The 131245-nt window shown below is 41.9% G+C and overlaps 1 protein-coding gene and 1 long non-coding RNA gene across 9 annotated transcripts; one reads left to right on the top strand and one right to left on the bottom strand.

Moving 5' to 3' along the window:
- Nucleotides 1–12192: 12192 nt before the first annotated feature.
- Nucleotides 12193–90708, top strand: ANKS6 (ankyrin repeat and sterile alpha motif domain containing 6). 8 transcript variants are annotated; one of them, XR_012157400.1, is made up of 20 exons: nt 12195–12614; nt 18664–19163; nt 23638–23682; nt 26557–26761; nt 27596–27702; nt 30350–30409; nt 30885–31033; nt 36285–36495; nt 38038–38084; nt 39411–39614; nt 40868–41033; nt 46191–46363; nt 56040–56232; nt 59169–59285; nt 70376–70443; nt 74385–74501; nt 79057–79153; nt 82559–82660; nt 83900–83969; nt 89732–90708. XR_012157400.1 is itself a non-coding variant. In XM_073332461.1 (18 exons), the coding sequence occupies exons 1-18, from the start codon at nt 12271–12273 to the stop codon at nt 89779–89781; spliced, it is 2853 nt and encodes a 950-aa protein (XP_073188562.1). In that variant the 5' UTR covers nt 12196–12270; the 3' UTR covers nt 89782–90708. The 8 variants fall into 8 exon arrangements, 2 of the variants coding, with proteins under 2 accessions (XP_073188562.1, XP_073188563.1); XR_012157397.1 differs by having other exon boundaries at nt 82556–82660; XR_012157398.1 differs by lacking the exon at nt 89732–90708 and adding an exon at nt 85433–85765 and having other exon boundaries at nt 82556–82660.
- Nucleotides 90709–114893: 24185 nt separating this feature from the next.
- Nucleotides 114894–125838, bottom strand: LOC140905980 (uncharacterized). The gene is made up of 3 exons (XR_012157011.1): nt 125761–125838; nt 125333–125631; nt 114894–114964 (listed from the first exon to the last, which is right to left on the bottom strand). It is a non-coding gene; the product is annotated as an uncharacterized lncRNA (long non-coding RNA).
- Nucleotides 125839–131245: the final 5407 nt, after the last annotated feature.

Below are 131245 nucleotides of genomic sequence, written 5' to 3'. Positions count from 1 at the left end.
CAGAAGGAGAGGCCCCGAGATAGGACAGATTCTTCTGCTGGGCTAAGAGTATAGTTGGATAGATTGACAATATTGCTGGGTGGGTTAAGGGAACCATTGCTGTGGCCTCTTGTGGCATGTAGTAGTTTAGATAGTTTAGTGTCCTTTTTCTTTTGTAGAGAAGCAAAGTGTGTCTTGTAAATGGCTTGTCTAGTTTTTGTAAAGTCCAGCCACGAGGAAGTTTGTGTGGAAGGTTGTTTTTTTATGACAGTATCCAGTTTTGAGAGCTCATTCTTAATCTTTCCCTGTTTGCTGTAGAGGATGTTGATCAGGTGGTTCTGCAGTTTCTTTGAGAACGTGTGGCACAAGCTGTCAGCATAGTCTGTATGATATGTAGATTGTAATGGATTTTTTATCTTCAGTCCTTTTGGTACTATGTCCATCTGTTTGCATTTGGAAAGGAAGATGATGTCTGTCTGTATCTGTATGAGTTCTTTCATGAAGTTGATAGATTTCCACTCCATACTCCACTGCTAAATGCAGTGCCTTGCATAATGACAGGTTTCAGAGTAGCAGCCGTGTTAGTCTGTATTCGCAAAAAGAAAAGGAGTACTAGTGGCACCTTAGAGAAACTATTTCCCCATGTTTATTTCCCCCACCCCCACCCCCACCCCCCACTGCTCCTCGAACGTTCCTGTTAACTGCTGGAAATGGCCCACCTTGATTATCACTACAAAAGGTTTTCTCCCCGCCCCCCGCTCTCCTGCTGGTAATAGCTCATCTTTAAGTGATCACTCTCCTTACAGTGTGTATGATAACACCCATTTTTTCATGTTCTGTGTGTATATAAATCTCCTCACTGTATTTTCCACTGAATGCATCCGATGAAGTGAGCTTTAGCTCACGAAAGCTTATACTCAAATAAATTGGTTAGTCTCTAAGGTGCCACTAGTACTCCTTTTCTTTTTGTGAATACAGACTAACACGGCTGCTACTCTGAGTTCTGTAAGGAAGACATTCCCTTCTTCTGTTGTCACACAAGCACATATGTCATAAATATAAAGGGAAGGGTAAACCCCTTTAAAATCCCTCCTGGCAAGAGGAAAACTCCTCTCACCTGTAAAGGGTTAAGAAGCTAAAGGTAACCTTGCTGGCACCTGACCAAAATGACCAATGAGGAGACAAGATACTTTCAAAAGCTGGGAGGAGGGAGAGAAACAAAGGGTCTGTGGGTCTCTCTTTATGCTGTCTTTGCCAGGGATAGACCAGGAATGGAGTCTTAGAACTTTTAGAAAGTAATCTAGCTAGGTACGTGTTAGATTATGATTTCTTTAAATGGCTGAGAAAAGAATTGTGCTGAATAGAATAACTATTTCTGTCTGTGTATCTTTTTTGTAACTTAAGTTTTTGCCTAGAGGGATTCTCTGTGTTTTGAATCTAATTACCCTGTAAGGTATCTACTATCCTGATTTTACAGAGGGGATTTCTTTACTTCTATTTACTCCTATTTCTGTTAAAAGTCTTCTTGTAAGAAAACTGAATGCTTTTTCATTGTTCTCAGATCCAAGGGTTTGGGTCTGTGGTCACCTATGCAAATTGGTGAGGCTTTTTATCCAACATTTCCCAGGAAAGGGGGGGTGCAAGTGTTGGGAGGATTGTTCATTGTTCTTAAGATCCAAGGGTCTGGGTCTGTAGTCACCTAGGCAAATTAGTGAGGCTTTTTACCAAACCTTGTCCAGGAAGTGGGGTGCAAGGTTTTGGGAAGTATTTGGGGGGAAAGACGTTTCCAAACAGCTCTTCCACAGTAACCAGTATTTGTTTGGTGGTGGTAGCGGCCAATCCCAGGACAAAGGGTGGAATATTTTGTACCTTGGGGAACTTTTTGACCTAAGCTGGTAAAGATAAGCTTAGGAGGTTTTCATGCAGGTCCCCACATCTGTACCCTAGCGTTCAGAGTGGGGGAGGAACCTTGACAACATACAACAGGATCATTGTGGACATTGTTCCACCCATCAAGACTCAGGTTAACAATTTCACCCTCTAGACCTTTTTTATTTTTTTTGGACACTGCTCAATTTCTCTTTCATACACTTTATCCAGCAATTTGCCTGTGACATCTGCTCTGTTGGGTGGACTGTATCCTGGTCTTAATGACTGAACCATGTTAATGAAGTGTGGGTTCTCAATCATATGGAAAGGAGAGTTGTTTGAATAAACAAACCGGGCAATTTTTTCATCAATTACCTCTTTTTGTAATCTGCTGGTTCTTATCACAAACTTATCTATGGTTGTTTCTGGATGATGGAGATTTTTTTTTCTTTTTGCTACAGGTGATATACTGTGGCTATGTGACATACATGATGTGACTGAAACACTATCATTGGCAGATAACTCTGAAACTATAGAAAATGATGGTAATCTTGAAGGTGGATAGTCTTCAGAATCCTGTATGTTGAGGATGGATTCTCCTAAACAAAATAAGTCAATGCATTTATTTAATTATTATTACCATATTGCTCATTTAGTATTACTCATTGCATTCACTGACAGTACTACGTTAAAGGTGAAATTGTAAAAGGGAGATCTGCCTATTTCGGCTATTTTTTTAATCATAACTGCATCTAAAATGTACCATAGAGTAACAATTATATTTTTTACACAGAAATAAGAATTCAAGAATAGTCCAGAAGGAAGAAGGCAGTCGTTAAGAAAGAAGTATGAAATAAAAAAAGTTTACCAACCTGAAGATCCTGCATGTTTGGACATGTTCCTTTCATCATCTTCAACGCAGCTTCCTCCTGAGAAGGAACACTTCTCATGATGTTATGTTTCAGAGTAGCAGCCGTGTTAGTCTGTATCTGCAAAAAGAAAAGGAGGACTTGTGGCATCTTAGAGACGAACAAATTTATTTGAGCATAAGCTTTCGTGAGCTACAGCTCACTTCATCGGATGATGCTGTTTCATTCAGGCAACCAGGCCTTGCATTTCTTTGTTGCACTGTTTGCATTTTGCACGCATGCCTGTCTTACCCACAGGTAAAGGAACTTCATTAAAATATTCCCAAACTGGGTCTCTTTTACGGCCTGCTGCCATTATAGGTTTTCCCTTCTAATGAGAGAATGGTACAGTAGATCTCAAATCAATGAAGGCTACTCTCAGAAAGACCTCAAGACTTCTGGAATATGCTGCTCAAACAGTTTCACTTTTGTTTCTAGTGCCTGTCCCTCCCGTCTCACATTTATCTCCAGACTTCTTCTCCTTGTCCAGATCTATTTCATCCCCAACAATCCTTCTATTCATTGAACTTTTTGGAACTTTGCACTTTTAGAGAGAGGTAAGGGATTGACTCTGGATACACAAATTTGCACCTCTATATATTATCTATTTATTTATTTAAAAACATTTTTGCTGTTAACAAGCATGTTACCTCTGGAGACACAAATCCAGTTTGAGAACTGCAAAACTAAGCATCTCTGATGGTATCTTCTAGACTGAGCACTGAGTCCCATTGGGTAGATAGAAAGATTAACCTAAATAGTCTATACAGAAGCCCCTGGAACTCCATGAGATTGGGTCTCTAATCCATGAACTATTGGAACTCATTTACAAAACTTTTCTTACATGAATTGTCTCATACTATAGAATTAAAATTTATAATCCCTATTCCATGATGAGATATCTTTGAGCTATAGTGTATCTTAATTAAAACTATCTTTAGGGAGGTTTTTTCCTCAAAAAGCATTTTATCAAAAAAATTCAATTTAAATAAAAAAAATCTGATTTTTAATTTTTTTTAAAAAAAGAATTGGTTTTTATCCACCCTGATCTGCATAGATGGGGGGGGGGGCTGTAGTGTGGGGTGACTAATGATCAGGGGGATGGGATCAGGAGTGAGGGGGGTTATAAGGTGAGTGTTTTCAGCCGCTCCTATTCTGAGCGACAGCCACCCCTGCTGCCAGCGGACATAGAAGCGGTGCTCTCCCCTGGCCACAGGAGCAGCCCCGCTCTGCAGCCACCCCCAGGTCATATTACAAACTGCTGCCTGTCACAATTTGCTGTTTTGCTGTTACTGCACATGCACAGTAATATCTGCTGAAGCCTCTGCCTTCCCTGGCCTTTACAGTCTGCTCCCTCCCTGTTGCTCTCGAGGGCTAGAGGGGTCAGAGGAGGCCAATCGGACGGGAGGGTTGGGCGGAGACTGTGCAAGGGGCTGAACTGAATGGTGGGGGTCAAACAACTGGGGGCAGGGGAAGGAGAAGGGCCAGAGCAAAATCAGTGATGGAGATAGGAGCTGGGGTTGAGTCAGTGGCAGAGGGAAGCCCTGGGATAGGGCGGGGCAGAGGGGATGAAGTTTATCCCCGATGAGGTGAGGTGAGCCATCAGCAGTGTTTCTAAAAATGAGTGTTGAGGGGCAGAGCAGAGGGGCTTTCCCCTCCACACTTTCATAGGACAGTACAGCTCAGCACCAGCTTCCCAGGGCTGTGCTCTTTAAAGGCACAGTGTGCTCCAATGCCTAGGCAATACGGGCTCTTCCCTATCTGATATGATGTATTGAACTGCTGAAGGAAACTTGATTCAGCTAAAATATTTTACATATTCTCAACCCCTCCAAAAAGGAAAATTGTCAAGTGTTTAATACAATCCCTTATCAGTTTATATGTCTGTATAAAGCCTCATAGCAGTTCACAAATTTGTCTTAAGTGGTGGTCTGATTGCCTGAACTGGATCGCCTTTTTCTTGTAATCCACTGTAAACAGTGTGTCACGCCTATATTTACTTTTTAAAATGTTATTTTTATTACCCTTAGCACGTCATCGTTTACCTTTGTTAACATAGCGTAGATGGATATCTTTTGTGCGATTCAATTGATATTTTTAATAGCAAATAATCCCTGAAAATATGAATAGTTGCTCGTCACCTCAGCAATCACATTTCACGGTAATTCTAGTATAGCTCTTCCTGTTTATATTGGGATATTAGTTATTCATTCTAAATATTTGTTCTTTTTTCATTTTTTATATACCAGTTTATTCTTTGGAATCATATGACATCAAGGCAGGCTGATTTCCTGGTTTGGTGTCAAAACTTCTTAAGTTTCCTTTGATCCACCAAAAGGGATTGCCTTTATAAACTGTTATTTTGCCTCTCTATCCAGCACCATAGTGCTTTTTCCCATGTCATATGTGTGTAGAACTTGGTTCCCATATATTCACCACAGGCCAGAATTTTAAAGGTTGAAAGCACCTAGATGCTTTTGAAAATCTCACTAGTTGCCTAAATACCTTTAAAAATCTGGCCCGAAGGGCACTATACTATCTTTTATAAAATCCTCCTCAAAGTAAATTTCTACTGTATTTTTTATTTAATATAGGTTAGCTATACAACCCCAAGACAGATTGACAACCACAAGTATTCAAAAATCATGAATTATATTTCCAAAAATCATGACATTAAAGTAGATAGATAAATACGTTTGGGGTTCTTTTAATTTTCCTTTCTGTTTTTGAGCCTTTAGGGCACATTAGCTCAATACTTTTGCTGTCACCTCACCCTAAGAATCATATACCTAAAAGAGTTGTACATTCCCATAACATTCCATACCATTTTGGACTTCCAGTAACATGTGATTTCTACCAACTACAAAAGCAGTTTCTCCTCCCTTGGTGTTCACACCTCAACTGCTAAAAGAGGGCCTCATCCGCCCTGATTGAACTAACCTCGTTATCCCTAGCCTGATTCTTGCTTGCATATTTATACCTGTCTCTGGAAATTTCCACTACATGCATCTGACGAAGTGGGTATTCACCCACAAAAGCTTATGCTCCAATACGTCTGTTAGTCTATAAGGTGCCACAGGACTCTTTGCCGCTTTTACAGATCCAGACTAACCACGGCTACCCCCTCTGATACTTGACTACCTTCTTTTGTAATTGAAAATGTTTTAAAATTCCTTATTTCTGTAAGTAATTCCCTATCCTGAAAATACCGAAGTGCACATTTTACTCTCCTATTACTTCATTTGTTGCACAAATAAATGTTGATTTTTCTATGCAATTGTTTATATTTCTAATTGCATATTTTAATTTCATAGCCTTTTATGTATGCTACATATTTGATTATGATACATTTCAGTGATGTTCTTCTTTCTGACAAGTTTACTGTTCTGTAATGCTAAACCCAAGGATTTGTAAGATGATTTATCCAGTTGCACCTTGCATTGGTTGGCTCGGGTGGCATAGTGCTGACCTCACCTATTTTGCCTTTGGTGAAACTATGTCTAGATACGTCTGCATCCGATGAAGTGAGCTGTGTTGGGGGCTTACTCCTTCACCCACTTACTTCCCTGGTCCTTCTCGCATGAACAGAGAGCAACAATACCCGAAGTCCAAAGGTGCAAACAATTCAATGTTTATTGGGGTGAACTTCCAGCAAGCATGATTCCAGTTTCCTTCCTTAGTATCCTCCTTCCCAGCTCTGACACCACAAAGCCTTACACCTGTGTCCCTGTTCCCATTCCTGCCCTTAGCCAAACATGATTCCAACTTCCTTACTCCCATTCCCTGTTCCCATTTCCCCCTTTAGCAAAACATGATTCCAATTTTCTTACCCCCATTCCCTGTTCCCATCTCCCCCTTTAGCAAAACATGATTCCAATTTTCTTACCCCCATTCCCTGTTCCCATCTCACACACCCACATGCCCACGCCCACCCACGCCCCGTCACTTCCTCATTGACTACAGATTATATAGTAAAACTTGAGTTCTGCTTAGCTATACCTTAACCAATCATTTTCCTGAAATTTAACTAACCAATCCTAACGTATTGTAACATGATTATGTAACCAATTATATCCCACCACCTCAATTAGTTTACACCCAGCAAAATTAATTATATAGCAGACAGGAACAATCACAGAACCAGACAGAGATTATACAGACAAACAACAGCAAAGTGGGAACTATAATGACAAAACAATACAGAAGTGAGGATTTCACATCCCAGCTATTGATAAGTGAGTTCTTGCCAGACAGGATGCTATCAATCTAAGTTTCCTTTTACATTTTCTAGGCACTTCCCTTTCTCTGGAGGTGATAGGAATACAATCCTGTCCTGATAGTGCCTAACAGCCCAATAGCACCTTATTTCAATGTGACTAGTTTGGAATGTGAGGATGTGACCGTTCGCTTCCCAGCTTATGGCTGCCTCTGCTGCTTAGCCAAAGGCCTTAGCCTAAGCACAGGGCCACAAACTGTCACAGTAAGAGAAGGCCCTTACACCAGCAGACAGTGATTTTGATTCTTTCTTTTATACCTCTATCACTAGCCAAGTGATAAGAATACACCTAAATTCTTAGAGTACAGGCCTTTGCAGACAGGCCTGAATATCTATATCCTAACGAAAGCTCATGCTCAAATAAATTGGTTAGTCTCTAAGGTGCCACAAATACTCCTTTTCTTTTTGCAAATACAGACTAACACGGCTGTTACTCTGAAATATGTCTACACTGGCAACTGAACGACAAAACTTTTGTTGTTCAGAGATGTTAAAAAAACACCCCCCCAAAAGACAAAAGTTTTGCTGACAAGTGCCAGCGTGAACAGCTCTTTGTCCGCAGGAGCACTCTCCTTCCGACAACACTAATGCTGCTCATTGGGGGTGGAAGTTTTATGTCGGCAGGAGAGCGCCTGCTCTGTTCCTCTGGCTCCCAGCCACGCCGCCGGCGAGTGCTGGGGGGCAATTCCCCCCAAGCCTGAGAGCCAGGGGACTTCAACTTCCCACAGGAAGTGGCCAGCCCCTCCCCTGCCCATCCCCTGCAGAGGCCTGGGGCCCCACACAGCCCCTCCCTGCTCCTGCCTGCGGAGGCCTGGGACCCCAGGCTGCTCTGCTCTCCTGGCTCCCAGGCTTGGGGGGAGGGAACTGCCCCCCAGCACTCGCCGGCGGTGTGGCTGGGAATCAGGGGAGGGGAGCAGGCTGGAGCCGGGTTGCTCTACTTACTGGTGAGTGCAGGCCCAACTGCTTCTGGAGTCATCAGGGGAGTGGGGGCGGGGCTGGGGTGGAACGGGGCAGAGGCTTAGGGAAGAGCCAGTGCGTGGTCTGGAGCAGCACACAGCTGTGCAGGGCACCAGGGAATTTGGTGCCAAATTTCCTGGTGCCCTACACAGCTGCATGCTTCACATATACGTAAGGACGGCCCTGAACCGTGTAATGCTGTTGCAAAAAAGCAAACATCATTCTGGGATGTATTAGCAGGAGTGTTGTAAGCAAGACATGAGAAATAATTCTTCTGCTCTACTCTGCACTGATTAGACCTCAACTGGAGTATTGTGTCCAGTTCTGGGCGCCACATTTCAGGAAGGATGTCGACAAATTGGAGTCCAGAGAAGAGCAACAAAAATGATTAAAGGTCTAGAAAACATGACCTATGAGGGAAGATTGAAAAAATTGGGTTTGTTTAGTCCGAAAAAGAGAAGACTGAGAGGGGACATGTTAACAGTTTTCAAATATGTAAGAGGTTGTTACAAGGAGGAGGAAGAAAAATTGATTTTCTTAACCTCTGAGGACAGGACAAGAAGCAATAGGCTTAAAGGGAGCAAGGGAGGTTTAGATTGGACATTAGGAAAAATTTCCTGTCTGGGTGGTTAAGCACTGGAATAAATTGCCTAGGGAGGTTGTGGAATCGCCATCATTGGAGATTTTAAAGAGCAGGTTAGACAAACACCTGTCAAGAATGGTATAGATAATTAGTCCTGCCACAAGTGCAGGGGACTGGACTCGATTACCTCTCGAGGTCCCTTCCAGTTCTCTGAGTCTATGAAAAACACAGTGAGGACAAGGCACTTCAGTTTGAAGTGAGGAAAAGGCCTGAGAAAATGTCTCTGAAATAAGAGCTGGGGCAATATACTCATATGTTTTGCCAAAGTGGGTAAGGAGATCAGGTTGAAAACTTGATCAGTATGTGTAACTGCCAATAGGGAGGGGGAAGGCTGCATAAGAAACAATGGAAGTTATTCTGCCTAACAGCTTGTGTTTAAAATGACAGGTTTCAGAGTAACAGCCGTGTTAGTCTGTATTCGCAAAAAGAAAAGGAGGACTTGTGGCACCTTAGAGACTAACCAATTTATTAGAGCATAAGCTTTCGTGAGCTACAGCTCACTTCTTCAGATGCATATCGTGGAAACTGCAGCAGGCTTTATATATACACAGAGAATATGAAACAATACCTATTCCCACCCCACTGTCCTGCTGGTAATAGCTTATCTAAAGTGATTTCCAGCACAAATCCAGGTTTTCTCACCCTCCACCCCCCCACACAAATTCACTCTCCTGCTGGTGATAGCCCATCCAAAGTGATAACTCTTTACACAATGTGCATGACAATTAAGCTGGGCTATTTCCTGCATAAATCCAGGTTTCAGAGTAACAGCCGTGTTAGTCTGTATTCGCAAAAAGAAAAGGAGGACCCGTGGCACCCCAGAGACCAACCAATTCACTAGAGCACAAGCTTTCGCGAGCTACAGCTCACCTCCTCAGATGCATATCTGAAGAAGTGAGCTGTAGCCCACGAAAGCCCACGCTCCAACAAATTGGCTAGTCTCTAAGGTGCCACAAGTCCTCCTTTTCTTTTTGCATAAATCCAGGTTCTCACATCCCCCCCACCCCCATACACACACAAACTCACTCTCCTGCTGGTAATAGCTCATCCAAACTGACCACTCTTCAAGTTAAAATCCAAGTTAAACCAGAACATCTGGGGGGGGGGGGTAGGAAAAAACAAGAGGAAACAGGCTACCTTGCATAATGACTTAGCCACTCCAAGTCTCTATTTAAGCCTAAATTAATAGTATCCAATTTGCAAATGAATTCCAATTCAGCAGTTTCTCGCTGGAGTCTGGATTTGAAGTTTTTTTGTTTTAAGATAGCGACCTTCATGTCTGTGATCGCGTGACCAGAGAGATTGAAGTGTTCTCCGACTGGTTTATGAATAATTCTTGACATCTGATTTGTGTCCATTTATTCTTTTACGTAGAGACTGTCCAGTTTGACCAATGTACATGGCAGAGGGGCATTGCTGGCACATGATGGCATATATCACATTGGTGGATGTGCAGGTGAACGAGCCTCTGATAGTGTGGCTGATGTTATTAGGCCCTGTGATGGTGTCCCCTGAATAGATATGTGGGCACAGTTGGCAACGGGCTTTGTTGCAAGGATAAGTTCCTGGGTTAGTGGTTCTGTTGTGTGGTATGTGGTTGTTGGTGAGTATTTGCTTCAGGTTGCGGGGCTGTCTGTAGGCAAGGACTGGCCTGTCTCCCAAGATTTGTGAGAGTGTTGGGTCATCCTTTAGGATAGGTTGTAGATCCTTAATAATGCGTTGGAGGGGTTTTAGTTGGGGGCTGAAGGTGACGGCTAGTGGCGTTCTGTTATTTTCTTTGTTAGGCCTGTCCTGTAGTAGGTAACTTCTGGGAACTCTTCTGGCTCTATCAATCTGTTTCTTTACTTCTGCAGGTGGGTATTGTAGTTGTAAGAAAGCTTGACAGAGATCTTGTAGGTGTTTGTCTCTGTCTGAGGGGTTGGAGCAAATGCGGTTGTATCGCAGAGCTTGGCTGTAGACGATGGATCGTGTGGTGTGGTCAGGGTGAAAGCTGGAGGCATGCAGGTAGGAATAGCGGTCAGTAGGTTTCCGGTATAGGGTGGTGTTTATGTGACCATTGTTTATTAGCACTGTAGTGTCCAGGAAGTTGATCTCTTGTGTGGACTGGACCAGGCTGAGGTTGGTGGTGGGATGGAAATTGTTGAAATCATGGTGGAATTCCTCAAGGGCTTCTTTTCCATGGGTCCAGATGATGAAGATGTCATCTATATAGCGCAAGTAGAGTAGGGGCTTTAGGGGACGAGAGCTGAGGAAGCGTTGTTCTAAATCAGCCATAAAAATGTTGGCATACTGTGGGGCCATGCGGGTACCCATAGCAGTGCCGCTGATCTGAAGGTATACATTGTCCCCAAATGTGAAGTAGTTATGGGTAAGGACAAAGTCACAAAGTTCAGCCACCAGGTTAGCCGTGACATTATCGGGGATAGTGTTCTTGACGGCTTGTAGTCCATCTTTGTGTGGAATGTTGGTGTAGAGGGCTTCTACATCCATAGTGGCCAGGATGGTGTTATCAGGAAGATCACCGATGGATTGTAGTTTCCTCAGGAAGTCAGTGGTGTCTCGAAGGTAGCTGGGAGTGCTGGTAGCGTAGGGCCTGAGGAGGGAGTCTACATAGCCAGACAATCCTGCTGGTGGAGGGTGAGAAAACCTGGATTTGTGCTGGAAATCACTTTAGATAAGCTATTACCAGCAGGACAGTGGGGTGGGAATAGGTATTGTTTCATATTCTCTGTGTATATATAAAGCCTGCTGCAGTTTCCACGATATGCATCTGAAGAAGTGAGCTGTAGCTCACGAAAGCTTATGCTCTAATAAATTGGTTAGTCTCTAAGGTGCCACAAGTCCTCCTTTTCTTTTTGTGTTTAAAATGTATTTCAAATACTGTTTACAATGCTTTGCACTAGTTTCAGTGTTTCCTGTACATAAAATGTTTGTTTACTATAGAAACTATATGGCCTAATCTACAATGGAAAGAGATTAAGAAAGAACATCTTCATTCAGAGTTTTACATACGCTAGCCCTGCAGTTTAACTCTGTGGAACGGTTTTCCAGATTACCAAAATGTCTGTCTTTGTGTCCAAATTGAAAATGCAGGTTTCACAGTAGTAGCAAATTGTGACAGTGCACCCCCAACCATCGCAAGGCCCTGCCCCAGGAGCTGGGGAAAGGGAGAGCCAGCTGGTTGTGACACTTTCAGAGTCTGTACCCGCAAAAAGAAAAGGAGGACTTGGGGCACCTTAGAGACTAACCAATTTATTTGAGCATAAGCTTTTGTGAGCTACAGCTCACTTCATCGGATGCATCGGATGAAGTGAGCTGTAGCTCAGAAAAGCTCATGCTCAAATAAATGCGTTAGTCTGTAAAGGTGCCCCAAGTCCTCCTTGTCTAATTGTGACAGGCCTTCCCACCTCAGTCCCCATTCGCCGCCCTGGCCCAGAGGACGGGGAAGGCGAGGGGTAGCAGAGCGCCAAGGAGCACCAGGCTGTCAGCGAGCGCGGGGTGTAACACTACACCGGCTGCCCTCCCGCGGGCGGAGCGCCGAGCCCCCCTGCCAGGCCGGCGAGGCCCGCGCCGGGGGCGGACGCGGGGAGCGGGGCCGCCAGCTGCCCGGGGCTCGCACGCCGCGGCGGGCGCTGCCGATGGGGGAATGCGGGGTTCCCACCCAGGTCCAGCTGTTTCTCCGCGCCTGCGACCAGGGGGACTACGAGAGCGCCCGGCGCCTGCTGGGGCTGCCCGGGGGCGGCGCGGAGGCGGCGGGCGGCTCCGCTTGCGGGGCGGAGGAGGCGGCGGAGTCCGGGGCAGGGGAGGCGGCAGCGCCTCCCCCCTCGGTGCCAGTGGACTGCACGGACGAGGCCGGCAACACGGGGCTGCAGTTCGCCGCGGCCGGGGGCCACGAGCAGCTGGTGCGGTTCCTGCTGCGCAAAGGGGCCTCGGTGCAGAGCCGGAACCACTACGGCTGGAGCCCGCTCATGCAGGCGGCCAGGTAGGGCCGGGCCCTGCCCGTATCCGCTCCCGCGCAGCCACTGAGCATGCTCCGGCCGCCCGAGCCCGGCGCTAGGGTGCCTGGGGCTGGGTGGGGACCGCCCTGCTCCGTGGCCGGGGGGCGAGAGCGACTGGAGCGCAGCGGGGCCCTGGAGGGCAGAGGTTGGGTGGCAGCGGCCTGGGCAATGCCGCCTCTCTAGCAGAACGGCTGCTATTGGGGCTGCTCCTCCCCCTTCCCCCCGGCCCGGTTTGACCTGGGTTTGGTGTTCATAAAGGGGCCCTGTTGTTTCTTCATTTCAAGGAAGCCAGTTAGAAAACAAAAAGAAAAGGAGTACTTGTGGCACCTTAGAGACTAACCAATTTATTTGAGCATGAGCTTTCGTGAGCTACAGCTCACTTCATCAGATGTAGTGAGCTGTAGCTCACGAAAGCTCATGCTCAAATAAATTGGTTAGTCTCTAAGGTGCCACAAGTACTCCTTTTCTTTTTGCGAATACAGACTAACACGGCTGTTCCTCTGAAACCTTAGAAAACAAAACAATCCCCACGTGCCCTGCTGAAGAGCAGAGGAAACCTGGGGGAGTGGTCAGCACAGAGCAGAGACATTCCTTCCTGAGCATCCTCACTTACACACGACCTGGAGTGTGTCTGTTCCTCCACTTACCCGTGGTTAGAGCCCATAATAAACCATAGTCAGTTTCCCTAAGAGTAGCCAAAGTATCATAGACCCAGTCCTTTGGGAGAATCAACCTGCACTCTGGACAGATCAGGGATTCTGTTTTTGATCCATTCAAGCTATTAGCAATAGCTCCAAACATCTTGTAAATGGGGTCCTCCTGGGGAGCCAGCTGTGGTCAGTCAATTAGGGTGAACTGCAAAGAATGGGGCAGACAATCCCCATAAAGCTGGTGGATATTCCAATACCTAGATTTACCAAGCCAGCATAAAACAGCTTTTTTATTGTTACTCAGAAGTCCAAACAACACAGTTCCTTTAACGTGATCCAGCCTCAGGCCTCAGTCCAGGTACCCACGTCAAATATGATGAAAATTTCTGTAAATCTTATTTAATCATATAAAAGAAAAGGTTCTACCAATCCCAGAGGATCGCACGCATTACCTGCCAGGTTAACGAATGTTTCAGATCTTACCCAAATAGACTCTACAGCCAATTCTTATTAACTAAAAGCTCAAGGTTTATTTATAAAAAGAAAGAAAGGTGAGAGTTCAAATTGATTAAAGGAATCAATTACACACAGTAATGGCAAAATTCTTGGTTTAGGCTTGTAGCAGTGATGGGATAAACTGCTGGCTTAAGTCAAATCTCTGGAGTACATCCACATCTTGGATGGGTCATTCAGTCCATTGTTCAGAGCTTCAGTTTGTAGCAAAGTTCCTCCAGAGGTAAGAAGCAGGAATGAAGACCAAATGGAGAAGATGCAGCTGCCTTTTACAGTCTCTTGCCATGAGGCCTGTGCTTCCTTTGTTTCAAACACAAGCTGCCCAGTACATGGCTTGGAAGCCTTAGAGTTCTCTCCATAGGCATGTCCCTGCATGATTTTAAGTTTGAAATACAGACATGTCTATAACTCATAATACAAACATATAAACAAGATTGTCATATCTGGCAAATAATAACATTTTTGCAGATATCTTGCATGGCATATCTGGATGATTACTTCTTGGGCGTTACCTCAGGAGCCAACATTTGAAATCCAGGCATAGAGTCAATACTTATAACTTTAAAAACAAAAATGGTACATGCATACAGATAGCATAATCATAACCAGCAAATCATAACCTTTTCATAGACATCTTACTCTACAACCTTTGTACAACATTTTCTGCAAATATATAACAGTAGTTGCAACAATTATCTATATGGTCAAATTTGTATCTGTACATGTAGGAGTCATAATGTGCACTTCTGGATGCTGGAATATTTTTGCTTTTAAAAAAGTTATTTTAAAATATTAGTTTAAACAATCCCATAACTTGCAAGAAAGTTACATTTTGCTCGTGAGGAAAGGCACAGCAAGTGTGAAATTGAATAAATGTCAGAATTTAGTGTTAGCACATTTCTTTTCTCATTGGCCTTTAGTTTATTATAATTACAGTAAATAGTGGTACAGGTCATGAATAGAGATCTATAAATTACATAAATTTTACCAAATCATAAGTGAAACCTGTATTTTTAAAAGTGATGTACAAATAAAAAATAACTGTTTTGCACCTCTTTCTTCCCCTGTGGGAATACAATATGCCTGAAAGTTTATTTTATTTGGTTTTGTTTCTTTGGTTGACTTAGAGAACTTGATCCAAAGCCCACTAAAGCCAGTGAAAAGACTCCTATTTCAACGGGCTTTACCTAATTTTTCTAAAAGTCTCACTGGACAAAATGGAAGACTATTAGTTTATAACTGTCAATAAAGAGAATCAGATTTCATCTGCTGTATCAGTCATAGAATTTACTATAGCATTTGTCACTGTACTGTCTAAGGCCCCAACCCTGCAAATGTTTGCATGTGTTATCTTTAAATGTGTGAGTACTTCATAGGTCTTAAGTCTTTTGCAGGATTGGATTGCAGAACCTAAGAGTTTACTAAAATAATCGAGCACTTGATTGAGAGGGAAAAATATTATTTTTTAGTCCATTGCTTTAAAACATTTGAAGAAAAAAATCTTGTCAAGAGTCAACAGCTTCAGCTAAAAACCACAGAAAGCTCCCAATGTACAAGTCCTTCAACTAGTTCTCAAGTAAGAACAGGGAAGACAAAATTTAACAATCCTGGTATTTCTGAAATAAAAAACAAACAGAAACCTTTGTTTGTTTGTTTTCCTTAAAAATAATATACACCTTCTCTAAAAACAATAACACTGCAAAAAAGGGCACAAGACTTCCTCAGGTCACTTTTTAGAAACTGTCATTTTTTAAAATACTGCACAGAGATTTCTGCTTCATTAAAGCTCATGGAGAAAACTGAAAGTGGCTGGAGAATAGCCTTTGTCTTTAGTGAATTATGTCAGTGGCACAACAAAAAATACTAAGGAAATTTATTGCTTGCACACCCTGTACTTTCACTGACTAATGCTTTCTACAGTCCTTAAAAAGATAGGCTCCAGATCACAGACACTTACTCATATACACCTCTACCCCGATATAACGTGACCCGATATAACACGAATTCAAATATAACATGGTAAAGCAGCGCTCCGGGGTGGGGGTGGGGGGCCTGCACACTCCGGTGGATCAAAGCAAGTTCGATATAACGCGGTTTCACCTATAATGCTGTAAGATTTTTTGTCTCCCAAGGACAGCGTTATATCGGGGTAGAGGTGTACTTAACTTTATTTATGTACATAGTCCAGTTGAAATCAGTGGGACTGCCTATGTGTGGAAGTCAGTTGGGTGCACAAGTATTTGCAGGATCAGGGCCATATTGGGGTAATTTATTGCTTGAAGATTATTTTCTCTGATACATTTCTTCCACAACTATTTCATATGTACCAGAGAAATATGGATGTTAAACCCCACCTGTTAGCATAGTTAGTTCCCTTCTCCTCTTTATTCTAATAATATGGTGATTCCTCAAATATATTATAATTGTATTGCTGTAATGCACAAAGGCCCCTTTTGGGTGCAGAGCTCCATTGTACTAAACACTGTATAAACATATGTAGGAAGACACCCTAGCTGTGTCAAGCAGCTTAAAATAGATATTGTTTGCTGGTTGTTTATAAAAATATGGGCTTCATCTCCATAGCTGAGCAGAGAAAGGGGAGTTCTAACTCACCTTTCGATTTTCACATCATGGGGTCTGCTTTGGCATAAATTCCTGCACAGTAAGTGGAATAGGCCCCTTGGGGGTCATGGGCAGGTAAGAATAACAAGAGAACAGTGGTGCTCGAGCCAGGACATGCAGAGGCAGATAATGGTTTTGTGGGGCCCTGGGCCAGAGCAAATGGGGGCCCCTCCCTACCCCTTCCACGCAGGGTTAGGGTTGCCAACTTTCTAATCACACAATACCCAACACCCTTGCCCCGCCCCTTCTCTGAGACCCCGCCCCACTCCATCCCCCCTCCCTCCGTTACTTGGTGTTCCCCACCCTCACTCACTCACTCATTTTCACTGGGCTGGGGAGGGTCCCTTTTTGACCAGGTGTTGCAGTTGAAAACTGGACACCTGGCAACGGTCCCCCCCACATCCTGGCACTCCTCCCAGGAAGTGGGGTCAGAGTGCGGGGGCTGAATTGGTGCCTGGGGGATAGATTGGGTTTTATATAAATAGAGAATCAGGCTTATTATAACAGAAGTGCATATTTTATCACAATCTATGATCCAGAATAAATACTTTCCTTAAATCTGTACTCTCAGAGTATAAGCGTAATGTCAAATCCTGTGTGGAAAAGGAACAAATTATTTTATGCTAATTGATGATACACGATCACTCTCAAATGCAAATTCAAACACCTTATTAAATTTACCATAAATCAACAAAGTTAAACATTTCTGGTTAACTTTTATATATATACAGTAATACATGAATTACCAAAAAATACTCTTATGTGACAAATATAAAATTATGATAATTTACTGTGGTAAGAAAGGGCAGCATGTTTTATGGGGCAGATGATAATTGTTGTACACTCAGCTACTGGTAGCAAAATCTGACAGGGAGGCATTTTCTGGCTATGCTGTCATTGCTTTTCCTCTTGGAACTTACGAAAACCTCTTTTGTCAGGAGCCAACGGGGGAGATTGTGGGGGAGAGAAGGTGAGGCAAGAATGAGGGAAATATCCTGATTCTTATGATATAAAAAAATATCATGGTAGTGTTTAAACAAACAACAAAACAACCCCCCCTTCCTCCTAACCCTCCCCCTCATACTTGCCTGTTTCCAGTCTCCTGCAGGATACTGTGACTGAGATATTTATTAAAAGCCCCATGCATTTGAAACTGAAATTATTGTACTTGAACATTTCCCCCTTCCTTTGATTTGTACACTGAACGCCAACTTTACCTTTTTTTAGTATCTTTCACCACAGCCAAGCTTAGGTCTTTCTGGTTCATCCCCAATAATAAATATTCTGTAGTTGTAACTTTTTTGTCTCACCCCCCCACCCCCCCACAGGATGGTTAAGAATCTCTCTCATTCTCTCAGAGCTATATTGGCTCTGCAGAGCTCACAGCAGTAGAAGCTTATTTATAGGAAGAAAAATTGAATTTGAAGTTTTGAACTACTAAGCCAGTTGTTAATTGGACTGGTAATTTAAAAGAAACAAATAAAACCTCCCTTCTAAACTTTCAAAAGCTTGGGGGTGGGGAGAAGTTTGTGGTGAAGAAAGATTTCTATTTGGAAAGTGAAATAACCCCCCTAAAAGTGACTATATCTGATCATAGGGATTTACAATGAAAACACCTGTGCACAGTGGCAGATCAACCAGTAATAGTATTAAAACAATACTTTTATTTTTTTAGGCCCTGATTCAGGAAATTCCTTAAGTATGTGCAGAATTTTAAGCATGTAAATTCAATATGGGATTATTCACATGTTTAAAATTACTCATATTCTTAAATACCTTCTTGATCTGGGACATTTGTGTTTTGTTCAGATCTTTACAGTTCTGTGGATTCTTCTAAATCATGGAATCATAATCGGGATTGGAAGGGACCTCAGGAGGTCATCTAGTCCAACCCCCTGCTCAATGCAGGACCAACCCCAACTAAATCATCCCAGCCAGGGCTTTATCAAGCCCGACCTTAAAAACCTCTAAAGAAGGAGATTTCACCACCTCCCTAGGTAACCCATTCCAGTGCTTCATCACCCTCCTAGTGCAAAAGTTTTTCCTAATATCCAATGTCAAAGGATGGGGGCTGGGCAGCGGTGATAGCCTTGAGTCCAGATGGTACATTTTCAGTTGATGTAGGTACAATATGAGAGGTTAGCATACTGGATATCTGCTGTAGCAAAATTTTCTCACATGCTCTCTATAGGAGATATTTGTTACAATAGAATTGGTTCTTTTTTCAATTCTTTTTCCTCCTCTTAAGGTTTGGACATCTAACCGTGGCTCACATCCTGTTGGAGAATGGCGCTGATCTCAATGCACAGAATAAGCTGGGAGCCAGTGTACTTACAATGGCTTCTAGAGGTGGCCACGTCAGTGTCGTGAAATTGTTGCTGGAATCTGGAGCTTTTGTTGATAATTATGACCATTTTAATACCAGTTTGGTTGACAACAGCAAAGAGGAACTTCCCGATATAACACCACTAATAGCAGCTGCACAGCATGGATATGAGGCAGTGGTGCACTTGCTGCTGGACTGGGGAGCTGATTGTAATTACACTGTGAAGACTGTGGGCTGGAGTCCTCTAATGCTGGCAGCTGTTAGTGGAAAGGTGAGCTTGGCACAACAACTCATGGACAAGGGAGCCAATCCTAACCACCTAAATGTGCTGCATAAAACACCTTTTGAAATCTCCAGTGGCTTCAAAGATAAAGACATGAAAGATTATTTGGAATCACTAACAACAATCAGGCGCCTGACAGGTATGGGCTACTATTCTTCTGGTTTCCTTGCTGCAGGGTTTAGGTTAGACATTTTGAGACATAAGAATCAAAGAAGTAGTTATTAATGTATATTTTGTACTTCGAGGCACAGGGATCGTGATCTAGATGTTCTTGGAATGGATTTACTCACCTTTGCCTGCAAGCAGATTTCCTCCAAATAACATGGAGGCATGTTGGTATTTCCATAGTTTTATGGCAACAAGACTGTGAATTTGACTTGAAAAATTAAAACAAAAAAATTGGTGTTCCAAGTGGGATCCTATGTGTGCTCTTTTAGGGGGAAAATAAAAAGATTTACCCAAAGAGGCAAAGATGTTGAAAAACTGAAGACAATTCAGAGAAGCGCTACAAGAATGATTCAAGTCTACAAATCCTGCCTTACAGTGAGAGACTAAAGGAGCTCAGTCTTATTAGTTTAACAAAGAGAAGGTTAAGAGGTGACTAGATCAAAATCTAAATACATCTCCATAGAGACAAGAAATCTTATACTGGAGGGCTCTTCAGTTTAGCAGACAAAGGCATAGTAATGTTGGAATGGAATGTCTAAATGGAAATAAGACTATTTTTTAACAAAGAAAATAATTAACTTTTGGAACAGACCGCCAAAGAATGTGGTAAATTCTTTATTGGTTGAAGGCTTTAAAGCAAGAGTGAATGTGTTTTTAAAATATATACTGTAGTTCATCCACAAATTGTTGGGTCTGATGCAGGAATTGTTGGGCAAAAGAAATTACGCCAGCAAAATATATGTTGCTCAGGGGGTGTGTTTTTTCACATAAGTGCTAATGTAGACAAGGCCTTAATCTCTGCCACACACTGGTTCTAGCTATATACTCAGACACGAAGGGCATTTCTCTTGAAAGGGGCAAGGCAGCAGAAAGGGACACTCACATGAGTTCTGCAGCTCTTAAGTCTCTGCTAATATGCTGTAAGATGGCTGGCTGATGCACCTGGAGAGGGAAGGAGAATTCACCCCCTAAACAACAGGACACTTCAAATTTTCTTCTCAGGGTTTTTTTAAATCTGCAAAATTAAAACAAAAAATCCAAAATATTCTGACTGCCCTTCAGGGTGTTGTCTTAACCCTTGTCTCCAGGGCTTCACAGTCCTTATATGCCTTTGTCCAGGGGGTCTCCAGCTGAAGTTTTCTCCCAGCCAACCGCAGTTCCCTGTAGGTGTCTTCCTATCTGGACTTTAACTAGACAGGTGCAAGGAGTTCCCCTTTCCAGGTCCTTTCCTGACCCAGAGTCTCTCCTTTCTGGCCCCTTGCCTCTAGTGCATGTGACTAGAACCAGGTATTACCTACTGCTCCCAGTTTTAAAGAGACCAAGGAATTCAAATTCTTCCTTTGGTTCTTCCTCCCAGCATTTGACGCTATGCAGTATTTTGGAATTACTTCCTGTGAAGTCCAGTTATGGACAGAAAGCTGTCTGTGTAAAAATGGCAACTTCTAACTTAGTAGGTCTGTCCAGCTTTTCTTGATTTCATTTCAAATATGTCATTACTTTATACTCCTGTTAGCACTGACGTGCCAATAACCCTCTGGAAGAGGGAGCTGGATTTATTATCTGACTTGTATACACATAACAGAATATATCACTTTTTTCCTTAATTATGTGGTGCCAACAGTTCCTAGACACTTCACAGAAATTTATGAAGACAAACTCCATGCCCTAAAAAACTTAAAATTGGAATAATTTCATTTGCAGAATTGTGATCCGCTGACTGCTTGATGCTGGGACTGGACAGCAGGGGATGGATCACTTGATAATTGCCCTGTTCTTTTAATTCCCTTTGAAGAATCTTGCACTGGCCACTGTTGGAAGACAGGATACTGGGCTAGATAGACCATTGATCTGACCCTGCCATTCTTATGTTCTTTTATCATTGATAAGGATGGAAATGAAGGCCTTGGAAACGGAGTTTAGAAAAATAATTTTTTATATGGAACTGAGCAAATTTGATGTGGAAATCCATGAGTAGGAATGAAAATGGAACGCCACAAAGCCATTTTTAGTTATGTTTCAGAGTAGACATGCACTTTGGGAATATTTACCCCAGCGCAGAAGCCCATACATTTTATCCCAGAAATTCACACTAATGCTTTGAACCTTACTGTGGACTTTCTGAAGTGAATGTCATCCTTTAACAGATATTTTACTCTTCCAGAGAGTATACATTTACTGTATAAATTTAAAGATTTCTTTCCCTTATACAGAATAGATGTTGAGTGGCAAACAACTCTACTCAGTCTGTAGTCCTGATCCTGCACTGAGAACCTTGCAGGTGGACCTCTGCTCCCACAGGACCTATATTATTTTCTTTGTGCTTTCTTCTTTACTGATCAAATAGAAGCCGAAATGTACATAATTATACGTAGAATATTGTGACGGTGGTCCCAGGGAGCCACAGTGGGGTACTCAGTTAGGGTGAACTGCAAAGAATGGGCCAGACAATCCACAAAGCTGGTGGATATTCCAATACTTAGATTTACCAAGCCAGCACAAAACAGCTTCTCTAATATCTTACTGATTACCCAGAAGCCAACAACACAGTTCCCTTAAAGCCGTGGTCACCAACGGGTCAATCGCGATCAACTGGTAGATCCTAGAGGATCTCCCAGTTGATTGCGATCTCCGGTGGTGTAGCGTGGCTGCCGCTAAGGCAGACTCCTTGCCTACTCTGGCCCTATGCTGCTCCCAGAAGCACCACCCCTGCAGCTCCCATTGGCCAGGAGAGCTGCAGGGGCAGTGCTTGCAGAGAGGGGCAGCGCGCAGAGCAACATGCCCTGCCCCTCTCCCCCGCCCCCCAGGGGCCCAGAGGTGCATTGGCCCCTTCCGGGAGCAGTGTGGGCCGGCGTAGGTTGGGAGCTTGCTTTGGCCTGGCTGCACCTGCTGCAGACAGGGAGCAGCCGGAAGTAAGTGCTGCCCGGTGGGAGGCCACACCCCAACACCCAGCTCTGAGCCCCCTCCTGGAGCCAGCACCCCAAACCTCCTCCTGCACCCCAAGCCCCAGTCCTGACCCCCCTCCCAGAGCCAGCACCCTGTACCTCCTCCTGAACCCCAACATTCTGCCCCAGCCCTGACCTTCCTCCCAGAGCCAGTACCCCATGCCTCCTCATGCACCCCCTCCCAAACCCCAACCTCCTACCCGAGCCCGGTGAAAGTGAGTGAGGGTGGGGGGGAGCGAGCGACAGAGAGGAGGGGATGGAGTGAGCGGGGCAGGGTTTTGGGGAAGGGGCAGGGCCTTGGGGAAGGGGTGGGGTAGATCCTGGGTTGCCCTTAGACTCAAAGAGTGATCTTGGGCATAAAAAAGGTTAGAGACCACTGCCTTAAAGCAACCCAGCCTCAGGCCTCGACCCAGACACCCAAGTCAAATATGATGAGGATTACTGAAAATCTTATTAATCATATAAGAAAGTTCTACCAATCCCAAAGGATCGGACACATTACCTCCCAAGTTAATGAATACTTCAGATCTTACCCAAATACATGCTTACAGCCAATCCTTATTAAGTAAACTAAACTTTATTTAAAAAGAAAAGAGAGAGAGTATTGGTTAAAAGATCAATGTACATACAGACATGAGTAGAGTTCTGAGATCAGATTCATAGGAGAGATGGCGAGCTTTGTAGTTGCAAAGAGTTCTTACAGAATTAGTCCATAGGTTATAGTCCAATGTCCATATTCAAGGTGATCCAGATGAGACTGGAGATCTCAGTCTTACGACTTAAGCTTCCCCTGCATGAAGCATCAAGCAGATCTGAGATAAAAAGGATCAGGACCCAAGGGATTTTTATACAGTTCCAGGCCTTCTCTTGACAGCTCAGAGTCCTTAGGCAAACAATCAGTAATCATGGAGATTTTGAAGTAGACCTATTTCCTAAACATTACCGGTAATTAGCTACATGGATTAACATAATGCAATTTATCCATTAGGCAGTTTATCACAAACTTTAAAGAGACATATAGACAATGACATTACTTCACCCAAGATTCATCTAAATGTTCATATTCCCTTTTGATCTCTGCATGAATAGCTATAGTGACAGATAGGAAAGTCTGTTTGCATGGATAACATCTAACAAGATATAAGTGAACATATACAATTTGTATCACCTCTAATTCTCTTACAATACAGGTTTGCATTTCACAATTCTAGCCTATCTAACACGGAATGGCTCTAATTACCATTTGCGTACTTTTCTAACATGTCTCTAGGTTGACTCTGGGTCATTTAGCCTGCGAGCCGCTTAACCCTTTCTGGCCATGCGTCACACTTTGTATAAGATTTGTTGCAATTATATAACAGTGTTAGCAACAATGATTTGCATGGTCATACTCTAATCAGATAACATCACCAATATATTTTTACTTTTTATGCTAAACTAATTGTACTACAAATTTTTGGCTACATGACTCAAATTTTAATACAGATATTTGTATTTTCTCAGATAATGACAAGAGGCAGCCTGATGTCTTTCATGCTTTGAAAATGGGTAAGCATTAAAAAAAATTCACCAGCACATCTGTTTCTTGAGACTGTAGGGCATTGTACTTGCTAACATGGGAAATTGAGACAGTGTGTACTGGAGTTATAGGCTACTTTGCCCTTTCCTTACTATTTAGATAAAGATATGAACAAAAGCTACATCAATACTTAGAGTATCAAAGGACGTAAAATCAGAGGTTCTGACAAGCTAAAAGAGACATTCACTGCCTGTGATTTCTTTTGACACACTGGGAGGATATCAAAATGAGAAATCCACTCCGACATTTTCAGGACTCAATTACAAGGAAATACCAAGGTGGATAGGGTGACAGTCATCAAGAATTCTTCTTGCAGTGTTGCAGGAGGACAGTACTGTAACAAGAGCTGTGCCATGCTGATTCTGTCAGTCTTTCAAAGTTTGTATATAGTCCCTCAGTTCCTGCCAGTAGACTAGATGATGTGTAACTAGATTAATCTACCTTTGCCCTGGCTGAGACTGATGACCAGGCTGTCAGGGGATGATGGGGTGGATGCTGATGTCCCAACTGTTATTGACAATCAACTTCTCTAGATGACAACACTGGAGTATCTTCTGTATCCTCATGAGACCCCAGCAAGTCCAGGATATGGCTGTCAACATGGATGAGACTTTAAACCTGTAGACTCCATCAGTACAGGAAGAGACCCATGCATTCTTGAGCATGGCCCTGATCAAACTGACCATCTACATACACCCTTATCTGATATAAATGTTATCAAGAAGTATAACACTTAGGAACACAGGAAGAACCCACCAGTGACTAGAAAGATAAGCAGATAAGAAATTTAAATCCAGTGTACACAGCAAATAGACTACCCAAACAAAGTCAAAACAGATACATTAAAATATTTCAGCCTTATGCTGATCAGTAGAAGTCAGCAGTCAACCATTCATGCAAAATGAGTTACCTAGTCTACATCATAGCAACCTGGCTTGCTGACACCATTTGTCCCATGCTAGGTCACTTGGGCCCACCAACCCAGTCCACAGAATGCAGATTAGTAGGTGATATAGCCATAATTCTCACTTCCAGGTTCAAGTGCAGGAAAAATATACTTGAAACAAAATCTTTGCAATTCATCTATCTGACCTATAAGACCAGGGACAAATCCAGTGACTTTTTAGAAGAGCAGCTTGTGATGCTATCTGACATAGTAATGAAGAGCTGAAGATCTGTTGTCTTAAAATACCAACATTCAAATGGATGATGCCACAGATGCAGCAGCACAAAATCTCTTATGCCTGCTATCAGGTGGGTTCTTTACCTTTCTTCTGCAAACCTGAGGTGGTGTGGTCTAGGTCATTAAGGACAACAAGTCTGTAATATACTAAGTCATCAAGCAAAGAGGAGCAACAATAGCAAAGTGTTGTGGCACTCAACAGTGAAAAAGTTCTTGAAGGGCCTAGCTAATGCTTTTCTACCAGTCAAAGACCCAGTTGCCGTCTGGGATCTGATGCTCACTATCCTATTGAGAAAAAGAGGCTTCCTGATGACGGTGACATGAATGAGGAGAGTGAGTAAACTATAGAGTCTTGTGCCTGACCCTCCATTTCCAGTTTTTCACAAGGCCATGGTTGTTATATGTACCCACCCCAAGACCTTAATGAGATAATTAACTTTCTGGTGTGTGTGTGTTTCCCATAAGCCTCATGCACCTGATGAAGAAGTTAGACTTTACACTGTGGATTTTAAGAGGGCGTTGAGTTATTACTTAGATAAATGTAGAGTGTTTAGAAAATTACTTAGATTTCTTTTTATTCCATATGAGAAACATTGTAAGGGAAATGTCATTGTTTCTTGACATCTGTCCAGATGGATTAGATTGTGCACAGAGACTTGTTTTTATTTTAGCTAGTGTTCCCAAATTAGAAGGACTTTGTGCCAGTTCAACAGGAAGTACCTCCTGTGGTTGTCTTCATCACATTCAAACTGAGAAGCATAAGATTATGTTTACACAATGATAATACCTAAACTTACCTCCAGATCTGATGCTTTTACAATTGATGTTAAATTAAAAACTCTTCAGCCCACCATTTCTGGAGTTTGTACTGCTTGTCAAACTAGTATTACTGGAAATGGGCAGATATTACCCTGACAAAGAAAGAGATGATACTTGTCAATAACTGCAGTTCTTCAAGGGTGTTGCTTCCCTACATTCATGCTATCCACCCATCTTCCCTTTTTTCCTCAGAGTCCTCTCAAATCTGTTAAGGTGCTAGAGTACAGTAGAAGTAACACGGCCTCAGAGGCTAACAGGCTCCTTGGTGGTAAAGTTTTGACACCACGTACAGTCATGAAAGTGAAACAGGATTTTAGGCCTGGTTTAAGTGCAAATCAAATTGCAACCTTAACTACAGAGTCAGTACCAATGTCTGCATAATATTTAATATACCATTTAATACACCTGCTCTAGGGATTTATCCTTGGAATTATGGGATAGTGCTGTGGTGCACAGGAAAAGACTGGAGGGAGCAATTTGTATGGATACACTCCGCCAGTTTATGCAAAACAGGACAGATACGCTGATCAGCTGAAGGAACAAATAGCACTACAAATTCTTAGTTGTAACATTTAAACTTGAAATAGTGCAGTTCTCTAATGTAGATGGAGCTATAGTGTATGTGAAGTAATTATATTTCTGTTGATGTTGCTATTTCATTTAATTTTCATAGTACAATAAAACATTTTAAAGGTGATACATATTTTGATTCTTTATTTTTCTTTTTAAGTAAGAATATTTTTGTCAATGTTAGCAAATCAAAATATATATTAATTTAGAGGCTGAGAAATTGTCTATTCCTAATATACAACATTATTGTGTTTTGTGACTTTCTTCATAGGAAATTTTCAGCTGGTTAAAGAGATTGCAGATGAAGACCCAAATCAAGTTAATATTATTAATGGTGATGGTGCTTCTCCACTGATGATTGCAGCTGTAACTGGACAGTTGGCTCTTGTACAGCTGCTTGTTGAGAGAAATGCTGACATTGACAAACAAGATAATGTTCATGGCTGGACAGCCCTAATGCAGGCCACATACCATGGGTAAGTGATTTTTCCCCTTGATTAGTGGTAGGAGAGGGTTTATTCTACTTCCTAGATATGGACTCAAAAGTAATCAATTAGATATTGGTTCAGAAAAGCAGAGGGCAAGCTAACTAAAAATTCTAGATACTGATGCCAAGGAACAGTAAGTCCTATGCCGGTGAGAAACAGGCCTCTCTTAGGTGCTGAAACTTGTAGTATTGTTGATGTGATTTTCCTTGGTGCTAGCTTCAAAAGAAGCATCAGTTTTGGTATTGGGACCCTCAGGTTTCTCTAGTGGGCCCTATCTCCAGTAAGTGGCTTGGAGACCCAGGCTACCAAGCTGGTACCAAGTGGAACCCTGTCAGTGCGGATTAGCACTGGGTCAGAAGCCTCAGTCTCTAGTTCCATCAACCACTCCTCACCCCAAGGAGACTAAGAGGAGGAAAGTACTTAGGGAGCCCAGTTATTGAACCAGAACTCTCTTCTGAAGAAATAGCAGAAGAAGAAACATTGCGACTATGGATCCAAGAATTGAATGGCAGATCTGGGGACTTCAGTGCTGGAGACCCTGAGTGCCAAACTTGTTCTGCAGATAGCCAGGAGCATTCTAATTTGTTGCAAAGATTTTGATGTGAGGGGTCCACTGTTTTCCCCCCATCAGCAGTGATGCCTCACTTTCTATGTTAGAAGGTTCCTTACTGGCGCCAGTCCCACAGAATTGAGAGCCACCTAGGTTGTCTATAGACAATATCTGGACAAATTCTAATTCAGAAAAAAGAGTGTGGCATAAGAGGGAAGAGATGGAACATTAACACTCTTTCACATATGTGACCAATTCTTTTTTCCTTAAAGAAATAAAGATGTTGTTAAGTATTTGTTGAATCGCGGAGCTGATGTCAATCTACGTGCAAAAAATGGATACACAGCCTTTGATCTGATAATGCTACTGAACGATCCAGGTATGTTATGTCACAGAGCCCAAAGGAAATGCTTGCAATAACAGCATATGCAACAAAGAAAACATCCCTTCTAATTTAGAAAATACACTTGAGTTGTAGAAAATAATCTCCCATGAGTTCCATGTGACAGAGAGAGATTATTTTCTGGAAACAGTATGCTTACTGGATTAAAGGGTCAAATAGAAATGTACGGAAATATATGGGGTATAGCTTGTCCTTTTAGAATCTGTTTATTCCTGCTGCCTGATTTTTCAAGTGTGGTGTAAAAATGCAATGTTTGTGTCACCAATGTCTTTTCAGTGATGTGAATTATGATGGCCCAAAGACTCTCCTGTGATATCACTAAAAATAGAGAGTAAAAATATAGAATAATTATGAAGGTGAAAGCGTCCACTTGCACTGATGTTTTAGTAACCGACAGTAAAAGGAAAGGAAAGAGTGGGTGCCATCATCTGGAAAGTGGGGAACTCCTGGGCAAATCTCTTTTTTAGTTTTGTCAGATCGAGTAAAAGTCACATTTGAGGAGTCCAACATCTTTTTATTGAAAAACATCCTAGAAAGAAAGGAAAAACACCTTAAATGAAGCTTTGTTAAAATGTTTTTAATGTTTCTGTTAAGCTATCAGATAAATGACTTTAGCTTACATTATTTGGCACTTTTCTGTTATTCTTACCTGTATCTGAACTGGCTTTTCTGAAGTCAAAGAATACTGTTTCTGATGGAATTAACCTTTGCTATCTCTGTATTTCCTTCACTCCTTCCAAGAGAGAGAATGAACGAACAGGCAGAGGACTTCAACAAAATAATAATAATAAATAATAATAATAATAATAAGGAAGGTGAAAAAAACTGAACGCTAAATAGTTCTTAGTTCTGTTATCACCCAGTTGACTAGTGTTGAATGGCAATCAGTAGAGCTGTACTGACATCTTGATTGGACAGTGTTCCAAGCTATACTATGGGTTATTGACAGTACATATTGTGACATGTTGCAGCATCACAGGCAAAAACGTAGAGAAAGAAAATGAATTCAGGAAAGCTACTGCTTTGACAGGTCGTTGGCACTCGTGCTGATACAGTGCAGGCAGGGAGCAGAGAGGAGGACTGCAGCAGAAGGCTGGGTGATCTGCAGGCAGTTAAACCCTCAGGCTCACAGATCCCAGTCAGCCAGGCAGAGCACCTCCCACTCCATGATCTTTTTCATTCTGGGCATCACAACAGAGACTCCTTTCTCAGCTGTGTTCTCTAAAGTTTCCCGCTATTGCAGAATCACTTGTGGGAGCTCTGGTGTACACAAGGGTCTGAGGATTGTCAGTTCTTTAATAACTGACAGGTACCTGTATTTTATCTGGATTGGAGCTCTCACTAGTAGAGCTGCACCCAGGGCAGCAATAGTGGGGAAATTTTTTTTGGGGGGGGAGGAGGAAATCTACTGAAGTGTTTTTTCTTGTGGTGAATGTCAACTTGCAGAGCTGATGAAGGCTTCCGGTTTTCTACTCAGTCAGGCTACTGTGTAGGCCAGTTCATTCCTTCTGAAAGTCTCTTCTGGTTCTGCTGGAAATAAGAAAGTTTTACCGAACTTTTTTCAAGCATCAGCACTGCAAAGACACACATATTTAGTTCCAAATACAAAATGTCTATGCTCCCCTAAAAGTCATGTTATTCCACTCCTTGTGCTTACTAACTCTGCACACTCAAGTCTCCCTCCCAGCCACTGTCAAATCTTCCACTAGTCCATCTCCCCTTAGATCATCCTGTCCCTTTCCACTGCAGCATGTAAAATAATCTGGGATTAGATTTTCAAAAGCGCTTAAGTTAGCAAAACCAGTCCCACTGAAAGTCCTAGCTCCCTTAGGTGTTCCTAATGCTCTTGGATCTTGTCTTTGTGACACGTTACTGCTCAGCAAGCCAGAGTGTGACTCTAGAGTGCACTAGCTTTCTGTGCAGTAACATCCCATATAGACATTGCTACAATACACAAAAGGTCCACAGTGTGCTTTGACATATGACTGTTTGAAACAGGTGGCCACACAGTAATCCTTAGACACTTTTGCAGATCCCATCTCTAACCCTTGTGTATTTCATTAAAAACTTTGGGTGAAATCCTGACCCCAGTGAAGTTAATACTAAAACTCCTATTGTCTTCAGTGCTGTCAAGGACCCACACTTTGTTTTGAGAATACGTATTGCCAGTACAAAATACTACTTTGCTAATGTATGTCTCGCTTATGGTTTATTCTCCTCTATTTTTCCCCTTCCATTCACTCTACTTTGTTTTTTTCTGCTTTGTGTCTTGGTGTATTCTCGATCATTTTCACTATCTTGTTTCCCATAGATTAATTTTTACACAGTTTTTAATGGCTTTTAAAATGTGCAATTTATTTTTTCTCTAGGTTCATTGTCATTTTTTTTGTCTCCCAGATACTTTTTTTTATTCTGTCTCACTCTTCAGCATTTTTTCTCTTCAGCAGTCTCTCTCTTTCCCTCATTTTGCCCTCCCATCTTCACCCTTATATTCATTCTTTCCTCTTCCTCTTTTTTCTGTTTTTTCCGTCCTTTCTTTCTTCCACATCTTTTCAGTCTTTTGTTGTGTAATCTGAGCATTGCTCTTCCCTCTGGAATTTGTCTTCAAACTTCCTCCCTCCAGCCTATGCTCAAGGAAAGAGAAGAGAATATCCTTTCTCTCTGCTCTCTTCTTCTGTCTCAGGTAAGAAAAAGTACCTTCTTGATGTTTTTCTTAGCCCACATCAAGCAGCTGTTAGGTTCATTTGTTAAAGTGATTCTCTTGATTCTGACTGAGCAGAGCTCTCTTCTTGCTGTTCAATACTCTTTAGTCTAGTTCTAGTGAATCAAGCACTGATAATGCTTCTGTAGATCTGGTGGTATAAGTACCACAGTGTAAGTCAGCAGCTCACTGCGCGCAGGGCCACCATTCAGTATTTGTGGTCAATCCACCTTTGTATCTGAATGTTACAGAAGTTTCACCTGGACAAGAATAAAGAGGGAGGGCAAAACAGGGAGCCCTTGGCACCAGAATTTTAGGCCTGTGTGTCTGGTGCTGTTGCCTTACACTCTCACAGAATGCATAGGAGCAGCTTCAGCACATCAATCCTGGTTATACATTTGAGATGAAAGGACATTTACAAGTAAAACAAAACAAAAACTGAATTTGTTTTTTCTAGACACAGAACTTGTACGTCAACTAGCATCAGCCTGCATGCAAGTAGACAAAGACAAGGGTAAGCAGAACAACAAATCATCTTTGCCCTGTTCTAGAAGTAGACAATCTTTAAATACCCCGATGTTGCCAGATGACAAGGGAGGATTAAAGGTAAACAAATTTCATATGTACTCTCTCTTTGATGATTTCTGCATAAATAACAAATGTACAATTTACTCCAAGGTATGAAGTATGGAAAGACACCACGCGAAAGTGTTTGGGACCTAGGACATAACTAACATATTTGCTTTCTGCAAGCCAAGTATACATTCGTCCTCTTTGATTTTCTAAGATGTGGATTGTGGTAGACTTTTTGGCTGCTGGAGTGGTGGTAAGGACAGGGGGTGGAACTGTTTCTTTAATTTTAGAGGAAAGTTGATATAAGCACCCTTACAAAGAAACTTATTCCAGAGTGGGAAAAGTCACTGTATAGTTAAGGTTATAACTGAGTTTCCATTTCAATCCTGATTTTGGTTCTCATTCTGAAAAAAGTTGTATTGGCCTAAAATTGGTTAGGTTACATCTGCAGCCAAGTTAGAAGTTTTCTACAGCATTCAAAGTGAATGGGATATGGGGTTTAATTAGTATTGTGAGCGGAAGAGGGGGATGTGGGCTGCTCTTATCCTGACAGTAAGATCAGTTCCCTTCACTGCAGCTCCAGCTCTGCCCATCCCCTCTCTGCCAGAGGAGGAGGCTGAGGCAGGGGCAGAGGTGTAGCAGTAGGGAGGACCAGAGCACTGCTTCATGCTCTGCAATAGAGGGAACTGCTCTAAGTATCAGTGCAGGGCCAGCTGTCTGGCTCCAAAGCTCAGGACTTGTGTGAGGAAGGGAGCCCCTGCCCTGAAAAAAAAGGGACATTAGTGGAGTTCATCTCTGAGAGTGGTGTCAGATCTACATGTCATCCTCTTTCTGTGGTCTCACATGCAGCATCAAGGGTAAGGTGATGGGAGCATTCAGACAGCCACACCAGACTGTCCCCTCGTAGCAGTCCCAAGTGTTGGAGTTATGATTCCCATCCTCTCAGGTAGTGCTGTATTCCCTCTGCCTGGGACTGCAGGTGGGTCACCAGCTAAGGGAAGCTGTTAGAGGAGCTGGGCTGGCACCACAGCACTAAAGTTAGTTTTAGAGGCAAGTCGTCCATGTGCCAGACAGCTGAAGCTGCTGTAGGAGGAATATTGCTCTGCCAGCAGCAGGCAGGATAGGTCTGAACTCTGCATTCCTTACAGACCCCCAGCTCCTAGCTCCTCCCTCTCTTTGTTCCCTCTAGGCTCCTTGCTAGGCTCTGAGGGGGCAGGGAAAGGAAGAAAGCAGGTGGTAGCAGAGGCATCTCAGCTCTATTATATAATGGAGTCTGTGCACTCATGTTTGCATTCCATGTAGGGATCAGAGTAGAGACTCGAAGATGAAGAGCATAACCAGGAGCTCTTTGAATGGGACCCAGGATCCCAATATGGTTGCAGAGGAGGCAGCTAAGCTGGGTTGGTAAAAGGAGGAACCTCTGGGTGAAGGGACTGCTGCATCAGATATGCAGCTTTCTATTGTAAAATGTACTGATGAAGGCTAAGTTTTGTAGGCTGGGGAAATATGGATTCCATCAATGGCTCCTGCAAAATTTGGGAAGCACAATTATTTAACTTCCTCAGTATCTGGTGCATTGGCCATCTGGATCACATGCTGCTGTAATGCACTATAGCCCTGCAGACCTTCACCACAACGACACTCATTGCATATTTCAACCCCCAAATGAGACTCACCTGATTGGTAATTATCCAGAACAGCTGTCTTTCACAGAGCAATTCCCATTTTTTGCAGAATGTCTAGTTGGCAGCCGGTATCAAGTGGAGTGCCCCCAAGGGTCGGTCCTGGGGCCGGTTTTGTTCAATATCTTCATAAATGATCTGGAGCATGGTGTGGATTGCACTCTCAGCAAATTTGCAGATGATACTAAACTAGGAGGAGTGGTAGATACGGTGGCAGGTAGGGATAGGATACAGAGGGACCTAGACAAATTGGAGGATTGGGCCAAAAGAAATCTGATGAGGTTCAACAAGGATAAGTGCAGAGTCCTGCACTTAGGACGGAAGAATCCAATGCACCGCTACAGACTAGGGACCGAATGGCTAGGCAGCAGTTCTGCGGAAAAGGACCTAGGGGTGACAGTGGACGAGAAGCTGGATATGAGTCAACAGTGTGCCCTTGTTGCCAAGAAGGCCAAGGGCATTTTGGGATGTATAAGTAGGGGCATAGCCAGCAGATCGAGGGAAGTGATCGTTCCCCTCTATTCGACATTGGTGAGGCCTCATCTGGAGTACTGTGTCCAGTTTTGGGCCCCACACTACAAGAAGGATGTGGAGAAATTGGAGAGAGTCCAGCGAAGGGCAACAAAAATGATTAGGGGTCTGGAACACATGACTTATGAGGAGAGGCTGAGGGAACTGGGATTGTTTAGTCTGCAGAAGAGAAGAACGAGGGGGGATTTGATAGCAGCTTTCAACTACCTGAGAGGTGGTTCCAAAGAGGATGGTTCTAGACTATTCTCAGTGGTAGAAGATGACAGGACAAGGAGTAATGGTCTCAAGTTGCAGTGGGGGAGGTTTAGGTTGGATATTAGGAAAAACTTTTTCACTAAGAGGGTGGTGAAACACTGGAATGTGTTACCTAGGGAGGTGGTAGAATCTCTTTCCTTAGAAGTTTTTAAGGTCAGGCTTGACAAAGCCCTGGCTGGGATGATTTAATTGGGGATTGGTCCTGCTTTGAGCAGGGGGTTGGACTAGATGACCTCCTGAGGTCCCTTCCAACCCTGATATTCTATGATTCTATGAATAAGGGGAGCCCTCATATCTGTGATCTGGCACTGTACTGTCAGGACTTGCTCACCACTGAGCTACAGAGCAGACACTTTATTCTGAAGTTACATCGCTGCTACAGTTTAGCCCAGGTTTCAAAAACAATTCTGCCCCACCAGCCTGTGGTTGTGCGCCAAACCCAGAAGTGTCATGCCATCTACAGAAGAACTGCAAATAGCATATAAGGCCATCTACTCACACCCCAACCACCAACTACCTGTTACATGAATGCTCTGAATTGCTGGTCTTGTCTCTTTCTTGCCAGAGTTGCTCTCAGAGCCACTACCACTGCCAATTTGCCACTCACTTTCAGGGACCTTGCTGAGCAAGGAACAAGAACAGAGCTTTCATCCTGGCTTCCATTTTTGAGAAAAAGGACAGGAAACAGTGCTGGCATCATGGGATTAACAGGATTTACCCCCAGAGAATTATGGGAGTTTGACTTCTCTTCTGGGTTTTGAGACCCTCAGTAGCTGTACTGGAACTGTAGAGAAGGTAGACAGAGGGCAGGTGGACTGCAGTGGTGTAGTATAGTGATAGTGTTGATGTGAGACAAACTGTACCTGAAACTGCCTGGCTCATATGGACATTGTACACTGTAGATACTCACAGGGGAACCATCCCACCAATTTAATTCCCAATTGTTCAATTATTCCATGTAGGCTAGGCCTTTGGAAGAAGTTAATAATTGCACAATATTGCTCCTTATGTTGCTGTGTAATATACCTTATGAACATAAAATTATTCACTTACTATCAAGTGATGTACTATGACCGAGTACCTCCTCTCGTTGTCCTTGTAACAGTGACCAGGCTGACACTGCCCACATCTGCAGGATCCACAGTAGTCAGAGAGAGCTAGGCGTCACTGCTTCCCCTAGTGTCTCTGAACTGTCATATCCTGTTTATCAGGTCCCCAGCTTACTACAAAAAAACCTGTAGGGTTTGCCTGGAAGCTCCAGTCCTTTCAATCCATTTGAAAGCACCAATAAAAGTATATGGATGTTTGTATTTTAATGCTTTTTCTACCATCAGAGCCATCCCTTGGGAAGGGTGAATTGGGGTGACTGCTCCAGGCCCCACGCTTTGGGGGGCCCTGTGGGCCGGTGCAATTGGCCAGCGAGGTCAATCCCGGAAGAGATGAATCTGTGCATTCCACCCCCGGCCCTGCACCCCCCTAGGGATGGCCCTGTCTACCATAATAAGTTCCTTTGCTCAAGAAGTACAAAGAATTTTTTAAAAATAGTCAATACACATCCCAGTTTCATCAGCCTTTGCTCTAATGCAAAACCTTAACAGCCATCTGTGCATTGTTAAAATAGAATAACTTTACACAGGTATTGATGTTATGACAGTAAGACGTGCTAGATCTTGATACTGGAGAGCATGACGTTAGAGTATGAAGTTGTGAGTTGATTGGAAGATTAAATTACAGTACTTAGTACTGTAGTTTTAAAACTTCCCACCCAAAGTACCTGAGTAAATGCACATGCTTCGCTTTCGCAGACAAAGTGACTATAGTGGAAAAAAATATGGAAAACTATTTACTAGGTCCAAAAATTGATGAGGTAAATCACATCCCTTCAAATTCACAATTTGACAATGAATTTCCTGTGATAGAAAAAATGTGGGGGGGAGACTGAGAGAGATTTTAAAATGGAGCTTGAAAATTCATTCATTCATTTGTTCATTCATTTAGATGTATTCTACTTCAGTGTAGCTTTATATACATAATATTTTGTATGTAAAATTAGTTTTACTTTTTATTAATTTAATAAATACTATAAATCAGATGTTCATGTTAACACAGACAAACCTGTAATTTTTTATACATCTATATCTACCTATATCTGTACATAAAGCTGCAATTCAGTCTAGGGCAAAGGTTCCCAAACTTTTCTTATTGCGTACCCCCTTCCAGATCTACCAGCTGCCCATGTACCCCTACCTTTCTCATCACTGGTACTTTGTGTGTTCTTCTTAACACCCCATGTCTTTAGCCATCTATCCATATTTCACGGTTACATACCGATATCGGAGCTACATATACAACCAAAAACAAAACCCCTGCCTAAGTTCTGAGCTCAGACTGGACAGTTGCTGGGCAACTGAATCCACGCTATACTGTGATTAGAGGTGAAGGCTCTGTACGTCAGCATCTGTATCGGTGTTCTCGTTGGTACATCCTGAAGTAAATTAACTACCACATTTTATGTAACAAATTCCCATGGAGTTTTAAAGCTTCATCTGAGTAACCTATTATGAAAATGTAATAAATTAAGTAATTAATAGATAAAATCCAGCATTATACAATTTCTCCCGTGTACCCCCCAGAGATGTCTTGTGTACCACCAGGTCTAGGGTATTGGGTGACATTGATAAACGGCTCCGTCAACTCTTGTAGTTTATCACTAAAACTCCTTGTCAGAATTATAGCTTTGTGCGAAGCTGAATTAATGTAACTTTTCTTTTACTTATATGTTAGAACAAAGTTGTCCTGTCTTCTCATCCCCCTAGTCATGGTGGAACAGAATGTCCAATAGATTCCGCAAGCTGAAGTTGACCCAAACGTTGCGTCATGGATTTTCCACCAGTCAGTCTGTGCCTTTTACTGATGAGCCCGAGTCATCTCTGAATTCCACAATAAAAGCCACTTCACAGCCAGATGTGAACAACTCTGGAAACTGTGATGCTGCAACAGCTTGGACCACAAATGTCAAAGCTAGCGGTAAAGTCAGAACTGCTTATATGCTATATGGGAAGTGTTCTATCATCTGGTAGTTTAGGTGGTACCATATTTAATGTAATGCATTTGCTACAGATGAAAACATGTAATAAGAATGCAGTATGTGGAAAGATGCTGCACAAAGAGTTATTTTATCAGACTTGCACTGGTTTTGGTTAGTGATTGCCGTTGAGCAATAAATTTAGCATCACCCATGCTTAATATCATGTCATGCCATTAGTGCAGTGGTTCTCCAACTTTTGTATTGGTGACCCTTTACACATAGCAAGCCTCTGAGTACGACCCCCCCTCTTATAAATTAAAAAAAACACTTAATATATTTAATACCATTATAAATGCTGGAGGCAAAACAGGGTTTGGGGTGGAGGCTGACAGCTCGCGACCACCTGAGAGGTCCCGACCCCCAGTTTGAGAACCCCTGCATTATTGTATGCTAGAAAATACCCTTGAAATGGGCAGTCGATTCATATTAGAGAGAGAAGGTGGGTGAGGTAATATTTATTGGACCAACTTCCGTTGGTGAGAGAGACAAGCTTTTGAGCTACACAGAGCTTTTCTTCAGGTCTGGGAAAGGTACTAAGAGTGTCACAACTAACTACAAGATCGAACAGATGGTTAAGCACAGTGGTTCTCAACCAGGGGTACATAGAGGTCTGCCTGGGGGCACATCAACTCATATAGATATTTGCCTAGTTTTACAACAGGCTACATTAAAAGCACTAGCGAAGGCAGTACAGACTAAAATTTCATACAGACAATGACTTGTTTATACTACTCTATATACTATACATTGAAATGTCAATACAATATTTATATTACAATTGATTTATTTTATAATTATATGGTAAAAATGAGAAACTCAGCATTTTTTCAGTAATAGTGTGCTGTGACACTTCTGTATTTTTATGTCTGATTTTATAAGCAAGTAGTTTTTAAGTAATGTGAAACTTTGGGGTATGCAAGGCAAGTGAGACTCCTGAAAGGTTGAGAGCCATTGGGTTTAGCATAAGTAGTTAGCACGTTTTCTAAGGGAATGTGCCAGGATGGGTAAGGAATGGTGTCCCTAGCTTCTGATTGTCAGAGGGTGGAGACGGATGGCAGAAGAGAGATCACTTGATCATTACCTATTAGGTTCAGTTCCTCTGGGGCACCTAGCATTGGCCACTGTTGGCAGACAGGATACTGGGCTGGATGGACCTTTGGTCTGACCCAGTTTGGCCATTCTTATGTTCTTATGGGAATATTCAAGGTGAATTGGCCTGTTAACACCCCTGTTAGTCATAGAACAAAAAGGGGGGTTAGTGGGTTTGAACCCTGCAGTTTATGATGTAAAATACAAAAACAACAATGGCCCAAATTCATCTTGGATACGTTGCCAGGAAAGTCAATGGAGTTGCATGAGGGATAAATTTATGCCATTGTATTTACTGAGTGAAACTGTTGTGGCATACAATACATTTGTCAAAGTTATCCTTGGGAATAAGCATTTGGAGTTTTTAAAAATATCCTTGATGTGTTTTTCAGGTGTGTGCACAAGAGCAGGAAAGGATGATGAATTATTGACAACCATGGTATGTTACAGTGCTGTCAATGTGCTCAACACTGAATAGAACATCATGCAACTCTCACTCAATCATTTACAATCCAAATTAGATAGGCAGTACAGTTCACTCATATTATCATACAAATGATACAGTGGTCACCATTAATAAAATAAACAGCATTTGCTGATGATCACTAGACAGTTGTATCCAAACTGCTGTATTTTTTCTCTTTAGTGAGAACAGGAAATAACTGCAATATTGCAGATGGTATGGATTGGTAATGCTTGGTAAATATTGACTTTTGTAGCAAGTACAATCCATTAGTTGATGGATGAACTTTTTATGGTCAATAGTGACTTAAAAAGAGATCACTTGAATAGTTGGTTTATTGCTGAAAAGCCACATGAAATACTGTGTTCTAAGGAGGAATTTGAATGTAGTAAGGGATGTAACTCAGACTTATTTCACAACCATTTACATGAATGAACATGCTCTGTTAGATAAAAGGGTAAGCTATAGTAAAATTCACGAAGAACAAGGCATCGTGCATTTTCAGCAATTTTTTACCTATCTCAAAACCTTCACTTTTTGGAGAAAGTTACAAAGAGGGTATAATATAGATTCCTCCTCTCCTTTGTTATACTCCAGCTTCAGATTCTGTTATAGCCTAGAGACTGCATTATCTTCAGTTGATAACCCCTTCTTGGCAATTGTAAAAGATCAAATTACCCATGTTGATTTCATTAGATCTTAAAGAACCATTTATTTGATATGAGGGACAATGTGTTGACTGAGGGAACTGGGGTAGAAGAGGGCTTCAGTTTTTCTTCTTCTTTTTTTTTAGGAGACCCCAAAGAGACAGAGTAAGCAATTGTTCATTCTTTCCCAGGGTCTCATCTAGGAACCCACAGAGTTTTTATCTTGTCACTCCTCCTGTTTATCATTTGGAAGTGACTAATTAACTAGTTAACACTCCTGTTGACTTCACTAGGAGCCAGGATTAGGCCCAAAGGAAGGAATGAAATAGATTTATACTTAACAGGGCAACTTGCACTATTTAAGTGAGCCAAGTTCAGTATATTACATAAAGCTAGTGTATGATAACAGCTTTAATGGTCATTTGCATTGCTTCTGTTTATTATTCTGTATTGTACATCTTCAAAGATGTTTATGTCTTGATTAAATTGTTCTTTTGCCTGTTTAAAATACCCTTACTCCCCCACCATCCTTTTATTCTGATGATGAATATTAAAAGTCTTCCATTCTCTACATAGCTTCATTTCCTATTTTAAATGCATATAATTAGAGTCAAATACATCTTTCTAAAAAGAGGTAATTTCTTTTTCTTCTCAGTTAAGAAGTGGTGCTCCATTTACTAGGCTACCTAGTGATAAACTGAAAGCAGTTATTCCTCCTTTCTTACCTCCTTCAAGTTTTGAGCTGTGGAATTCTGACCGAACACGAATGAACAAAGATGGCAAGACTGAACAGATGAGGACTGCCTTGCCACAGCGTGGGATCAAACATGATTTTAACAGCAGTGCAAACTCTGACATAGTAAGTGAATGCATTGTACAACAAAATATTGTATATTGTTACCTCCAGGAAATTTTGGTTGATAAGACACAGTAGTTTGATGCTGTCCCTCAGACTTATGGTCCTCTTGGATTCTTGCAACATGTAGCTGTGAGAACATCTTGTAGAATCATGTATTTTCCATTGTGAGTTTTTTAAAATTTCTATATCTTTAGAATGGGTAGTCCCTGTAAACTCAGCTACTCAGGAGGAGAAGCATTAGTAGAGTAAGAGCTTGCATGCCACACTTTTCCTTGAATACAATAAGCTCCAGCATTAACATGGGTTTGTCACAAAGTTCTGAGGTGATCATAGATTCCAAGTGAGATGGTTTAGTCCTCAAAGTACGCTGCCTCGGTGTATCAGAGCAGGGGTATTTTGAGTTGATAATGAGTTCTAGAAGGAAGGAGGGGGAAAAACAACTGAACTGAAAGAAAACAGATCAGTTACCTGTAAGTCAGTCATTATAAAGATCACAGCAGCATGAGTGGATAATGTGTGGAGGGAGCAAAGCAAAAGAGGACCAAGAATGGAGTCAGGGAGGCATTCACTCAAGGGCTAGAGGAGTGGAGAAAGACCCACCAAACCAGAGACTGAAGGAGCAATCAGACAGGTAAGAGAACCACCATGAGAGGAGATAACTGCAAAAGCCACTGGAAGATGGGATTTCAAGGAGTAAGGAGTGGATATTGATGTAAAAGAATTCAAGGAGGATGTTGATAGAGTTGAGACTTTAGGATTTGGCCAGAAAATCATTAGAGCCTTTAGTGAGAACACTTGCTGTGGAGTGAAAAAGGTTGAAGTGGGATTAAAGAGGTCAGAGGAGAGGAACTCACAGCAGTAGTTGTGGTTTAGTTAGAGGGGATGGTAGTGAAGCAGATAGTGAGCCCAAGGGTGTTTTCGTAAGATGGGGGAATCTAGAGCAGGACTTTGTATTAGATAAATTTTACATGTGATTTTATGTACCGATCTTGAGACTTTGTATTGCTCATGTTATACTGATGACATTTTTAGACAAAAATCAGAAGAAGAGGACTATTTTTATATTACTACTTTATTCCTTGTTGAATTAGGATTTTGTAATGTTCAAGAAAATCATATTCATTTCTGATATCCATTTTGATCCTCAGAGAAAGTCACTATCCTTTGTGGTAAGTAAAATTGTGTTTAAAGCTTTATCTGCCATTTCTTCAAGAAAGAAATTTTAAAAGTGTATATATTTCTTGCTCTTTTAGACATCTGTTACCAAAGGAACTAGACCCATCAAATTGCCAGCCTTTGCAAGAAGACCTGCTTCTCCCTCAAATTCAAGCAACTTCAACCACTCGCCACACTCTTCTGGTGGATCCAGCAACATCGCTGGAATTAACAGACATGGTGGAGAACTCCATAATAGATCAGGTGGATATATATTTTTTAATTTCATATATAAAAATTAAGACAGATTCAGCTAGGTAATCTAAATTCACAGGTAAGGTAGAAATTACACAAGTGCCTGCAAAACTGCCATTAACTTTGCTGGAACAGGAACCACAGACAGTCACAGTAGGGGACTGTAGCAGATCGAGCACTCCCTGCCACCTCCTGCTGGTTATCCGGGAATTAGCTCATTCCAGCACTCGGAGTGCCTCCTGCTAGCCGGTGTCTCTCCTGCCTCAGGCCCCCGTGTCCCTCCCTGATCCCGGTGCCATCTTATCTTGGGGTGCTGCCCCACAGCAATGCCCCCACACTCTGGGTCTCCCCTCCCAGGGGAACCCCCAACCCTCTAAGCCCACCTTCCTCATCTAGCCCCGTTTCCCTGGGGCAAACTGCAGTCTGTAATGGCCACTCATCACTGGCAAGGGGCTTGGACCAGCTTCCTCTGCCTATCCCCGGGCTGCACCTCTGTAGCCCCAGTCCCTCCTTAAGTCTTTAACAAGGCCTCAGCCTGGGGAGTTGCCTGGCTGGAGCTCCCCAGCTCCTTTTGCCCTTCTCCAGCACTGCTCTGCTTCAGGTACCCTTGTGCTCCCAGGAAGCTAGGTCCTTCCCACTCCACAGCTGAAGTGAGTCTCCCAGCTCCTCCCTTAGCCCTTCTTATGCCAGGCCCTGATTGGCTGCCTCAAGCCCACTTATGATTGGCTCCCAGGGCAGCCCTTTTCCACGGCTGGATTTAACCCGTTCCAGACTGGAGCGGGGTGTCTGCCACGCTGCAGGGACTATGGGCCCAGTCATGCATTTGGAACCACAGAAGCTGACCCTGAATCTGAGAAACCTCAGTGACTTTAATTGGGGTACATCCATGTAGCTTAGATTGCAGGAGTGGGTATGCTGTCCGAAAGGACATGTTTCTACCTTAATATTTCTTTAAAGAATTTTAGTCTTTTTTTTCACATATCACTTTTTTTCTGGGTGAAAATTTCTGATGTTTTAATTAAAAGAAAGAAAAATCAAACTACCAGCATTCATGCCAAGCCTATCCAAAAGAAGACATTCCAGGCATAAAAGCTATTAAAAATACATGCCTGCTTTATCCCATTTTTGCATATATTATGGTAGACTTTCATAGCATGATCGTATAACATTGGATAGTGTAAGATACTGAAATTGAAAAATATTTATTTTGTAAGTATGGGTTAAGTCTGTGGAGGTACATACATATTTCATAAAGTAATTGTGGTAATTTTAACATGCCAGAAAAGATTTTAACTTCAAAACCTGTTGTAGTAATTTAACATGTGACAGGTTCCCAAAACACAGAACAAAAGATCATATCACTAAGAAATGTATCTGATACACATCTCTGGAAAGAATCTAAAGATTAAACCATTTTCTCAATATAAAGAAATATATTTGTAATATTTTGACACAGAACAGAGGGTACTGGCACCTGTCCTCCCAGGGGCATGAACCTGTCTGTAGCCAGCTGAGGATTCTTTACTGATTATTTCCAAAAGAGCTGCATTTACTAGGACGTATCACTACGTGAAATTCTGTGGCCACTGTTATGCAGGAGGTCAGACTGGATTGTTGTAATGCTTCTTTCTCGTCTTGAAATCCATAAAAGTAATACTTCTTTTGTCTGCCATTTTCCTCCGCAGTTCAATGGGGTTATATTATTGCAGCTGTAGACTGGGAGTTTTTTCCATGTATTTTCATCTTGAATGTAAAATGTGTTTTTCACCAAGAGGGGAATAAATGTAGTTTAATCAGAATTGCTAGGGATTTCAGATCTGGGGTGGATAGAAACACCCATTTCATTCTACGCATAGATCAGAAACCACTTCAGCTCATGGTGGAAAAGAGCTGAATTATCCTTCTCCGTTGCATCAAGCATTGGCCACCCCATGTCCTCAGGAACTGTTGCTGGGTCAGATAAAGCCTAGCCTTACTAGGGGGATGCTATGATTTTTGCATTCAACAACAGATGATCATTGGACATTTTTGGGTTGTTTTAGAGTTTTCTCCTCATCTACCAAATATATTTTATTATTTGTACCAGGGTAGTGCCTAGAGGCCCCAATCAGGATTGGGACCCCATTAAGCTAGGTAAAGCACACAGATTAAAAGATGGTCACTGCCCCAAAGGGTTTACAGTGTAAACTCTCAACCATGAGAAGAAAGAACCCTACTGGATACCCTCTGTAACTCTGAAATGTTACTGCCACTGCCCAAATTCTTCTGACAGCAGCATCTTCTCCCCATATTTTATTATCACCTGAGAATTAGATGGGCTTCTCCCTATTCTCTACCTCTCCCCAGCCAATCTGCTGAGTCAGAAAACTAATGTATAGATGGAGTTTAGCAGCCCTACTCCAGTAGATCTCTGCTTAGTTGATTTAATAGGATGCACCTCCTCCCAAACACAAAAGTGACCCCCAAAGACCTACAGGGAGACCACCAACAGGATCTCCAAGGGGCTGGCCTATAAAAGGTCTCCCACCTTGGGGAAGAGAAGACCAGGAGCAGCAGAGTGGTAGAAACAACGTGAATGTGTTTCACAAGCCCAGTGACCTGGTGGGTTCATCAGAAACATCTGAGTGATTTTCCTTCCTGCAGGCAGTGCCCCTCAGTAGGATTTGAGGAAATACTTGCAGCTAACAATGTTTGTCTGTCATCATCTCGATCACTTTGCTTACATGCATCTCTTTTCTCCACACTTTGTTTGTATCTTTTCATATTAAGAAATTCTTCAGGATAGAGACCAGTGGTTCAATTCTGGTTCTGTTAAAACCAGTGAAAATTTTGCATAATGTCAGGTTTCAGAGTAGCAGCCGTGTTAGTCTATATCCGATGAAGTGAGCTGTAGCTCACGAAAGCTTATGCTCAAATAAATTTGTTAGTCTCTAAGGTGCCACAAGTACTCCTTTTCTTTTTAGTGAAAATTTTGTTGTTAACTTCCATAGATCCAGAATTTCACCCTATGTCTTCATAAGGCCCCTCACACAGTAAGACCCTGTTACAGGGAAAGCTGGTCCTTTAAGGAGAATTTAGGCCTATCTCTTAGCAGTGCCTAATTTCGTACTGGATCATGGGACTTCAAGTCCAGGAAGCATTAACTGAGAGTGAGCAAGTCCACTGGGAAGGAAGAAGCATCCTATCAAGAGCTTCATGCTGTCAGTAGTGGGAGAGATTCAAGAAGAGTAGCAGCTGCTCAGGGAAACTCTCCAGGATCTGGTGTCTATATCAAGGCTGACATGTTTCCCTGTGAAGGAGCCAGAAACAAAACCTGTGAGAGGCTTGGCTGAAGAGACCTGAGCAAGACCTGACCAGAGACAGGCATTGTAGGGGATGTCCCAAGGAAGATAATGGAGAATGGCAGTCTTGGGTTTGGAGCAGATTGCTGCTCATGGTGTAGGGGCCTGTAGTAAATGGAGGGCACAAGACACCTCCTAGAAATGTCATGTGCAAGCTCCTGCATTGAGGAGAAAAAGGACTGTTAAGCCTGAGGTATTACAAAGTCTTACTGATCCCTGCAGTGGAGATTATTGTCAGCTCTTGATACAAGGGGAGAAGGAGGTCCCCTGTGTCAACGGGTGAAGGACTACATAGCCAGTGAGGGGAAAAGGACTGCTGAAGCCTGAAGCACCTATATTTGTGTGTTTGGACTTATTTACCCTGGAAGGAGAGAATTTTTACTTTGACTGTTGGGCCAGAGAACCAGATCATCTTATTAGTCCAGGAAGACAGTCTCCAGTGGAGGAAATGAGGCAACAGCCACACACCTGACACTGAAGAGAGAAACACAACCTCAGCATGCCCCAGTTGTGACTGGGACCTTTTGGCGCGACAAGTAATAGTAAGGCCAGCATGACTACTCGTGTGTCAACTAAACACTTCCGCCTTGCTCTCCTCAACCCAGGCAGCATTTTCAAAGACGTTTATGATGCCTGACACCCTTTGTCCAGAAGGCAAACCCATCTCTGTTAGCAGTACATAAACCTGGAACTGGTACCTGGAGCCTGTTGTCCTTTAGGGTTCAGTGACATGGATAATGAAAAAAAGTTTGACTTTGGATAAAAATAATTGAAAAACGTTAAATTTCATTTATCAGGCATCCCCCTCTTCTGTCCTGCTGGAATCGCAAAACAGCAGGCGAAACCTGGAGACAAAGAGTCGTGGAAGCCCAAGGATATACATAGACTGACCCCCCACATCCAGCCTTTTAGTCTTTGCTTTGCCGCTTTCCTGGAAGCATGGAGAGCAGCTCTCAGCCTTCTGTCTCCAGCGCTTTAGATAGTCTTTGCTGGCTTTATCTTTCCCCTCATTTGTCTGCCTTTCAAGTATTTTCCCTCTCCTGGTGTCTCTGTTCACTTGCGCTGGTGGCAAAACAGGCTACAGCCGCTGTGTTGATACTGCCCAAAGGTGGTGGCTGCCTTCCCATATTTTTTGCTCCTACTACACCTGATACGCTAAGGGCTACCACAGGATTTTGGGACCAGCAGATTAATAGGTGGGCAGGTGAACAGTTTCTGATAATAATGCTTTACCATTTATATTGTGCTTCATGCATTCAAAGCACAGTACAGAGATTAACAGATAAATGAGGTGGTGGATAAGTATTATTGTCCTCATTTTACAGATGGGGAAACTGAGACAGAAGGTTGAAGTTAATTACCCAAGGCCACTCAGTGAATCAGTAGCAGAGCCAAGATTAGAATTTAGGAACACCTATACTCATGTATCAAGTCCACGCTGCCTTCAAAGTATCTGCAACTCTTTTTCCCACTCCCCCACAACAGTGGGAATTTCTTGCACTGAGACCAGGGATTTGGTGGATTTTCCCATTCTTGCTAGTTTGCTTCTACTTTCCTGCCCCCCACAGGCCAATCCAAGAAAGACAGAAGGCTTTCCTGGGAGCCTAACTTTTCCCCCGGAAGAAACAGTAACTCCTACAAGGACTACCAGCACTGGTGTGGAGAGATTTTTGTCTATGCACTGAAGTTTTTTGGAGGGTGTAGGGTGGTGGAGGAGGTGGCTAGAACGAATCTGTTTTTTTTTTTAATTATATCAATTTATTTAGTATGTTGCTTGTTGGTACCTAACTTTTTTTTTTTTTTTTAATTTATGGTTCCTCCTCAGGTGGCAGTGCAGATAGTGTTTTGTCTCAAATTGCAGCTCAAAGGAAAAAAGCAGCAGGCTTACCTGAACAGAAACCCAGCCAGCAATATAGCTCAATCCACACAGCTGCTTCATCCACTCTTCCTGAGCTGCAGCAGTGCACTCAGATAGCTGGCAATGGACGTATTGCAAAGGTATATATATGACTTTTAAGTTTTCCTGTTGCTAAAATACCTAATACTTAACAAAGCAGTTAATGAAACATGCCTTAGTCATGTGTGGTAGGAAACACAATTACACAACATATAATGGGGCTAAAATGTGTGAATGTCTGACACAGGGGTAGAAACATGTCAGCTCCACCAAACTTTCCCTTAGTAACAAATCTGTACAAAGGCAGGCAAAAATAAAGGGAAGTTTTTATTTATTTTCTGCTTGGTTCATTTTAAATAAATGTAATCACAGCCCAGACTTTAATAGATTTCCTGAAAATAACTCTGTCAGCCTGACATGGGCCTGCTTAGCATGCAAAGCCCCCTGAATCTGACTCTGCTCAGCAACTAATTCTTTGGAACAAAGTTTTCACAACCAGACTTGAATATGCACAAAGGGGGTTAGGAGGCAGCGTTTTCCTGGAAATTTAAAAATAAATAAATAGCAACGTTGACATCCTTTCTCTGTAGCAGAGGCAGTAAAACAAGATGGGATATGCAGCTGTAGTGGAGTATATGCCCTTTCCAAGAATTAAGGCTCTGATTTGGCAAAATACTTAAGCATATGCTTAACTTTAATTTTGAAGCCAGTGGAACTTAAGAACATGTGTGAGTGCTCTCCTGAACTGGAGCCAGAGAAAAAAGCTTGTGTAATAAGGAAGAGATAACCCAAACATTTTTCTAGGGAAGCAGAATAATATAACTTTAAGCTTTAGCTTCATGAAGAAATTTATTTGTAAGCACTTAGAAAATGTCCAGCTGAAGCTCAAGGTTCATAAACAGCTAATTGTGGCAAACAATTCTGATGACCTTTTGCGATACTATTACGAGTCAGAGCCACAATTCAGCAAAGTACTTAAGCACATACCAAAATTTAAACACATCAGTGGGACTGTTGATGTACCTTACTGAACAGGGGCCTTGGTGAAAAGAAGGAATCCAGATTAAACCCTATTATGTCCGGTGATCTTGTTACAGTTGTTTCACACTGCTTTCACTCTAGTGACTTCAAGACAGTTTTTCTTAATTTACACCAGTCTGTGATCAGGATCAGGTCCAGTATTCTTAGATTTTGGTAAAGTTTTTGATGTGGTCCTGCCTGAGAATCTAATGGAAAAGTTAGAATATTTTTTTGCAACAAATTCCAGGGAATGGATACAAATTGACTGATAGACCATTAGTGGAGAGAGAGAGAGAGAGAGAATATGCATGTCATTTTGCAGGGATTACTTTAGCACTCAGTATTGTATTAATATTATTATAATTGATCTAGAGCAAGGTTTCTCAACTTCAGGGCTTTGGAGCTGTGCTCCGGCTCCGCTCCAGCTCCAGCTCCAGGCAAAAACCTGCAGCTCCACTGCTCCGGAGCTGCTTCGCACTCCAGCTCCAGGCTCCGCTCCAAAGCCCTGCTCAACTTCTCCTCTGCTACCCCCAAACCACTATTTTTTTTCTTCTGTGATTGTATAAACAAGAATCTTTTATGCAGTTTCAGCTAAAAAGGCCAAAAATGCTGTAATAGGAACAGGACTGCATTTGTGATTTGTGTAACTGTAATAATAGCTGTAACATTGTCTGGCAACCATATGTCTGATAGTTTTTTGAGAGTATGTCAATGAGGATCCCAATGTAGGTGCACATGTGGCTCATGCACAAGTCTTTTGAATAGCAGTGTCTATTGAGGCTATGCATGCGCCCTGTGCCTCCTTGTGGTTTTGTGCAAGAGTATAAAGGATGGAGCTGCCACAACCTTCCCTCAGTTCCCTCTTGGTAGCAGGCAAGGAATCCGGTGAGTGTCTGAACCACTGCCCTTTTCAGAGCTTTATAACCTTTGTTTTATTCTCAAATCTACTGTGAGAAGAGCACTGTCCTCCCCCTTAATCTGTACTTAGGGTCCTACCAAATTCATGGCCATGAAAAACGTGTCACAGACTATGAAATCTAGTCTCCCCCGTGAAATCTGGTCTTTTGGGTGCTTTTACCCTATACTATTCAGATTTCATGGGGGAGACAAGCGTTTCTCAAACTGGGGGCCGCGACCCCAAAGGAGGTTGTGGGGGGAGGAGGGGATTGCAAGTTTACTGTATGGGGGTCGCCATATTGCCACCATTACTTCTGCACTGCCTTCAGAGAACGGTGGCTGCTGGGCAGACACCCAGCTCTGAAGGCAGTGCCTCACCAGAAGCAGTGCAGAAGTGAGGGTGGCAATACCATACCATGCCACCCTTCTGTGCTGCTGCCTTCACAGCTGGGTGGCTGGAGAGTGGCAGCTGCTGGCCAGTGTCCCAGCTCTGAAGGCAGCAGCACAGAGGTAAGGGTGGCAGCACTATACCATGTTATCCTTACTTCTGCACTGCTGCTGGCAGGGGCGCTGCCTTCAGAGCTGGGCTCCTGGCCAGCAGCTGCTGCTCTCCGGTGGCCCAGCTCTGAATACAGCGCCACCACCAGCAGTAAGGCTGGCAATACTGCAACCCCTCCACAATAACCTTGCGACCCTCCCACATCCCTATTTTGGGTTAGGACCCCTATAGTTACAACAGTGAAATTTTAGATTTAAATATATGAAATCATGAAATTTACGATTTTTAAAGTCCTATAACCATGAAATTGACCAAAATAGTGAATTTGGTAGAGCCCTATCTATACTTGATTGCTATTGGCATTAAAAAATTAATCTAAATTAATCTGACTACTCCCTTGTCCAGCGAAGTGAGGCATTTTGCGCCAACCACCTTCTGGACTCTAAACTGTCTGGATTCAAACCTTGTCCATCCTACGATGGCCTTATCCCCCAGACCGATGGACACACTTGATGCCTTTTATGCCTGTCACAGGTACTCAGTTTGCTGGTCTATCTCCTTGAGGACCCATAAGTCAAGGGACGTTTGTCTCAAGCTATACCTATTGAAGAAGTCCAAGAGGGTCCCTTTGGATCTGGAGGCAGTAACTGCAAAGCCAGAACTGAAGAAGTCACCTGGTGCCCCCTCAAGCAGGCACCATGCTCCGGGATCCAGTAGTGAGAAGAAGACACCCAAGAGGGTGCTGAGAACACTGGGACTGGCTACCTCAGTGCCAATGGCCTCAATTCCACCAACCTTAGAACCAGCAGTCTCAACACTGGCAGCCTTGACATCGACCCAGATACCAAAGGATCCAGCACCTACGGTCCCCACACTTCAGCCCTTACCACCCAAGAGACAAGCCAATATGTAGTATAAAGATTGCTTCAAACATCAAGCTGGTTCTTCCTGAAGGAAGCATACCAAACAAAACTACTCAAAGTATTTTGCCACCCTAAGGGCAGGGGATGCAGGCCAGACCACAAGTGCTGTGCAGGAGTGATGACACTGAAGATGACATCGGTACTGGTGATCAAGCCAATCACAGCCTCAAGATTCATGACACTTGAAGAATCAACAACACCTCCCAAGGCCTGCTGCACATTGAGACCTTGGTGGCATAGGTATCATCAGTACTGGGGCTGTACATCCCACATCACCACCGTTTGAGGAGGTATATTCCTCATTCCCTTCATCAAGCTATTCATTTTTGCCAGTGTCAAATATGGAATCAGGAAGTGACCCCAGAAGGAGACCAGAGGTCAAGGCTCCGCCTCAAGCCTGATGTGAATGGCAGTAGACTGCCAACTGCAACTGGACCAGTATCCATATGCCACCCTGGCCATTTTGGTCTTACTGGGAAACATCGTCACATGAGTCCTGGAGCAGATCCCCTTTCCACGCTTAAAAAAAGTGAAGGAGTTCTCACTCACTAGTGGTATTGTTTGTTAATGAGGCCTCCCACATCAGAGAGAGACTGGGATCAACCGTAACCAACAACAGAGGGACAACAGGAACCCCAGACCTTACCCAAGGAATCAGACAAGGCAGTGACACTGGTGTCCACTTCAGTGACTGATGATTTCATGGTATTCCATGATCCCCTGACCATGGAGACCCTGGGCATTGAAACCACAGTGATACAGTAAAAGTCCCACAACCTCATTGACATCTTGAACTCTATGACAATGGCCAATATCACCCTTTCCATCAGCAAGGGTATACTCAAGCTGGTGAAGGGGCTTTGGCAGACTTTCTGCCACATCCAAATGGGTGGAAAAGAATATCAAATATCTCAATAGGGCTTTGAACACTTCTATGCCCATCCATACCCAGGGTCCCTGGTGGTGTCAGCAGTGCAAGAGAAGTCCAAAACTAGAAAGGGCACCCTGAAGGACAAGGACACTAAGACACTGGACTTCTTCGGACACAAGGCATACTCCTTGACCTCATTACAATTTCACATGGTGAACTGTCAGGCCCTGTTTGAAAAGTATAACTTTCTCACATGGGTGAAAGTGACTCCCTTCCTATCCAAGTTCCCACAGGAGTATAGGGAGAAACTGAAGGAGGTTATAAAAGAGGGCCAGAAGTTCATTAGAACAGCATTGCAAGTGGCTATGAATGCATCCAGTGCTGCTGCTAGATCAGTGGTCATGGCCATAACCATTATATGGGCTTGAAGTGTCTAGTGTCCCCAAAGAGGTCCAATCCACTATAGACTATAGAGGGGATAGAGCTCTGGAGCTCTTCAGCAGCCTCACTGATGAAGTGCGCCATTCACCTAAGGACTCAAGGGCCAAGCTAAGATCCCTGGGGATCTATACCGCAGCCCCTACCACAAGGCCCATAAATACCAGAACCAACAAAGGCAGTGAACACTGACCTACTCTCAAGAGTGACAGCATCCATCATTCCATCCCTTAAGGCTAAGGACTGGTTTGTGACTTTTGACTTACAGGACTTATAAGTCCACATAGACGTCTGTCCAGCCCACAGGATGTACCTCAGAGTCACTGCCACCAGTCATTTGACTTTTCACAAGGACAAGGTGAAACCAGATTCTAGGTTCATCACCACGGGGTCTTTGATTGAGATGGAATTCTATACATTGATTTACCTGTTTTCTTCCTGAAACCTCACTGTGCACTGGGAGAGAAGAAGTTACATACTCTGGATGTTTTCAGAGCCTTACTCTATTACATCAACGGGACCATGCTGTTCAGATGTTTCCCCAGTTATTTCTAGTGTGGCGAGGCACCTCCTTCACTCATCGGGCTCAGCTTTTCCCCTTTGCACATGCGGGGACCTGGTGTAAATCAGTCCTACTCCAGAGAGTTTTTATTCCTCATGGGGGTGGTTATTTTCTGATACTACAAGTTGGGCCACAGGGTAGGCCCAAGCAGTACTCTTCAGCCAAACAAAAAAAAAAACAAATTCATAACACGAAAAGGGAATACCTTTCTCTTCTCCCTCTCTAGGCTGTTGCCCTGTTATACTGGCTTCTGGGTGCCAGTTCTTCCCCACACAGCAGTTAGCTTGGTTGCTGCCCCTACAGGGAGTAGAGGAGCCTTCCACCCAGGAGAAGCCTTTTCTCCCTGTTGCCACTACCCTTGCTGCATCTTGTCTCTCCTCTCTCTCTCTCTCTCACAAGAAAGAGGGGGTTTTAAATGTCACAGACAGCCATTCATTGGACTCAGGTGTCCCTAGTTGACCTGAGGTATTCTCTTTTCAGCTCATAGAGAAAAGGGCCTTTACCATTCTGTTGCTGATACACCTGCCTTCCACCACTCTCTCCTAGCTGTCCAGCCTGACTTTGTCACACTGGGGATGGCCGGCGATTCCATAAGTCAGACCATCTCATCACAAAGAGTATCTATGTTGATAAAACAGTGCATCTCGCTTTGTTACCACTGGTTGGTCTAGACCTATAGAATGCTAAGGGTCACTCCACTAGAGCTCAAGCAACATCCTCCACCTGCTTCTGATATGTATTGCTATCTGAAATCTGCAAGACAGTGATGTAGAGTAACCCACTGACCTTGCTGAACATGATGCATTGGACTTAGATGCTAGGTCAGTTGCTAAGTTTGGGGGAGCAGTACTGATGTTACTATTTGACTAGTGAAGCTGAAACTCCTCAGTCCCACCATCTGATGAGGATACTGCTTGCCAGCCACTTACAGTGTGATCCTCACTGACACACACTGGAATAATAAAGAATGGTACTTTACCCTATAGTAACTGTAGTTCTTTGAGAGTTGTTGGAATTGTGGGATCCACAACTCCCCTCTTTTGAAGCCCATAGCACACATGGGCTTTGAATTGCAAGGAGGAAACTCACAGAAGGTTGCAGCCACTCCACCATATGTTCCCTCACATGGGAAAATGAGGAGAGACAGGCGCATGTGTGGCCCCAGCTGACGCTGCTATTCAAAAGACACCCCTGTTGCACACATTAAGTGCATGTGCCCCTACCGTCGGATTCAAAATCTTGAAGAACCTCAACTACTTAGGGTAAGTAACCATTCTAGGTTGAAAAAAAAGGGCTCTGACAGTTTTACATATTATAAAAATGAAGCTCGTCTGTATTTCTCACAGAACTACTCAGGGCCCAACTTGAGGGTCACAGCCCCAAATCTGAGAATGACTAGTGTAGGAGGTGTAGTGATTTTACGTTGATCAAGGTTGCAGGCAGTGTCAAACTAGAAGAGATTAGAAAAGCCGCGCAGAAAGGAAAGCAATTGAAGAATAACCTACAGGACTAAGGATTAGAGAACTGAGCATAAATCACTGAGATTGTAATTAATTTAGGTAAATGCAGACAATGCACTTGAAGAAAAAAACCCTCTGAAGAACAAAATGACAGATAATAGGATAGAAAGAGGTAATACAGAGAAGGATTTGGGGATTCAATTTGAGAGAAAAAATTAGATATGGGCTTGGAGCTGCTGCTGCAAAAAAGCAAATATCCTATTAGACCAGCGGTGGGCAAACTTTTTGGCCCGAGGGCCGCATTGGGGTTGCGCAACTGTATGGAGGGCCAGGTAGGGAAGGCTGTGCCTCCCCAAACAGCCTGGTACCTGCCACCTATCCACCCCCTCCCACTTCCCACCCCCCTCAGAAACCCCGACCCATTCAATCCTTCCTGCTTCTTGACCCTTGACCGCCCCCTCCCAGGACCTCCACCCCAACTGCCCGGGGACCCCACCCGCATCCAACTCCCCCTGCTCCCTGTCCCCTGACTGCCTCCCCCCACCCAGAACTTCCGTCCCATCCAACCACCCCCTGCTCCCTGTCCCCTGACTGCCCTGGGGACCCCCTGCCCCTTATCCAACACCCCCGCTCCCCGCCCCTTTACCATGCTGGAGCCAGCCACCCTGCCGAGCTGCCTGGCAGGAGCAGCAGGCCAGAGTGCTGGCAGCACGTCGAGCTGAGGCTGTGGGGGAGGGGCCGGGGGCCAGCCTCCCCGACCAGGAGCTCAAGGACCGGGCAGGATGGTCCCACGGGCCGTAGTTTGCCCACCTCTGTATTAGACTATGTAAATCATGGCTGTTTGACATGCAGGACTAAGGAGGTAATAATATTAATAAGTAATAATACAATTTCCAAAGGACCAGGGAGCAAATTTGTCCCTGCATAAATTCCAAGATGTGCTGGTGGCTAGCTCAGGCTAGGGTGGCCTAAGAGCTTCACTAACTTACAACCCTATAGCAATGACCTATATGAGCTTCTGCAAAGATACAGAATCACTAGGATATTATGTCTTATGTGTGCCTTATAGCCCCCTTGCATCAGTCTAACTAGCATAAAGGGGCCTTAAGACAACTGTGAATCTAGGAGTCCAGGGGAAAGTCATCTAGATTCCTTGGGCCCATATATAATGCAAACTTTAAACTAGGTGGTGCATGGCTTCAGAGTAATTTGTAAGATGAGGTGTAATGGCTCCGTTTGGCAGGGTCTGTTCAGAAACATGTATGCTCACATTCATCATCCATGCCATTTTTCCATTTCCATGCTGTCATATATTTAATAAATATATGTGAAATGAATATATACAGAACAGTTTGTCACTTGCCCTAGTGTTATATAATCATATAAATACTAAGGATGTAGTGAAAAACTTCACACATCATGGCTCCAGTTCAGCAAAGCACTTAAACACATCTCTGACTTCTAAACTTTTAATGAAGTCCTATTGATGGTGTGACCAGGATTCCAGGGGAGCCAACTGAGGTCACTCAATTAGGGTGAACTGCAAAGAACATGGCAGACAATCCCCAAAGACGGTGGATATTCCAAGACTTAGATTTACCAAGCTAGCACAAAACAGCTTCTATAATACCTCACTGGTTACCCAGAAGCCAACAACACAGTTCCCTGAAAGCAACCCAGCCTTAGGCCTCCACCCAGAAACCAAGTCAAATATGATGAGGATTACTGAAAATCTTATTAATCATATAAGAAAGTTCAACCAATCCCAAAGATTTGGACACATTATCTCCCAGGTTAATGAATATTTCAGATCTTACCCAGATACACACTTACAGCCAATTCTTATTATCTAAACTAAAATTTATTAAAAAAGAAAAAAGAGTACTGATTAAAAGATCAATATACATACAGACATGAGTACAGTTCTTGAGATTAGATTCATAGGAGAGATGGTGAGCCATGTAGTTGCAAAGAGTTCTTTCAGAAATAGTCCATAGGTTATAGTCCAATGCCCATATTCAGAGTGATCCAGGTGAGACCGGAGATCTCAATCTTATGACTTAAGCTTTCCCTGCATGAAGCGTCAAGCAGATCTGAGATAAAAAGGATTGGGACCCAAGGCATCTTTATACAGTTGGATAAGCTCGGAGTGCTTATCTTTATACAGTTTGACAGCTCGGAGTGCTTCAGCGAACAATAGGCAATTATGGGGACTTTTGAATAGATCAATTTCCTAAGCATCTCTGGTAATTATCCACACAGATTAACATAAGGCAATTTATCCATTCGACAGTCTATCACAAACTTTAAAGAGACATATAAACAATGACATCATTTCATCTGAGATTAATCTATATGTTAATATTCCCTTTTGATCTTTGAATCAACAGCTATAGTGACAGACAGGAAGTGTCTGTTTACATGGCGAGCATTAAAAAATATATGAGTACACCCATACAATTAGTATCACCTCTAATTTCTAACAATATAGGTTTGTATTTCAAAGTTCTAGCCTATCTACCATGGAGTGGCCTTAATTACCATTTACATACCGTTCTAACATCTCTCTAATGGCTGACTCTGGGTCAATTATCCTGCAGGATGCTTAATCCTTTCTGGCCATACATCGTACTTTGTATAAGATTTGTTGCAATTGTATAACAGTGGTAGCAACAATGATTTGCATGGTCAGATTTTAATTAGATAACGTCAGAGATGGTCAATCAGATGATCTTAAGTATGTTGTTGAATCAGGGCCTAAATTATGTTTTTAAATCAGTAGTGTTTTAGTTAAATCTGTGAATGAAAAACTTGTATCCAAAGTTAAGATAATGTTATCCTTTATAAACAGTTATTTAAATGAACATTTACATCTCTTTTTGTTTGGAGTGGGGAATTACTGCTTTATTCTAGTCCTGAGAGATTAACAAATATCCTTTCCTTTTGGGGTGATATTTTCAGTTGGTATGAATCAGTGTAGCTCCATTGACTTCAATAAGCACAATCTTAAAGATCTGTTTAAGTGCTTTGCTAAATTGCGACCTTAATTAAAATAATTAATTGAAGGTAGTTTTAGTTAACAAAAACATTTCTATTTTTAACTGTAGCAGAAACTGGAGATGAACAAAAGACCTCCATCTGGGACCTCATCTACATCTAAAAGCACATCACCAACTCTCACACCATCCCCGTCTCCATCCCCATCCCCTAAGGTTCACAATGCGGAGTCCTCTCTCTCTTCCTTTCACAGACAAGCCAAGAGCAATGGTGGCTCCAGCAGTGGAACTATTACTGATGAAGGTGCGTGGATCACTATTGTCAAGAAAATAAAGTTTTAGAAGCCATAATGATACTGGTTTTGTGTATGAGGGGAAAAAATGAGTCTTGTTTCCTTTTTAGAAATTTAAAAGTATTCTGTTTCTAACAGTTTAAGATTGGCAGCTCCTTAACTCTTAACTCTTCAGCTGCTCCATCCCCCAAAGCCTTTGAGTCCCATCCACATGGAAGAGTTTCTTTGGTGTGTGATGGGCAGGACTGATCATGTAGCAGCGCTACTCTGCCCCACATCCTCTATTATGAATCCTCTTTTCTACAGTTTGCACAGTGTAATTTGAGCGTAGCAAGTGCCTTTTTGATTACGTTCCAAATGGAACTGAAATGGATATGGTTCTTTTTATTGAACAAATTCATTTAAACGCTACATTATCTTATGACAGTTTGGGTTGATGATGTCAGCAGGTACTAATAATCTTTAATTAGAGCAGTGCATTATTTTTATTTTATTGATTTATTATTCTTTGAGAGAGTGAGGGGTTTTAAAAAAATGTTTAGGACTTTCCCAGTTAGATTACAACTTTTTAAGTTGAAATTTTGGGCCTAAGCTATTGTCCTGATAAAAATTACCCTGTTACGCTGTTGAAAATAGAAAATAGTTGATTTTGATATTTCTGGAAATTGGATTGTTAATATATGAGTCCTCTTAGAATTTTAGGTAACACATCCTTAAATGTTTTGTATCATTTCTGTTGATGCACTGTATTCATTTTGAGAAAGTCAGGACTGATTCTACTTTCACATATTCTAATTTTATTTTGGTGGTTTAATTCCATTTACTTTAGGGAGTGACTTCCAATTTATATTAGCATAAAGGGGAGCAGAATTTGCCTCACTAACTGTTCTTGTACTGCAGACTGGCTGTTATAGAGAGGACCTACTAATGGAGGAAATCTTTTCATATTTTAGTTCATGCAATTTTAAGGGGACGGCTTAGTAGTGTAAAAATTTTAGGTTTCCAATAACCTAGAGACAAAAGACTCATAGACTTTAAGGTCAGATGGAACAATCATGATCATCTAATCTGACTTCCTGCACATTGAAAGCCACAGAACCTCACTCACCCACTCCTGTAATAGGATTGCCAGGCATCTGGTTTTCGACCAGAACACCCAGTCAAAAAGGGACCCTGGCGGCTCCGGTCAGTACTGCTGACTGGACTGTTAAAAGTCCAGTCGTCGGTGCAGTGGGGCTAAGGCAGGCTCTTTGCCTGCCCTGGCTCCGCATGGCTCCCTGAAGCAGTGACATGTCCTCTGGCTCCTAGGCACAGGGGCAGCCAGGGAGGCTCCTCATGCAGTCCCTGCCCTGAGCGCTGGCTCTGCAGCTCCCATTGCCCGAGAACCACGGCCAATCGGAGCTGCGGGGGCAGCGCCTGCAGGCGAGGGCAGCACACAGAGCCTCCCTGGCTAGCCCTGTGCTTAGGAGCCAGAGGACATGTCGCCGCTTAAGAGAGTGCCTCGGGCAAGCGCCACCCGGAGCCCACCTCGCACCTGAACCCTTTCCCCAGCCCTGAGCCCCCTCCCATACCCCAATCGCCTGCCCCATCCCTGAACCCCCTCTCGCACCCAAACTCCCTCCCAGAGCCTGCACCCTACACTTCCTTCTATACCCCTACCTCAGCCCTGAGCCCCCTCCTGCACCCCAAACCCCTCATCCTCAGCCCCATACTAGAGCCCAGAGCCCCAGTCAGAGCCCTCACCTCCTCCGCCCCACACTCCAACCCCCTGCCCCTGCCCTGAGCCCCCTCCTACACTCTGAACCCCTCCGACTCAGCCCAGAGCCCCCTCCTGCACCCCGATCCCCCTGCCCCAGCCCAGAGCCCCCTGTTGCACCCTGAGCCCACTGCCCCAGCCTGGAGCCCCTTTCCACACTCTGAACCCCTCAGCTCCGCCCAGAGCCCTCTCCTGTACCTGAAACCCCTCATCCCCAGCCCCATACCAGAGTCCGTACCCTCAGCCGGAGCCTTAACCCCCCCCCCGCTCCCCAACCTCCTGCCCCAGCCCTGAGCCCCCTCCCGCACCCTGAACCTCTCATTTCTTGCCCCACTGTGGAGCTCAGCCCCCAGCCAGAGCCCGCACCCCTGCCCCAACCCCGAACCCTTCTTGGCTTCACCCCCTCAGCCCAGAGTCCCCTTCTGCACCCCAAACCCCTCATCCCTGGCCCCACCCCAGGGCCCGCACCCTCGGCCGGAGCCCTCACCCCTTCCCATACCCCTGCCCCAACCCGGTGAAAATGAGCGAGTGAGCAAGACTGGGGGAGAGCAAGCGATGGAGGAAGTGAGTGAGCGGCAGTGGGGCCTCGGAGAAGGAGCAGGGCCAGGGCGGGGTAGGGAGTGGGGCAAGAGCGTACATGTTTTTGCAATGAGAAAGTTGGCAGCCCTATCCTGTAATGGACCCTGACCACATTTTGAACACTGACTGACAGGTTAACCACATCCCTGAAAGCCTTAGAACCAGCTGAAACTCTTCAAATCTGGCATCCAAACTGCTCCCCCTACAAAATCGTGGAACTGTGTCACAATCCCAGACTTGATGCTTCTGTGCTACAGTAAAATATGTTCACAGTAGGTCTACTCTGAGATTGAGGATTAAGGCTCTATGGCTACACCAATAGTGCTGTGGCACTATAAACTTCCTCACCTCTAATGACATAAGGGTTCAGAGACCCTATGGCAATGCCAGAGCCGCAGTGCTGAGCTTACTCAGTAGTAGTGCACACACACTCAGAAGCCCTATGATAAGTAAAATGAATAAACTAAAAAAATAATAAATTCAAAGGGCTTGTTACAATACTTAAGATTTTCTTTATTTCACACAAAAAAGTAGGCAGTTGATTTGCACATATTCTTACAATATAGTTATGGTGAGCATAGTGTTTAAAAGATTTGTGTGGTTTCTTTTTAGGCAACCAGTTGGTGGACCATCAAAAACCTGTCCACAGTTTGAGAACCTCTGACATAGAGAATCATGAAAGAAGAAACCATGTGAGAGTAAAAGGAGTTTGTGAAAACTTGGAGAAAGGTAATCTCTCCCGTGCAGAATGTCATTGATGGGGCTTTAAATCTGAGCACAGTAGAAGTATTAGTAGATAGATCCCTCAGAGCCCTCTTTCTCTCCAGTGACATAACTGATAAAGTTATACATTATTATCAACAAACAAGTTCTGGTGAAAAAGGGCTAGAGAGCACAATATCTTCTGTGAAAGCCCAAAATCCAGATATTTCAGGATTGTTCAGAGAAATGAGAGAACTAGTTAAGGAACTGAGGAAAAAAGGGATATAAAATACAAATGGGGTTTCCTAATTTACCTTATCTTCTCCTGTAAGAATAAAACCTTTAGATTTTACTGCTGACCACTGTTAAGCGTTCACAATCAGTTTTACTGCTGACCACTGTAGTTCACAATCTGACCCTTTGCTTTTAAAGATCTAAGGATGTCTACACTAGACTTTTCCCTGGGATCAGTCTATGGTGTAGAACAAACATTTGTAGCCTGGATCAAACGTGTGAGCAGTGTCCTCACCAGCTTTTAGAAATATGTCAAGTATGTTGAATTAATTGGCAGTCAATTAACTTGAGGTAAAAGTGTCTAATGAAGATGAGCATTAAGATGAGGACTGCTTCCTGAGTTGTCCACAACCTTGAAGCACCCCTCATTTGTAAAGAAGGATGCTCCCAAGAGGGACTTAAAGGAGGAATCAGTCCTTCAAGATATCTTTTATTTTAGTTTGAGTTTTTGTAAAACTGAGAGGGATTTCATAACTGCTAAGGCCAGAAGGGACCATTGTGATCATCTAGTCTGACCTCTTGTATAACAAAGGGCCATAGATCTTTCCCAAAATAATTCCTAGAGCATAGAAAAACATGCACCCTAGATTTAAAAATTGTCAGTGATGGTGAATCCACCATGACCCTTAGTAAAATGTTCCAGTGATTAATTACCCTCACTGTCAAAAAATTACACCTTATTTCCAGTCTGAATTTCTCTAGCTTCAACTTCCAGCCATTGGATCATCTTATACATTTGTCTGCTAGATTGAAGAACCCATTATTAAATATTTGTTCTCCATGTAGATACTTGGAGAATGTAATCAAATGACCCCCTTATCCTTGCCTTTGTTAAGCTAAATAGATTGAGCTTTTTGAGATATAGCTATAAGGCATGTTTAATCATTCCTGTGGCTCTTCTGTGAACCCTCTCCAATTTATCAACATCCTTCTTGAATTGTGAGCACCAGAACTGGACACTGTATTCCAGCAGTAGTCACACCATAGCTAAATACAGAAGTAAAATAACCTCTCTAGTCTTACTTGAGATTCCCGTTTATGCCACTCAGGATCTCATTAACTCTTTTGCCACAGTGTCATATTAGAAGCTGATGCTGAGTTGATTATACACGATGACTCACAAATCTTTTCCAGAGTCATTGCTTCCCAGTATAGAGTTCCCCATCCTCTAAGTATGGCCTACATCTTTGTTCCTAGATGAATACATTTACATTTGGCCATATTAACATGCATATTGTTTCCTTGTGTCCAGTTTACCAAGTGATCCAGATTGCTGTTTATCAGTGACCTGTCATCTTATTATTTACCACTCCCCCAATTTTTGTGTCATCTGAAAACTTGATCAGTGATGAATTTATGTTTTCTTCCAGCTCGCTGATAAAAATGTTAAATAGTGTAGGGCCAAGAACCCATCTCTGCAGGACCCCACTAGAAACACACCCACTTAATGATTTTTCTCTGTTTACAGTTAAATTTTGAGAGCTATCAGTTAGCCAGTTTTTAAACCATTTAATGTGGGCCTTGTTAATTTTATATCATTCAATATTTTTCATCAAAATCTTGTTTGGTACCAAGTCAAACACCATACAGAAGTCTAAGTATAATATGTCAACACTGTTACCTTTGTCAACCAAACTTGTAATCTCATCACAAAAAGATATAGTTAGTTTGACAGGAACTATTTTCCATAAAGCCATTTTGATTATTATCCTCTTTTAATTCTTTATTAATCGAGTCCCACATCAGTTGCTCCTTTATCTTGCCTGAGATTGATATCAGGCTTACAAGTCTATGATTAACCAGGAAATCCTGTTTACTCATATTAAAAATTTGCACATTAGCTTTCTTCCAGTCTTCTGGAACTTCGCCAGTGCTCCAAGACTTTTTGAAAATCAATGTTAATCGTCCAACAAATTTCTGAGTCAGATCTTTTAAAACTCTTAGATGCAAGTTATCAGGACCTGCTAATTTAAAAATGTCTGACTTTAGTAGCTGTTGTTTAACATCCTCCAGAGATGTTAGTGGAATGGAAAGAATGTTATCATTACCATGTCATCTATTTTTTCCCCAAATATGGAACAGAAATCTTTACTGAAGATATTTGACTTTTCTGCATTATCACTGATAATTCTACCATTTCCAGCTAGTAACTGACCAATATCATTGTCAGGATTCTTTTTGTTCCTAATATATTTTAAAAACTCCTTATTGTCCTTAATTCTGCTGGCCATATATTTCTCCTTGTGTCTCTTTGCTTCCCTTATCAGCTTTCTACAGTTCCTAACTTCTGATTTATATACACTACTCTCAACTCCCCCTTTCAAGTCCTCTTTGGTGTGATTGTATTAATGGGGGAAAGAAAAAGATAGTTAAAAGTGGAAGAGGAAAATATAAAGAGAAAAATGTTTGTGAGAGGATTGCAAGTCTCATTATTTAAAGTAAGTCTGTAGGATCTCCAAGGGAAATGTTTTTACAATAATATTATTATTATTATTGTGTAATTCCATAATTTACATTTTTGTAATTTTCAGTTTGGTTGCTTATTTTACTTTGGCTTCTCAAAATAAATTGTCTTTTTTGGTAGAATGGCAGAAAGAAAGTATAAATCAGGTGAGGAGACGAAGCTACAGAAACTTCTAGGACAATATGTCCAGTCTAATATTAGCAGCGATGACTATTTGTAGAACTCTGTTGATATAGTTTAAATATTTAACTAAATTGTGATAAAATTTCAAAGTGTGTTTGAAAAAGATTTTTAGCTATCAAGGCCTCCAAGTTTTAATTTCTCTAGATCTTGCAAGGGAAACCCAAGCCCACAGATTGAAATTCAATAATCGGATTGTGCAGGTCTTTGTTGTGCAGGAGAAAGGGAAGAGCTGTTAGGAAGCCAGTTATGGCTTCTGTATTCTTAATCTGCCCCAACCCTTCACTTACTGGACCATATGCAAACTATGATTGACACCAATTGCACAAAGCAGCTCAGGTGTTGCAAAGAGATCAGAACTTGAACAGGGAATCTGGCCCCAAATATTTAAAAGCAGTTCCAAATAAGATTAGTGTACAGAAGGCAGCATTTTATCTAACAAAGCTGCATATTATGAGAATAAGAAATATGTTTATCTTGACTTTGAAACTTGATATTTTTAATTTTCAAACCGTCCTAAAACAACTTCAAAGGAGAGTCAGTCGTTTGGAATTATTAATGACTGATTTTTTCAAAAAATAGATTGTTACTATTTTTCTAAGAAGAACAAGCCCTTAAGCACTCAAGTTATTGGAGTTTAGAAATTTATTCTTGATGTGTGGAAAATTGATACTGTTTGAGTTATGCAACATATCTCACTTGCAGCACCATGACAGATATTTATTTATTTTTCTTCTGTCCAGCTAAGATATAATTCACTTATTTTTCTGAGGCTATTATACTACGTGTTCTGTTTTCTTCCCGTATTTTTGGCTAAAATACATTAGGCTATTTTTTATGTCATCTTTTAAAACTGAGACATAAAATAAGGAAAGGAAAATCTAAAAGACTTAGGTAAGAAAGTTCTTTGATGCTAAGGGATGCTCGAGGATTCTCTGTAGCCTGGTGAGTAAGTCATTCACCTTGGAGGTAGGAGATGTGGAGTCAAACTGCTCATCTGAGTCAGGCAGAGAGAAGATCTGAATCACATTTCCTGCACCTCCCAGGAGAGTGACTTAATCATCACACTGTAGAATCACTTACTCTGACCCAGTGAATAATTGTGTCTTTATACAAAGTGGAACAGCTTCAGGGGGAGAAATTGAGAGCAGTCCTCCCCAGAATAGCATATAACCTGGTAGTTAGGCTTCGCATCTGGGAGGAGGGAGATCTGAGTTTAAAAGTCCCTTCTGCAGAGTGGGGATGCTAACATGGGTTTCCCACATCCCAGGCAAGTACTTTAACCATGGGGCTAAAGATTATTGTGGATAGACAGACACACACACACACAGTTTTCTGAAGCTGATCAGACCTTTTCCAATTTGCTGACAAATACCAAAAACATTTTTTGAACAATACTGAATATTCAAGAACAGAAGTACCACAATTCTGGGCCAGACCAATGGTCCATCTTTCACACTATCCTGCTTCTCACAGTGATCAGTACCAGAGTTTCAGGGGAGTGTACAGAACAGGACGGTGGGAATAATCCAACCCGTGTTCCTCTTCCAGCTTTGGGTAGTCAGAGGTTTAGGGTTGTCTGATCATGGGGAGGCATCTCTGACCATCTTGATAATAGCCATTGATGGACCTGTCCTCCATGAACTTATCTAGTTCCTTTTTTAACCCAGTTATACTTTTTGACCATCACAACAGCCTGTGGTAATGAGTTCCACAGGTTAATTTTGTGTTGTGTGACAAAAGTACTTCCTCTTGTTTGTATTAAACCTGCTGCCTATTAATTTCATTGGCTGACTCCTGATTTTTTGTATTGTGGAAAAGAGTAAATAACACTACTCTATTCACTTTTTCTGTACCATTCATGATGTTAGACTTTGATCATATCCCATTTTAGTCTTCTCTTTTCTAAGCTGAACAGTCCTAGTCTTTTTAGTCTCTCCTTGTATGGAAGTTGTTCCACACCCTTTATCATCTTTGTTGCCCTTCTCTGAATCTTTTCCAGTCCCACTGTTTCCTTTTTGAGATGGGGCAACTAGAACTGTACAAAGTGGTGTGGGTGCACCATGGATTTATATAGTGACATTATGATATTTTCCTGCTTTACTTTCTGTCTCTTTCCTAATAGTTTCTAATATTCTGTTAGCCTTTTTTACTGCTGCTGAGCCTTAAGCTGAAGTTTTCAGAGATCTATCCACTGTGACTCCAGGATCTCTTTCTTGAGTGGTAACAGCTAATTTAGTTATGCATGTGTAGTTGGGATTACCCCGCTATTCTGATTTTTTTGGTTTTCTGGCCAAACTAAAAAAATCTATTATCCTCCGAGCCCTAGGTGGACATGATAAGATTTCTCATATTCGGTAGCCCTCAACAATAATAAAAAACAACAACTGTGCCTCTGATATGTGAGTGTTACATAGATTTTTTTTTCTAGCAATCATTGTCTTGGAGATGATTGTTACATGGGAAATGCTCTTTCTGTCATAACATAATTTGAATAGTTATGGAGTCATTGTTAGGCTCAATGATTGATTGATTACATTATTAGCAATATATAATTAGAAGTAGCATACTATTCACTTGAATGCATTGTTTGTTTGTGTATTAAAATTAATGGTAACAGTCTTAATAATGTAGTAAATAATGAAAGGCAATAACTGAAATTAAGAAAATGCAGCTTCGTATTACCCTTCTACATACAATGCACTTTAAATTGGGATAAGGGGATTCTTTAGAGGCTGCTTCATTTTGGTATACATAGTTTGTATCAGTACCTATAAAACTGTTGCTATTTTTCCCCTCATGAAAGAAAACACAAGACATGAAAAGTAGTTACTGTTATGTGAGGAGTTACTGAGTGGTGCTGTTAACACATAATCTTACAAATTCTTTTTCTTAGCATGTGAACAGTGTATAGTCTTTGAATAAATGCTGCATTTTTGTTACATTTGCAATGGAGATTCTTTGGGGGTAATTGTTGCAAACAGCAAGTGTGGTTTGCTTTCTGCCCTAATCTCTCTAACTAGAGATAATTGCTTGGAGTAGAGTGACTTCCTGGGAACCAGGCAGTAGAGTTAGGGCTGAGATTCCTGAGAGAGGGAATTGCATGTATGTTGTTTGTGAACCACTGTAGTTCAAAAGCAAGTGCATAGAGTGTAAATAAATAACTTGAAATTAAGAAAATATCCTGACTTGGCATCCTTGATTTCTCCTCCAAAGGGAAGCCAACCTGCCAGGCCTCAAAGTCTGCTTCCACTTAGCACAGAGGCAACTATCTATTTTCTAAAAGGAGTCTTAGTTGAAGAAAATGCTTCCAGTGGGGCCCATATGTGCTTCTAAATCAAGGGCTGTCAGCATTCAACACCTGTTTTAAGATTCTAGACATGATTAGAGGAGGGCAACTTGTGGTAGGCAGGAGCTTCAGTTGCACTATAGAATCAAAAAGAAAAGGAGTACTTGTGGCACCTTAGAGACTAACCAATTTATTTGAGCATGAGCTTTCGTGAGCTACAGCTCACTTCATCGGATGCATACCGTGGAAACTGCAGCAGACTTTATATACACACAGAGAATATGAAACAATACCTCCTCCCAGCCCACTGTCCTGCTGGTAATAGCTTATCTAAAGTGATCATCAGGTTGGGCCATTTCCAGTACAAATCCAGGTTTTCTCACCCTCCACCCCCCCACACAAATTCACTCTCCTGCTGGTGATAGCCCATCCAAAGTGACAACTCTTTACACAATGTGCATGATAATCAAGTTGGGCCATTTCCTGCACAAATCCAGGTTCTCTCAACCCCCTCACCCCCCTCCCAAAAACCACACACAAGAACCTGGATTTGTGCAGGAAATGGCCCAACTTGATTATCATGCACATTGTGTAAAGAGTTGTCACTTTGGATGGGCTATCACCAGCAGGAGAGTGAATTTGTGTGGGGGGGTGGAGGGTGAGAAAACCTGGATTTGTACTGGAAATGGCCCAACCTGATGATCACTTTAGATAAGCTATTACCAGCAGGACAGTGGGCTGGGAGGAGGTATTGTTTCATATTCTCTGTGTGTATATAAAGTCTGCTGCAGTTTCCACGGTATGCATCCGATGAAGTGAGCTGTAGCTCACGAAAGCTCATGCTCAAATAAATTGGTTAGTCTCTAAGGTGCCACAAGTACTCCTTTTCTTTTTGCGAATACATACTAACACGGCTGTTACTCTGAAACCTGTCACTATAGAGTCAAAGCTTGATAGGGCTGTGACCGGGTGTCTGGATGGGCCACACTGAGAATGCTACACTCAGGGCAGATTGTAGGGAATAGGGAAGACCATCTCCAAAACTGATAATTTATTCTATAATGAGATTCACCAAGCCAGTAACAAAACAGCTTCTGTAACACCACATTGATTAGCAAGAAGCCAAATACTGTCCCCTTTAAATTATAATCCTTGGTCTCCATCTAGACAGCCAAGTCTAATATAGTGAGGGGTTACTGAAAACTGGATTCACCATATGTGAGGTTCACCAATCCCAAAGGACCGGACACTTATCCCCAGGTCATTATGAGTCTCAGATCTTACCCAGTAATCGCGCAGATGCCTGACTTTTAGTAAATAAAAGACTAAAGGTTTAATAATAAAAGGAAAAAGAAAGAAAAAAAAGTTGCAAAAGGCTAAAAGATCAATATACATACAAATATGTGTAAAATCCTTAAGTCAGTTTCATAGCAGAGATGGTGAGGCTGCTGATTTATACAAGTCTTTCTGGAATCAATCTAAAAAGTTTTTGTCCAATAGACAGTCCAGGTGTAGAGTACAGTAACTCCTCACTTAACGTCCTCCCGCTTAACGTTTCAAAGTTACGTCGCTGCTCAATTAGGGAACATGATCGTTTAAAGTTGTGCAATGCACCCTTATAACGTTGTTTGGCTGCCTGCTCTGTACACTGCATGTAAGATTTTGTGGAAGAGCAGCGACTTTACAAGGGAGCATTGCACAATTCCCTCTTCTCGGCCTCCTCCCCCTCCCTCCCAGCACTTCCCCCACCTCCAAACAGCTGTTTAGCGACGCTTAGGACTTTCTGGGAGGGAGGGGGAGGAGTGGGGAAGCGTTGCATCTCCACTCATCCCCCTCCTTCCCAGAAAGTCCTAAGCGCTGCCAAACAGCTGTTTGGTGGTGCTTAGGACTTTCTGGGGACGGGGAAGGAGCGGGGATGCAGCGTGCTCTGGAGAGGAGGTGGAGTGGAGGTGGGAAGAGGTGGGCCTGGAGTGGAGTGGAGGTGGGAGGAGGTGGGCCTGGAGTGGAGTGGGGATGGGAAGAGGTGGGCCTGGAGTGGAGTGGGGATGGGAAGAGGTGGGCCTGGAGTGGAGTGGGGATGGGAAGAGGTGGGCCTGGAGTGGAGTGGGGATGGGAAGAGGTGGGCCTGGAGCATCCCCCAGCAAAGTCAGCGCCTGTTCTTCTCCAGGTAAGCTGCCACTGCTGCTGCAAAGGTGCTTCCTAGTGTCCTTGCCTGCAGCGGGCTGTGCCTGTGTGGGGTAAGCCAGGGGCACTTCCCAACCACAGTACAGTACAGTAGTGTACAGTATATAATGCCTTTTGTCTTCCCCCCAAAATTTCCTTGGAACCTAACCCCCCGCATTTATATCAAATCTTATGGGAAAATTGGATTCATTTAACATTGTTTCACTTAAAATTGCATTTTTCGGGAACATAACTACAACTTTAAGTGAGGAGTTACTGTATGTTCAAGTCTTTCCTTGCATTTCCAAAACGTTATTTGGAAGCTCTCTGTCTTATGACTCAGACTTTCCCTGTTCAGAGTTTAAGCAGACTGTAAATGGCAGGATCAGGTGCAGAGCTTTTCTCTATAGTTCCCTAACAAGCTGACAAGCCTCTTGTCATAGCAGGACATGAATAAGCAGTGCAGATTGTTGCTTTGAAGCTAATCTTCTATTTCCTGTGCATACACAGGTAAACTAGTCACATTCATTCACATAAGGCAATTAGCCGGCAGTTCATTATAGCATAGACAATTAAGTTGAAGAGAATATAGATAATATGATTAGTTTTATGTAGTATCTTACATCTTTGATTTTAAGATTAACTGACCCATTCACATGCATATTATAAAGCAGTTAAGACATGAAGGGAATTAGCATCTATAAACTAACCTGGTTACATTGTTAAACTTCTAACAAGATACAGGTAAACACAGACAAATACACTTAGCATCTACCCTTGATTTCTATTGCTGCAAATAAATGGGTTCATGATTACTGGTCTAGAGCATCTCTTTGAAATTCATATACAAGTACATTGTCTTGATAACATTTCAGAGCCTCTTGTTAAGTTGTTATGGGTCATACCCAAGTTGACCAGTCTGTCAATGTCACAAGGGCGTATTGCAGAATTCCAAAAGATGAAGGAATAAGCACCATTTAAACTATGCTAGGATATGGCTGGAGAAGTGTAAAAATGAAATATAAAGATTACACTTATTTCTGTTGCCCTACTGTCAAGGTTCCTTTCCCACTCTGAACTCTAGGGTACAGATGTGGGGACCTGCATGAAAGACCCCCTAAGCTTATTCTTACCAGCTTAGGTTAAAAACTTCCTCAAGGTACAAACTTTGCCTTGTCCTTGAATCCTATGCTGCCAAGCGTGTTAAACAAAGAACAGGGAAAGAGCCCACTTGGAGACGTCTTCCCCCCAAAATATTCCCCCAAGCCCTACACCCCCTTTCCTGGGGAAGGCTTGATAAAAATCCTCACCAATTTGCATAGGTGAACACAGACCTAAACCCATGGATCTTAAGAACAATGAAAAAGCAATCAGGATCATAAAAGAAGAATTTTAATTAAAGAAAAAGTAAAAGAATCACCTCTGTAAAATCAGGATGGTAAATACCTTACAGGGTAATCAGATTCAAAACATAGAGAATCCCTCTAGGCAAAACCTTAAGTTACAAAAAGACACAAAAACAGGAATATACATTCCATTCAGCACAGCTTATTTACCAGCCATTTAAACAAAAGGAAATCTAATGCATTTCTAGCTAGATTACTTACTAACTTAACAGAAGTTCTGAAGAGCATTCCTGACCTGGTCCCGGCAAAAGCATCACGCAGACAGACAGACCCTTTGTTCCCCGCCGCTCCAGCTTTGAAAGTATCTTGTCTCCTCATTGGTCATTTTGGTCAGGTGCCGGCGAGGTTATCCGAGGTTATCCTAGCTTCTTAACCCTTTACAGGTGAAAGGGTTTTGCCTCTGGCCAGGAGGGATTTTATAGTTCTGTATACAGAAAGGTGGTTACCCTTCCCTTTATATTTATGACACCTACAAAATATACACACCGGTCAATACAATTTTTTTTATCACATTCCCCCTTACAGTTAAAAGGGAACATCACAGATCATACCCCAGTCTAAGATCATGCCCCAATCTCTCTCTGTGTGGAAACCAGTTTTGTGAACCCTTATCAATTCATGATGATTAGATTGCTTAGATAGAATACCTGAAGAAAAAAAGAGACCATTCTAAAGGATAGTTTTCAATATGTTGAACTTAGAAATAAATGTAACATTAAAAGCGGCTTCATGGGGCAGGATGCGGTGAGAGAAAAGAAAAGTAGGATGGATATGGGGTATCATAACCATAAAGGCCTCTTTTGTACCTCTGTCATCCCGCCACCTCCAGCCAGTATGAGCTTTCTGTATTTTCTGGTTTGAATGACCCATCCCTCCCTGTTTTGTGACCGGCCTGGAGGGGAGATGAGTGATGGGAAAAATAGCTGAAGTGATTGAACTTCCATACAGGTTATTGGAACCTTAGTTCAAAGAGACAGAGAAATCGTAGTCATCCAGGCTTTGGGGCTTACTTCCAATTTCCCTCATAACATAATTGCATGTAAAATGTAGTTAAAAGTAAGACTAGATGTCTAACAAGTACAGTTTGGTATAGTAGGAGTGAGATGCATTTGAGTGCATAGGAGTGAGATGCATTTGCACCTACAGTATATACATGGAATAAAGACAATCTTGTTTTGCAATTTTATATGAGTGGGTTCCTGGAATGTTTGTTTTATTTATCTGTATATCTTCATCAATTAAAGTTTGACATATTTCCCCGACAGGTTACCAAAATTGAATTGTTTTAAACATTGTTTCTTTTTCTTTTCTGTTATTAAAGATGAGCTGACTAGTATCCTTAAAAAATTGTCACTTGAGAAATATCAGCCTATTTTTGAAGAACAGGAGGTAAGTCAGTTTTTTATTTTTGTTTTTTAAGTTTTAAGTGTTTCAGTATTTTATTTCAGCATTTTAGCATGAATAATCTATTGATCTGTTTAAAACCTGTATTTTATTATCCAAGTAAAATCATGGCTCTGTGTTCACTACAGCTGTGCAGTTTGCAGCACACTTTACTATTTGCTGCAGAATTGTTATCTAAAAATCTCAATTTTCATTAAAAAAAAAGACCTGGATTCTTTCAAGTATTTCTGGTGGCAGCAATAACCCGGAAAATGTGAACTGAATTTTAACAGATACAGCGATGAGTCTGCATAATCAGGAAGACAGCATGAAACAACAAATCTGAGAGGTGTGAGCTACTCCCTTCATCTCAGTCAGGTCTCCCTGGATTCTGTCATCCTGTGGCTGTGGAATGTGACATTTTCCCAGAATGCCATAAAATTCAACATGTTTGCCACTGAATCTGCCATAGTGCCACAAACCAGATGTCCAACTTTTTTTTTTAGTCTGGCACCTGTGAGCAGCTCTCTCTTCCTGTGTATCTCTCCACACAATGGCATTAATTGGGTTATACTCTATATTCCTCTACACTGCTCCACAAAACCAAAGCTGGAATCCAGTGTACAACCAGAAGAGCCAGCAGTGCAGAGAGAACAGTGCTTGGGGAAGCCAAGAAGATGAGCCACTGAAGTGGGCTACTATCTCCTCCTTTTCCTGAACAGATGAGGGATAGGATGTTTGAACTGGACCATGCAGACAGCGCTGTGGCAGCTGAAGAACTGGGCTGCATGGAGAATGCACGAAAACCATCGTTGAAAATAATCATCACATCTTTTTCATCAATGAGTATTTTCCACTCTGAGTCAAAATTGTGTGCTTGTTTGTAGAAGGATAGAGGATGAGAATGAAGAGTACTTCATGGACATACAATAAATGAACATTGCCACAGAATGTCTGGGTGCAAGTAGAAGAATTTGGCCCCATTGTACCACAGAGTGTTCAGGGCCACGCGTAAAGGTTATTCAGTTCAGCCACAAAATATTGGGCTTGAATAATATTCACCTACATAATAGGGAAGGTAATTGCCTCCACTGTAAGAATCACTGGGTGAAACGCCATGTTGTGTGATCATCAGACTAGATGATCATAATGGTCCCTTCTGGTCTTAAAATGTCTGATCTGAATTTTCAGTAGTGACTCAGTACGTTAGGTGCCACAGTTTCTGGATACCAAACTGAGACACCTTACATGGGCCTAATTTGCACAAAATGCTGAGCACCCAGCTTCTGAAAATTAGGTCCCAAAAACAATTCTGACCATGACAGTTTGAAAAGCTTATGTTTATTTAATCCAGACCTGAAGAAGAGCTCTGTGTAAGCTTAAAAGCTTGCCTCTTTCACCAATAGAAGTTGGCCCAATAAAAGCTATTACCTCACCCACCTTGTCTCTGTAATATTCTGGGACCAACGCACCTACAACGCATCACTGTGAACAAAGGTTTATTGTAACAGACAAGGGTGTTGAGCTAGGTGCACACTAAAGAAAAGTTATTTTGAGAAGTGCAAAAACAGACTATATATTATGGGCAGAAAGGCCCCCTTACACTTCTCTCCACAGCCGCAATTCTATACACACTTGAACACATGCATTTAAGTTTGCACACATGAGCAGGCTCACTGAATGGGACTATTCATGTGCATAAAGGCAATCATGTATTTTCAGGGTCAGTGCCCAAAAATGTAAGTGAATTTTTTTGAACATTATACTTTGCTGTGAGCGTCTAAAGTTAAAGAAGGAAGAGAAATAGCATGTGGCATTTTGGGTTTTGTGGAACATATTTTGCTATAATATAAATCTGTTTTTTTTCTCCTAGGGAAATTTTGGTTTGTTTTATCCAATTATTTAATGAAAAGGAAAGCTGTGCTCTGCAAGTCTGAGAATAAAGTGATAAATAGGAAAAAACAGCACCAGTGTTTCAAAAAAACCAATGAAGAATATTAATTATAAAATTAATCAAGAAAGAATATTAATTATAAAATATGCATATGCTATGTATGTAGAGGTCATAATGTGAAAAATGGAAAACTCATTTTATCACATGCTTATAAATGCATCACTTAACTGTATTCCATTTCCCTGGAGCTTTTTCTGACATTCCATACTCCTCAGCTACTTTAAAGAGCTTCTTTTTTTCCTTAAACCTCCTCCAAGAGAAATATTTCCTTCTCCCCCATGTCTCAAATTGTGTAATTGTCCCCAAAATTATCTACCCAAAAAACTAGAATTGGCAAGATTTTGTCTTGGGCCAGTAACAGCTTTTCTAGATACATAAAAATGTCATAGCTTTGAAATCCAACATTTCACCAACAAGCAGGACTAGAAATGGGAGTTTTGTACCACTGAGTAGGAGTACTTTTCAGCTTGCCAGTGGGATATATAGCAGTTGCTTCTAGCCCTAAGAGGGCCTGATGTAATGGATTTTAAAGTAGTGGTGGTTTTATGTTTAGTTTTTCTATTTTAGTTCATTTTAGCAAGTATTTAGCATTTATTACCTTTAATGTTTCCCTCCTTAGGAGTCTTGCACAGTTTGATACATGATTACCAAGACATCTGCCTTTACGGGTAGAAGGCTGTAAGACATAGTCCCAATTAAAACTCTATAAAATAGTCCTAAAATTCGTTTTTCTGCAATATGTATATAGAGTACATGATGGTATGATATAATATAAATGTTAGTAGCATCTTATTGTTCTGTTAAAATGAGATTGATAGCTAAGAGAGTGATAGAGAGAGATAAGGTGATGATGTCACTAGATATGACCCCATACAGGACACAATGTGGTATCTGATGTGATGTTATGTCCTAAACCAGTCCCCTAATTTGGGATCTAATCTGATACCTTCTTCCACCTGACACTAAATTGGAAGCCCTGCCATACCAAGGGAGCAAAACCACCAGGCTTTGGTTTATGGCCCAGAATTGATAAAATCACTGACTAATTAATGGTGCCACCCCAAGAAATTATGAGGAAAAAATAGGTAAAAGCAAGAAGACAACTAAAATATAAAAAGAGAGGTGTTTTAAAATACTTGCAAAAAGACCTGTTAAGGACATTTGTAAATGTAAATGTTAAATTAAAAACTCCTCTGTTTTTCCCCACATAATAATTGGAGAGTTGTAAAAGAACTACATATTTATAATGATACACTATAATAATCTGAGATACACGTTATATATTTTAATTGTTTTTATTTAGGAAGAAAATTAGATGTTTTAAATTTAAAAATAAACAGAATTGATCATAATATAGAACTCATGAACTGGAGTAACTGTAATTGTGGGAAATAGATATCCAGTGACGGTTTAATAAGTAGAAGGACACATCCAGTCACATCTTTAGAAAATTTTAGGCAGTTATAACTAGACTTTATACAGCACTCTGTGGCTTCAAATTGTGGTACAAGCTTTAACAATGCCTGTAACATCCCCGTGAGACTGGTAGGTCATGGGTTCTGCATACCCAACTGTAAAAACTGAGGTTTGGCGCAACCTACTCAAGGGCACCCAGTGTAACAGGGCAGAGCAAGGATTAAGAATGGGGATATCCTGGATACCAGACCTGTATTCAGCCATTCTGAGGTTATGAATTACACATGTGTGACAACAAGGCGTGTATCCATGCCAAAAGGAGAGCATTGTGATATGAGAAGTAGCTCACCCAATCACTGCCTTTGCTTTACAGCTAATTTGAATGCAGCAATTCCATTGGTTGTCTGGAGACTGCACAGATGATGGATTTCCTGGCCCAATTGCCACGCCTGTTTGAGAACATGGGGTTTCTGCTTCTAGTATATAAGTAACATAAAATAAGTTCATAAAGTTAGATATATATGAGAGAGAACCAATCTGCACAGTAAATGTATACCTGTGTATCTTTTTTCCAAAGGTGGATATGGAAGCCTTCCTCACACTTACTGATGGTGATTTGAAAGAGCTGGGTATTAAAACTGATGGATCAAGGCAGCAAATTCTAGCAGCTATTTCTGAACTGAATGCAGGAAAGGTAGGTATGGTTTGAAATAAGAAAACTGATAAACTAGTTTTTCAGATTTGCTTGTGTTTCAGATCCAAACAATGGATGTTGAAAAAAAACCTTAGTTTTATAAACAAGCTATTTAATGTAAATTATTCGTGATAAACATTATATTTCTTTGATATTTCCAGGCCTCCTCCATTAATTCCTTCCTTGTTCAGTAACTGGACAGTTATTCACTTTTTGTACTCATTCATAATAATAAGAAGCTAGTGGTGATTTAAATATTGGTCATATTACAGCTATTTGGCCTTCAACCATCATGATGTCAAAAAAAATTCTATAATTTATCCTTCCCTAGAATAAAGTTGTGCCTATCAGCCTTTTGGTCTCCTTTCAACTGGACTCGTATAGCATTTCTCTCAGGCAGCACAGTTTTGTTGTCTTCTTGTTTGGTATTTACAGTTAGATGGAAATAAGGAGAAAGGCAGAAAAAAGGAGAATTCCCTACAATGGATTTCTTTAGTCACAGACTGTGAGCTGGTGCATCTCTGCAGCTAAGTCTTATGGTTCTTCTCAAGTCTTTCAACTCCAAGTTCCATTCTGTCTTTGATCTTTTATACCAGTCCAGGCATACAGGACATTAAGGACTTGGCTACACTTACATTTTATAGCGCTCTAACTTGCTGGCTCAGGGGGGTGAAAAATCACCCCCCTGAGCACAGCAAGTCAGAGGGCTTTAAAGCGGGAGTGTAAACAGGCTCCGAGCACTGGCAGCCACATTCCCAGCGCTCGGAGCTAATTCCCTCATGGAAGTGGATTACCAGGAGCGCTGGGAGACCTTTCTCCCCGCGCTTGTGCGCGACCACACTCGCGCTTCAAAGCACTGCCACGGGAGCACTCCCGCGACAGCGCTTTGAAGTTTCCAGTGTAGCCATGCCCTTAGACTTTTGATCACATCAACCCACATTGCGAAAGCACTATTTGTGGTTCCGTTTCAGGAGTGCTCTCAAGCTGTATCTATCTGTAACGAGGTTGAGACTCACCAGCACGATGCCTCCTGCTGGTCATCTTGGGAATTGCTCAACTCCAGAGCACCTCCTGATAGCCGGTGTCTCACCTGCCACAGGCCCCTGTGTCCCTTCTGGACCCCGGTGCCCCTTTACCTTGGGATTTTGCCCCCAGCAGTACCCCCTTATTCTGGGTTTCCAGGGGAACCCCCAGTCATCTAAACCCAGCTCACCTCAGAGGCTACTGCCAGTCGTCATCTAGCCCCCGTTCACTGGGGCAGACTGCAGTGTAATGGCCACTCATCATTGGCAAGGTGGGTTGGACCAGCTGCCTCTTTCCAACCCCGGGCTGCACCTCTGTAACCCCAGTACCTGCTTTGTCCTTTAGAAAGGCCTCAGCCTGGGGATTTGCCAGGCCTGAGCTCCCCAACTCCTCTTGCCTTTCCCCAGCACTGCTCTACCTCCGGTACCCTGAGCTCCCAGACAGCCAGTCCTTCTCTCTCCACTGCTAGAGAGAGAGGGACCCAGCTCTTCCCTGAGCCCTTATAACAGGGCCAGGTGTGGCCTGATTGGGGCATGGCCCCAGCTGTGGCTGCTTCCCCCATCAGCCTAGCTTTTCTTTACCCAAGTGGGGTAACTTCCCTGCTACACTATCCTTATGTAAATACTTAAGGTGCCAGTAGACTGTACTGCAAAATATGTAGCCTAGTGTGTAGATTTTTCATGAACATAAAATTTGTTGTTGTGCACTTGTGACGTTCCCCCTGTGTTATCCAGACCAGAAACCTGCTAGGTCACTCCAATCCTTGACTCTGGGAGCCAGCCTTACCCTGCTCTGCTGTGAGAACCTCCACTCCTGGGCTGTTCACGCACAGCCTCTGGCATGTAAGCTGCTCCTTGGATTGTGCAACCAAATAACACTAGCCAATAACGCTGGTCCCAGACACAACCCTAGCTAGGAACCTCTGTCTTACAGTGTCCAGTTATGCCCGCTGGACGCTACAAGCTTATATGGGTTCGTCAATTTAACAAAGAAATTGATATGTACCCGGCTTGTTATCCCAAGGAGAGTCTCTGACACACTTCAAACCAAACACACTGCTTCAGGTAGAATTAAGAAACAGATTTATTCACTACAAAGATAAATTTTAAGTGATTATAAGTCAAAGCATAATAAGTCAGATTTGGTCAAATGAAATAAAAGCAAAACATATTCTAAGCTGATCTTAACACTTTCAGTGCCCTTATAAACGTAGATGCTTCTCACCACAGGCTGGCTGGTTGCTCTTCAGCCAAGCTCTCTCCTTTGATCAGCACTTCAGTCGCTTGGTGTGGTGTCTGTAGATATAAGTGGAGGAGAGAGAGAGCCCATGGCAAATGTCTCTTCTCTTTTATCATATCCTTTCGTCCCTCTTGGCTTTGCCTCCCTCCCCCTCCTTAATCACTGACAACACCTCTCCTGCCCCTGCACTTGAGGGCATGTTGTCTTCTGCTGGAAAGGAGCAAGTCTCAGCCCCTCCCATACTTGGAAGCACACTGCTTCCCTGTGTTACAGGGTCACAGGAATCCTCACCCACCTTAGTGGTTTCTGGGATCCCCTGCCCCTGCTCTGGGACACATTGCTCTGTGCTCCCTAGAGCCAGTTTTGCCTCTGGTTCAGCTGCGACCTGCTAGCAGCTAACAACTTGGATAGTTCTTTCCCTGGCAGGCATTACACCCCCATCCCTTCCTGATGTGGTGTTGCCTCCAGCTGCAGTGCAGGAGTTGATCTCAACCACCCTCCCACCTGGGAGCATGTGGCTTCCCCCAGCTGCAGAAGAATCAAGGAGACTCTTTCCCATTCTCTCATCAGTTCCTGAGACCTTACCCTTTCCTTCAGGGTCCAAGCATAACACTCCTTCTTGCTGCAGGCAAATACTTTAACCTGAGCTACACGGAAAAAATTATTACTAAGGAGCAGGTCGACTAGGAGGCATTCCATTATCCCCACAGTCAAAACACTTCCCAAATCTTCCCAGAACATATGGATTTTAGCTAGTGGCATGAGGAATCTGCTTTCACCCACCCCCACAATCTCTGCCATTTGGCCAGGTAGCATATTGGCCTTTGGGACCACACTCTGCTTAACCAGAGAGATCTGGGCCCCTGTATCCCTCTGCCCCAAGTACTCCCTGCCATTAATTTTGACAGCCTTAACATGCCCCATATCTGGTTCTGCAGAAGCTAACCTCACAGAACCAATATGGTAGGGTTCAATTGCTTGGGGGGTTTCTGTGTTGAGGACAGCAGAACTAACATGAGCTATTGGTTGCCTGCTTCCTCCTAGCCCAGGGCATTTATTCCTCAGGTGATCAGTGGAATTACACTGATAGCACCTTTTGGGCTCTTATGCTTTTACAAGAGATTTGGAATGAGAGTTACCGGTAGAGGAATGTTTTTGCGTAAGAGAATGTTTAGGCTCCCAACCCCCTTCTCTCTTCCCAGGGATCCTCCCTTCCCACCAGTTTGGGGTCGGGGGGTTCTGGTTCTGCTTCTCTAGAAGGTCCAGTTGGTGTTTTCGCTCTCTTTCCCTCTCTCTTTTTCTTCCATGGCCCTTCTGTGTGCAGCCTCCTCTCTGGCTGCCTCCCTGGCTGCTTCTTTTTCTTTTTCTTCTCTCTCTCTCTTTTTGCTTTATCTCCAGTTCTTTCATTTGCAATAATCTCTGGTGCTCCCTCTCCTTTTCTGCAATCTGCAGCCTAAAAAGCTCCAACTTCCCAATCGCTTCATTGCTTTCACTCATTTTCCTGCTTTTCTGTTCCTACTTCCCTTTCCTGAAATAAGCAAATAGAAAATAACAAAACTGTGACCTCCCCCTGACTGTTCTTAGCCACTGCACTTAAGACTCACTTAAAATCACAAATATCAGTGTTTAAAGTGTGAACTTCACGTGGAGTAACAAGCTGCACATACACCCTGCTCACTGCGCCACTGTGACGTTCCCTGTGGTGTTATCCAGACTGGTGATCTGCTAGGTCACTCCAATCCTTGACTCTGGGAGCCAGCCTTGCCCTGCTCTGCTGTGAGAACCCCCACTCCTGGGCTGTTCACTCACAGCCTCTGGCATGTAAGCTGCTGCCAGCTACTTGCAACCGAATGGCACTAGCCAATATCTCTGGTCCCAGACACAACCCTGGGAATCTCCAGCTTGCAGCGTCCATGGACTATAGGGCTAGAAGAACATGTTTGCACCTCTATCTACCAGCTATTCCCAATAGGTTCCATGGCCATGAGGCTGGGCACACAATGTCTACAGTACAGCTCTGTGAAGGCAAAGTAAGGAAACAGAATTTCTTTTTTTTGTTTTCAATCCAAGTAAATCTGAATTGTATAATTTCCAAAATTAAGAAAATAAAATAAAAACAATTAAATATATATTGCTTTGTGTTTGCAGAGTATAAGTTTTATTATGTTCAATTCATATGATAATTGCTTTCCAGGATAGACACAAATTTTCATATTTATGTTTAACCTTTATAAATGTATTATCGAATGAGAAATTTAAGAATGCCTTTTTTGTTTGTCTGTTTCTTTTACAGGGACGAGAGAGGCAGATTTTACAAGAAACTATACACAATTTCCACTCTTCCTTTGAGAGTAGTGTTAGTAATACCAGACCTCCTGGCAATTCTCAGTGTAAGTATTATTCATATGTTGTTGGATCAACTTCAAGCAATTTTTCTTAAATCAGGGTAAAGTACAATATGTGCAAACATACTATGTGTTGGTTTAAAGATTCCTGCATTTCTTTCTCTTTCAGACTGTAGTGAAGATTTCAAAGTAAAAAGGCAGAAAGTTTATAAGATTTTTGTATAGGGATAGTATTTATGTGTTTCAAACACATTAGTGTGTATTTGGTTAATTCAGAACTTTTAAAATTGACAATGCATTGCATTTTACATTGAAAGCCACTGGGGGGGGGGGCATGTTTTTCATATGAGGTAGGTCTCAACTGCATAATGAGATAGCTAGGGTTGCTCCTTGTCTAACCCTAGAAGCAGACCAATTTCTCGCCTCTTATGGTCATCAAATAGGCTATTTAGTGGAGTAATGGCTACTGTACTTGTTGTGCTGCATTTTTGCAGTACATGAACATCAGTGCTGAGCCCTGCCTCTTACATTCTGTATGGAAAGAAGAGGAGATCATTTGGACATTGCTAGTGAGTGTCTCCAGACCCACATGGAGAAACTCTGCTTTCTGTAAATTCACGGTTACAGAAACTTTTGGAAGACTGACAATTACTTCACCTCCAGCCAAGGCTAACTGGCCTTATGCAGTTTCTCCTGCTGGGGGTCTTTATGATGGTATAACAGCTCTCTGATCCTTCTATGGCTGCAGAGTCTGCAAATATCCGGGATCCCAAGGCAGATTTGCAGTGTAGGTCTGTCCCAAGCAGTAGAATCAGTTGTTTTGCCAAATGTAGGAAATAACCAATTCCATTATTTTTCCATGCCCCCAAACCCCTTGTACTGGCCATGAGCAACTTCTGTCACTTGAATGACAATTGGACCCTCTGTATAGGACAGTAACCTCTAGTTCCTCTACCTGAGGACAGTTCAGGCTCCCAGTTTAGCAATTCAGCAACTTGACTCAACTGGCTCTCTGTTATAGACGTTATAGTTTTCTGGGGCGATTACTTTTAGTTGGTGTAGCTGCAAGGTTGCTGTTTTAGTTAGGTCAGTGGTAACAATTTCCCCACAAATCCTGGAATCCCCACAAAGCCTCCCAAATACACTAATGAAATCAGAACAATGAGAGAGACATTACTATTACCTAACTGTGCATATGCTGCCCCCTTGTTACCATCATCCCCAGATGTGAGACTGGTGAACAGTGTAGAACACAACACATGCAGCAGAAAAGTATGTATTTCTCCTGCCAACAAGGTTCCAGCCAGATGCAGAGATGCATTCAGGCTTGTAGCAGTGATGGAATAAACTGCAGATTCAAATCAAAATCAAGTCTCTGGAGTACATCCACAGCTTGGATGGTTCATTCAGTCCTTTGTTCAGAGTTTCAGTGTAGCAAAGTTCTTCCAGAGGTAAGAAGCAGGATTGAAGACAAACTGGAGGGGTTTCCAGGACCTTTTATGTCCTCTGCCATGTGGAAGGACACCCCTTTGTTCTTACTGTGGAAAATCACAGCAGCAAGATGGAGTTTGGAGTCACATGGGCAAGTCACATGTTTATGCATGACTCAGTTCTTTACATGGAGAGCAACCATTGCTCACATGCTACCTTGAACGTTCCCAGGAAGACTTTTCATGTGAATTGGAGTCTCCCAAGGTCCATTGTCAGTTAAGTGTTTTTTGATTGGGCACTTAAGCTGCAAATTCCTTTCTCAAGAAGCTGACCAAATGCTTCACTAATGCTACTTGGAATCAGACACATTGAGATACAAGTAGATAGCCAATATTCATAACTTCAACTACAAAAATGATACACACATACAGACAGCATAATCATAACCAGCAAATTTCAACCTTTCTATAGACACCTTACTGGACCTCCTTTGTACAAGATTTGGTGCAACTATAGGACCTTGGTTGCAACAATGATCTATATTGGTCACAGTTCTTGTCAATAATGTCACAACTAGTGATTGCTGAGGTAGTCTGTCTGGTCCGATTTCTACTCTCCACTACACAAGGGTCAACTTGCCCAAAAGCTTCTTTTTCAGTACAAATATCACTGAAAACATGAGGGAGCTAAGTTTTCATTTTCAGAATAGAGAATTTCTGGTGATATACCCGTGGCAACTTCTGGATAACTTTATTATCAACATCTCAGGCATGAAAAGCATCTTATGAGCATAGTGCCAGATGGGCAGAGGCTGATGTTTGGATTCTGATATGGAGTGAGCTGGAGATTCAGGCAGAGCGGAGTGACTGCAGAAGAAACACTTGGGTATATAGCCTTACCAAATGGCCAGTATTTGACCAGCCTGGCTGTTATTTATGGATTTGCCAGTTGCCAGAAAGATAATTTAATCTGCCAGGTTTTTTTTTACATAGGTTTAAAGATTTTCATTATTATGACAATACACTGGGATATCTAATGTTAAAAGTTTCTGTGTCCAGCTCAAGATGTTGCAGTGTTCCCACTTCCGTAGTATAAACAATAACAGATCAAAAACTGTTGAAAATACAGCAGCTGTCTGCCTGAAAACATGCAAGCACATTGTGGTCATGTGTGAGAGAGGATTTGAGTCACGTGAGAGTGATAACATTGCACGTCTCCTTGATCTTATCTATATGTGTTATCTCTCTAGATACTATAAGTGGCTGTTCAAGGGACGAGGGGTTGCTGAGTTGCCTTATGGTTGGTGGTTGAGGTTGCTGTGGGCTTGCCTTGGGGAGTTGAGGCGGGTGCCAGGGTTTTTTTCCATTTCAGAGGTGGTAACCCTAGGGTATATCATCATATTTAGGTCTTGTGATGGGGTATACTGGGTGCGTTGAGGCTCCCTGCTGGAGGCCTCATGGTCCTACCACACCCTGCCCCAGAAAAGAAGCAGAGAAGGTGGGTCCTCCAGGCCTGCCTAGAAAGCCTGCAGGGAAGCAGCCAATCTGAGTTCAGCAGGCTCAGTTAAAAGTTGCTGCAGGGCCTGAGCAGGTCAGTTCCTGGCTGGCACCAGAGGAGTAAAGACGGATGCTCCTTGCTGGAGCTCAAGGGAGAACCAGCAGATGGGTTCTGGTGGCATTGGCATTTGGTGAGTAAGGAGAAGAGTTGAGAACTTCAGCCCTGAGTTAAGAGTGAAGCGAAAGAGGGTAAGTGGAAAGTGGCCCAGGGAATAGCAGCAGCAACTATTGGAGGAAGCAGTACATGGCTGCTGTCTGTAGGATCCCTGGGTTGGGACCTGGCGTAGTGGGTGGGCCCAGGTCCCCTCAGTGGCCAGTGATGAAGTGGCCTAAGCCCCAAGGAAGGGATAAGACTCTGCATTAAAAGCCCAAGAAAGGGGCTGGGAGTTTAAACAGGCCCAGGGACAGGGCTGAAGCTCCTGAAGAGGTCTAACCATTGGTTGTAACTTTGTTACTCCAGAAGGAGTTCCTTCATGCAGTGGACTGTTTGTGATTTGGCCGGAGGGCTGAGCCACTGAAGACTCACCTGACAAGGCCTAGAGCTGATGGAAGGTGCTCATGAGAGGTGAGCACGTCCTGTCACATGTCTCCAAGCAACTTGCTAAGCTCTGCACTATCCAGATTGGAAATCTGTGTTGGCAGAAAATTAAAAGTTTAAAAGTCCTTTTGAAGAAAACAAAATGTAATAATGAAAAGTCTAGGGTTACATGAAACACTACAAGGAGTTGGCCAACAGTTGCTGTTGAACAATCAACCAACAAGATGCTGGTGGCTAGATCCCCTGGGAGGAGTGGAGGCTGCAAACAGCCAGGGGATCAGGGATCCAAACCTGCTAGTCTTGCAGGTCCTCTTTGGGGAAGAGAGGCCAGGAAGCAGAGGTGGCTGTGGACTAGTAGCAGAAATATTAGCTGTCGAGGAGGAAGACAAATCAGATTGTGAAGGAACCTCTACACTAGGTCAGTAGCTTTGTATGGTAAAATTATTCATTGGACACTTTTATGCAGCCTCTAAATCATAGGGAAGTGATTTCTGGGACCTCACAGGCATTAGCGTTTGTAAAAGGATGGGTGTAGGTTCACAAGTGTCCACTTCTTTTCCTACTCTGTCAGTACCAGTGTTGTCAACTCTTGCAATTTTATCATGAGTCTCACAATATTCAGTGTTATTCTTAAAGTCCAACCGTTGGAGTCAGGTCATTATAGGAGAATCTCAGCTTTCATTAAAAAAGTAGGTTTCAGAGTAGCAGCCGTGTTAGTCTGTATCCGCAAAAAGAACAGGAGTACTTGTGGCACCTTAGAGACTAACAAATTTATTAGAGCATAAGCTTTCGTGGGCTATCGCCCACTTCATCGGATGCAGAGAATGGAACATATAGTAAGAAGATAGATAGATAGATACATACAGAGAAGGTGGAAGTTGCCATACAAACTGTAAGAGGCTAATTAATTCAGATGAGCTATTATCAACAAGAGAAAAAAACTTTTGTAGTGATAATCAAGATGACCCGTTTAGACAGTTGACCAGAAGGTGTGAGGATACTTAACATGGGGAAATAGATTCAATATGTGTAATGACCCAGCCACTCCCAGTCTCAATTCAAACCCAAGTTAATGGTATCTAGTCTGCATATTAATTCAAGCTCAGCAGTTTCTCATTGGAGTCTGTTTTTGAAGCTTTTCTGTTGCAAAATTGCCACCCTTAAGTCTTTTACTGAGTGGCCAGAGGGGTTGAAGTGTTCTCCTACCAGTTTCTGAATGTTATGATTCCTGATGTCAGATTTGTGTCCATTTATTCTTTTGCGTAGAGACTGTCTGGTTTGGCCAATGTACATGGCAGAGGGGCATTGCTGACACATGATGGCATATATCAAAGCAGTAAGTTTCATTGAAACTGGCACAATCCTGCAAAATGTTTGTCTCAACAAATTGGCATTTTCTGCCAAAAATAGTAGTTTCCTGACTCAGAAATGAGAATGCACAGAAAAAGAACACATAATTTGTCATTAAAAAAATCTCATGACTTTTAAGCCAGTCTCACCCTTTGAGGAGATCTGACTCATAGTTTTGGAATACTTAGGACTGGCAACACTGCAGCACTCAGTGTTGCCCTCTGCCATTCCTCGCTGCTCTCACAACCTCTGCACAAATAAGAACTCTACAGTAATTGTCCTGTTCCAATCCATCCTACCCCAGCCACCCCTATTTGAATCATGGACTGCCATTACCAGTCAGGACTGATCCAAAATGGCAGACAGTGTAGGGGAGGAGGATGGATTTAAAAATGTACTCACTGTCTGCAATGTAAAAGAGTTAGCAAAAAACAAAATGTAATTTTAATCCTAGAAAATAAACCATTGTCACTATGACCAAAGCAATTTCATCAGCTTGTATCTGTTGGTATTTGGTTCCTCTGAAGCATGCAGACACAATCACATCTTTGGTTTGCAGGCATGAAGAGCAGCATCGTGCTGGCATTTCAAACAGCAACACCTGAGCAATTGCAAGACAGATAATTTTAGACAATTGTAAACACAATTTTGGAAATCTATTGAGGTGCAACAACCACACTTAAGCGTGTACTTAAGCGGCCTAGCATAACATTCTGTTTATTTTCCCCTAGACTGCAGCACAGTCTTAAACAGCAATATCAGATAAATGCCTATACGCCAGTCTTTCTCGACAATTCTGTTTTATTCAGATTCTTAGACTACTCCTATCAACAGGGAGTCTGAGCGCCTTCCAGAAGTGCAGTTAGCATCATGAATAGCATCTGTCACATCTGGTGCTCTCCTTATTCTCTAAATGGGGAAAAACTATAGAAAAACTTTCTATTAAATTATATGGCAATGAGCTTATCCCTCGGGACCCTACAGTGGCTAATAAAGTCCCTCCAATCCAGGGAGCAGCTGTGGGGTAACCATATGGGAAAATAATGCTGTAGCATTTGTGTGAGGATTATCACTAACTCTTTGGAATAATTCCTTTTTTCCTCTGGAGCAAGGTGATATTTCCTGGAGAAATGGCTGCCTGTAACAATTCAACTGCCTACATTTTAAATAATTACTAAATTTGCTCTGATCATAGCATGCCCCCAAACCTCTTCTTGCCACATTAGTAGCTTCCCCTATCACTCCTTGATCTTGCTAGGGACAAGTCCTGAGCATGAGCCCATAAGAAGCGGGCTGACCTTACCATTGCACTCTAGGGACCAGACTATGCTTACACTAAAGCTTGGTATTCAAAAATATATTGGTATTGTTATCTTTCTCAAAACAGTTTGCATTCCCAGCTTGTGTGATGGAGTGCTATAACTACCAACTTCATTATTTTCAATTCAGTCACTGGAATGGATGATCCAGCTCTTGAGGGAAGGTGTGCAGACTGCCCGCCCAGGTTCACACTCCCAGAATAATCAACAACAAGCACAAAAGCAAGGAGGATCTGTGTGTGGAATTAGAGAGAATATACAGATTTAAGGAGATGTAGTACAAGGAAAACAAAGACAGGCAGAAAAAGTATTAATAGGTGACAAATTCAGTTGGGACAAAGACCTAGTAGACGTCTTAAAAGACAAACTCGGCCAACCTAAAATACATAAAATGAGCCGGTGTTCCTTTAGGGAACTGTCCCGACTTAGACGTCTGGTTACCCATACAGGAGGACTTTACACACCAATCACACAAGAAGAAAAGTCGGGTTCGTCAGAGCGATGCCCGGTGCAACACACAAAAGGAGCCCACAAGCTACTGCCTCAATCGCCCTTTCTTTCACACCAAGGGTTTTACCCAAGGCGTGGTGCGGCTGTGATTGTGCAGATTTCACTCACTCAGACCGTGGGGACAGGAACCCTTTGGTCAGCCGATCCCCGAACGGAGACGGCACCCAGACTCAACACACCACAGGGAGGACGGATAGATACAGAGACAAGACAGTCCTCAGTCCGGACAAAACACAGAAATAATTACCTGACCAGTTTCCTGATGTCAGATCCCAGGATCCCTACCAGAACAGAGTTGGAACCAACAGGTTCGATGGCATAAACTTCACTGTGGTCATGCACCCTTCCGTTCTGGCGGAGGACCGCTCGGGCCAAATGCCCCGGTGCCGGCTTGCCACGGCCATCCTAAGAATGGTCAGGAGTCACACGGCCCCAGTGAAGATGGTTGCCATCTCGGTGGAACCTCCAAATTGTCAAAGATTCAAGATTCACTGAATTTGTCAGACCACTCTGTTTATTAGCAAAGCGCTTTGCCAGTGCACCCAGATATGTGTGAGCCTCCTGCGAAAAGCTCAAGCCAACACATTTATACAGACAAGCCAAAGCCAATCCAACATAGGAGACAAAAGGAAGCAGAAACTGACAAATATACATACATATCTTATTTGCATACTAACGTTTACCAATCTCCTAGCTCAGTAGGAGCTCTAAGTTAATTAGTTTGAGGACCCATTGTCTCACACTCCTTAATGTTTCTCTTCCTGACAACTATATTTCAACAAATCTTTCAAGCAGCATTTCTTTAATGAATTATAATTTCAATATAATTCATTCTACTTTCACATAGGCTAGTGAGAAATAAATGGGTGATTATATGGCTAACTAAATGCAACGTGAGACAGACTTGTGGAGGAAGGCAGATTGTTCCACCTATTGCTTTTTAATGTTTTTTTGGGACTATAAACTCAATTGCTGACTGTGCCCTCAGCCACCCAGTACCTCCTGCCAAGGTCACTCACTGCTTCTGGAAAATATATATGAAATTCACTACAAGAACCTTTGGAAAAGTTGATGTGTATATTATATTTTTGGCAGCCAACCTGTTTCATAATAAAGTTTATTGTTGAAATAAAGGTTTATTTGTACTTAAGTTATGTCATCTCTCCCTGAAAACATTGCATTCTGTAACCTAGCTCATTACAACACAGAGAAACATACATTAACTTACTCCTTCACCCTTAAAATTTAGAACAGAGGACCAAACTATGGGGGCCCAAGCAAGATGGTTGTCTGAGCTCTGAGGGGATTATTCTATTGAATAATCTGTCTCCATCCGTACCCTAACCTCACTGTAACACCCCAAAAGCAGGGCACCAGAAGGCATGGCTCCCATAACAGGCTACAAGGATACAAGGCTAAAGTCATTTGACTACTAAAGCAGATATCAGAGATTTACGGTCTGAATTCAAAGCTGATTTATTCTCCAAGATTTCTGCAATCAAAGAGGAAGTAAGTATAGAATTTGTAGGCTGGATGCTGCATTGGGAGAAATATCAGAGAAGAGAGAAAGCTGCTTCTTCCTTGTGTAAATTTGCTGGAGCCAAAAGAGAGAAGAAGCAACCTGAGAATTTAAAAAGTGTCTGAAAAAGATGAGGAAGGAAATTGTATTATCTTTTTACAAACCTTTATGAATTAGTTGTTAAATTTCATGTCAGTGGCAGAGATTAAAATAGAGTACCCCGCCTTAGGCTGGTAGCAGACCCAGGGATTTCATTATGAGCTTTCACCTTTACCAAAAAAAGTCTTGATTATGAAAAAAGGCTAGATATCACCCAGAGTCTATACTCCAAGGCCACAATCTTCAGTTTCTCCTAGATCTTCTGCTCTAATTTTTAAAAAGAGTAAAGCGTTGAGTAAAATTAAAGCAGCAATTAGAAGGGTAGAGATTCTCTGTAGCAGAGAATTTCCATTCAGCTTCTAACATCGGATTTGTACAGCGAGAGCCTCTCGGGAAGGGAAAACTACACTCGGGATAGAGATCCAAAGCTCTATCATGCAAGAAAAGTCTGTGGTAGTAACTGTTGAAGAGCTGGTCAGAAAATAATGGCAGAGAGTGAAGCTGAAGAAAAGGAGAGCGAGAAAAGAAAAGAAAGACCTTCTCTAGTAGAAGTGGAGCCAAGGGACTTAGATACCAGAAATGTAATTGAAGATTAACTAGAAAGGATTTAAATGAACAGTTGAACATTAGCTATGATTATGGTGAAAAGAAAAGATTGTGCAGTTCAATTTAATTGTGGTAATCAATTAGCAGTAACTGCCCCCCCCAAGTAAATTAAAGTTATTAAGGGAACATGCAGTGAAATGGAATTTGTATCGGGGGGGGGGGCAAGAGAGACCCTCCCCCATAGGGATGGTAAAGATTGGAGAAAATAGATAGTGGGTGTGTAGGGACCTATAGGAAGTTTGTATAATTCATTATGTAATTCAAAATATCAGGTGATAGGCTGTTCTCCTGGGGGTGAATAATGAGGTCTCGGTGGTGGAAAATTTACCTTACTTGGACTGCAAGGGATAAGCAGCACAAGTATTCATGGAGAGAGTATGGGGGTTTGGTGTTCAGCCAAGTATATAATTCATCTAGGGACTGATTTATATGAAAAGTCAAAACAACATATTTGGATTCAAAATTAGAAATATACATTAAATTTATCCAGAGGAGAGAACTGGGGAGGAAGTGAGGGGCTTGATAAAAAAAGGGAAACAACTATGAAAACTTACAAGCAGAAATCATGCCATATTCAAGTACAGTTTGACAGTTGTGGGAACAATACATTTAGTAATGAGATGTGTATCATAGAAGGGGTTTGTGTCAGTAAATGGCCTCTTCATAGTCAAGTTTAGAGTGTTGGTGTTCCAATTCAACAAGGCACTTAAGCATGTACCTAGTAGCAAATATCTCAGAGCAAGTAATTAATTCCTGGGGGAGCAAACAGCTCTGCATCTCTCTCTATCAGTGTTATAGAGGGCGAACAATTTATGAGTTTACCCTGTATAAGATTTATACAGAGTAAAACAGATTTATTTGGGGTTTGGACTCCATTGGGAACTGGGTATCTGGGTGCTGGAGGCAGGAGCACTTCTTAAGCTGTTTTCAGGTTAGCCTGCAGCTTTTGGGGGACGTGGTTCAGACCTGTGTCTGTGTTTGCAGCAGGTTAGCGTGTCTGGCTCAACAAGGCAGGGTTCTGAACTCCCAAGCTGCCAGGGAAAATATGCTGAGACTACTTCTGAGCCCATCAGGTGGCAGTTCACAAGGGGGTTTCTGTGACCCAACCCGTCACACCTGTTTTTTGGTTGTGTTTTTTTGCCTTCCTCTGCAGCATGGGGCACAGGTCACTTGTTGGTTTGAACTAGTGTAGATGGTGGATTCTCTGTAACTTGAAGTCTTTAAATCATTATTTGAGGACTTTAGTAACTCAGAGGTTAGGGGTCTATTACAGGAGTGGGTGGGTGAGTTTCTGTGGCCTGCAATGTGCAGAAAGTTAGACTAGATAATCATAATGGTCTCCTCTGGCATTTAAGTCTATGTACTTAACATTAAGTACCTGAATAATCCTATTGAAATCAGTGGGCTACTCATGTAATTAAGTACCTTGCTGGATCAGGGCCCTGGTTAGAGGAAAAGACTCCATGAGCTGGACTCCATAATCAGGGTCTTTTCTCCTACAACTTGTTATTGAGTCATGGGATCAAATAGACCACTGATGAAATCGAGTGCAACAACACTGAACATTGAAGTCAGGAGTTTTGTGTCTGATGACGAATGTAGTCCATTTTCTTTAAAATATTGCTATGATTGTTAGTTGAGCATGTTGTGGGAACTGCCAGAAACTAATAATAAATGATCTCTCTTTCTTTGCAGCATCTGGATACTGGATAAAACCACACGAATCTGTGCCTACCAGGAGGTAGCTTGGATAAAGATATTCTGGTATTTTTAAGCCTGGGGCATGGATGATTGAACTCAAATGTACAGAAGAAAATATGTAAAGCTAGGTGCTAACCACGGTGTCTCAGCACAGAGTGTGCAGGAGGTTGCTGCAGTAACCTTGTTATGGCTCCAGTTCAGCAAAGTATCCCTTTAACTTTGAGAATAAATAGGTTTACTGACTTTAAGGGGACTACTCACATAGTTAGAGTAAAGCACATGGTTAAGTGCATAGCTGGTTCTGGGTCGATAGGAACAAGGCTAGAGAGAATAGTGGCATAGGGAGATGTGTAGGTCACCCTTCAGAAGTACCAGTTTGAAGAGCTCACAGAAGACTTATGAAGGCACAGCCAAGCACCACAGAAATTCAGGAGGCAAAAAAGTTGTTGCAAATTCTGAGAGCTTGTAAATGTGGAAATCTCTAAATTGAATATGCCACTATAGAATGTTATGTCTCTACAAAGGACAGAGGCCACGTTACAAGATTGAATAGTTCTGTGTGAAGGAGTAGAAAGGAAGAATATTGATGCATATTAACTAACTAAAACATATTTAATTTAATCAGTGCTAAGAACACTAAATACAGTTATGCTGATTAAATATTTATTTGTGTAAATATAAAAATATCACTAAGAAAATGCATAATCTGTCACCAATATTTACACAGAAATAATGTAAAAATGAGACATTTTAAATTGGTGATGTTTTGTTTGACATTAAAACCATCTAACTGATTTTGTATTCTCTACTTTTGATTAACAGACATTGTAACAGGTTACAAAACAATTTTCGTATTCCTAATATAATTGTTTTTTAAACCATGAATGCTGAAAGCATTAGCACAAGAATTATGGATGGAGCTATTTGTTAGTATTGTGCATAAGAGTTTTTGTTGAGCAATTAAAATACAAGCTATGATAAACTTCTAAAGTTAGTTTTCTCCTTTCTTAAATTTGCAAGTGACAAATGTTCAAAATTGCACTATTGGCTAGATTCAATGTGAGTCTGAGGGTGTGAATACAGCTAAGGTCAAGCAGAACTTGCTCAGATCATTGGTGCAGAGGACAGAGCTTTAACTAGTTCATTCATTACATGAAGAGGCCATAGAATTCCCATGGGCTTGCTGCAAACTGGTATTTTTAATACAACTGCACATACTGTATAAGTGCCACATAGTAGTACTCCCTAGATACCTTGGTTACTGACTCCTGGCTCTGGAGTTCCAGTGGGGACCCTTTTAAACTGCTCTTCCCCTAGGTGGGGGCTGGTTATAGTGTGTCAAGGGCACTGAAATTGTTGATGGTGAGCATAGTTGCAGGAAGGGGGGTACAAAAAGGGACCTGTAATGAACAGGGAAGATGGGGGCATAGCACCAGCGGCTGACCCTACTTTCTCTGCTGCCCATCTATTTCAGTTCCGCCAGACTCTGGCAGGTTTGACAGCCTCTTCAGTAATTGCCCTCCACATTTGGCTGTGTAACCTAATGTTCCAAGTAAGGGCAGAAGTAGCCAGCAAATGGAGCTGCTCCGAGTAGGTGGACTCAGCTTGGCAGCCGAGTGGAGAAGGATTTTTTTGAAGTCAAACGCTGAAGTACAGACGATGTCAAAGCAAGAGAATGTAAAGAATTAAATCTTTGTAAAAATATCCTTTAAATAAGATAACCAGCCTAAGAAGGGGAAACAAATGGCTGGTGAGAGAAACACTAAAATAAAATTATCAAGTAGTAACCACTGATGTGGATCTGTTGGAGGAACACGGATATAAAGAGAAAGATACGGTGGAGAAGGATTCTCTGTAGGGACTTGAATTGCCACTATGATTGACACTGGATAAAGAAAAAGAGAGTGAAGATGAATATAATCTGGTGCTTCGAGCACTCACCTAGAGACTCAAGTTTCCAGTGACTAATTATTTTATAAAAATTGGGAGAGTTTTGGAATGCCCATACTAAAATATCCCATAGCCTAGTGGCTAGGGCACACTCATGTAATGTGGGAAACTCAAGTTTAAATCCCTTTTCTACATCAGGTGCATGGGGGAGTTAAACCTGAGTCTCCGACATCTCAGTTTAGTGCCCCACCCACTCAGCTAAAACTTATGATGAAGGTGGTAGGAACCACCTGCCCCTTCCAGCTGTTTTATGAATCCTTTCTTTTGCTTTTGTCAAAATGCCTGCAAAATTTTAACAAAATGTATGGGTAACACCAAAATGAAATGTTTAATTTCAACGTTACCAGAATGGTTTGCCCTTGTTGTTTTGGACAAAACTATTCTGTGACCATGCCATGAAGTTGCAAATAGTTTTGGTAGAAACTTCATTTTGATTAATAAATTGTTCATCCAAAAAAATTCACCCAGCTCTATTTAGGAGTGAGAAGGGGCAAGTAGTGCTTCACCATTGATTAAGATATTTAAAATTTATTTGTACACAGCACTAGGAAAAGTGCTAGGAGTAGGTCCTCCAGCATAGACAAAAATATGAACTAGATGGCTTTTCATCTGTACATTTTATACTCCATGACCATTCAACTCTTGGTTACAATCATTGTTTGTATGCTGTAGTCAGTTATCCACTGGGAATTTGACAGAGACCACCTCTTCATTTCACATAGGTCACCAAACAGCCATAATCTAATAAAGACTCATCATTAGTGATCTGTCCTGGATTAAACCAATCTTAGAATATCAGGGTTGGAAGGAGGTAATCTAGTCCAACCCCCTGCTCAAAGCATGACCAATCCCCAATTTTTGCCCCAGGTCCCCAAATGACCCCCTCAAGGATTGAGCTCACAACCCTGGGTTTAGCAGGCTAGTGCTCAAACCATTGAGCTATCCCTCCTCCCAAAAGTGAAAGGCTCCGTGTATCATTCTCCTCTGTGACCCTGGTGCTCCTTTCTATCCTGTTTAGGTGGAAGATTTTGTAAATGTGGCTTGTATTTCACCACCCCGGTTAAAAAATGACTCCTTTAGAGTTTCATAAATGAAAGAAATATTTATTTTTCTCTTTACTCTAGAATTATGGATTCAGCTAAACCATAGCTTCTAACTCATGGCAGTACTGTAACACCAAGTAGCAGGAGTGTAGTGTTATTTTATAATAAGCTTTTACAAAGGTACTTGAAATTTTGTTTTCTTTTTCTTTATTTCTAACATTAATCAAGATCAGATTTTAAATAGAGATGTGTCATTATTTGGAAGTGATTCAGAATGTTGTCTGTAGTTCTTTATGCCTCAGAAAATGCCTCAGACATAGTGTAGCTTCTCAGGGGACCAACTCTGGTTTCCAGAGTGAAGGGGGAACATAAAGGCTTTTACAAATTGAGATATTTTTATTGGGATCACCCCTGTTTAGAAGCTGTCTGGCTGAGTTTGCCTCAAACTAATAGCCCCAAATTTACCACTTTTAGATTTTTGTTTGATTTCAAAGTCCTCTTGACAGTACAAGGTACATTTACAGGGAACAGGCTTTGTCCATTAAACCATCAACTGTTGGGAATGTTTAAAGATCATTTGAAACAGTTAACTTCTATAGTTTCTCAGAAGTTTTGGAAAAAGCTCTTCCATTGACTCTGGTACTCCACTGGAATGAGAAGCATAACGTAAGTCGACTTGAGAGTTTCTCCCATCAACCCAGCGCCGACCTAAGATACGTCGACTCCAGCTACGTTATTCACGTAGCTGGAGTTGCGTAACTTAGGTCGACTGTGCCCCGTAGTGTAGACCTGACCTTGGGAAAGGAGGACAGGAAGGAAGAGAATAATGAAGATGAGAGAAAAAAACAAATGTGGGATGAGCCCTACTGAATGAAGAAAGAGAAGTGGGGGAGAGACCCAAAGAAAGGACAGAGGGAAATGGCTGATAGAAACAGAGATAGCATTGATGATCACACCACTGGTTTTCCCACTTCGGGGTGGTATGTTAGTGATGGAGGTCTAATAGAAGTGAAATGTCTCTTTTTAACCTGCTGGTAACCATGCGATAAAGCAAGGAGCCAGCTATACATCACTATAAATTCAGCATAACTCTGCTGAAGTCAATAGAGATCCCATACTAAGGATATATGTGGTTATAACAGATTTGAGTCTGGCCCAAATTAGTTGTGACGCTTCCTGGGAGTACTCAGGGCTGTGACAGAGCTCACCACCACCTGCCCTTCACATGAGGTAGCCTTGTCTGTGCCTGCTGGGGGTCAGCTCCCCAACTGCACTGGCTAGCTGTGAGGCAAGCACTCCCCTCCCCGCCTCACAGATCCTGCTGTTGTTTTACAGGTTAGCAGTTGGCACATCCCAATCCTTGAGCCCTCTGTGCCTCTTCCTGGATTGTCCAGCCCCTGGTCCACTGGACACCCACAGATTTCCTGCTTCCAGAGGTGCTCATCTGTTGCACCTCTAATCACCGCTCTGCTTAACTCACAGCACTTAGATTTGTTTAGAGTGAAATCAAATATAAGTTTATTTAACAAAGAATAGAGAGTCAAGTAGAAGTATTGGAAATGGTTACAGATAAAACAAAATCATAACATGCATTTTAGAGCCTAGACTTATTTAAGATACTCATGTCTTGTAGAATATTGCTCACCCAATGTCCTTGCAGCATTTCACAGCCAGGCTGGCCTCTGGCCCTCCTTTCATGAGAGAAGAATGCTGCCAGCTTGCCTCCCAGGCAAAGAATAAGTGTGTTTCTTTGCCCCCAAGGTATACCAGTTCCATTCTTTGTCTTTATTCAGAAACAGGACAACCTTGCTGTTTTGTTTCATCTTGTAGATTTCCTTTCTTATAGATTTCACAATCCTCATTTAGCAACTGGCTCAGTATGTAAATAGGCATACAATACACAATACCCAAATGGCGAGACAGGGCGATAAGTGTCTGCTTCCTTCCAAATGTTCTTTTCAGGCAGGAGGTATGACAATGAATATGACAACAAGTGGGTTACTGGCCCTCAGTAGTGAGCTCACATGCCACCCTTCAGTGAACCATTATGCATATGTTTGACCCAGGGTATCCTGTAAAACCCTACGAACTCCTGTGCCTCCGAGAGGTCCCTGGACCACAGTAGTTACCCTGGCTAAGATTTTCAAAAGTGACTAGTGAGTCTTAATTTTTTTGATGCTCATCGTGAGACGTCTTAAAAGATCTGATTTTCAGATGGTGGGTGCTCAGCACTTTTTGAAAATCAGGCCCCTTAAAGATATCTCAAATTAGGCACCCAAAATCAATAGTCACTTTTATATCTTTTCCTTTGGCTACAGGGAAGAATCTTGTATTAAACAGTAAGGAGATGGAGAACATGCCTTCGGTCTCCCTTTAGATGGTATCTTAATTTGTTGGGGCTCACGTGACATTTACCCCAACCTTGCTTAAAATCAAGGAAAATCCTGCTACTCTGTAACATTATAGACATTAATCTGATAAAGAAAGTGTTATAAATGTTAATAGCTGCTCTGTGTTATATTGCTTCTCTAACTTCTATTGGATCAGGTTAGCATAAAAAACAGTGTGAATGAAGTGATGCAGTACAAAAGTGGCTTATGTAGAGAACCTTTTTGTTCTGTTTGTTTTTTAAACAAAATAATCCAGTTTGGACATTATGCAATGTGAAGTTGGAACGTATACTACAGATTTTTATTTTATCCTGATGCCTTGACCAGTTTCGTTTATCTGGCAGGGTGTCATTTATTAGAACTAGCTGAATACTTTAAATCATTTATTTGGCAAATTTAACCTTTTTTCTCTTTTTGTCACGTAGCCATGCACGTGTCATGGTTTTATGTTTTTGTTCACTATTTAAATTGTTCAATGGGTCATTTGTGTAAACAGATTTTAGTGTCTAGGTTGTTTGGTTTATAATAGGTGACTTAAATCACATATTGTTTTTTTCCCCTGGCTGAAGGACCTAAGCTACATAAGCAAGGAGTGCACCTGAAGAAATCACTCAGGCTTTAATTGTCAGCAAGAGAATAGGAAGGAGAGTAGAGGAGAGAATATTGGATACGTAGAACTAAAGAATTTTTATGTGTTAAAAACAATCTGAAAAGGAAAGAGCATTATATTGATTATGTTTATATTTGTGTATTTGGCTATGTACAGCTTGGTTCTCTTGTGACTGAAGAAGATAACATAAGAATGGCCATACTGGGTCAGATCATCTGTCCAGTATCCTGTCTTCTGACAGTGACTGGCGCCAGATGCTTCAGAGGGCAATTTATAAAGCTGTTCTTCAGTCCCAGCTTCTGGCAGTCAGCAGTTTAGGGACACCCAGAGCAAGGGGTTGTGCCTTGACCATCTTGGCTAATAGCCATAATGGACCTATCCTCCATGAACTTATCTAATTCATTTTTGGACCCAGTTATACTTTCAGCCTCCACAACATCCCCTGGCAACGAGTTCCACAGGTTGACTGTATGTTATGTGAAGAAATACTTCCTCATGTTGGTTTTAAACCTGCTGCCTATTCATTTTATTGGGTGAGCCCTGGTTCTTGTAAAGGGGTAAATAATACTTATTCACTTTCTCTACACCATTCATAATTTTATTGACCTCTCGCCTATCCTCCTCTTAATCCTCTTTTCCAAGATCAACAGTCCCAGTCTTTTTAATCTCTCCTCAAATGGAAGTTGTTCCATATCCCCAATCATTTTTGTTGCCCTTCTCTGTATTTTTTCCAATTCTAATATCTTTTCTGAGATGGGGCAACCAGAGCTGCACCCAGTATTCAACATGTGGGCAAACTGTAGAAATATATATAGTGCCATTATGCTATTTTCTGTCTTATTATCTATCCCTTTCCTAATGGTTCCTAACATGGTTTGCTTTTTTGACTGCTGGTGCACATTGAGCAGATGTTTTCAGAGAACAATCTTCAATGACTTCCAAGAGCTGTCTCTTGAGTGGTAACAGCTAATTTAGACCCCATCATGTTGTAAGTATAGTTGGGATTATGTCTTCCAATGTGCATTATTTTGCATTTATCAATATTGAATTTTATTTCCCATTTTGTTGCCCAGTCACTCAGTTTTATGAGATCTCTTTGTAACTCTTCGTAGTCAGCTTTGGATTTAACTATTTTGAGTAATTTCGTATCATCTGCAAACTTTGCCACCTCACAGTTTACCCTTTTTTCAAGATCATTTATGAATATGTTGAACAGCACTGGTCCCAGTACAGAAACTTGTGGGGGGGGCCCTGCTATTTACCTCTCTCCACTGTGAAAACTATTTATTCCTACACTTTATTTCCTATTTTTTTAACCAGTTACTGATCCATGAGAGCATAGGCGCCGACTTCTGCTCACGCCGGTGGGTTCTTGACCCCCCCTCTCCCCCGAGCACCACCCTGACTCCACCCCTGCCCTGCTCCCCCACCTGCCCTGCCCCCATTCCAACCCCTACGCCAAAGTCCCTGCCCCAACTCCGACTCCTCCCTGCACTCCTTTCCCAAATCCCCACCTTGGCCCCACCTCTTCCCTGCCTCCTCCCCTGAGTGTGCCACGTTCCCGCTCCTTCCCCTCCCGCCCAGAGCTTGCTACACTGCCAAACATCTGCTTGGTGGTGGCAAGCACTGGGAGGTAGGTGGAGAAGTGGGGACGCGGTGCGCTCAGGGGAGGAGGAGGAGGTGAGGTGGGGAGGGGATTTTGGTGCCGGTGGGTGCAGAGCACCCACTAATTTTTCCCTGTGGGTGCTCCATCCCTGGAGCACCCACAGAACAGTCACTTTAATCTCTCTGCATCAGTTTTCCTGTCTGTAGTATGAGTTTTGTAGTGAAGTGGTCATGATAGGGTTAAGTTGGTTACCCAGAGCATGATGGGATGGAGCAATTCTCCATCCCTCCCTTCCATTTTAGTCAAGTGGGAGTCCCCACATACACACCACTCTGTTGTGATGCAGTTAAATAAAACAACAAGTTCCCAGCCTGCAGTCCTGTGGTTAGACTTATTTTTGTAGCACTGAGTGGTCTTTCAAAAAGATTAATAACACTTAAGCCAGTCTCCGCCCCATGGCTGGTTGTACAAGGCTAATAGTCCTCAACAAAAGGCTCCAGAGAAGGTTAATATTGGCCTTGTTTCTAAGTTGCCACAAAGTGCTGATATGCCCTCTTCCGTTCTTAATCTTTTTATCTGCAGATCTGGAGGGAGAGGAACCAAGATCATGACACCAAAAGTCACATCTGATGTGACATTCATAAACATGCTGGTGACCAGGTAAGAATGCCACAAGGGTCAGCCTTCTTTCCGCAGACACCCAACTGATTCTACGATGGATGCAGTTTAATTATCATTGCCTCCACCTCAATACTACACTGAAAAAACTGCCATCAAAAATGGCCCAGCCCTTTTGTATCAATTCCAAAAAACATCAGTCTGACTTTTGGTGGAAACAAGGACTTGAACAAACACTCTGTCATCTTCAGATATACAGGAAAACTGATGCAGAGAGATTAAAGTGATTAAAGGTAGGTAGAGTCATGATCAACTATTCCACCAGCACTTCTACTTCACTAAGCCAGAAGTGGGAACATAAGCCTTCTCTTAGGCAGAGTGGAGCAAGGTATTACATGGTGCTGCTCTGCGCTCTTAAATAGTTAGCATGTTTCAGCCAAGAGATGACTACATTTCAGTAAAGGGCAAAGTAAATTGCAAGCCAGTATTAATTTGTAAAGTGCTTTAGGATTTGTCTAGATGAAAGGTGCTATGTAGAAATCATTATCATAATTTTAAATTGTGCATTAAAGAAATAGTTTAACAGTTTAGATTTAGTTTCCAAAAGTTTGAGTCTTGTTTGATCTTTTGATACCCTTATCATGGGTCTCTCATACTTTGTGACAACATCTTGAATTATTCATGCTTATTGACAATCAGAGGAATTAACATTTCTCTCAGCAAAAGCAAGAAGATACCCTCTGCATTCCATGATAATAATGATCAAAGATGAAGCGAGATTACTGGTGATACTTAGGAGCTTACACACACGTTTTACCAATTCTTGAGAAATCTTTTTAAGAATAATATCAACCACCAGGGGGCACTCTGAACTAAACTTTGGAACTAGGAAAGTCTCTAGTATGTTAATTGTTCTTTCAAAGACATCTTCAACTCAACCAGAAAGCAGCCTAAATAATAAATAAAAATTGTATCCAGTTTGTTGGTTTTCTTAGAAGGAAAGGATGTCAATCTCCAGCATAAGTATGACATTAACTAGCAGCAGGAGCAGCAGTCTCCTTTGTTTATTGTAAGAATATTTTAAAGGATTGCTTTTTCACAGTTTGACCTATTGACAAGTTGTCTTACTCATTCACTTGCTTGCACAGTGCACTTCTGGAAAGAATTTACAATCACATAGGCCCCAATCCAGTAAAGCACTTACCTATGTACTTAACTTTAGGCATAGTGAATAGTGCCATTGATTTTAATAAGACCGCTCACGTGCTTAAAGTTGAGCACTTTGATTTTGCTGGACTGTGCTCAGAGTAAATAGCATAGGTTTCTAGAGGCTCACCGCTCTGTTTACTAGTTACCCCAGAATGAGGGGTAACGCAGACTTTAGTTATGTTGCTGCTTATTTCATCTGTGCATACTGTGTAAGGTAAAGTGCACATATTCCCTGAAGGTTGTCATCCCTGCTAGCAAGCAACATTGTGTCACTGTAGTCAATGTGGGAATTAGAATGAGAGAATGAATGTTTTGTTTTACTATTTTTGGTGTACTGTAAATACAGGAGAAAGATCATTTTAATTTAAAAAGAAAGATGGTTGAAATCTGAACATAATCAAAAAGTCACCTAGCCTGTTAATAATTTTCGAAGTGTGGCTGATAAGCATATCTACATTGACATAACTACTTAAGCCACACTCTTGTTTGGATATTTTGCCAGTAGTTCTCTCATTTAGCTCAGTTATTATATATGAATTGGCTAACTGACAGCTGTCTGAGAAACTAGACGAGTTATCTACACTTTTTAATGTATGAATCTAAACTTCCCTCTGTGTGGGTGCAAGAGAATAATACCCATACAATATTGGGGAAGTGACTGCGAAATTAACTACTTTAAACTTTAAAACCTGGTATTGCTATGGTGAATTCCCTACTCTGCTCTTTTTGATGGATAGTTACTGTAGCAGATAAGGACAAAGAAGGTGAATTTGTATAGCACTTGGACTTGATCCATCTGGATGTCTTGGAATCAAAGGTTCAAATCCCTGCAGGGTCAGCTCAGCTCTTCATTTTTCTAGGGTAGATAAATTAAGTCCCTTGCAACCACTGTGGGTAAGTTTTTTGAATGAAGTGTTAAAAACAGAGGCCCTCTTTGTACTATGTAGACACTGACGATCTCCTGGTCTTTTTTGTAAGGGCATAGATGTGCCCTGGGCCAAAATTTCTCTTCACATTGTTCTGTGCTAACTGACATGTAGAAATTCTTGCAAGTCATAATCCACTTATTTCCTGAGAGATATTTTTCTGCTGCTAACCACATGGGTTTCAAAGTATGCTAATGTTAGCCTGCGTTGCATTCAGCATGACAAAACCTTAAAAGTGGTCTCTTCAGGGCTCTTTAAAATGTGTGTATTGACTTAAGTTATATAAAATGCACCATCACAAAGGTATGTTTAAGTCTGCTTAGATCCACCCAAATTTGTTTTTGAAATCGATTCATCATGTGGCCTTATCTCCTGTCCAATTGTTTTATGGAGTCACCTAATATAATGAGATGTGATCTGCCTGGAGACATCAAGAATTAGAAAGGTTCATGGCAGCAGACATCGTGGGAAAGTGTGGCTTTTCCATTAGAAGCCTCTAATTAGAAAAGAATGGGTCAGATATCAGGACAATGTGGGGAGACTACAACTATCCATAAAAGGAGGACAAATAGCACAGATGACAGTCCCCACAGAAATAAAGTGATTTAAATACTTTATAATGAACTGAACTGAAGCTGCTTCATTTCATCATTTAAAATGTTTGGCTAGCCCTTTCCCTTTTAGGGAGGCAGCCCAAAAATGTATTAAAAACAGAAAACAAAACAACACCACAAATACCAAATTCCACAAATGTTTTATAACACTAACTATAATAATATGGGGGGAGTTGGTTATTCTCAACATACCTGTCTTTCAACAGCATCTCACCCAGGTGGGAAGCAACCTAAGTCAGCCCTGTATAGCACATGGGGATATTGCTCCATGGATTGCTTAGCAAAGCTGATAGGGTGAGAGAACACAGTGCACAAGCTTAAGAAAATTATGCATTAGAAATACAAGTACCCAGCAGTTTGGCAGGAAAATGTATTCCTGAACCAAGGATCATATTAGCATTAAATCCAATACCATTATCACATCTAGTGCTTACTGCTAGCTAAGATAATCAGAGTTGAGAATGTACCTTTATGCTGTTATGATAATGACAGAAGTTCTATAATTCCAAAGAGAACAGTGGGGGCAAAAAACCTAACTGGTTTCAAGACTGAGCTTGGTAAGTTTGTGGAGGGGCTGGTATGATTAGACTGCCTACAATGACATGTAGCTGACCTACAACTGCTAGCCGCAAATATCTCCAATGGCCAGTGATGGGACACTAGATGGGGAGGACTGAGTTACTACAGAGAATTCTTTCCCAGGTGTCTGGCTGGTGGGTCTTGCCCACATGCTCACAGCACAACCCAGGCGGGAAAAGTGACCTGGATGCATGGAGCCCAGACCTTGCTCTGTGTTCCTCCCCTCACAGCCCCCTAGGGGAGTGGGGAGGAGCAGAAATGCCAGCTGCTCTTTGCATTCTGGTCAGTTTCCCCACATGGGCGCAGGAGAGGAGTGCAGGGTTTATGGGTGAAGGGTTAGGGGAGAATGGGGTTGGGATACAGGAGGGGGTCAGCGGTTGTGGTGCAGAAGAGGAGTGAAGGGGGGACTGCAGGGGTTAGTGGCAAAGGGAGCACATGTAGGGGTTAAGGGTGAATGCAGGGATTAGGTGCACAGGAGGGGAGTGCAGGGGTTGGAGTGAAGCAGGAGCTGGGGAGCCCACATGAGCCAGGGGCAATGCAGGGGGGCAGGAGCACTGCACCCACGGGTCCAGGAGCGCCAAAATACAAGTTTGCCCAAGGTGTCATTTTTCCTAAGGCTGACCCTGCTCAAAACAAAACATATTAGCGACTTATTTTGTAAGTCATCTAGTATGTACATGGCAAAATCAGAAATGTTATTTTTTTCTCTATCCAACAACATAAAAATGACTTTTCTTGGTTACCTGAATGTGGGAGGGATAAGACACAGGACTGCCAGTGCCAACCCTCGGCTTCAAGATGCCCCCATATTTTGGGTGGTATTTTCCTGCCAGCTGACTATAATAAACAATGAAGTAAGTCTGATATTTTTCTGTAGTGCACATGTATGTTTGTAAATGTCCTTGTTGTGTTCTACCAGTAAGATTTATCTTGGTGACAATTACAGACATTTGCTTTATTTAATAAAAGCACCAATCCATAGATTGCTCCTGAATACCACAACATATTTACAATCAGTAGTGCAAACCAACAGTTCCTTCTTCAAAACTCTGTGAACATGTGGTTCCAATATCATGAATTCTTTGACTAAGTGCATGTTTCCTTCCTGTTACTTGATTAGTATATGGACACACATTATAACCAATCCTGAAAGCATTCCCCCCCAATGATCTCAAAACCAACACAATTTTAGAGAGAGAAAAGAAAGGGTTTAGCAAACAGATTCCCACAATTTCTTTTAAATTACAGCAACTGGATGATCCAAGGCATGAAATAAGAAGCATATACATTAGTGCAACGAGGCTTTCCCCCTTAAGTTGTTGAATAAAATTCAGCCCATGTCAGTAGACCTGAGAGTGATTACGATCTGATGTCTTTTCTATGGCCCTTGTGAAACCAGTTGGTAGCCTCAAATCAACTCTTATATATCGCCACATTTGATATCACCTTGGTGAGAGTTTCATTGGAGAGGCCAAGGATGGAAGAGACACTGAAATTGAACTAGCTTCTCACAGCTAGAAGAGGTCCTTCCATTACAGGGTTGAGACACACAAGGAGGGATGCATGTGAGATTTAAGTGTTTGTGTGGCCAAATTGTACCATTTGACTGCAAAAGTAAAAGACTTCTGTTTCTAGCACTCTCAGTCTGACTCTTCCATAGACATTATGGCAGGCATTACAAAGGAGCCTAATGGAGTTAAGTGCCCCAAATCCAATTAAATTCAATGGGGTTGAACATAGCCTACATTTCACACAAAAAATAATTAAAATGTAAACAATCGGTATAGTACTTAAGGTATTTTGTGACTGTCCCTTTAAACTGCTGCATTGAAGCTTTTATCCCATTGTTAATTTATCCTTCTCTTTCTTAAATTGAACCTTTCACCACTTATTTAATCCAAAGAGATATAGGGGGCCTTCGGAGGGGATTATAAAATTCACCTTACTTTCGTAAGTCATTAGTATCCTGCATGTGTGCTTTTAATGAGCTGAAATGAGAAGCCTTGTAAACTAATTTGAACAAACTACAGTGTATTACTCACAGCAGGAGATCTCAAACATCAATCAACTCATGAAAGTTTGGTTGCAAAATATTTCTGTAAGAATCTTTCATCCTCAAAATGATACTGAGAACTCTGCAATAGAGCTTGACAAGATTCTTGTGTGTGAATGCCCAAGAGATAAATGATGCATTGTTCTACTGTGTAAGGTGATAAAAATATTCCACTTCTAAGACTATGTCTAAACAAAGCCAACCTGCTCATTAAAACATAATGCAATCTGACTGTTTTACATAATGTTTTGTAAATTAGGCTTCACAAAACAGACCTTTATTTTCAAGTTTTCCCTGAAAACCCCCAGAGGAAGACAAGTTTGCAAAACAGAAGATTTCATACAAGTTTAACAGCTAGAATGCCTTCTTCAGAAGTGTGCTATGTAGGAAGATTCCATGCTGCCATCAATGAACTAGACTTTTTAAAAAACTTTAGTTTCAAGTTAAAATCTTCCTGAAGCCACAAATGAGGTCTCAGCTCAGTGCTTTGTGAATACAAATACAAATCAAAATGGGCACTTTCCTCAAAAGGACACTTTGAAGATTAGCTGTCCACTTCGAATGAATGAAGCACCTTCAAATGTAAGCATATTCTAGTGCTACAGGACCTTCAAGGTTTGGAATACCTTCAAGCATTTCAAAGGAAGAGTATTCTACAGCATTAAACAGTAGCTGTTCAGTGCCTTTAAAATCTGGGACAAATTACATGAGAGGAAAAGATAGAGAAAGCACTTGGAGCAAAATGGTTGTTTTTTGGCAAACAGAGGTCTTCACTTATCTGAATGGCATTATCCTAGGGGGTCTCTCTCACATTTTAAAAGTCTCAGTTCAAATATATGTAATTCATACTACAGCTGCTTGACCTTTAGATATATGGGCATAAAGGCCCTATTTAATATCAGCAAGAAGTGTATGGATACCCAGGCTTTTTATTCGTTTGTAATTTGCTACACAAATCAAAATAGGTAAAAGGCCGACCTTTATTTTGTTCTGCAACCATCTCTGCTACCGTCCAGGCAGTTACTGGATCCTCAGTCACTCAGGGACAGTTTTCTAAAGGTCTTTTGGTGCCTAAATATGCAGATGTGGAATTTTCAAAAGCACGTGGGTACCTAACTCTCATTGATTTCAGTGGGTAACTCACTAAGGTGCCATCAATCCAGCTAAGTGGAAAGGAAAAAAAAAAGTCTTTTGAAGGGCGAAGCAGTAACTGTACATTAATTACTAGTGTGTTGGTACTAAGCTACTTTGGTGCTAAGAGGAGGCAGTATGGTCTATTGGGTTCGAAGCTTGGATCTGCCACTAGTCAGCTTTGTGACTCTGGGCCTGAAATACAACTAATAATAAGATGATGAGTGCTGTGGAAATGCCTCACATCCAAAGAAAGATTAGATAGACATTGCTACTTGGTGTGTAGAACTGAATAAAATTAAATTCAGAAAAATGTCAGGGTACCATAAAAAGTAACTCCTAGCCAGACATCTCCAAGAGTACACAAACATCTGTGTCATTTCACTTTCAATGGATGTAAATGACTAAATAAGGTGCAACACAGTAAAAGTTCAGGCCCCAAGCCAAGAGATGCCTGTGCCACCTTCAATTAAAATGGGGCAAAATAAGAGATGAAAGGTCAGGGATATGAAGTAGATTACATTTTAGATTAAACAGACTGGATATGTCCCCATGGATCCTATCTACAAACCCTGTGAGCAAGGTCCCAGCAATTTGCCGACTTCCTTTCACTGTGCAAAGTTGCTAGTTCCATCTGATCAGGACCATCTTCAGCCATAGAGTTTGGGGGAAAAGAGCAGGATTTATCCCTTTGTGTGTGTGTCTCTCTGTGTGTGAGCGAGCAAGATTTTAAAGCTTGTGAAAGATACTGGACTGACTGTTCAAAGACTGAAGTGCTAGTTCTTCACAGAACAAGTGTAACATCAGCAGCCATACTGAAAGCTTCCACACATTTCCCTGCTAAATATATCTTAGGCCATGTCTACACTTACAGCTAGATTGGCACTGCTGCAATCGATGCATCAGTGTCAATTTAGCGGGTCTGGTAAAGACCCGCTAAGTCGATGGCAAAGCGCTCTCCCATCAACTTCTGTAAGGTAAGTTGGCAGGAGAGCATCTCCCGTCGACACAGCACGGTGTAGATACCGCTATAAGTCGACCTAAGTTACACTGACTTCAGTTATGTAACTTATGTAACTGAAGTAGTGTAACTTAGGTCAACTTACAGCTGTAGTGTAGACCCACCCTTAGTCTTCATCTCTAGGGGTTAAAGTTCATATTCCCTCTCATTTTTGAGGGAGTCCAGAGAAAATTATGTTTTCAGAATAATTAAAAAAAATCTCATTGGTACATTTTTACTGAGCACCTGTGAGTAAAAAATCATGCCAAAATGGATGCAGTCCATGATAGCAGATACCTGTGCTTATTATCTATTCACATTTCGTACTGTAAATCAGTTTGCCACCCTGCAATCATTAAGCTCTTTTCATTGTTCTTGGGGAAGGACATTGACATTGCAACAGCACTTCCTTGATATCATATCCCCATAACTGCCATAATTCCAGCTTCATCATCTCTGCCCCTCCACAGATCCTTAGCTCTCTCACCCTGCTACCCATTCTGCTCTCACTGCTTCAGTGGCCCAAGTTCGAGTTCACATGTTAGGAGCAGACTGCAGGCAGAGCTATATGCACCTGGTCCTGGAGAGGCATATGTTCCCCTCCCGTTTCCTTATTACTGCTTCTTTACCGACAGGACTGCAGCCTGTCCTCCTTCTAGGCCTGAAAACTGTTTCTCAGGGCCTGGATGTACTGGAGATATGCATATCACTGCAGCAATATAAATGTAGGAACACCAGTGCTACATCAGTGCAAACTTCCTGTGTAGGCAAGCCTTAAGACTGTAAGGCAAATGGGTAATGAAAAATGGCAATATAGTGACAGGAGGTGGGGGGTTAAGGTGTCCAGCTGGATCATGTAGAAATTGGGATCAAGACAAGTTTATTTAACATCTGCATTTAATGATTTGGATCAGGGAGTAAACAGCACATTAATGAAATTCACAGCGAGGCCTTATGAACACAAGTGGGATAGAGAAATGCCACACAGAGAAGACTCTGCAAGGAGCTCCTAGACTGCTGCACTGGCTTTTGACCCTCAACAGCTCTCTACTAGCACAACTCCACTGGATTTGCAATGCCAGAGCCTATCATTGGCTGCAGTAGTCCCCGCTGTGCTGGACAACCAGACTGGCCCAGTTTGGGGAGAGAAGAAGTTGGTGGAAACAATTAACATTAGGTGCCCAGAGTCTTTTTATCTGACTAAAAGGAGTACTTGTGGCACCTTAGAGAGTAACACATTTATCTGAGCATAAGCTTTCATGAGCTACAGCTCACTTCACTGGATGCATGCCTCCGATGAAGTGAGCTGTAGCTCACGAAAGCTTATGCTCTAATAAATTGGTTAGTCTCTAAGGTGCCACAAGTACTCCTTTTCTTTTTGCAAATACAGACTAACATAGTTGCTAGTCTGAAACCTGTCTTTATCTGACTATGGTAGAGATGTGTTCTTAGAAGACTGGTTTCAGAGTAACAGCCGTGTTAGTCTGTATTCGCAAAAAGAAAAGGAGTACTTGTGGCACCTTAGAGACTAACCAATTTATTTGAGCATGAGCTTTCGTGAGCTACAGCTCACTTATAATTTAGAGATGCTCCCTAAGGACAGTATTATGAACATGGGAGTTTGGAGATGTGCCCTGGAGGCAGGGGTTGGGTACACCACATGGCTGTATGCAGCCGTTCAACAGAGATGCTCTCTGTTGGGAGGGGGGAGAAGGAGGCAAGGAGGGGGAGTGTGGGTGTGGAGCACCCGCTAATTTTTCCCCGTGGATGCTCCAGCCTCGGAGCACCAACGGAGTCGGTGTCTATGGTTATTACCCATTACCTTGTACATGTTGGTTTGAATAAAACAGTTTTATTACTTACTGTCATTCTGACCTTATCTTTTAGGCGGGGTCAGTGTGTTTCTGTTGTCCTTGGGAAATGTTTTTGTACCATCCTTAACATCATCATGCTCTGGTTACCACTTGATAGTGGGATGTGTTTGCATGAGTACTCTGTGACTAGCATTACTGGTTTACCAAAGTACACCTCTGGAGAATGGGGCTTTTCTCCCACTCGGCTGTTAATGGGAAGAAGAATCAGATTTAATTGACTAATTACTGATAACTTGCTATAATCTCAGAACAACGAAACCATATGGAAGATGAAAGAAAATCAGAAGTGGAAGCCGAAATATTATTTTGAGAAAAGGTCCCATGAGATCGTCTCTTTTAAGCCAGGTGACAGAGTGTGCCTGAGGGCCAAAGGGGTACCATTAAAGAACAGCTACATCCCAGATTTTATATAGTGCAGATAGACAAGGGCGACACATTTTGACATAATCGAAAGGATTTACGAATAATCCCAGAAAGTTCCAACACGTTGACAGTAGTTGTGGACTCTGGCATTTCCCGTATGACTGATCCTTTATCATCAATGCACAGAGGAGAAACTGTCAAGGAACAAGAGAACAACTCAGATGCTAATGAAAGGCTGATACTGAGAAGATCAGAGTGGGAAATTAAACATCATGAAAGGCTCATAGAGAGTTGCTAACATGCTGGAGAAGGGGTCTAGGTCAGTGATGGGCAACCTGTGGCAGGCCACGAGACAGTTTGTTCCTGGCAAATGGGCGCTGTGGGAAGTGGGTTGCCCACCACTGTTCTATGTAGTTGACGCATTGGGTTTATGGAAATGTACTACATGGGTTGAGAATTTAATGCATGTATTATTAGATAATTATCAGCTGTTTATATATATGTATATACAAGTTAATTTGTTTTTCTTTGGGAGGGAAGATGTAGCGATAGCTTTGTTGAAGATTATAATTTAGAGACGCTCCCTCATGAGGGACAGTATTATGAACATAGGAATTTGGAGATGTGCTCTGGAGCCGGGGGTTGGGAACCCCGCATGGCTGTATGCAGCAGTTCACCAGAGATGCTCTCCAGTTTATTTTATTAAAGTTTTATTTCTTTCTCATTCACTGGTTTGTTATTTAATGAACCCCAAGATCTTTACAAATATAAACATCAATAAGTATTAGCACAATTTTTGTATATTTTTCCAGTTACTGTGGAACTGAATATTTCTGCAGTGGAAGTAGTTTCATGCATTTGCCTTTTGACTGAAAATAAGAAAAATAATCAGTACTAGAGTATTTAAAACATAGCAAAATCAGCCAGTGTTCATGTCAATTAATATAGATATATGCTATAATAAGATCCTGGAGCTAGTTCTGGCAGGTCTCATTTACCTGGTTTCATTGTAATTTTAATTAAACACAATGTGTCTGTATATTTTTATTTCCATACGCAATAAGAATTTGTTTGAAAGGATGCAACTATTAGGTATGTCCTATTAAAAATGATCTCAGTTATAGATATATATGAAACAGTCCAGATGGAATTATTACAAATATGCACAAAGACATCAAAGAGTTTTCTATTCTATTTGACTGACAAGGCTGAAGTGGTCATAACTGTGCTAGATTGCTGCAGCTTCTACTTTGCATCCCATGTTCTTTCAAAGCAATATGCAGTTTCTATTTCCCTAGCACTATGTTGTTGTTATGATTGTATGAGACAATTCCTAGCTTAAAGAAAAAAAAAGGGCAGCGAGTCAGGGCATTAAAATTAAAGGGGAAAAAAATCTACACAAACCACTTAAGTACATTCATTATTATGGCCCTTGCTACCTCGGGCCACTGGAGAACTTATAATTTAGTCAGCATTATGCAGTTTGAAGTGTTTTATGTTCTGCATGGAAGCAGGCTGCAATTCAAATATCAGTGGCCATGAAAAATATGCACATACATTTAGTATGAAAATCTCCGCAGGCATAACAGAAGAGATGGGCACATGTCGCCGTAGTGTGATGGAGAATTTCTGTGAATTAATCATTTGGACATAGTTTATCACCATTTTATATTTTGCCAGAGACACTTCCTCTCCATTTGTTGGTAAAGCTTATTATACATGCACATCTTAGAAAGCTAATAAGGCCAAAGCCTTTGATGCTTAAAGGCAACAGGCTTTGTTAGATTCTGTTATGACACAGACAACTTCTCCACTGACAGAGCCATTCAGATAACAAGAGTAATTGCTTATTTTATTGAGTTTAGGGAATTGTGCTTTATTCTCCCTCCTTGCCTATTACACCAGTTATTATGACCCGTCTTCTATCATAATTTAGAGAGAGCAGAGTATATGCATTTTGAAAGCATTTCTTGGAAGAACAGAGTGCTCTGTTTACATGTTTCTTTCATATTTCCAAAGTGCACATATTTAATACATTTCTTATAAAGCAGCATCATGGTGGTTTTGTGTGTGTGTCCCAGTATCCAAAGTGCAGAGGAGCAAGGGGACTCACCTGCTTGTTTCTGTCTATCCTTTTCTGATTGGAGACGCTGCCATTGTAATAGCAAAACTACAAACAGAGCAATTGCTTTTGACACTTTAAAAGAACATTATTGACATTCACAAACACACTGGGAATTTTAAAGTAGAACTTTTCCATCTGTAAGACTTGGCATGATCAAAGATGACATAGCAACTTGAGATTAGTGAAAATGAGGCTACAGAGCAGAGTTTTCTGTTCCTCTTGGAGAAAAGAGCTTGAGTTTGAGTCATGTTAATCCTCCCCAATCTTTGCGGAAACTACCATCAGGTGGAAACATTTTTTACTTTTATTTCCTTCAGTTTTTGCAGCCTTCAAAATATTTCCAAAAGTACAAAAACATAATTTTGAAATTCGATTCAATATTTAAAATGTTACCTTCATTTTACATTTTTATCACATAGTACATCACTTGTTATTTTTTTCTAGCATCAAGGTATATTTAAGGAAACTAAGGTTAACACGTAAACAAAACACACACTGTAGAAACTTATAAAATGTTTCGTGGTTGGTATCTAAAACTGTACAAAACAATATTGAGGTTAACAGGAGAGTAACTTTAAAATTTGGAGGCAACAATAATGAAAATAAATGGAATGGAAAATAAAGTGAACCTACACCATCCTGAGCCACAGTCTCTCTCAGACAGTTCACTGCCTCTCTCTTCTTGGGCTTCTCAGCTGCAAACCCTCCCTTCTCTTAGGTTTAGGAGTCTAAACTGGTTTTTCAAGAGGGCATTAGCGAGAGACCTCCTTCACAGCTTTTATCCCAATGGTTAGGCTAGACACCTGGGATGTGGGAGCAGGGCTGGCTCTAGGCACCAGCAAAACAAGCAGGTGCTTGGGGCGGCACATTTCTGGGGGCGGCATTCCGGCACCGGCCATGCCACCCCTAGAAATGTGCCCCCGCCCCAGCTCTCCTCTGCTCTGCCTCTGCCTGCTCCCCTGAGTGCACTGCCACGGCTTTGCTTCTCCCCCCTTCCTCCCAGGCTTGCAGCGCACCAAACAGCTGTTTCGCGTGGCAAGCCTGGGAGGGAGGGGGCAGAAGCGGAATGGCGGCGGCGGCGCGCTCAGGGGAGCAGGCGGAGGTGAGCTGGAGCGGCGGGGGCACATTTCTAGGGGCGGCATGGCCGGCGCCAGAATGCCACCCCTAGAAATGTGCCGCCCCAAGCACCTGCTTGTTTTGCTGGTGCCTAGAGCCGGCCCTGCCTGAGAGGGAGGGGGTAGAAGCGGAGCGGTGGTGTGTTCAGGGGAGCAGGCGGAGCGGAGGTGAGCTAGGGTGGGGAGTTGCGAGGGGGGGAGCCGCAGGAAGCAATGTATGTGTAGGGGAAATGCGGCATGCCTGCGGGAGGAAGTGGGGCCGGGGATTTGGGAAAGGGGTTGGGAAACGGCGGAGTTGGGGCGGAGCCTGGGGTGCAGGGGGGGGGGTGGGGACGAAAAAAAAGCTGGCACGGCCAAAAATTTTTTTGCTTGTGGTGGCAAAAATCCTAGAGCCAGCCCTATGTGGGAGATCCTAGTTTAAGTCCCCTCTATGATTGATAGGAAAAAGGATTTGAACAGAGCTCTGCCATTTCTTAGGGGAGCACCTTAGCCATTGGTCCATAGACTAGTCGGGGTGCAGGAGGGGATGGGACAGAGGCTCTCTCAGACTCTCCTGTTGAAGCAGTTCCACTGTGGCAAAGTAATTTTGAACAATCATTGGTATAGGACTGGATTGTGGGTCCTCCACTTCCCAGATGCATGCTTGAATCTACAGATTCATTCTCATATGCTCACTCTCTCTTGCTCACCCATTGAGTCTTTCATTAGTTATTCACAGCGGAACAGCTTCAACAGGAAAGACTGAAGACACCCTACATCAGACTATCTTATATCTCTTTGGCCCTGGCACTCACATAGGAAATGGCGGAGCCCCATTTAATTACCCCCCTTTTTTCTCCCTCAGACAGAGGGTGGATTTGAACTTTGGGCTTCCCACATCCCAGGTAAGTATCTCAATCACAGGGCTAAAAGTTAGGAGGTAGCCTTTTCCCACCCAGACTTTTTGTGTGAGCTCGCTTGTCAGGAGACAATTTGGTAGGTGAGCTCTTTGCATGCTTGCAAGATACTGTGCCACAGATGATTAGTTGAAGGAATGCCTTCTTCCCCTGGTTTGTGCATCACTCTGGGGATTAGGCATCTGGAGACTTAGAGGGGAGCAGCAGTGTGCATGTACACAGGCAGAAATATAAAGCCCTTTACTGCAAACATGTAGGCACTGAATGAGTTTAGGCACCTACAGTGGTCAGGAGCAGCTGAGTGGGGGTTTTGTGAATCCCAAAGAGGCTGGATTCTGGGATTTAGGCACCCAAAGTGGCATTAAGGTGCCTAAATCCTTTTGTGAACCTTGCCCATAGTCTGACATTATAAACTATGGCCCTGATACAGCAAAGGATGTGCTTAGAGTTATGCACTTCCCCAAGATCTTTGTAGGATCAGGGGCCATACATCTTGTATTGATTTTAAAGTCATATCCAGATTTTAATCAGAATATCACATACATCTACAATTCAGTAGCAGGCAGTGGTATACCCACACAACAGCCAATATCTCTAGATTCATGATTCTCAGGCTGGAAGGGACCATTGTGATAATTTTGTGTGACCTCCTGTCTAACACAGTCCATAGAACGTCCTCAAAATAATTCTTAGAGCATATCTCTTAGAAAAACATCCAATCTGAATTTTAAAAGTGTCCATGATAGAGAATTTGCCACATTCCTTGGTAAATATACTCTCACTATCTACAATTTGGGAGCTCATATTCAGCTGATTATCCACCTGGACCCCCAAATCTTTTTGTGTGTCACTGCTTCTCAGGATAGAGTAGGTGTAAGAATGTCCTACATTCTTTCTTTCTAGTTGTTTATATTACATTTAGCCATAATAAAACATATATTCTTGCTTGTGCCCAGCTTATCAAGTGATTCAGATTGCTCTGTATCATTGACCTGTCCTCTTTATTATTTACTAATCCCCCAATTTTTGTTTCATCTGCAAACTTTATCAGTGATGAATTTATGTTTTCTTTCAGGTCATAGATAAAAATGTTAAATAGCACAGGGCCAAGAACTGATACCTACGGGACCTCACTAGAAACACATCCATTCAATGATGATTCCCCATTTACAGCTTAATCCATTTAATATGTGCAATATTAGTTTTATATCTTTCTAGTTTTTTAATCAAATGTCATGTGGTACCAAGTCAGATGCCTTACAGATGGGTAAGTATATTACATCAACACTATTACTTTTATCAACCAAACATGCAATCTCATTAAAAAAAATATCAAGTTAATTTGACAGGATCTATGTTCCATAAAACCTTGCTGATTTGCATTAATTATATTACCCTCCCTTAATGCATTATTAATCCGGTATCATATCAGATGCTCCATTATTTTGCCTAGGATTTATATCAGACTGTCAGGCCTATAATAAACTGGGTCATCCCATTTAGCCTTTTAAAATATTGACGCAACACTGGCTTTCCCACCATCATCTGGAACTTCCCTGATGTTCCAAGACTTTATTGAAAATCAACAACAACAGTCCAGTGAGCTCCTCAGTCACTTCTTTTAAAACTCCTGAATGAAAGTTATCTGGACCTGCTGATTTAAAAATGTCTAACTTAAGTAGCTGCTCTTTAACTTCCTCCTGAATGGAAGGAGTCTTATCATATAATGATATGAGTCTTATCATGAATGAGTCTTGTCATGTAATATGTCTTCACATCTTTTTCTTTCCAAATAGAGAACAGAAATAATTATCGAATGCTTTTTTGTATGATAATTTATGATTCTACCTTTTCCATCTAGTAATGGACCAATAACACTTTAGGGTTTTTTTTGTTCCTAATATGCTTAAAAAACTCATTTTCCTTAACTCTGAAGGCTATAGATGTTTCCTTGCATTCCTTTTAATTCCTTTTCAATTTTCTACAATTCCTAGCTTCTGATTTATATTCATTATTATTAGCTTTCCCATTCTTCCCTTTGTTTTATATATATGATAGCTGTTTTCACTTTCTCCCTAAACTAGGTAATTTTTTTAACCAATAGAGCCTTCTAAAGATTGTGATATTGTGGCTTTTTGAGCATCTAGTAAAGTGTTCTTAAACAATTCCCAGTTATCATTAACTGTTTTCTAATTAAATTCTTTCTCCCAGATGATTTGATTCTTAAATGTTTTAAGATTTGTGAAACTGGCCCTTTTAAAGCACCAAGTATATATATTACTGATCTGGACTTTATTCTGTTTGCACATTATAAATGAGATCAAGTCACGATCACCTGTACCTAAGTTACCATTATTTTTTAGTTCTGTGATCAGTTCCTCTTTAGGTGGTAAGATGAGGTCTAATATCGAATTCCCTCATGTTGGATGCAATACTTTTTGAGTTAGGAAATTATTGTCTATAATATTTAGAAATTCCAAGGATGTTTTAGTACTGGCAACATGGGAGCTCCAGGATGTATCACTCAAACTGAAGTTCCCCATGATCACACAGCTTTTCCCCCTACACATTACAGATAGGTGCGTAGGAGCTCGTCATCTTGTCCCCTAGTGTGGTTTGATGGTCTGTAACATACACCAACTTGTACCCCATATTGTACTTTATTTGTTTGGACATTGATCCATACGCATTCAAGATAATTTTCTTCTGAGTTATTAGTGACTTGAACACTAGTAGTGCCACTTCTGGCGTAGAGTGCCATTCCTCCTCCCCTTTTGCCCACTCAATCCTTCCTAAATAGGTTATAACCATTGATTATACAGCTAGATCTATTTATGCTGAGAAATGAACAATTCCAATTCCTCCTGTTTGTTACCCAGGCTCCTAGCATTGGCATAGCGTCAATTAAAATATTTTTTCTCTTCATATGCTTTTTGGTTCCTTGATTAATTTTGTTCTTAACATCTCAATTTTGTGCTAACTGAATATGAACAGAGCATCCTAATAATATTGTTCATTGTGAATTAATTTTCACATGAAGAAAGTAGATGAGGAGTCATCCAATGAATATTTGTTATTCAATATCCAGTAATCAATATTGTTACAGCATCTGGTTTCGTGGAGTTCTAAAGAGAAAGAAAGAAAAGTTACTATATTAATTATTTTTTAAAATATTTTCATGGGCTAGTTCGAGTTTCCCTAAGGAAAGCCAGTCTCACAATTTAAGCAACACTGTTACAAGGTATAAAATCAGATTAAAACTAAACTATAAAGCAGAAAGAAGTGATATCTACTTTTTCAGGGACAGGGATAAGAAGCCCACAGGAAGGGAAAAACAGCATGAGGTCATCCTGTCTCTTGAAATGAAGTCATTGAACTTTGGAAGATATAAGCGAAGACGGAAGCCATTTTTGGCATCTATCACGACACAGGTACAAAGAAAAAGAGCTCTTGCAATCTGAAAAAGATGGGTCTTTCAACCAGGGGGAGGTTGAAATCTCTGGAAACTAAATATATGTGAGAATCCATCTTGAACAAAGCTCGTATCTAGCTAGATTAAGTTTTAGATTTTTAGATGTGTTTTCAATTTGATTTGCTTGTAACCATTTCTGACTTTATTTTTTTTTACTTGGCATTGCTTAATCTATGTCCCATAATACATTTGTTTTATTTTCACTATAAAAAACCCAGTGCTGTGTTTAAATTGAAGGTATATTTACCCCAGTTATACGCTGGATTGAGCTTTTGTGTCTTTACAGGAACAAATGAAGCTTATTATTTCTCTGAACTGCCCAGGAGTGGGATGGACATGGCAGAGCACAAGAAAGTTTAAGACCAGTGTGTTGGGGTCTCCCTGCAAGTATTAACCAAGGCTGGTGGAAGCCAGAATGGGACTGTTTGGCTGTAGACAGGCTGCGGGGGTCAGAGCTGCTGAACCAGGTCTGTCTAGCACACAGACACCCATGCATACTGGTAGACTTTTTGTGAGCATCCCAGCCTGGAGTGATAGCAGCAAAGCATTGTGAAGCACCCAGGGTTTCAGTGGTGATACAACTGCTTACTGGTCTGTCTTGCATCCCAAACCCTGTAACACAACTGGTATACCTTAACTCTAACTGCATGGCCTCTACCACACTCTTTCCATTGCTCACTTGTTAACATATATTTTCACCCTTCAGTTCCACCTTCAAGTGCTCAAATGGGAAATATTTTTGAATAATCTGAGAGTTGAAAAAGTCCCTTTTCTATAATAAAGAGACAACTTGAGTAAGTATAGAAACCTCTTAAGTTTACATTAATTGGTTTATCCATTACCTATCTAACTAGATAACTACTGAGTAGCATTTAGACCCCATGGAATTGCTTCAAATGTAATAAGTGGAAGAAAGGACATCTTCAAGGAGTTTCTATCTTTGGTTAATGGGCTCTGTCTCTTTCCCCATCAGCCTTCAAGTCACTATGCTTTCATATTTCTCTTCTGCAGACAATACTCCCCAGTGTTCAGAAAGAAGACATTGGCACATAGATGCTTCATCGCAGATATTACAGCTACTAAGTACTCCTTTCACTTTACCCCAGATGTGAGTTTCTTCTGATGAAACAAAAAGCACAATCACAACTATAGTTTTTCTAAACAAAAACGAAGGTCCATATTATAGCTGGTAAGGCACAGGCCACAGGGAAAGGATGGGGGTGAGAAGGGGGCACTGCACCAGCAGTAGCTGTAGGAACTATTGTGTCTGAGGGCAGCAGACTATCTCCAAAGGAATTGGAGAGCACACTTTTAAAGGCTGTAGAAAGTGCTCCATCAGAAAAGGCATTTTCAGCCATGCTGGTGCAGAAGGGAGGGTTGAGCCAAAATCCTGCCTTACCTGTCTTGAGTCCTCTGGCCCATCTCACATGCCCTAGAATGACCAGCCACCATTTGGCCTCAAATCTCTGCTTGCTCACACTAGATTATTATTATTGGTTTTCTTATGAATTCTGGACTGTTTGCAATGTTTTTTTCTAGCAAATACATTACCAGGGTGGTGTGACTGGGTGGACTAGGCCTAGAAGCCCCCTGCTGGAGGCCTCAGGGTTCTGCCACACCCTGTCCCAGAAAGGAGCAGAAGAGAAGTCCTCCAAGTGGCCTAGAGTGGCTGCATGGGAAGCAGCCAATCAGAGTGGCTGCTGAAGGGCCATATAAATAGAAGCAGCAGAAAGCAAGTCAGTCAGTTGCTGCCTGGAGCTGGAGGAGAGAGAACTGTGTTCCCGGCTGGCTGAAAGAGCAGCAGGACCCCAGACAGCTCAGTGTGGGCAAGGACTGGGGGAGCTAAGAAGGAGCTCCTGGCTGGCTGCTCAGACTAGCCCTGGGAGGGCTACAGAAAGCGTGTCTCCAGGGAGGAAGTCCTGGGGGTACAGCCCCATATCAGGGTTGGGAAAAAGTAAAAACTGTATATGCTGGAAGGGGTTTGTTCTGTTCCACCTACAGACAGTGCACATGACTTGGCTGGAAGGCTGAGTCACTGAAGACTAGCTGAAGAATCCATTGACCAAGGGGGTGGGGTGCTTATGAGAGATGGGTGCCATGCTGTTACAGCACCACAAACTGAGAGACTGCAAGCACACACTCAAACAGGGGGGCACTTGTGAGACATGGGTGCCAACTCTGTTACAGATGGATTGTTTTTTAATCAAATAAAGGATTTCAGAATCCTGTTGAACATTCATAGGCAAAGAGAATGAGACATTAAATTTGGGGGGTTTTAAATGTCCACATTGGTGTTCAGTTTGTAGTCCTCGAGGGTCTAAACTGTGATACTCAAGAGTTACTGTATTAAAAAGAAAATTGTTCAATGAGGAAGGTTTTCCCAGAACTGTGCCCTCTGATTTTTAAAATGGGTAGGAGATAGGGGCATTGCATGCCTGACTGCTTCCCTTTCAGGGCCAGGAGCTGCTCAGATATGAGCCAGATGTTAAGGTGGGCATATCTGCTGAACAATAAATGTTTTTGTGGGTAATATATTTTAGTTGTGAAATACTAGTACAAACAAATGTACAGAATTTTTTTTAAAATGTGCTTGGTCATTACAGCCAGCTTCTGACTAAACAGAAATACATGGACATTTCTAAGAGCAGAGGATTTGTTCTAGTAACTTTTATGAAGTTCTGGGTGAGTTATGATGAAACACTGCACAAGTGTCATTAACTTTAAGTGAAAGCACAGTACTGATTGTGACTGCATCATTCAGCTTTTTACTCCAAACAGTGTTCATTACACTGAACACTCATTACAATGGACTATTTGTTCCAGGTAAACACAGGAAAAAATTCTGCTTTGTGAAGTTGTACAACTTGAACACATATTTTGTAATTGGTTATAAAATAAATTGATGAAAAGGAAAACTGGGACATTTTAGGGGTCCTGAAAACATATCCCAGAACAGTGGAACATCTTAAGAAAAATCCAGACAGTTCTGGTAAAATTGGAGAGCAGGACAGGAACTTTACTGTCTATACCTGAGCCTGGGGGAGCAGATAGCAGAGGATGGCTCCTATCCCTCACATAGTCACCCATGGCAGCCCAAAAGAGGGGAAAAGGAGAAGCTGAGAATCAGCAACTGGTTATGGCCTCAGTATACCACAATTGTCTTCTGAAGGGACCTTACTAAGAGCAAGAAGGTAGTTCAGTCTACATGTCCTCGCTGTTATCATACAGTCAACAAGGTTGCCAACTGGTGCCAGATCTGATGATGGATACCATGTTAAATGGCATAATTTTGTGAGATGGTTACTTATTCAAAAGAATTTAACTGAAGCCACCATTCTAGTTCATGTAGGACAATGATAGCAATGATTTTTTGGTCATAGTAATGTTCAATCTGACCTGGATTTAAATTTATAGCTAATATATGTGAAAACTGATTCTTGGTGCCAAAGAATTTTAGAAAATTTAAAGAACAAAACAGAACGTATTGGATTCCTTAACTTGCCTTTGACATGAGTTGACACGAGTTGATATGTTACCTTTGAAACAGTGTACTAAAATTTTAATAATTAGATATTATGTATCATCACTGCATCTTAAAGTTGTGTAATTAGTGCACAGTACCAATAGCCTAGGGAATATGCTCTGTATTCTGTATTGCAGTTGTTGGTGCACTTAGAATCACAACTTGTTAAAATGAAAGTAAGAATAATGCAAATGAGTATAATTAACAGCGAGGGTGCAGTAGATGTATAGTAAAGAGCCTTGATTAGAGTCCAAAATTACTCAGTGATCAAACATTTCTTGTTCATGGCAGATTGCTCTTTTCTATGGTGTAATTTACAAATGACATGCTGTGCTTTATAAGGTGAAAGAAAAAACTTTCTTCTTCTTTTAAGCTATTTTTATTATGACTTCTTAAGCAGAAAAAAGCTGAAATAGAGTGGTTTACTAATGAAGTATCAAGTGAAATTAAGTTTTAGGCTTCTAAGGAAGGTACCTTCTGGTATCCAAGAAAATAAACACTTCAGTAAAATAAAAGCCTATAAAGGTTAGCTGCTGAGTGGCTGGCAAGGTCCAATAGCTTCCTGGTACTGCAATGTTTCAGAAACAACTGATAATCCTACTTTGTGTATTTCACCGGAGGCATACATTGGAATCCTGTCTGGGCAATCTTGGTTTCTGAGGTTTCTATGTAAAAGTGAAGTACTGGTAATCACCTGATCCAAAGCCCATTGAAATCAATGGAAAGATTCCCACTGTCTTCAATGGAAGCTTGTTCCGGCCCTACATGAATTGCTCAAGGTAATGAAATGAGCCAGCTATAAATCAAGGAACAGAACACAGCTGGCTTTCCTGACTCTTATTCCTGTACCTTTCCTACTGAACCAAAATGCATATAAGAGCCATTGAAAGTGCAGGAACAGTAAAACTGGCACAATCTAACCAGGCGGGGTCAACTCAAACTGATTTTCTCACAGTTCCATCCATACAACTCTCCAGAAAGGATACTAAGTTCCTCTTAAGGTCCAAATCTTTAAAAAAAGCCCCATGGAATCTAGTTCTTTCCTCAAACAACTGGGAACAAAATAGGCACAAGGTCCTAGTTTATACTGCAACTCAGTGACTTCACAAATTGAATGGCTGAGAGAGTCTGAACTGTCCTTATGCTCTGGATGTAAACCATATTAGTTTGGGTCTGAGGCAAGAGACTTCTAATTCCACTGCCCTGGCCACACCTTTTCTGTGCCTAAATAAAGAAATGAACTCCCCAGGGCTTTCAATCTGTCATCTTTCATAAGTGCTGAATTCATACAGTGGGTTTTCTTTTGAAAGAATGAAAAAAGTGAGTTTGCTTGCAATCAATAACTTTGTGCTTCAGCTTTACGAGGGGGAGGAGGGGAGAAGAGCCAGCACATGAGAGGAGAGAGGGAGACTGCCAAAATTTCTCCTGTATTTAATGAAGCACTATGAATTTCCAGCTCTTTGGGGAAGGTATACTATTAAAAGTGATTAATGGGCTTAAAATACATCCAGCTGAACTGCTGAGTGGGGAAATGTCCATGTAATATGTAATGTTTTCCTTTTTGTGAATATTTTAGAATCTTTTTGAATTTTTGTAGGAAAAAAATGATGTTACACTTTTTACCATTTGCTTTGAAAAGGATTTTCTACTCGCTCATTTCCAGAAGGTTATCTTTGAGCTGTACAAGCTAGCCCTTCATTTAGGTCTCCTCTTACATTCATATTTAACTTTCTTTCATTCTGTGGCCTTTATTAGCTGAGCTCAAGGAGCTTGTAGCACATTTTAAACAGCAACGCTGGGAGGATGTAAATGCAGAATAATGTATCAGGACTCAAATTTGCATGGTCAAATGTCAAAAAAATTAGGCCTTCCCCAGAACCATGTCAAGAGAAATAACGTAAGTGGCCAGCTCAACAGCAGGCATGCCATTATCAGTTAGTTCAACCTGTCATCACTGACTGGGAGTGGAAGCAGTGGTCATTAGCTTTAACTCTGCTGGGGGAGGTTGCACTTCTTTTTATTTTATTATATATATATATTTTACACCATCTGACAGTATTTCACAGAGCACCACAATGTTATGGTGCCTTCTTGACAGGGGAGGGAATCGGGGTGGGGAGGACGGGAAGAAGGGAAGAACGTTCATAATCAGCTATTGTCAGCTGGAGGGCGCAGGAATTGCATTGCCTATTGGATAAATACTCATTTAGAGTAATCACTTTATTTCAGCCCTGTAATGACATTAACAAGCTTGGAATACAGGGAATTACATGAGTCAGAACAAATAATTGAATATTCCACTGCTGGGGAATGCAGCACAAGTCTGACTTAATGTCATGCTATTTCTGAAGCCAGCACAAGCATGCAATTAGATAATAAGCTTAAACAGCATAAAATTGGCACTACTTGTACAAAAATGAACCAATTGTTAAATTCTCACCTGCTTGCAACATCCATGAAACAAAAATACACCCATTGTCTTTTCTTTTTATTTTAAAAAGAACTAGCTTAAATGTTTCAGTAAGTTTTTAAGAAAATGAAGCCTAAAGAAAAGGCAGTGATTAGTCATTAGAATTCATCAATTACCAGAAATTATTTCAGTAGGAAAAACTAGAACGCTTTTTCACAAGGAGTTTGGTAGGGATAGGATGTGAATTCTAAATTATTCAGAATATGTTTTCCAATGCTATCACATTTTCATATCTAAAGGGAAATGTCCAGGTTTGTCCCTCTTTCTGCCACAGGGAGGGGTCAATTCTTTTTTTGCTGCAGGTATGTATCTCAACTAGTAACGTGGGCAATCAGCTGAACATAGACCTAGGTTCTCACCATTTTGAGTCTTTTTCAACAAATTCTTACTCTTGAGACTTGGTTAATAAGGCAAGACGCTTTTTATATAGATATGCCAAACAGAGCAAAACCACTCTGGGCTCTAGCAAACAAGGGAGAGTTTGAAGCCGATGAGTAACACAAATCTCTGTAACCAACTGTCTGATTTATTAGCAAACTATAGCATTATGGGGGGGCGGGAGAGGAAGGTTTAATTTTTGAGCCATTGTCACAACATTGCAACACAGTGTCATTTGGCAGGTTATATCATTTTAAGCATGAGTCAACATGATATGATGAATCAAATTATACAAGCTGTTATGGAACATCATGATGCATCCAGAACCCTTATACAATTTGATAGTCTGATAGCAATTTCCACAGATTTATGCCAGTTTAAGCAAAACCTTCTGGAAAAAGGCCAGAGTGACTTGCTGTTGGAGAGGCAGAATGCAAACACAAATGCAAACACCATGTTACTAGATTTTGTCTGAAGAGAGCAGCTCTGCCAGAAAGGCACATCAGGACTACAGCACTTGCACTTGCATGATTAAAAACCTTTCTTTGGTTCATTATTGAGGATGAGAGAACAGGCTGCCTTAAAAGTAAGAACGAGCCTGGACTTTTGCCCATCTGTTTGAACAATGTCTGAGCCCTTTTAAAGTTAAAAGAGTGGGCAAAGGTTCCTCACAATCTATTTGCTCCCACCAATCAGGCCACTGCTGAGTTTTCTTACTCCCTTACCTTTGGAGTGCCGCACTAGCACCTCTGGCAAATGTGATTGCCGTTTAAATCCAACCCCTCGTGCTCTGGAGCAAAAATGTGGAATGTGCTAGATTTATATAATGTAGCAGTGGGCCTAAGAGAGAGGGTGCTACTGGTGTTGGGCTCCATCCCCGCTGTTTATAATAGTAAGGGTGTGGCCTGAATTCCTCCCCTCCTATGAAGATATCCAGTGCTCTTTGAGGATGAGGCCAAGTACTTTGCTCCAAATGGCACTTGAACAAGACAGAAGGGCCAAGGACGAACTCTCTGTCCCTTCCACACTCAAGGTCAGCCAGAGAAGCCTATTTAGGCTCAGCTCCCTCCTCAAAGACAATTCAGCTCAGTGGGAAGGTTTTCTGTTGAGAGGGAGGGAACTGGGTCTGACCTAGTGGGAATCAACAGGTTCTGATAATTGAAGCATTTAGATGCCTAAAGGAATCTCAGAACACTCTGAGCTTTGTCATGTTCATCTCTTGTTTCTGTTTCCTTTCTACGCTTTTTCAGGAGAATGACTCCCACCTCTTGCTTTTGGTAAGGCATTCTGGACAGTCATACTTCAGATTATCACTGGCATTGGGAGAACATGACCCATGGGTTTGACAAGTAGGCTTGCAGTAAAGCTAACTGCAGAATAGTAAGCAGGAACTTCAGACTAGAAGGTCAGGCAAAATGTCTACTGTAGAATAGTTGATCCCCAGGTAGAAGCTGGGAATGTGACTCCTGTAATGGTGTAACGTTTGCAATATGTTAGGCACATTTTCATGAAATATTTGGTGCATTCATATTGGATTTATAATACAATTTTTATTCAACAGAAATGATGACTTTTAATTACTTCTATTTATAACATCCTACAAATTATTTTAATTTCCAAAGTTGAAAATGCATTTTCAAATGACTAATTTAATATCATTTAGCTGACTGAAGAATTTTCTCATTTTAAAACACTGAACCTTAGTGTCAGCAATAAATAAGTTCATATTCATTTGCCATAATTTTGCAATCGGTTTGCATAAGTATAGCACCGATAGTACAATATTTTACTGCAGTCCTTACAGTTCTCAGGGTTTGACTGTCATTCAGTTTTGTGTTGTTACACGGAGATCAGTCATTTCACAATGAAACTGCATCAGCGTCTCAGAAGATTAAATTAAAAATTGCATTTATATCAAGAGGAATTTACTTTACCGCAATATTTATAAATGACACAAAAGCATTGAAAGATACTTGCTGAAAAAGGGAAGGGAATACAATATAGATTTCTATGTTATGTCCTTAATATCCCCAAATGCTTTGCAGAGGAAATAATAATTTGGGCCAGACTATGCCATTTTTTCTCATGTTGAGTAGCATCTTATTCCACAAGTAGGCCCACTTACTTTAATGGGGCCACTTGTGGAGTTTGGCCAGGTCTACACCACAGACTTAGGTTGATGTAAGGCAGCTTATGTCAACCTAACTCTGTAAATGTCTACAGCTTTGATTCTGCCAATGTAAGTCCCCCACTACACTGACCTAATAACTCAACCTCCACCATAGCAGTAGTGCTGAAGTTGGTGTAGTTAGGGTGGTGCCGTGTCTGTGCAGACACTTCATTACTTACATCGCCTGTCAGCACTGCGCTGCCTGACACGGGGAGCCCGAGCTATTAGCTCTATGCAGCACTCCCAGCTGGGAGCCTGGCTGCCTGGAGCTGGGCTATCACACCGCAGAGAGCTGACAGCCTGAGCTCTCAGTGCTGGGCAGCCAGGCTCCAAGCTGGGAGCTCTGTGCAGAGCTGACAGCCCAGGCTCACATCCCCTCATCCTTCCCCTGTTGGTGGAAGCGCTCCTGGTGAGGATGTGCACTATGGGCAGAAGGAGGGTAGCGTGGATATGAAACACTGCAGTAATTATGGAGGTGGCTATAAGTCAACCTAACTTTAATAGGTCGACTTAATTGTGCAGTGTAGACAAGGTCCAAGTTACTATTCAACATGAGAAGAAGAGTCAGAATTTAGTCCTTAAAGAGAAAAGGAAGGTTTAAGGACAAAAGTAAAGAATGAAATGTGTTGAGAGGGGTAGGAATTGGATGGTGCAGCACAAAGATGACCAACTCAAACTCTGGAAATTGAGGGAACTGTCAAAAGAGGAAAACTTTAAAGGCATAGAGCGAGTGTTTGTGGAAGTAGGTGGGTGATAGGTCAGAAAAAGAGTGTGGAGGAAGTCCAGGGAAAGTTTTTAAAAGTAGGAAAATTTTGAAGCAGAACAAGAGATAAGTAGGACACCTAAGGAGGAGAATGTGGATAGAAAAAGTGGAGACTGATGCCATGCTTGAGGAAAGCTGGACAGATGGTGGGAGAATGTGAAACTGGAGAGGGGAATTGAAGTCAGCTTGATTAGGGCACCAGGGCTGCTGGATTACTTTAATTAAAGCTACAGTGATTCAGAATGCTATTCAGTCAGCATAGACTTTTCTAATGGAATGACTCTACTATTATCATCTATTGAATAGCAGGGATTTCATGAAGTTCTTAGAGCCCAGTTGTTGACCCTGATGTATGAATAGAGGGGATTCTCTGCATGAGGACCAGCCCTAATCTGAACAGAAGTGTCCCATGGCATCATTCCCCCCTTCCCTGAATCCCACAGAAGGCTCTTGGTGTGATTCAGGACTCATGCTGGAAGTAGGACTACAGAGGATCCACAGAAAAGGTATGTCCTGAGGCTGTATGAACCCCTTGGTGGAGTGCCCTTCACACAATGGAATATCCCCATATGAGGGGCTTCTGGGGCTGGTGCCCACAGGGGAACACCTGTTAACATAGCTCTAGCACATATTGACAGAAAGCCAAAGAATAGCCACAAGGAGCCAGGAAGTAAGCATGAAGATAGTGATTTGCATTTCATTTGCATTGCATTTTACCTCAGACTCTCTCAGATTCCCTGAGATTCACATGGATGATGAAGGATCACGGGGATTGTTTCTATAGAGATGGAGAGGGAGGCAAACCTCTCTCCCAGTAGGAAAATTCAGAGGATGCTCCATTATATGGAAATGACTTTTTCCTGCTTCTGTGTCACTTCACATGGATTTTCTCATAGGAAGGGGCAATCTGGGCCAAAATTGTTTAACATATTCATTGTCTTTCATAGGTCTCCTGAGGTTCTTTACTTCCTGATTATCTGCTGATCACCCAGTAGCCAGTGGGACACAAAGCCAGCCTGCAGACAGAAGGTGAGTTAACTTTGCTTCAATGTTTATTGAATAACTGCGTATGAGCAAATATTTTTGGGGGTTGTGGGGTTAGTAGGGTTTGTATGCTGCATCCAAACTGGGTTTCTGAAGGTTACCTGACTGAAGAATTGTGCTGCCATATCTTGTTTGGATGGTGGAGGGAATCCTGCAGCACTAAGTTGTAAGGAAGTATTTCATTGTTCAGAACAGCTATAGTTCTGTATGAGCTTGAAAAGGTTCTAAAGCGGTCAAAACACTAGATGCGCGTTTTCACTCTTCTACCTGTGGAATAAATGGAAAAGTGACATAAACACAAGTCCAGTGATTTTTAAAATGTACACATTAAACATCCACTATATTTGCAGTGACCCCTAACGTGTGGTTTCTGGGAAGATTTGTTACAAATTTCCTTTGGCTGTTCAGCTGCTGCTAAGAGGTCACTTCTTAAAGAAAAGAAAAGAAACCTTTCTTTTTCATGTGTAACTGACACTATATGGCTACAACCCAGCTCTTCATTGCTCAGGTGTCCATGTCTATGCAAACACAACAACTTAATTGAACATATGCCACAGTGCATGCAGGAAAGCACAAAATTTGAGTTTGTATCAAAAGAAAGGCTGAGTTTTGAGCCAGTACTGGAGAAGTCTGTAATAATCACACTACTTTTTAACTGAAAAATGTGGTATTCACTAGAATGGGCCAGCCTTTTCAGATCTCTTTTCTTCTTTACCTCAGAGGGTGCTGTCAAAGAATCTTTCCCCTTCTGCCTCTGCAGCCTTGAAGGGGGTAGCAGGAACACTGCTTTTCCTTATCTCCTCCAGATAGCCACAGACAATGTTGGCTATTTGCTGCTCCTAGCCAGCCTTCTCCTTCACCAAAGTATAAGAATGGGAACTGAAAGCACAGACTTACCCTTCTTTACTACTCTCTGAAGAATTATAAGAAGGAAGCTGCTGGAGACCTATTTTCTCCTTTCCAAATAAGTAGGAGATCTGGGGAATCAGTAATGATTCTTTGGGCTAGGGGATGCTGCTGAGATAATCCGCCCTCCCCAACTCGCTCTCTCTCTGACACACACACACACACACTCTCTCTCTCTCTCATACTTGGCAGCAGGAAAAGGATTTCTCAAATAAGAAAAGATGGATCAATACTGTTGTGAGGCCATGAGGACTGGGAAGAATAAAAGGGGGGCTTGTTGGAAGGGAGCAAGGATACCTATTCTCAAAAAAAAAAAAATACACCTTCAATGGAGAGATTTGATTAGCAGTTGTTATCATTTAAAGAACCATTTGCCTAATCCCTAGTTGAAAAGCCAGATACTACAGAACTTGTGTCAGAGTTCTTTTGTTTTTCAGTGATAAGATTCATTCAATATTGGGTTCCATTACTGATGAACGTAAATAATATTCCTCATTAAATACAGCTTCTAGGTGGGAAAGATGAATACATTTTCACATTCACAGTAATCGAGAAATACATTGGGTTGCATAAAAATGTGTGTTATGTGACACTAACAACATTCACATAATGCACATGGAACTCTCTGTGCTCACAGGGACTCCAGAGAAGGTCCTGCATACGGGCTGGCATTTTGTTAGAAATGACAAGTTTTAAATCAATGTCAGGCTGGCTGAGGGGTTGTTAAAACAACAAATCCTCCTGACTGGTTTGCCTGGGAGAAGGTGTTTCTGAAGCAGATATTTCAAAGACATCAGCACCTCTTTGGCATTCTGAGGATGAATTGGTTCCTGTTTGGCCTGACTGCTAGTTCAAAGGACACTGTCAATGCAGATCTGCAGAACACTTGGCTTAACCTCTTTCCTCTCTTTCCCTCACTCCACAATTTATTTTAAACATCCCTCTGATCAGGAAAAGACTCAGGAGCCGCGATGTTAAATGTTGCAATCCTCATTCTGTCGGATTGAGTGATCCAGTGCATACACATGCAGATGTCTTTGAAATGTCTTTTTCCTAAATGTCAGTATGTAAATATATCCTTCATATTCTGTGTGTAAAACTAGATGCTGCTGTTATTGCTGTTGCAGATATATATGCAAGAACATATCAAGCCATTCCTGTACATTCTTTACTTCCTCACTTCTTATGAGCCGACAGAATATTTTGAAATGTGTAGTAGTACAACAATGACTATAGTTGTGTTATCTGCAGAAGCTGAGGAGCTAGAATATTTAGCAGTGTCATCCCAAATTTAAAGATCTTTTTATTCCCTCCCTCACCCCAACACTTACAATATAAACAAAACATAAAAAGCCCATTGTTGAGGGTATGTTTGGTTCTGGATCAATCATCCTTGTCAGTTTCACTCTGAGAAAGTATTAGCTGGTTATCTTAGGTTTGTTCATGTGACTCAGGGTCGGCTGGGGAATAATGACAACTGCCTTGGGAGCATAGCAGGTAGTGAGGAAGGAAAAAGTAAATCAGCAATCTGAAAAAGCACTTTTGCTTGGCTCTGCCTTGTTCCTAAAATCCAAGCCAGTTTAAATTAAGTTAATTAAAATTATATGAAAAGGCAAATTTCTACCTTCAATTACCTGTTCAGTCTTAATTATTTCAATGCGCTTGTGCAATGATTTACCCCCTTTGAAGCCACAATATTTTGATTTGGAAACCCATGCTGGCAAAGTGTAATCCACTGTGCTTTGTATGCATGCGTTTTCAGATTACAGTAAAGTGATTTTAAAGTGACATGCCATTTAAAACTGAATAGATGTGAGGGAAGAATTTGGACCCAAATATCTTGTTGTTAATGACTTTCCATTGGCTCTAATTATGTAAAAGTGAACATGGCTCCTACTGGTGCAGAGTTATTTGAACAAGAACAATATTGAACAAGGATGAAAGGATGTTGACTGGTACTTTTGAGTTGACAGTGAGTGCTTAGATTGATGAAAAAAGTTGTCTAACCTGAAGTGTTGAGCATTTAAATAAGATACCCCTCTGGGGTAGGGCTGGGGATGAGGGGTTGGGGGTACAGGAGGGTGCTCTGGGCTGGGACTGAGGGGTTTGGAGAGTGGGAGGGGGATCAGGGCTGGGGCAGGGGGTTGGGGCAAGGAAGGGGGTCGGGGGGCAGGCTCCAAGTAGCACTTACCTCAAGCAGCTCCCAGAAACAATGGGATATCCCCTTTCCAGCTCCTATGTGGAGGTGCGGCCAGGTGGCTCTGCACACTGCCCTGTCTGCAGGCGCTGCCTCTGCAGCTCCCATTGGCTGTGGTTCCCAGCCAATGGGAGCTGTGGGGGCAGTGCTTGGGGTGGGGGCAGTGTGCAGAGCCCCTGTCTGCTCCTACACATAGGAGCCAGAGGGGGGGACATGCCGCTGCTTCCGGGAGCCATGCAGAGTGGGGCAAGACCTTGACCCCGCTCCCCAGCTGGAGTTAGAGGGAAAGATTAAAACATCTGGAGGGCCAGATATGGCCGCCAGGACATAGTTTGCCTACCCCTGGATTAAGACCTGGTCATTATAGCCACATGTGTACCTGGAGTCATGTAGTGACAGAAGAATATAGGATTCCATTTTAAAAAAGATGCTAGTCCTTATGGTTACAAAGAAAACCTAAATAACATGAACTAAATGTAGCCAATACAGCAATGTCTGCCTGAGTCTGCAGAGAGCCTTAAACAATAGCTTTGAGGGGATGAACTGTCCCATGCATCTCAGTGGATTGTGAACCTTGAAACCCACTGCTCAGGAAGGGGAGCATTGACACCCCAAATCTGAAGGATGTGGAAGAGAGGGATATCAGTGCTGCCACTCACAAGGCTCTCCTGGATCGGTGTTGGAAGAGACCTGCACTCATAGAGGGTTGGGGTTGGCTGAATCCTTCTCAACCAACTCATCACATTAGACCATTTTATTCTAAACTGTGAATCACAATAAACATTTTGAATTGTTTTCAAGCTTTCCTCTTATGTTACTCTTAAGAGGTGTTTTATGTACTACAAATAATTACAAGATGGTCCCTTAACATTTAATTTTATTTAAACAAATATAGTACTAAACAAATAACTATTGTTCTGTAGCTGCCAATTTATCTCCCCTTGAATGTGGCCCCCTTAATTGTTTTCAGTACAGGTGCACAGGTTCACAAATACCAACTTCCTTTGCCACAGAAGACACGAAAAACTTTTCAGGCCATTTAACTAACGAAGCACACAGAATTATTGCCAGGAGTAACTTTCAACCTTAGTCCTATTTTCTCACAAAATTGTTGCTTATGCACTCTATTAATTAATAATAATAGCAACAATTAATATAGTCTATAGCACCTGTCGTTCTCAAAGTTACAATTAGCATAAAAATGATGCTGTCATAAATATAAAGGGAAGGGTAACCACCTTTCTATATACAGTACTATAAAATCCCTCCTGGCCAGAGGCAACATCCTGTTACCTGTAAAGGGTTAAGAAGCTCAGCTAACCTGGCTGGCACCTGACCCAAAGGACCAATAAGGAAACAAGATACTTTCAAATCTTGGGGTGGGAGGGAAGGCTTTTGTTTGTGCTCTTTGTTTATGTGTTTGTTCTCTTTTGGGACTGAGAGAGGCCAGACAGAAATCCATCTTCTCCAACCCATCCTAATCCAAGTCTCTAATATTGCAACCAGTATAAGTAAGCCAGGCAAGGCAGATTAGTTTATCTTTTGTTTTATGTGAATTTTCCCTGTGTTAAGAGGGAGGTTTATTCCTGTTTACTGTAACTTTAAGGTTTTGCCCAGAGGGGGATCCTCTGTGTTTTGAATCTGAATACCCTGTAAAGTATTTTCCATCCTGATTTTTCAGAGGTGATTCTTTTACCTTTTCTTGAATTAAAATTCTTCTTTTAAGAACCTGATTGATTTTTCATTGTTCTTAAAATCCAAGGGTTTGGTTCTGTGTTCACCTGTACAAATTGGTGAGGATTCTTATCAAGCCTTCCCCAGAAAAGGGGGTGTAGGGCTTGGGGGGATATTTTGGGGGGGAGACGTTTCCAAGTGGTCTCTTTCCCTGTTCTTTGTTTAAAACGCTTGGTGGTGGCAGCATACTGTTCAAGGACAAGGCAAAGTTTGTACCTTGGGGAAGTTTTCAACCTAAGCTGGTAAGAATAAGCTTAGGGGGTCTTTCATGCGGGTCCCCACATCTGTACCCTAGAGTTCAGAGTGGGGAAGGAACCCTGACAGATGTTTACACAATCTCCCTATAGTTTCACTCAGTTGATTAACTCTAACTGGTTTCTCACTAAGCCTCCCATTAATATTAACAATATTCAAAGACCTCAGATAAAATGCTTCACATGTCCCATGACTGGGCCAGTAATAGTTACTTAATTAGCCACAGCTACTTCAGCTTCCAACCTCTTATTTAAATATCAACATAAGACATTAATTTAAACAACTAGCCAACACTTTTGTTAAAGAGAAATATTTTAACATAATAATAATTGTGAGAAAAACACACTACTGTCCTTACTTAGCATTTAGATAATTGTTTATGATCACATTTAAACAGGAGTACAGAGTTAAAGACATATTAATCACTACTTGTAGTTGCAAATACAGGCCTGATCCAATGCCCCTTTCCATTGACTTCATAGGCACCGGTACAG

This window comes from Lepidochelys kempii, chromosome 2 (genome assembly GCF_965140265.1).
Source record: "Lepidochelys kempii isolate rLepKem1 chromosome 2, rLepKem1.hap2, whole genome shotgun sequence".
Taxonomy (NCBI): Eukaryota; Metazoa; Chordata; order Testudines; family Cheloniidae; genus Lepidochelys; species Lepidochelys kempii.
The sequence above is the reverse complement of the archived record's forward strand: the minus strand, read 5'-3'. Positions and strand labels throughout refer to the sequence as shown.

What these genes read in the sequence shown, in the direction of transcription:
- ANKS6 (XM_073332461.1), top strand. Translation starts at nt 12,271, where the DNA reads ATGGGGGAATGCGGGGTTCCCACCCAGGTCCAGCTGTTTCTCCGCGCC. An exon ending in AATGCTACTGAACGATCCAG is followed by an intron (nt 27,703 to 30,349) that starts GTATGTTATGTC and finishes TCCTCCCTCCAG; the next exon opens with CCTATGCTCAAGGAAAGAGA. An exon ending in CTATTTTTGAAGAACAGGAG is followed by an intron (nt 70,444 to 74,384) that starts GTAAGTCAGTTT and finishes TTTTTTCCAAAG; the next exon opens with GTGGATATGGAAGCCTTCCT.